The sequence below is a fragment of the Euprymna scolopes genome, chromosome 32 (genome assembly GCF_053919585.1).
Source record: "Euprymna scolopes isolate OS-2025 chromosome 32, ASM5391958v1, whole genome shotgun sequence".
Classification (NCBI taxonomy): Eukaryota; Metazoa; Mollusca; class Cephalopoda; order Sepiida; family Sepiolidae; genus Euprymna; species Euprymna scolopes.
Window position 1 is genome coordinate 99,299,563 of NC_136513.1, and position 130,771 is coordinate 99,430,333.

The 130,771-nt window shown below is 34.5% G+C and overlaps 4 protein-coding genes across 9 annotated transcripts; all 4 read right to left on the reverse strand.

Moving 5' to 3' along the window:
• Nucleotides 1–12,539: 12,539 nt before the first annotated feature.
• LOC145256518 (uncharacterized) lies at nt 12,540–29,040 on the reverse strand. The gene is made up of 5 exons (XM_080115506.1): nt 28,637–29,040; nt 26,831–26,904; nt 18,866–18,980; nt 16,973–17,103; nt 12,540–12,850 (listed from the first exon to the last, which is right to left on the reverse strand). Exons 1-5 carry the CDS (start codon nt 28,749–28,751, stop codon nt 12,701–12,703), a joined length of 585 nt encoding a protein of 194 aa, XP_079971632.1. The 5' UTR covers nt 28,752–29,040; the 3' UTR covers nt 12,540–12,700.
• Nucleotides 29,041–33,255: 4,215 nt separating this feature from the next.
• LOC145256519 (uncharacterized) lies at nt 33,256–53,864 on the reverse strand. The gene is made up of 5 exons (XM_080115507.1): nt 48,380–53,864; nt 47,557–47,630; nt 43,206–43,320; nt 37,060–37,190; nt 33,256–33,578 (listed from the first exon to the last, which is right to left on the reverse strand). The coding sequence occupies exons 1-5, from the start codon at nt 48,492–48,494 to the stop codon at nt 33,429–33,431; spliced, it is 585 nt and encodes a 194-aa protein (XP_079971633.1). The 5' UTR covers nt 48,495–53,864; the 3' UTR covers nt 33,256–33,428.
• An 8,815-nt stretch (nt 53,865–62,679) lies between these two features.
• Nucleotides 62,680–73,272, reverse strand: LOC145256520 (uncharacterized). 6 transcript variants are annotated; one of them, XM_080115509.1, is made up of 6 exons: nt 73,117–73,272; nt 72,908–73,065; nt 71,411–71,484; nt 67,966–68,080; nt 64,882–65,003; nt 62,680–63,009 (listed from the first exon to the last, which is right to left on the reverse strand). In XM_080115509.1, exons 2-6 carry the CDS (start codon nt 73,020–73,022, stop codon nt 62,860–62,862), a joined length of 576 nt encoding a protein of 191 aa, XP_079971635.1. In that variant the 5' UTR covers nt 73,023–73,065; nt 73,117–73,272; the 3' UTR covers nt 62,680–62,859. The 6 variants fall into 6 exon arrangements, with proteins under 6 accessions (XP_079971635.1, XP_079971637.1, XP_079971636.1 ...); XM_080115511.1 differs by having other exon boundaries at nt 73,099–73,257; XM_080115510.1 differs by having other exon boundaries at nt 73,096–73,256.
• Nucleotides 73,273–105,171: 31,899 nt separating this feature from the next.
• On the reverse strand, nt 105,172–115,168 carry LOC145256528 (uncharacterized). The gene is made up of 5 exons (XM_080115554.1): nt 114,734–115,168; nt 114,083–114,156; nt 111,890–112,004; nt 106,498–106,619; nt 105,172–105,352 (listed from the first exon to the last, which is right to left on the reverse strand). The coding sequence occupies exons 1-5, from the start codon at nt 114,846–114,848 to the stop codon at nt 105,185–105,187; spliced, it is 594 nt and encodes a 197-aa protein (XP_079971680.1). The 5' UTR covers nt 114,849–115,168; the 3' UTR covers nt 105,172–105,184.
• Between the last annotated feature and the right edge of the window lie 15,603 nt (nt 115,169–130,771).

Consider the following 130,771-nt stretch of genomic DNA (forward strand, 5'->3'; position numbering starts at 1 on the left):
GGGAACACGTATTCAAATTTGGCTCCTCTTCGTACACACAGACTTGCCACATGTATCCATCTTCTGTCAAATGCCGCGCGATGCAGCCTTCTTCTATCACATCTGATCTTCACCCGTAGTTGGTGTTTAAAGAACGCGATCAGATCTTGATCAGAAAAAGACAACACCCCCCGGCAACCTTGCAGACGCGACGTCCAAATCACCATTCTCGCCACGGCCAGAATCGTAACGTAGACCATTTGTCTTTCCCGGTCCCACGGCGGCCTCACGTTGTCCACAACATTGGATACAGTAATTGGGCGAGGATGCTCAGGATCGATGCGAGCCGTCACCCCACTGACATACGACCAGTACTGGCGGAGTTCGCGGCAATCGAAGAAAGCGTGATCCGTAGTTTCCACAGCCGTTGTCCCACAACGGGGACAATCAGGCGACTCCAGAAACCCAGAACTGCATTGTATGTTGTTGAGTGGAAGTGCATTTCGGGCCAATCGCCAGGTCAGAGAGAACTCCGAATTGTTCAGATGACTCAAACCTGGCGCCCAGCTCCACGCGGAGCGGATCTCACTCTGCTGCCACCCCAAACGCGCGCATAGCGGGTCGTCAGCGGCCCCCTTCACTAGATCCCTGTGAAGTTCCCTACGGGTAGCAGTCACAAGGTCACTGGACCTTGGTAGTCGTTTTAGCGCGGCTCGGCACTCTTTCATGTAGGCAGATTCTCCCCGCGGCCTGCGACGGCTCTCGATGGAAGGGTCGAGAACGAGGTCGGGGAAGGCGGCAGTAACCACGGGGTGCCACGGTTGGTCCTCCTGCATATAGTGGCTCAGGAAGGCCAGCCTCTCAGCATCTCGATGACACTTCAAGTCCGGCATTCCCAAGCCTCCCTCACACGGACGTTGAATACAGACCTGTCTGCTCACCCAGTGTCTTCCTCTGTCCCAAAGGAGCGAGGACAAGAGTTCGACAAGAGCTTTTAGGTGTTGTGCAGGCAGGGGAAGTACGGCCAGTCGGTAAAGGATGAGAGGAAAGACGTAAGTGGCGCACGCCTCAGCTCTACCCTTTAAGGAAAGTTTCCTAGGAAGCCACGAATTGACTGCAACCTCCACCTTTGACCGTACCTCCAACCAATTCTTGTCAAGCTGGAGACCCGGTCCGAACCACACGCCGAGGATCCGGACCGGGCCATCTGTCCAGCTGAAGGGCGCAGGGAGGTTTGCGTTGCCACTCCATGCGCCCAACCGCAGTCCTACCGACTTGTTGCGGTTTATCTTGGCCCCTGTAATTCTTTCGTACTGTGTGAGTGCCTCCGACACGACCTCAATGTCTCTGAAGCCCGACACGAAGATCGTGACATCATCGGCGAACGCGGATACCTTGGCAGCTGAGCCGCCAGGCAGAGCCATTCCGCGCAGGGCCGAATTTGCCTCCCCATGTCTCAGCTTGCGGAGAAGAGGCTCCAAAGCCAGGACATAAAGCAGGGGCGACAGCGGACAACCCTGACGAACCGACCGAGAGATAACAAAGGGTTTCGAGCGCTTTCCGTTCACTTGCACGACAGCCATGGGCTGTCGATACATTATGGAGATCCACTTGCAAAAGTCCGGTTTAAAACCGGCGGCCTCTAAGACAGATGCCAGGAAACGATGGTCGACCCTATCGAAAGCTTTGGACTGATCTAAGTTTATCAGCGCGGCTTCCGTGTCGTCATCTATTCCCCCCTCTAGGATCATGCGGATCAGGTGCAAGTTGTTCTGAATCGATCTCCCCTTCACAGCGTAGTTCTGTTCCGGTTCAACCAACTCGTCGATAACAACCTGCAGCCGATTCGACAGGACCTTGGCCAAAATCTTCAACTCTGTGTTTAGCAGAGTTATGGGCCTGTAGTCGTCTAACTCTTCCCCTCCATGCCCGTCACCTTTCTTCAGCAATGTGATCACTCCCTTGGTCACCTGCCCTGGGATGGATCCCTGAGCAAACCAATGGTTGAACATATCCGTCAGAAGAGGCAGAAACATGGGCGACAGCCTCAAGTACAGTTCGTATGGCAGACCATCAAGTCCTGGCGATCTGTCACAGCTGACCTGCTTCAGCGCAGTAAAGACCTCCCGCTCCGTCACCCGGCCCTCGCAACTAGCCGCTCTAGCCGCCTCGAGGCGGGGAGAGTCGGCCAAATAGTCGCTAAACTCAAGGACCGGAAGATCGGGCTGCTGCGTAAAACGCTCCTCGAAATGTTCTCGAAACCCCTCGCAGATCTCCCGAGTCGATTCCAGGGTGCGTCCATTCGGATGTTTGATTTTTGCAATGTATTTGTCCGAGCCACGCCTAGAAACCTCACGGCGCACGTCTGCATAAGAATTGACTGCTTCGTTGCCTATCTTTCTAAGCCTAGCTCTAACTACTTGGCCTTCGTAACGCTCGCTAGTCTCGCGTAGAAGGTCCTGCTTAGCTAGTTCCTGACTAACCCTATCACCCTCCCCCGTAGCCTGGGCTAGTTTCTGCTCTAGCTTCTTCTTCGTCTTGGCCTTATCTAGTGCGAGGCGCTGGGCATACTTGACGGAGAAGCTTCTGATCTTGGCTTTGAGACCTAACCACCACTTACTCCCGGTAACCGCCTCCACTAGTGCCTTTTTAATCAATTCTCTTAACTGATCTTGGAAGTCTTGTATCTCCAGAAGGGAGGTGTTTAACTTCCAGTACCCCGCTAACTTAGGCCTATTTCCTAGCTTCAGCCGGGCCATAACTAATTTATGGTCCGTCTGGCCTAGCCAAGTGAACGTGGGACAAGATAAGAAGTCTACTTCGCCTCTCCTAACTAACATCCTGTCCAAATAAGTATTTGGATAGGAGGAAACACTATTGGTCCACGTCCACATCTCCCGCCCTGGATGCTCGACCCGAAACCTGTCGACCAGACCGCATCTAGCCATCAGATCAGCCAGGCTGGACTCGCACCTCTCCGATCCTCTAGCTCCGCCTCCTACCTTATCTATGTCGGGGTCTAAGATGGAATTCCAATCCCCCATTAGCACTACCCGCTTCCGACAATCTACAAACGCGTCAAGCTGACTGAAGAATGAGACCCTCTCACGGGCGGTGCTGGGCGCATGAACCGCAATCACCCGAAACACAGAATCTTTTACGGCAACATCGGCCACAACCAGCCTACCCACTGCATCTCTATGGACAACGTCGACCGTCGCCGACAGGGTACGTTTAACCAGCACGGAAACTCCCTTCCCCCGCGGGCTGCCATATGCTGAGAAAACCTCAAAGTCTCGGGCCAGCACCTGACAGTCCACAGAGGAAACGAAATGCGTCTCCTGAATCGCAGCGACATCCACTCCCAGGGACAAGAGGTCCGATGATCTCAAGCCCCTCGCATTCAGACTAGCCAAATTCAAAGCCATGGTACCTACCTTAAGGTGTGTTACACTCAGCTCCGAAGTCAGCCGGGGAAAGGACACCGACGTTGTGTGCAATGCTCAAGGTGGTCAGGTTTTTCATGTCCTGACCTTCTCTCACAATGCCGCCGACATCCAAAGGGTAAGTCAATTTAAGGGCCCTATAGAGTGACGGATGGACCAACACTGGGACCCTTCCCTTGCATTGTTTTGCGAGTTCCTCAAGGGAAGGGTCATTTTTCCTAATCAGTTCAATTCCCGGACCAGCCCCTTCAGCGGCTTCCAGCATTGTCCACACGTTGGTTTTGCAGGCCTCAGGAAGCCTGACGAAAGTTGTTAGCCGTGGGGCGTCCGGGAAATTAGAGGGGACATTAACGTCTTTTCCCCCTATCTGTTGGCAGTCCAGCAGAGGTTTTAAATTTTTTCTCTGCCGGTGTGGTACGCCCATTGCCACAGACAGGGGGTCTACAGAACAAAGTTCCTCTCTCGTTTCGAGGGCGAGAGTCCCTGTTGGAGTGAGTCCGTAAGTGGGAGAATCTGAAGGGTCTCTCCCCCTCCCGGGTTCATTCTTTTCTTTCTGGGATGGCGGCTCAATTTGCATTGGTGTGGGGACGAGTGTCTGTGTGGTGTCTGGTGTTGGTGTTGGTGCGGTGTCTGGTGTTGGTGTGATGTCTGGTGTTGGTGTTGGTGCGGTGTCTGGTGTTGGTGTTGGTGCAGTGTCTGGTGTTGGTGCAGTGTCTGGTGTTGGTGCGGTGTCTGATGTTGGTGTTGGTGTTGGTGCGGTGTCTGATGTTGGTGTTGGTGTTAGTGCGGTGTCTAGTGTTGGTGCAGTATGTGGTATGGGGGTAGAAGTGGGTTGTGTTGTTGTTAAAGGTGGTGTATGCTCACAGGGAGTGGGGGCTGCCTTTTCTTCCCCTTTCCTTTTCTTTTTTATTCTTTTGAATGAACCGGGGAGTGGTGAGGTTGAGTTCCTCTCCCTCTCACTAGCAGATTCATCCTCAGAGGAGCAGTGTTTTCTTCACTTGATCCCCGTCTCAATTGGTGTGGGGACCGTTGGTTGTTGCTGCTCCTCTAATTGTTGTTTCTCCGGTTGATGCTGTTGCTTTTCTGGTTGCTGCAGCCGTTTTTGTTGCTGCTGTTCTGGCTGTTGCTGCTGCTGCTGTTTTTGTTGTTGCTGCTGTTTTCGTGGCATTGGTTGTGGAATTGGCCGCGGCAGCTGATGTTGCTGCGGCTGGTTCAACGGCTGGTTTGGCTGCTGCTGCTGTGTCTGCTGCCATGGCTGTTGCTGCGGCTGTTGTGGAGGCTGCTGTTGTTGTTGCTGCCTCGGTTGTTGGGTTGGTTGTGGGACGGTGGCAGATGGGATTGTGGGCTTCCGTTTCCGCCTCATTACCGTGATCCATTCCTCCCCTTTGGCCTCCTGCACAGTTTTGGGTTTCCTCGGTGCTGGGGTTGGTGCTCTGGTTGCAGGAGTTGTGACAGCCTGTTTGGACACTGGTGCTGTCTCAGAGGTTGGGACCGCCTTTAGTGTCACTTGAGTAGGAGTTGACCTTTGAGGGCAGCTCTTGGCCATGTGACCCTGTTTTTGGCAGAACCAGCAGTGCGGACGACGCCCCTCCACTACTACTGTCATAGTTGCCTCCTTAAATGTCAGCTGTGCTGGTATCGCCTGGAAGCCTTCTTTCTTTAGCCTCATGGCCACAGTGTAGCTGCCCAAGTGCATGCCGGTTTTCGACCGCACTGGGGTTATTTTTTCCACCTCGCCGAACTGTGTGAAGAAGGATCCCAGGATTTCTGCTGATATTTGCATAGGTACATTGAATACCTGCACCCGGGTCCTTGTCCTGCCCTGGTATTCGGGCTTTAGTTTTGTTCTCCCATACTTAATTTCCTGTAGGGAGAGTCTCTCCGCATCTTCCTTGGTGGGTAGGAGGATGTCCCACATGGCGTAGCTCCTCTGGTACAGGTATAATACCGGGATGTTTAGCTTGTGTAGGAGCCCTGCCATGTCTTCCTTTTTCATCCCTAGGAGGCGGTTTTCCGGCATATCCGAGATGATGAGGGAGAGCACTCTGTCTTCGATTGCCTCCCAAGCGCCTGGCACTGGTTTAATTTCTGCCCCCTCTATGTATTGTCTGTACTTGGTCAAGTACAAGTCTCTATACTCTTGAGGGGACAGTTGCTTCTCTACAGTCTTCCCCCATGCCGACCCTCTTGTTGGTGTTGGATCTTTGGTGAGGTTGGACTGTTTTTGCTGTTCCTTGGCGGAAGGGTTGCTATTTTGAGGGGCATTTTCCTTTCCGCTTTCCTTTGGGACCGACTCTCCCTGCTCTATACTTCTTCCAGAAAATACTTCCCTTTTTGGGGAGTCGGCCTCCTGGGGAGCATTGTCCTCTTTATTGTCCTTGGGAGCTTTTGCCCCTTTTGTTTTGGGGAGGTTTAGGCTGTATGCCCCCTCGTTTTCTTGATTTGCTCCCCTTTTGGGGCAGTAGCCCTCCTGGGGAGAACTGTCTCTCTTATCGTCCTTTGGGGCTACTGCCTCTTGCTTTTTGTTGTCAGAGCGGGATGCCCTGTCCAACATTGTTTTTTCTCCCCTTTGTGGGGAGTCGCCCTCTTGGGGAGCACTGTCTCCCTTATCGTCCTTTGGGGCTACTGCCTCTTGATTTTTGTTGTCGGAACGGGATGCCCCGTCCAACATTGTTTTTCCTCCCCTTTGTGGGGAGTCGCCCTCTTGGGGAGCTGCTGGTGAGTTTTCTCCTTTCTGAGGGGCGTCCTTTGGTTTAGTGTCCGGGCGGTATGCCCCGTTGCTTTTTGCTTCCCCTGTTGGGGAGTCGTCCTCTTGGGGAGCAGTTTTTCTTGTGGTAGCCCCCTGGCTGGGGGTATCGGTATTGGTGGTCCCCGGGCTGAGGGTGTCCATTTTTGAAAAAAGCTCTCTCTTCCCTGTATAATTCACCAAAATGAGTGACGTGGAGTCGGCGTCCAAAGTGGGAGCCGACTTTGGCGCCAAAAAGAAGTGGCGCCAAAGGCGGCAAGAGGGGAGATAGAACTGAGAGAGGGAGTGGGAAGTTAGTGGAGGGAAGAGAGAAAGTGTTTCCGACCCTCCCTCGCGGGAAGGTCGTAAATTATCAGCTCGGATCCCCCCGTGAGGGGGGAGAGCAGAGAAAGACAGACCAAGTGGGGGTGCGGACAGAACGCTACCCAACAAGCTCGCCGGCCACGAGAATGTGTCGCCAGAACAACACTGCCTATCGCTGTGTATGTATCAGAGAACAGATACACTTTAATCTTGACCAAAAAAGCCAAGAAAAGTTTAAAAATCTAAGAACAGTTTCTATTAACAACAGACCATTGATCTTAACCAAAAAGGTCAAGCACAAAAGTGTTACGGACAGACCTACCGACCGACCGACCGATCGACGGAGTGACTTATAGAGTCGCTTGCACGCGACAAAAACGGAGTTTTCCCAGACGGATGGATAACACGTGGAATATGCTTAAACCGTCAGAACTACGAACATTACGAACTGTGGCTGTGTTTATACAGTTCTTAGCGGATTACAGCTTTCCTACACAGAGATAAGAACTTATCCGTCTTGTAAAAGGACACCACTTGAACAATTCGTTTTATTCTATTAGTTTTCATTTAGACTTTGGCCCTGTCGGCATTTCAATTATAGTGTTGAAAAAGCTTCAACCCAAACTTGCCCCCATACTTACAAAACTGTTAAAACGTTGCCTTAAGGAGAAGTTCTTCCCAACACACGGGAAAACCTCAACACTATACCCTGTATTTAAGAATTCAGGTGATCAGTCATCACCCTCCCAGTAAAGACCAATAAATCTCCTGTGTGTCATGAGTAAGTTGCTGGAATCCATATTAAATAGAGAAGAAGTCAATCACCTCAGCAGAAATAACCTTCTTAGTGACTTGCACATAGTTTTTGTTCTGCTAGATCTACAACAGATGTGCTAACGGTTATATCTCACAGTATTAGTGAATCTCTCAAGAAAGGCTTCCTTTCTCGGGCAATTGCTCTTGGCATATATAAGACCTCCTGTAGGGTATGGCATAAAGGCTTACTTTACAAGATTTCCAGCTACAGTATAACTGGAAATGTTTACTCAATTATTAAATCATTTCTCTCCGATAGGTTCATAAGAGTAGTGGTTGATGGGCAGAAATCAGAGGCCCACAGTATTAATGCTGGAGTCTCTCAGGGGTCAATCCTGGGCCCAACTCTCTTCCTGATCTACATAAATGATCTCCCAAAGCACATACTTAAATCATTCGCTGACATCTATGCTGATGGCACGACCATCTATGGCAACACATCAAAGGCCGTAAATGACAAAGTTCTTTCTGATTCTTTCCTCTAATCTTGAGCGCGTGGTACAGTGGGGGAAGAGGTTGCTGGTTACTTTTAATGCATCTAAAACCAAACTCCTATCTTTATATCATCAACGCACTAATCCTCATCTGGCATCAATTGAAATGGATGGCTCTTGTCTTGAGGAGGCTCCATGTTTTCAGAAGCTTCTGGCTTTGACGTTTACTCCTGATCTGAAATGGAACACGTACATCCATTCAGCTGCCAATGACGCTGGGAAAATGGTAGGATATTGCTACCGCTCCAGAAGATATCTAGCGACTGATGCAATTCTCTACCTAGATAAAAGCCAAATATGTTCAATGACGGAGTACTGCTGCCACATCTTGGCAGGAAACGCTAAAAACAGCAAATCCCGCTTTTACAGGGTACAAAATAGACTGCGTGGCTTAGTTTGGGATGCCTTTTTCTCTTCCCTTCAACCTCTCCCCTCAGAAGAGACGTTGCGAGTCTGTCTTTATTTTATCGTTACTTCCATGGCAAGTGATCGTCTGAGCTCCAATCTCTGGCCCCCGTCGCCAATCTTTCACGATAAACACCCGTCTAGCTGAAACCAATGTCAATAAACATAGATTCCATGAACAAACCATCTCTCTTAGAAGAACGCTCCAGTGGAACTCTCTGTCGTTTGCCTATTTCCCCCTGACTACAACTTGAATATCTTCAAGGCCAACATAAACAAATTCCTGATGAACCGCTCCCTTAAGTAAAACACTTTATCAAATCTCCAATACTAACGATTAAAACGCTACTATCCCATTGATTACTGTACACGCAATAACCCTTATCCCCGAGTGGCTTCTGGGCCTTGATAAGTGGTCACCACCATGTAAAAATAAACTTAGCCTTATTACGAATGATCGTTTCCTTCTCCTTTTCAACGATGGCAGACAACACGTCAAATCGCAGGTCTCATGCCTCTCGTTCCTCGCGGTTCTCCAGCAGATCATCAGCAACTGCCGCCGCTGTAATCGCTGGAGCAATGGCCGAGGCGGCTAAGGCACGTTTAGCCTTCATCGACAAAGAACTCAAATTAAGGATGGAGTTGGAAAAAGTACAGTTCGAAAAGGAAACAGCTGCCGCCGAGGTCGAGCCGAAGGTTCTGGGGGAAGCTTCCGACGAGTTAAACGAGCGGTCTAGCTGCCACCATTTGAAACTCGACGGTACATCTGCTGACCCTAATACAGAGGTCTTACTGATAAGATGGATTCTTCTCAGACCTGATTACTACTGAATGGCCACATTTCAACGACATGTCGGGGGACTACCGTGTTTTTAAAGCGCGGCGAAATACCTCAGTTTCGCATGAAGTGAGGAAATAGACCCGCTCGTAAAGTGGCCTAGTAAAGAGTCAGGAGAACATGCGAGAATTTTAATATCAGCCCACCCCAATCATCCAGAGAAAGGACATTAAACGAGTGGACGATTTTCCAGGGCTGTCTTACAGTGATTCCGTGGGACTAAGAGAATTTGACGACCTAACTACTGAACTCCTGTCGGCTAAGGATGATCGACACCTTCCTGGACCCGCCTCTTTGGACACCACTTGAAAGAGCAAGAGACTTGTTTTTATTTTTTGTTTAAATGTTGCTCATCTACAGCACATACATCCAGGTTCTGTAAAGATAACATAAAATGCAAGGAGTGTCATAGCAAAGATCACAACACTACTCTCCATCCAGGACTGTCGATGTGGGATCTACCTCAAAGCACGGCGAGGAAGACGACTTCCCGGAATCAGCCGGATTGGGCTTACAATGTACATAGGTTTGCGGTGGCGACCTGTCGGAAAAGTCGTGTGCTAAGATTTGCCTTGTAAATATTTACCCCATTGACCAAGCAGACAAGATGGTAAAGATGTCCGCCATCACAGACGAACCGAGTGCCCCTTACTCCCTGAAAAACTGTGTCGGAGCGATTCAGACAACAGCAATAAGTACAGTACGCTTCCAAGTGGAATCTCTATATTGAAAAACCAGCATCCCACTCCCCAACCTAGTCGAGTATGATGAAACACCTAATGATTGGTTAAGCATCCCAACCATGGAGACAAAAAAAACTCCTATTATACTACTTCTCGGACGAGAAATCTTAAGAACAAGATGCGTCAAGAAATAAACGGCCCTCACGAAGCTCAATATGCTCCGAAATAAAACCTAGGATGAGTCATAGTAAAGGTCTGTTTAGGGAAGACAGAGAAATTATATAAGCATTTTTAAAAGATATCCAAGACAGTTTTGAGAGTGTTAAGAATATGATGGCAGATATATATGTAATAATTCCGGAAACAAGTTTAATTATTTTTTTACAGTTATATTGAAGTGTCAAAATAAAGAATCATTAAATTATTTTTTTCATGTCACCATAAGAAATTAGTATTATTAAGATTGATACATTTGAGAAGAAAATAAAATCTTACATATTATATATATATATATATATATATATAATTATTTTTTACTATAATAATTAAATACCTACAGACACTAGTGTTTCATCCTTTCGGGAATCTTCAGTGCATATATATGTGTGTGTGTGTGTTTAAAAATTCAAAATTTGAAATAGCATTTCAATTCTAAATTCATAAAGAAAAACGTCATTATATACAATTCTGAATATCCCTAAAAGAGACAATATTATTAGATTTTTCTAAGAACTTTATTATTAATGCACATACATCTAAAAATCTATAACATTATGAAAGAGATGTTATACCAGCACGATATTTTTATATATTTACATGCGTCTACAGGCAAATATTTATAAAACTTTTTGGAGCGTCCGAACGTTTTTGTTAGTCTTTCAAAAACATGTTTGTCTTTAAAAACATGTTTGTCATGAAAACTAGCTTGTATTTAATAAAATTCTCACTATTTACCACGGACCAAATATATTAAGTTCAAATAAACACAAATGTTTGCTCAATGTGTACACAGATTTTCAATCATTACATTATGTTTTCATGTCGGTTTCGTTTCATGAGTAAATATTGCGTACAATATATGTAATAATTGTCCTAAAACATAAAGACAAAATTTAAATATATTTAAACGTATTCATGATTTGGCGCCACTCCTCGTATTGAATATAGAATATATGTACTCATGCATGCGTTAACGGGCACAGATGTAAAAAATAACAAAAATATATAAAACACACAAGTGTTAAATAGCATAAACTAATATAAATATTACGTAATACGAAATTTATTTATTTATGTTTGTTTTAAAAGAGTTCAGAATAAATAGATAAACATAACAAATGATCTCAAATTAAATTCATAAATCATTTCAATAAAAATCAAATATAAAAGAGAATTATTCATCGAAAAAAAGCATTAGATATGTAAAAGGAGATAATACGAAAACAAAATGCTAGTAAATTACGTACGCATAATTATAATTATATAGGCTTAAAATATTAGTAAAACGTTAGTATAAAAACCACATATAATTTCATTAAAAATTAATATTTTATAATAAGTATAACATTATAAAAAGAAGAAAATAATCAGCAAACTAAAAATAAACAAGATGCGGTCGCAATTTCTGAGAAAAGGAGAAAAACACAGAAGCTGAAAAGAATTTATCATTTCTAGAGCATGTACTGGATTCCCTGCATTAGATTTGATACTGGCGGTAGCGATCTTTTACAGCGCTTTAATTAAATTAGTAAAATTAATAATCTCTTCTATTGAATGTTTATCATCTATCTATATTTGGTGTTCTCTGCCGGAACTCTGTTTTTATTATTATTTAGCCTAAGCTCTACTACCCTCAGTGAATGTATTGAGATTTTTCCTTTGGTTGGGATTAACATATGATTAACTATATTTTTAAAATTCATTTAATGCCTAAAATTTGATTTATTTACTCTACCTTGTATATCGAGCAATTGTTATTAAAGTGGGATCATACTTATTCTGCCAGAAAAATTTTGCAGGTCTTATAATCACAGGTTTCCATTACAGCTGTTTGTTGGATACTTTTATTCTGAAGAGTATATATATATATATATATATATATTTATATATATATTGCCTATCTATATACACATACTCACACACGTATATACTTATATATGTATGCCAATATATATATGTTACAGAGAGAGAGAGAGAGAGAGAGAGAGAGAGGTGAGTGAACGTGGAGTGTAGACACGTTTACCAGAACCGAAGGTTAGCTGACCAGATTACGTATGAGTGACGTGGTCAGGTTGCCTAGATCTGTGAGATTTGATTTGGGCTTTGAAAAGACGGACGGCTTCCCGTTGTCTCCCCTTCTTCACTGGGGAGGGGGGAGACGGATGCTGATGTGTGTAGAAGAAGAACCCACACAGGCCGATTTCACTTCCACCTTCTGCAGGGACCTCTGGGGAAAGTGAAATAAAAACTATAAAACCCATTCATCGTCTTCGAGTGATAAATCTTCGTCAAACAGGTATCAAGTCTCCCTCCAGGATGAGAAATTTCCAGATGGTCCGACATCGAAGAAGCAGAGGTAGGTTCTGAAAATACATGTCACACACACGATTCCCTTTATGATAATCAAACACACAACCCTTTATATTAGAGACAATCATACGCACACGGAATCCTTTTATGTTATATACCAAACGTAAATGGTGCCCCTCAAGGAAGAACCCGATATGTAACATATATATATATATATATATATATATATATATATATATATATACGCATGTGTTTTATATATATGAAATAATGAAATACATTGCCGAAAACGAGACAGAATTTTTACTTTTATTGTGATTTTATTGAAATATGCGTTCAAATGAATGCTTATTGTAGGTCAACATTCGCCTTTTTCCAGTATGAAAGCCTCATATATTTCCGAGCCGAAAGATATGAGGAGGGAAATATATTCAACACAATAATAATCGATGGTTTGTGTTTTAATGCTTATTTGGTTCAATCCATTTGAAAAAATCTTGGCATATTAGATATGACTTCGTTCTTATCCAGGTACATTTTCCCTTCTTCTTCATCATAAATGAATATAGGTATTCGCAAGTAAGATCAGCAAAATTGGGGCTTATTTTTCCCTGAAAAAGGAAAAAAAACCTTCAACATCTGTTTTCAGACGGGATACATATCTTCTATTAAAAATACGATTTAATAATATAATTTCTCTCACTATCGACAGACAGTTGAAATAATTAATACAATAATCAATAATACAATAATACAAAATTCAATACTAAAGTAATTTTACACACAAATTAAAATCTATCGAAGTAATTATAGTACTTAATATGTGTACTCACATATTAAACATATTTATATTTTTTAAACAAATATAAATTACGATAAATTTGCCTGCCATATAATGTAGAAAAACATATAAAAGCAACTGAACAAAAACCATTACACTTGCTGAAGAACACGTGGTTAAAGAGTTCGACAGAGAACAGCCTAGACGAGATTACTTTCTTCTATAATGCACAATTTATCACCATCTTGAGATCAATCGTCTGGCTGTGTCGGTGTATCCTTCAGGGTATCAGGGAAACATGTCTCAGGGAACAATCCGTGATCAGGTGTATGATTGTTTGAACCTTCACGCTGCGCAGTCATCGAACGTCTAGTATATAACCACATTTCCGCAAGTTGTTTCGAGTTTCTACAAAGTTCGCTCGAGGTCGATTGAGTGCTATTGAATGTCCGGTGGATTTCATTGTAACCAGAAAAATTCTAGTGCAGATGAAAGGGTGGTGATTATGTTTCTAGGCCTCTGGCGGTGACGAAGCAGTTGCAGGAAAACGGTCAATACGAAACCCGTTGATCTCCGTATAAGAATGGTGAATTTCGTTGCTTTACTTTTTCGGATCTGCCTTCGCTATCGCTTCTCGAAGAATTTAGTGCGAAGCGATACTAGACAGCGTGTGGACCGATTGAAAATGAGCTGTGATATATTTAGTGAGTGCGTAATAATAGGAAGTTTAATAACATGAGGTAGGATTCCTTTTGTTGTGTTCATCATGTGGTGTTTTCTGTGCGTGTGAGTGTAAATTTGATTTCTTTGTAATTTTACAGCATCTGTTGATTTACAAGCGTTACGCATATCAATAAATGGCATTTGATATTAAAAGCGTGTGGCAGAAAAAATGGGGGTGGCAATCCACAATGCTAACTGGTCTGCATTCAACCATAACAATTCGTTTTTATTACTGTGGCATGGGTCTTAATTTAAAGGTCTCTGTCTTAGCATTTACCGCTGTTTATGTCACCGGTCAGAAGCCTGGTATTGTCCAGGCTTAATCATTAATAATTAACCACTTCGATCACGTCGATATGATTTAGGAGATAACGGTGTTCAAGTAGTTATCGACATAGCCTGACGTCTATGGTTTCTTAGGTTTGAACCCAGTTCGTTCTACAAAATCACTTTCACATAAAATGTTGACAACTTTCACGCGTCCCCTCTTATAAGTACACACTGTCTTCTTTTAAAAGTATTAAAATTATGACAACATCGACAATAATATCTTCGAAGTCATACGATATGACGATGATGATTTTTATTAAAGCTTTATTCACATATTAAAAAATATTAGCTATTAGTTCGTTTTATCAATAAACCCGCTGGACACCTGATGTCGCACGATGTTGCTCTGTCGTACAGCACGTTTAAACATGGTATTTCAACTTATACAGGTGGTGTATGCGTTATTATAGAAGGAATCCTCTGTTGATTATTATATATTACTAGGAGTAATTTGCCCTGTAGACTTATTCTAAAGGAGTAAACAAAAATGATAATATCGTTACGTCTATGTTTGTTTACAATATCACATCAGCTGATAGTTGGGCTTGATGATGAATGTTCTGGAAAAGTCACTTCTGATTTTGCTTTAACATATTCAACAGAAAGAATGATTTGCGGAGACTTACAACGGCATCTGTTCTTTTATTATAAACTAGCAGTTCAGCCCGCTTTGCGCGGGTCCTATGTACTAATCATAAGTTTATGTGCATATGTATAGCATATATATATATTAAAATATTTGACTCATATCCAGGAAACTTTTATCTAAAATATCACGTTTTTGGACCCAAAATTCGCTTGGTAGAGGCTGCAAGGGTCAGCTCTTTAAACTTTGACCTCTTGGCAGCCTAATTCTCACCCAAACACTGATACAAAGCTTGCTGGATGACTAAATGCACTTTCTGTAAAATTTCAAATGTTTAGATCCAAAATTTTGCTAAATACTCTGCTAAAAAACCAAAACATCATATCTTTTGAACTTTAACCCTTTGCTAGCAAAATGTTCGGATAAAACCGACTAAAAACCTTGACCCTACTACACTACCTGTAAAATTTCCAATGTTTACACCAAAGACTGGCTGAGATGTCCGGTTTTTTTTAATTTGACCTAAATTTTGATCCCTTACAATTTATTTTTTGGACTCAAATCAAATTAAAAAGGTGGATCTATGTTCAAGTAATCTACATCTAAAATTACAAGTCTTTAGACCCAAATTGGCAGTGTTTTCAAGAGTCAGATACCTGAACTGTGACAGCTAAATTTCTTGCCAGAAAACATATTAAAAAGAGTTTCACAAATCTCAATACCCGTTATGTCAAATATCGAGTCTGTAGACTGAAAATTCACAGATTAATATTGTAGGTAATTGTACATACACACAGGCACACACAGAATTTTTCACTTTTATAGATAACTAGCGAGAAGTACCCGGCGTTGCCCGGGTGTTTTTCGGGGCATGTGAAAAAAAAAACCCGTAAATGTGAAAAAAAAAACGAAGCCTTCACGACGCGCAGTTGGAAAATAGTAAAGTGTTAAAAAAACACGTGCGCGTTTTTGATTGACGTGACGGCGATAGGTATTCAGCAGTTAGCATTTTGTGCGGGACAGTTTTGAATGAGGTGAATAAATCGGTTTGTTTGTTTTTAAAAACCCGCTCCGTGTTTATTAGGAGGAGCGAAATGAAAGCTACAGTTTGATATGACGCAGTCGACATTGAACAAACGTGACTTAGCTCTCTGGAGACAACTGGCTTTCGGCCTGTGATTAGAGTCGAATTTCGCTTTTTTTATACTGAAAAGCGAATGTAATGCGTGCCAATGCGGGAAATGTCGAATAATTAACGTTTGAAAGTCAATAAAATTAAATAGACAGACGAGCTCCGTGGGTAAAAATATTACAGTTTATAGATGCTATAAAAAGTTTTAAGAAATTGTGAACCGAGCAAGAGCTTCTCTGAAAGAAGCCTTTTGTGGACATCGAGGAAAAGCGTACATATATACATACATACATACATACATACATTTTCGCTTTTCTATATATAGATGGCATGAAACTCATTAATAAGAAGAAAATCAAATTAAATTGTGATGTAAACTTTGGCTTGAACGCGAAATCATTCTGTCTGGTCAACTGAACTGTATCTCTAGCTGGCAATAACTCTTTTTCACAAGAATGAATCATTTCTTTCGATTTTATTATCTCCCTTGCCGGTGTAGCATTCTTTTGTACCTATGACACAAAAACTACTTTAAGGGTCGGATTTTTTTCGATTATCGATACTTATCGGACGAATTTCTGTGCAAAATATATCTAAATACACTGACAGACATATACATCAACTTATTGTAAAATTTGCAAAAGACAGGTTCAGCAGTTTCGGAACCTATAAGGAAGGAACTCATAAACACAAAGTAATTCATATAACAGTAAGGAATTTGAACTGACAGTAAAATGTATTCGTAATATTACCAGTTTTTCATTCTCCCACACTTTTTGTTTAACAGCTAATTCTGTCTCATTAATCCCTTATATTTTTTCTTATGTATTGAAAATATGCGTTAGTAACTCTTAGTAGAGCTACGTTATAAAGATTATTTATTATGTAGCTTACGTTATAAAGATGATTTATTATGTAGCTATAATTATTTGACATAAGTAAATAATGAAACTTACTTAATGTGTGACTGTTACTACAATAATTTAGATACGAGAACAGAAAAAAGAATTTCTCTGTATCACAGGTTGATTCATTCTTAGTAAACTATTTTTTTTTCTTAAAGGGCGAAACAGAGAACAAATATTATGTATGTGCTTATGAAAACCATAAACTATATAAATTATTATGATGAATTATGAAAGATGTATTCAAAGAAACATGGTGAAGTTTATGATACTTACAATACAATCACAGCCGCGTTGGTATTCCTCAGTAAGAGCGGATTTCACCCATTCTTGGTAAGGTCTTATCCATTTAAATGGGTAAAATGGTGTACATCCTCCAGCATAAACTTTTCCATTTTTAATTTTAGCTGAGAAAATATTTACAGAAATGGGAAATCAATTACATCTTTGTTGTTCTTTGTGTAAAAATTTACAGGAAATGAACGCATGTTACGGAAATTGGCATCATATGCAATTTGTAGCTTGTTTATCATTGTGATACCTTAATGACAAATTCGTATTTTTGCTTATACCTCGTTTAATTTCGTTGAAGATAAAACTCATCGAAAATTATTGGAAAGATTCGACGTCTTGCCATTAGATTAATGTGTACTTTCTACTGTTTTAGGATGTGACATATTTTGTAGGGGATTTAATATATAAGAAACGCTAACATGATTACTTTGTGGAAATGTAAGTTGCATGTTTTATTTAATATCATGTCGATGCAAAATATTTACAGATTTGTAAAAGATGCATGTAAATTCCTTGTTCTTTATTCTATGCGTTTATTACTTTAACATGTTTAATTAATACATTTTATCAGATGATTAAAGTATTATTCCTTTTTCTTCATTATTCTCAATCATTTTTTATTAATAGAAATAATATAATAATATAATAAATGATAATAGTCGTCCTAAAGAAAACCACTTACAAAAGTCCGATAAACACTTTTACCAAAGATTTCAAAACAATTTACACGATAGGAGAGGAAGTTTTTCAATATATCATATAAGAACGTAATGAATTTTAAAGTGAGGCATTCATATAGGTTGCTTTCAAAATGAAATCCAGTTATTGAGAACAAAGGTAGCTGATGGCATAAAATAGATATATGTATTGTTATCAATTTGTTATCCGCGTCTTTTTTTGATACTGCTTTCTTTCTTCTCTCGAACATTAAGGATCGAAACCGAAGCCAAAACGTAGGAAAATATTATATATATATATATATATATATATATATATATATATAACTACTTCATTTACTCACATAAATTTAATATACGAAAGTATATATTTATGCGTAAACTTTAAGTATTTGCTTCAAAAGTGCTCAATCCTATAGTGGATGAAACGCAAAATATTCAGTGTAGCTTAATCGCCATATATATTTTATAAATTACTATACATATATATATATATATATATATATATATATATATATATATATATATACATTATATATTTTCTTATCTTTTGTTTTTGATTGGATGAGGTCAAATACAATATTTAACTTGAGTTCCGTCAGCTCTAATCGAAACAGTTCCTTATGAATAATTACTGATAAAATGATACATAAAAAATAAATTACTGGAGTTTCATAAGCTATAATTGAAAGCATTTAAGCTGTTTAACCGAGAATGATTTCTCGGTATGAAATACAGTACGCCATATTATAGTTTATTCATAAAGAATATGATATTCTACTTTATTGAGTTACATGTGAACAGTGTGAGCAATCTTTAAAATAAAACATGAAAATGAATTATAATGAGTTTCGCATGAGTTTTCGTACATTGATCAAACATTTCTTAAACTAATAGAATTATAGGATATAAAAGTATTTTTAATCCTTTATTTCCTAGTAATCTCTTGCGGGTAATCTGAGTCATCTTTCTGATAAAATCATGCATAAAACTTAAACACAAAATAGTGTACATCTAAACACCTTTACATGTACATTTAAACACCAATAATTTAAATCCCTAAAATATACATTCAAACATCTATACAACGTAATAAATTATTTTTTATGTACGTAAGAGTTATTTTTAATATATATTGCTACTTTAAGTTATTTAATTTTATGACGTGGGAAATAAATTAATTATAATTGATATTTACCGAAAACGACAAAAAATCTATCTGCAAAAATTCCATCTGTCAATTCTTTTAAATCCAGATTTGTTTCCACATCCACAAAGTTCTGATCAGTAATATCATCCAACAAAATGTTTCCCTAAAAAAAAAATTATCTTAAAAAGCAGAAATAAACATTCAAACTGTTTGTCTGTTTAAAGTGTAACTTGAAACTGCTCATCTTCTAAAGTTAAAATAAAAACTATATGATAGCTTCAAAATATGCAAAATGCACATTGACTGCCGTAGTGATATCATTTTAGAGGTGGTTGTATATATATATATATATATATATATATATATATATATATATATATATATATATATATATAGTTTTAAGTTTCTATTTACAATTTGTCTTTATATAAGCAGTGATTTTTTGCTACACAGTCATGAGCATGTTTCTGTCCTCTAGTGTGTAGGGACCTTTTCAGGCAACAAACGCTTATTTACGAAAGCGGAATTTTTGATTGGTTGGTTGGTTGTTTTTGTCTTACGGCATATCAACCCTTTTCAGGTTATTTAATGCCGAATCCAAAGATTCGGAAGAAAAATTTTTAATAGAATATATTTGCTGTTTTCAAGTCAGTTTCTAATTAATCCATAGTTTGGACCCTAACAGGTACTATCATTCCGGGTCAGAGTGGACCTGGGGGCAATGGCAATTAAAGGGTGTCTCAACACTCCGTACAGCCCGCAAGCTGGGGCCTCACCATTGTATATAGTTTAAGATCATATCCAGGATCCGGAATTTTTTAATATATATATATATATATATATATATATATATATATATATATATATATATATATATATATATATACTGGTGATGAATAATTTAAGACCACTTAAAAATCTTTTTCACAAAACCCGTTTTTAAGGACAGATTTTAAACTCTTCCGACTTAATCTAAAAGTTATGGACACAAAAAGCTACATTCCAAGATTTATTTTTAAAGTTTACATATTTATCAGGTTAGTCTTTTACACATGGTCAAAATTATAAGACTAGAAACAAAATTCTATTAAATTGTACAAAATGTGTATGAAAAATGTATGAAAACATTCAACAATCAAACTTAATAATGATTTCCACCTCCATTGCTTTTGATGACTTCAAAAATTTTTTGCGGCATGCTAGAAATAAGGGTTTCCATTAATGTTTGGGGTATTCTGCTCCAGTTTCTGAAGATGGCTTCACTAAGTCCATTTTTTGTTGAATATAGTTTGCAATTTTGTTAAACATCACTCCTCATCAATCCTCAAATATTTTCAATTAGGTTCAAGTCCGGTGAGCATGTAGGATGTCCCAAAAGATGAACTTCATTTTATTGTAGAGAGCTCAAGGTCCGTCTTGCAGTGTGGATTGCAGCATTATCCTGTGGAATAAACATCCATCCTCACAAAAACGATGACGCTCCATCATCAAAAGTGCTTTTTTGTAGCATGTTTGACGACCTTGCACCACCTGAAGCTCCATTGTTCCTCTGTAAGCTAATGCAACCCATACAATTACGGAACCTGTGAAAAAAATTCTAGAGGCATGTTGTTGTCATGCCAATATCGCTGGAAGCCATCAGGACAATCTAAATTGAAATTTTCTCATCAGAAAAAGGACTTTCTTTCACTTCTTAACGTCTGAGGTTCGGTATCTACGACCAAATCTTAAGCGGTCCACATTATGACATGGAAGCAATCGAGGAATTTGTTTACGATTTTTATTTAACATGCCGTTTTGTTGTAAGTGCTTTCTGGTAGTAATTTGACAAGAAGAAAGCCCTTTGTCATTCATATCAACCCGTCTGATTCTCCTACTCAATTCAGGAGAAGTTTTGGGATAGCCTGCCAAATGATTTTGCTTTTCCATAATTCTCAGTGTAACTTAGAAAGTTGCAAATATCAGTTTTACTGCTACTTACCTTAGCTGCTATCGCTCGTGTGAAAACCTTGCTTATGGAATCTTAGAATTCGAGAGCGCTAAACTTCGGTTAGTTTTCTTCCTTTAGGCATTGTAACCCCTTTACACATTTATTGTTAATCTCTAACTGAACTAAAAACATTAGAATTACCATAAATCTTACAATCTATACCTTTGGTCTTATAATTTTGATCATGCGTAAAAAAACTAATTTTATAAAAATGTAAATATTTAAATATAATTTTGAGAATGTATCTTTTTGTTTCCAGAACCTTTTAGATTGTAGTAATAGTAACCTTAATTCGTAAGAGTTTAAAATCTATCCTTACAAAAGGCTTCTTTTTAAAGAGTTGTAAGTGGTCTTAAATTTTTGATAAGAGATAATGCATTTATGCTGGTAAAAACAATTTCGTTTTGGTTATTATATTTAAAATTATATAATAGTGAGACAAAACTAAGAAACTGTACATATGTCTTGGTACCATCAGCTAGAATGGAAATCGAAACATACAACTTTTCACCACCATGCCATATTAGACCTCTGCAAAATTGACATTTTTCTTCAAACATATGGGAACTGATATTATTCCGATTCTCCAAGGTCTAAATTAGCTAAATATACCAGTTATTGTGATCTTAGACATTGGCTATGCCTGCCTCAAGAGCCATGTAATTTTTTGTTGACGTTTTTCAAAAACGCTGCAAAATGTGGCATATTATGTCCTTATTTTCATTATAGCTTTCCAGAGGTTGACGCTATAGCATTGAACGTGGTACCAAATGAAAGCTAATAAACTTTTCTTGCATATGGTAGTAAACGCATGAACACCTGTGTAAATTTTAACTAATTTTAATGCACAAACATATGTTTTTTTATGCTTGGAAAGGACGCCATCATATAATACATAACTTTATCTCAAAAATGTTACTCTTAATGCATGTATATAATTTATTATCACTAAGTATGTTTTATCTCTTCATTTCAGATTGTAAGTTAAAGCTGATTTGTTGAGATTTGTGAACTGCTGACAACATGGCATCTGGAAGACAACTACGCTGTGGGAAAGTGGTCAGCGATACAAGTGAACGGGATGAACCAACTGAAAAGAGAAGAAAGGTAGCAACTCCTATCACAAGGTCATTCAGTGATGTGTATCTCATTGGGCAACCCAGCTCCAGCATCAGGGGCTCTCCACTTCCTACTAATCGCCAGTTGCTCCAGTATGTCCTGCATTTGAGGAATGATAATCCCAACAGTGACAATGGGCATTTAGCCCATGATACAGTGGATGTCGTTTTGCCATTCTGGAATATGGCAAGGATTAAAACACTAACTAGACCAAATGCAGTCAACCGTTTCATGATCCTTCATGAAAAGTACAGGAACATTGTTAAAAACAAGGGAAGAAATAACAAACCAGAGGAAGAGAAACGAGCTAACTTTCTGAATGACTTAGACAAGTTATTTGATATTGGAGCAAAGGATATTGTGGACGAGATAAGAAGCAACAGGCTGCTCACAAAGGAGATCAAGGAAGAAGACATCAATTTTTACTTGGACCAACAGACCACTCGCCTGGCACACATGTCAGGTCATGATAAGGTGTTTTAGAAGAAGTCTAGAGAGAAAAGCTTCCGAGAAGAAAGAGAAGAGAGAATGTTATCATCAATGACTGCTGCAGCAGCAGAAGTTGGGAATATTTCAAGTGATGAAGACACAGAGAACAGTCAAGGCTCTGGTACTAGTGAGGGTTCAGAATACACTGAGACAACACCAAGCTGGGCATCAAAACCAAGTACGATAACCTTACACTTTCCACACTCAGTTATGACCAGTGAAGAGATTTGTAGCACTGCAGATCGGTTGCCACTCTCTGCAACCAGACTACAGCCATGGTGTCTGCAGTGTTGAAGGCAGGATGCGCAGATCTTGATGACTTTGTTATATCAGCCTCTACTACAAGACGAAATAGGATAAACACTCGTCATAACTTGTGCCAAAGTTGCATGAATAACTTCAAGGAAAGTCCGCCAGATTACTGCACACTACAGTGGGATGGAAAACTTCTACGGGATGTTCTTGGTGAAAGATACCCAGTGGAAAGTCTTGCAATGCTCGTCTCTGGTACTCCACAGTATGAAGAAGGGAAGCTGCTTGGTGTGTACTTCATAGAAAGTTCCACAGGAATCCAAGACTGTAATGCTACATTGGAACTGATAGAAGCATGGGGTCTCACAGACAACATTGTAGGCTTGGTATTTGGTACCACAGAAAGCAACAGTGGCATCAACACGTGTGCAGCGAAGCTTATTGAAGAAAAACTAGGCAAAAAGGTATTCTACTTCGCTTGTCGCCATCACATATCAGAGGTTATAATTGGAGGCTGTGTTCAGCAAGGTCAAGAGTCCTGACAACCCAATATTCAGCAATGTGAAAGAGAAGTGGGACAAGTTGGTTAAGGACTGCCCAAGAGTTCTGGGCCTAGTTGAACAAGACTTGAAACAGAAGAAGACAAGCACAATTGCAGTCTTAAGCAATTTCCTTGAGGAAGCAAGTCCGAGGGCAGATTACAGAGAGGTGGCAGAGATGTGCCTGATCCTGCTTGGTGAGGAACCTCCTCGAGGTATCCACTGGGCCAAGCCAGGTGCCATTCACCAAGCCCGCTGGATGGCCAGGAAGATTTACTGTATGAAGATGCTCATGTTTTCCAAGGAACTAAAATACAACACGGACACTATCTTCAAGCTGGAGAGGATGAACAAGTTCCTGGCCTTATTCTACACCAGCCACTGGGTGACCACCACATCTGCAGCTGATGCACGTATCCATGACCTCCAGCTTATGAAGAACATGCTGCAATACAAGCAGTATGACTATGAACTGTCAACCTCTGTTCTCAAGAAAATGAACAACCACCGCTGGTATCTGACCCAGAAACTAGTGCCATTCACCTTGTTCAGTTCACATGCCAGCATGACCAAGTCTTCAAAAGAGAAGCTCGCAGTCAAGCTGTCAGAAACAGAGAAACCTGAGAGTTACAGGAAAGGCAAGTCAGTGTTTCCTGTCATCAATGCAGCTACAGTTCTCACAGGCTCGGTAGGGCCAGAGTCTCACTTTTTGTTTGAAGCTCTTCAAGTGAAATGTGACTGGCTCACTACTCCTGCTGACACCTGGGAAGACAATGCCAGCTACAGAAATGCACAGAAGTTTGTAAGGTCAGTGAAAGTGACCAATGATGTGGCTGAGAGTGGTGTGAAACTAATGAGTGACTTTGCAACTCAGATCACAAGTGACCCAGAGCAAAGAAGCTGCTTACTACAAGTTGTGGAGTACCACAGGAAAAGATTTGACAGTTTCAAAAAAGCCAGATTGAACAAGTGATAATACATGTATTAGTAACAGTTTCTTATGCAACATATGTGTCAGTGCAGTGCTATCATACTACCAAACTGATTTTAGTAGTGTCCCAGCTGTTTGTGCATTAAAATTATTTCAAATTTCACAGGTGTTCATGTGTTTTATTGTGCTTACTACCATATGCAGGAAAAGTTTATTAGCTTTCATTTGGTACCATTTTCAATGCTATAGCATCAGCCTCTGGAAAGCTACAATGAAAATAAGGACATAATATCCCATATTTTGCAGCGTTTTTGAAAAACGTCAACAATAAAATTACATGGCTCTTGAGGCAGGAAGAGCCAAGGTCCAAGATCACAATAACTGGTATATTTAGCTAATTTAGACCGTGGAGAATGGGAATAATAGCAGTTTCCATATGTTTGAAGAAAAAGGTCAATTTTGAAGAGGTCTAATGCCATATAAATAAGCATATATATGTAGCTGCTAAAATATAATAAGACAACTTTGCATACAACGACAACATTGTCAGGCCGAGTTACTATGCAGTTAATTAATACCAGCGCAATCTACCAGCATGTAATAAAATAATACAACTGTCCCACCTCCTATCTTGAACAAATCCTTGTTGATAATACAAAATTTTTATAACACGAAAATAATTTCCAAACGATAAAAATTTTCGGAGCATTATAGATTAGAACCCAATAATCTCGTAATTTCGATATAACTTCAAATGTGAGAAGCGCCACACCGTATTAAAATGCCTGGCGTAGTGCGTACTTTACGCGCTTTGTCAATATTAGCAGAAGGACCAGTTGATTTCAAACTTAGCTTTTTAATCAACTTAGTTTTAAATCGACTTTTAATCGACAATTTATATAGCATTACGCTTTCATTACTAAATACAATTTATATAGCATTACGCTTTCATTACTAAATACAATTTATATAGCATTACGCTTTCATCACTAAATACAATTTATATAGCATTACGCTTTCATCACTAAATACAATTTATATAGCATTACGCTTTCATTACTAATTACAATTTATATAGCATTACGCTTTCATTACTAAATACAATTTATATAGCATTACGCTTTCATTACTAAATACAATTTATATAGCATTACGCTTTCATTACTAAATACAATTAATATAGCATTACGCTTTCATCACTAAATACAATTTATATAGCATTACGCTTTCATCACTAAATACAATTTATATAGCATTACGCTTTCATCACTAAATACAATTTATATAGCATTACGCTTTCATCACTAAATACAATTTATATAGCATTACGCTTTCATCACTAAATACAATTTATATAGCATTACGCTTTCATCACTTAATACAATTTATATAGCATTACGCTTTCATCACTAAATACAATTTATATAGCATTATGCTTTCATCACTAAATACAATTTATATAGCATTACGCTTTCATCACTAAATACAATTTATATAGCATTACGCTTTCATCACTAAATACAATTTATATAGCATTACGCTTTCATTACTAAATACAATTTATATAGCATTACGCTTTCATCACTAAATACAATTTATATAGCATTACGCTTTCATCACTAAATACAATTTATATAGCATTACGCTTTCATCACTAAATACAATTTATATAGCATTACGCTTTCATCACTAAATACAATTTATATAGCATTACGCTTTCATCACTAAATACAATTTATATAGCATTACGCTTTCATCACTAAATACAATTTATATAGCATTATGCTTTCATCACTAAATACAATTTATATAGCATTACGCTTTCATCACTAAATACAATTTATATAGTATTACGCTTTCATCACTAAATACAATTTATATAGCATTACGCTTTCATCACTAAATACAATTTATATAGCATTATGCTTTCATCACTAAATACAATTTATACAGCATTATGCTTTCATCACTAAATACAATTTATATAGCATTACGCTTTCATCACTAAATACAATTTATATAGCATTACGCTTTCATCACTAAATACAATTTATATAGCATTACGCTTTCATCACTAAATACAATTTATATAGCATTATGCTTTCATCACTAAATACAATTTATATAGCATTACGCTTTCATCACTAAATACAATTTATTATGTATTTTGATTTTCACTTTTTGCTTTCAATTTTCGAAGCAATTCACTTTCACCTCGTGATAACTACTGAATTTCATTGATGATTTTTATTTCATATATTAAAAATATTATAGGAAAATCGAAAATATCAAAAAAAAAGAATCGATATTTTTTGTGACCATGAGCAGAGGTTTGCTTGAAATATAAAAAATATAAATAAAAGTATTTAATACAAACATTGTTTTCATTAATCAATAACCCCTTGTAAATTTTAATCAATTACACACACACACACACACACACACATATATATATATATATATATATATATATATATATATATCAGACTTTTTGTTTTTAAAGTTTTAGTCCTATCAATAAAAAAGGTGCAGACAATCCCTGCAGATGTGCGAAATCGCCCAATGATGTATGTTATATCTTCGTGATTTGCATCACATATTAATAATGAATCACACCATAACGTTAGATATTTTCATAATCCACACTAATATGTATTTTATTGCTCGGTTTGACAAACAAAAACAACACTCACCTTGAATATAGTCTCAATTATCATTTTAATTGAATCATTTCCACTGACAGTCCGTGGGCGTTGTGCAAAAAACACTGCAATAAAGTAAAATATAAATTAGTGAAAGCACTGATACATTATAAATTTCTAGTAATATAGGTATTACTATCGTCGTTTCTTTCAATTTTTCTAAGGTACTTTGTTTGATTTAGAGTTTTGATGCGAGGGACAGTAATATAAAACAATAACACACAGGAATACGTAAAATCCTCAGGTATTGGTCAATCTGAAACTTTACATAAACTACTTAGGGTAAAGAGTTGGTTAAATAATTTAATGTTAGTGGGGGTTCCCGGCGCTTGCCTGGTGTTTCAATATTAAAAACATAAAAAACGATGTTAAACTTTCCAAAAATATCGAAAAAACGAAAACAAACAAAAAAAAACACCGAACAAACGTAAAACTTCTTTAAAAAAGAAATCGGAAAAACAAAAAGCCAAAACAAGGGTTAAAATGATGAATATGGTTAGAAAAAACAAAAACAAAGAAACACAGCGAAAAGCGGAAAAAAGAAAAAATGGCATAAATAACCCTTCGATTCGGTTTAGTCCATGGCCTTTTTTAAACCAGCAGAATGCATAGAACGAATAGGAACGTTAAAATTTCATTCCTGTTTCCATTCCCGCAAAGATAAAACGAAATAAAACGGAAATGATGTATTATATGTTTATTTTTTAAAAATAAAAAATGGAAAGAATACTCTTTTTTATTTAGTGTATAAATGTTGGGGAAAAATTGTAATTAAGCAACGTAAAAGTAAACGTAGGATAAGAATTAATGTTTGTGTGAATGTCGTTATCGGTTAATTTCGTGGTGCATTTCATCCAATAGGCAGCATAGAACGGAAAGGTATGGTGCAATTCCATTCCAGTTTTTTTTAAGCAACTGCGAAGTACAGAAAACCGAAACCGTCGTTCGTCCGTAAGTGTACCTTGTGAACGATCACGCAATGGTTTAAATGGGTGGCGGGGAAGGGGGAATTAATTAGAGATAAAAGATTTTACTCCTCCCAGCGATTTTAACCGATTTTTGCAGGACACTCTCAGCAGAAAAATATAGGAATCTACGATTATCGAGGAAGTGGAGAGGTAATACGCCTATAACACACCTCATATATTGTGCTGCAGTTTGTGCATATACATTTGCATGAAATGTCTTGATTTTTAATCATATTAAGATCAAGATCAGAGGGTAAAAAGAAGTTCATTTTATATATATAAGGATTTGGATTGAAATTTAAATTATGATCTCTTTTAATTTTGAATTGTCTTTCTCGTAATTGCTACACTAACTGTTATTATATAGTAAAAATTATTAAAGTAGTGAAATGCACATTTCCTTATTAAATTGAAACATGTTAACAAAGCTAAAATATTATTTATACTGAAGGGAGAAAGATAGCAAAAAGTACTCTTTACACAGAAGTGTGGCACATAAGCAGAAGTATATGCATATTAAAACAAAGAAAACACTGGTAATACTATTAACAATAGAGTTTAACAACGAAAAGACAGAAAATATTAATTCAACTGAATCATAGGTGATCAACGGAAATACTTTTAAAACTAGAGCTTGACACACCAATGACTAAAAGCCGCACAGAATCCAACAGATCATGTGACTCGGGTGTTTATATAAACTTGAACTCAGATGTGTCTGGCAATCATATTTTATTACAAGTCAACTATTACAAACCAACTGACGTGTAAATGGCAAACTGAAGCTTGACAAACCAAAACATATTTATGAGTCATATGTTTTACTTACCAATGTCGCTGTTGCAGTATTCTGTCTGCAGATGGAGGTTTGGGCATTTCGTAGATACAAGTCCTATTACGAGCAGTTCGATAATCAAGCATCCCCCAAAGATATGAGTAAACATCGTGCCGTTATGTTATCTGTTTTCTATTTCAGTTAATAAGTTGTTTATTATTATTATTATTATTATTATTATTATTATTATTATTATTATTATTATTATTATTATTATTATTATTACGAAGAATACTAATGCTGTTTCCGAACAAGAAAGGAATAGATGTTTCCTTTCACTGAACTCAGTGTGTTCGCCCTCGTTTCTACTTTGTAATGTAATTTATATATGCGATGCGTTTTTATATTGAAATTAAGATTGGCACAAAGCCGGCTGAGAAGCTAAGGAAACATCGTTCAATCAAATTAAACTGAGTATGAGTTGAATTTTTTATTGTAATAATTTATTTATATTCATGTGTTTCACGTTTAATTTCGATAAATGTTTAATTGCACGGTTCATTCTGATTCTTTTATTCAACATATTTACGAGTTTCGTTCAATTTTTATTTTCAATAAATGTATGTATAAAATAGATGTGTGTTTGTCCGTTATGTTAATTACTTCACAATGTTACTGCTTCACAATTGAGTAGTACAATTGAAGATGAAGTTAGTTTTCTTTATATGTTTTCCCTTTCAATAAACGGACTAATATAATTCCATATGTAATATGTATGAAAAAAAAAGATATTTTCTTAAAAAAGAAACACTGAAATCAGAGAATATTTTTATGTTTCTATTATAAATACGTGACAATTTTTGGTATATATATATATATATATATATATATATATATATATATATATATATATGCAATGTTTTTATCAGTTCATCCTTCAAAAAGTGTTTAATCGTACATTATCCGAGCAAACCCCGATTAGGTAGTGTAGAAATGTCGATCCTCAGAATCACATCAAGTGAAAAGTAAACTGAGTTAAATGTTTAATTACAAAAATATATTTATATTTTTGTAGTTCACGATTCTTACTTGACGTTTAAACTAAAAAGCAAATTATTGATGTCAAAATTCAAACAGATTTATAATATTGATTATTTTAGAACTTGGTCGTTATGTAAGTTTTCTGTTAACGCATGTCGTCATCGAATTTCACAAATTTTACGTATAATCTCCACACATCTAGATCAGTAGAAATTAACCATTAGGGAGAGTGCGACTATTTATAGAACTGCTTTATAAGAACGTATGTTACAAGGCCTGCTTTTTTACATTAAGTTGTCTATTTGGCACGTTATATAGCAAAAAGGGAAAACATATTTGTCCATAGGGTATATCTGATGTGCTCTAAGATGTGTTCTCTAATGACTTCCATATCAGTCTCTTTAAAAAAACATTTTTTTGTAATTTTGATTAACGACTAAGCAGTTTGTCGTCAAGAACCACGGCTTGTGTCTACTATTATCAAGGTTTCCGAATTAGCTATTCACATTTGTCAGACCACCCTGTTATTTTGAAACGGGACAGAACAGAAAAAGAGATGTTAGTAAATATAGTAAATATCAGTCAAACTATTTTGGTGTAATGCTTTTGCATTGTCAAATGCAAACATTAATCTGTGGATCAGAATAATTGAACATTTTATTGCTTTGTTTATTAAGTCTGTATAGAAATACACGAATCGCATGCATTGTACTCTGATGGTGGGTGTCAAATAGACGTTTAAAACTGTACCTAGCATGAGTCAAGAGCCACAAGAACGTTACATCATAATTGGAATAAAACGTTGACGCCTCTGTGTAGCTTAATTTCCGTTACAACATTGTCTGACGCATGCGTAAACAATCAAGTTCTGAAAACTTAACCGACCGTTTATAATCAGCTTTAATAATGTTCTCTGTTAAATAACAATCGCATACTTCTTATCCTCGAATTGCTTTATTATTTTTATAACCATTGCGTCATTAGTATTCATAAATAGCGCGTTATTTGGAAGTAGAACCTAAAATCTGGCAGCAGTAAAGTTTTATATACAAAATGATTCAGATGTAAGACTCCTAAAAGAGTTGATTTTCGATGAGCTGAGAATTATTATATATATATATATATATATATATATATATATATATATATATATATAATTTGAAGGAATTGTTATATGTGCGAGGTTTAACAGGTATAATCGAGCTTAATAATAGCATTATAGACAGGGCAAATTATATAAATAGAACATTTATATAGCTAGGGATTTATTTGCCGATGTAATAAGAACAACACCAAATTACTGAGGTAAAAAGAAGGACAAAAACACTAACGAAAATTGATACGCTTTGTTTATTACATCGACAAATGAATCATTCTCTCTCTATCTCTGCCACTGTCTCTCTTTGTCTCTCTCTCTCTCTCTCTCTATATATATATATATATTATATATATATATATATATATATAATAAATATTATATATACATTACAAAATATTGTTCAAGTTTATTACTGAAAGGACTATAAAAAATCCTCAAAGAGCCAATCAAAAACTGTGAAATATATTTTTCCTATCCGAAATATTTCATTTGTTTTTAAAGTGAAAAACTTAATAAAACACAATAGTTCATCACATTTTAATAATATGAATCTATCAATCAGGTTACTCATAATGTAACAGACTGTTCGTGCCTTAATCTAAACGCAGGTTTCATGAACAAGTTCTTTCGTAGAACCGCCCACCGGTCGAACACTGTTCTACTGGTTTGCTTTTAAGCTGATTAAAATGTGGTCAAGTACTTGTGAAAACATTATCTGAAATAATAAAATATACAAAAGTTCCCATCACTAACAATGAACTCATAAAATATACACAAATTCCCAGACTAGGCTGTTGACCCCATCACAACCCTGAACTCATATATATCTTTGAGATTACGTTTCAGCCCTTGATTAGTAATGACTTAAGTTATGAATTGATAAGTGATGACTCGCTTGTATGAGAACTGTTTTATTTCATCACAGCTATAATGCAGCGTATGCTGTTCACACGCAGTTACAAAATTCTTAAATGTTATTAGCAACTACTAAAATAATTATATTCATTCCCATTTTTCTATTTTTCCAACAATCTAAAAATGTCGTATTGAAAAAATCATGTTTACTTTATTTACTAATAAAATATATATTATTGTTTCACAGAAAAATAATCGAATTTTTAATCAAACAAATGGTTGAAACCATTGCCAAAGGGGAAAATATGATGGAAACAAATGAAATCTGCTTCATTCGAAACCTTAACACTGATCTAATAATTATTTTTTAAAAAACAAACATTTTCACCTGGTCGAAATGATGAGACCACTGATAATTTATCTAATAAAAGGTAATTCTAAATTACTAAAAAGTGTCTCAGTATTTAGTATAGTCTCCATTATTACGAATTACTTCAAAAATTCTCTTCGGCATGCTTGCGACTAAGTTTTTTTATCAGTTGCGAAGGAATTTTATCCCATGTACTGAAAACTGAATCAGAAAGTTCCTTTATCGAATCATACTGGGTTCCATCCTTGAACACTCTTTTGCTATCCATCCCCAAATATTTTCAATGGGATTGAGGTCCGGAGAACATGCTGGATGATCTAATAATTCAATATTATTTGAAGAAACGTATTCTCGTGCTTGTCGAGAAATGTGTATCACAGAGTTGTCTTGCTGGAAAATCACATTTCTTCCAAACAGACGTGGACCTTCAGTCCTGATAGAAGCCTTTTCAAGCATTGAAATGTACTTCAATGATGTTTGCCGACCTTTCACTACTTGCAACTTTAGGGTCCCAGCTGACGGGAAAGCACCACAGATCATTAAAGACCATCATTCACTATGCCGTTAAATGTATTGATCTTTTTTTCATTTGGTTGGGATAAAAATATGATTAACTATATTTATATTAAGTCTTGAAATGTACTTTTCCTTGATTAGTAAATTCCTCATCATAGGCTTTTTCTGCTGTATATATATATATATATATATATACATATATATACATATATATATATATGTATATATATATATATAAAATTTTAGTCATTCAATGAATTTAAAAATTCATGAGGTGAAATGTTTGAGTTTCAGATCAAACATTTTTATTATTCTATGTACGACAAAGAGTGCATTAGAAATATTTATACTCCTTATTCTTAGACATCGAATTCCTGTAGAATACGGAGTAAAGATATTTCTAATGTATTCTTTGTCTTACAGGGAATAATAAAAAATCTTAAATCAGAAACTCAAAGATTTTACGTCATAAATGTTTTAATTCATTGAATGACTAAAATTTGATTTATTTGCTCTATCTTGTATATCGAGCAATGGTTATTAAAATGGGGTTATGCTTATACTGCCAGAAACATCTTGTAGATCTTATAATCACAGGTTTTCATAACAGCTGATCGTTGGATAATTTTATTCTGAAGAGTATATATGTATACATATACATATACGCACACACGTATATACTTATATATGCATGCATACACACACACACACACACATATATATATATATATATATATATATATATATGTGCATGTGTTTTATATATATGAAATAATGAAATACATTGCCGAAAACGAGACAGAATTATTAATTTTATTGTGATTTTATTGAAATATGCGTTCAAATGAATGCTTATTGTAGGTCAACATTCGCCTTTTTCCAGTATGAAAGCCTCATATATTTCCGAGCCGAAAGATATGAGGAGGGAAATATATTCAACACAATAATAATCGATGGTTTGTGTTTTAATGCTTATTTGATTCAATCCATTTGAAAAAATCTTGGCATATTAGATATGACTTCGTTCTTATCCAGGTACATTTTCCCTTCTTCTTCATCATAAATGAATATAGGTATTCGCAAGTAAGATCAACAGAATTGGGGCCTATTTTTCCCTGAAAAAGGAAAAAAAAACTTTAACATCTGTTTTCAGACGGGTAACATATCTTCTATTAAAATACGATTTAATAATATAATTTCTCTCACTATCGACAGACAGTTGAAATAATTAATACAATAATCAATAATACAAAATTCAATACTAAAGTAATTTTACACACAAATTAAAATCTATCGAAGTAATTATAGCACTTAATATGTGTACTCACATATTAAACATATTTATGTTTTTTAAACAAATATAAATTACGATAAATTTGCTTGCCATATAATGTAGAAAAACATATAAAACAACTGAACAAAAACCATTACACTTGCTGAAGAACACGTGATTGAAGATTTCGACAGAGAACAGCCTAGACGAGATTACTTTCTTCTATAATGCATAATTTATCACCATCTGTAGATCAATCGTCTGGCTGTGTCGGTGTATCCTTCAGGGTATCAGGGAAACATGTCTCAGGGAACAATCCGTGAGCAGGTGTGTGATTGTTTGAACCTTCACGCTGCGCAGTCATCGAACGTCTAGTATATAACCACATTTCCGCAAGTTGTTTCGAGTTTCTACAAAGTTCGCTCGAGGTCGATTGAGTGCTATTGAATGTCCGGTGGATTTCATTGTAACCAGAAAAATTCTAGTGCAGATGAAAGGGTGGTGATTATGTTTCTAGGCCTCTGGCGGTGACGAAGCAGTTGCAGAAAAACAGTCAATACGAAACCCGTTGATCTCCGTATAAGAATGGTGAATTTCGTTGCTTTACTTTTTCGGATCTGCCTTCGCTATCGCTTCTCGAAGAATTTAGTGCGAAGCGATACTAGACAGCGTGTGGACCGATTGAAAATGAGCTGTGATATATTTAGTGAGTGCGTAATAATAGGAAGTTCAAATGACATGAGGTAGGATTCCTTTTGTTGTGTTCATCATGTGGTGTTTTTGTGCGTGTGAGTGTAAATTTGATTTCTTTGTAATTTGACAGCATCTGTTGATTTATAAGCATTACGCGTATCAATAAATGGCATTTGATATTAAAAGCGTGTGGCAGAAAAAATGGGGGTGGAAATCCACAATGCTAACTGGTCTGCATTCAACCATAACAATTCGTTTTTATTACTGTGGCATGGGTCTTAATTTAAAGGTCTCTGTCTTAGCATTGACCGCTGTTACTGTCCGGGCTTAATAATTAACCACTTCGATCACGTCGATATGATTCAGGAGATAACGGTGTTCAAGTAGTTATCGACATAGCCTGATGTCTATGGTTTCTTAGGTTTGAATCCAGTTCGTTCTACAAAATCACTTTCACATAAAATGTTGATAACTTTCACGAGTTCCTTCTTATAAGTACACAATGTCTTCTTTTAAAAGTATTAAAACTATGAAAACATCGACAATAATATCTTCGAAATCATACGACATGACGATGATGATTTTTATTAAAGGTTTATTCACATATTAAAAACTTTAAAAAATATTAGCTATTAGTTAGTTTTATCAATAAACTCGCTGGACACCTGATGTCGTCCGATGTTGGCCTGTCGTACAGCACGCTTAAACATGGTATTTAAACTTATACAGGTGGCGTATACGTTATTATCGAATGAATCCTCTGTTGAACCGTCCGACCACCTGTCGGACTGAGGTACGCCGCCTGGGTAATACCTAGGAGGTTCACTCTCCCAGGCCTTGCCACTTGGCTTTCTAGTGGAGTATATCGCTTACTGTCTGAGGCGCTCCGACCGGGGATTGCCGACGGGGTTACTCAGGCAATTTTTACAATTGCAGCAGTGCCCCTTTTTAGGGGAGCCTGCTGGATATCCACTTTCCAGCCTTGTGCCACATTTTGCTGAGGTGGGCAGCAAATATATACTCTACCCCATTATGAATAAATAATATTGCAACAATAGAATGAATCCTCTGTTGATTATTATATATTACTAGTAGTAATTTGCTCTTGCTTGGTAGAGTCGGCAAGGGTCAATTCTTTAAACTTTGACGTCTTGACAGCCAAATTTTCGCACAAACGCTGATAAAAAGCTTGATGCATGTCTGAATACACTTTCTGTAAAATTTCAAATGTTTAGATCCAAAATTTGCTTAATACTATGCAAAAACCTAAGAGGTCATATCTTTTGAACTTCAACTAGCAAAATCTCCGAACAAAACCCGCCTAAAACCCTTGTCCTATGTCTGAATACACTTTCTGTAAAAATTCCAATTTTGACACAAAAGATTGGCTGAGAGGTTCATTTTTTTTAAATTTGACCCCTTGCCATTAATATTTTGGACTCAAATCAAATTAAAAAGTTTGGTCTATATCCAAGTAATCTAAATCTAAAATTACAAGTGTTTCGACCCAAATTGGTAGAGGAGTCGAGTAGAGTTTTCAAGAGTCAGATACTTGGACTTTGACCCTGTGACAGCCAAATTTGTTGCAGAAAACATTAAAAAGAGTTTCACAAATCTCAATACCCCTTTTGTCAAATATTGAGTCTGTAGATTAAAAATTCACAGATTAGTATTGTAGGTAAATGTACATACACACAGGCACACACTGAAAATTTCACTTTTCTAGATACATACATGGAACTCATTAATAAGAGGAAAATCAAATAAAATGGTGAGGTAAACTTGGGCTTGAATGCGAAATCATTCTGTCTGTACAACTGAACTGTATCTCTGGATGTCAATAACTCTTTTTCATAAGAATGAATCATTCCTTCGATTTCATTATCTCCCTTGCCGGTGTAGGTTTTTTTTATTTATAAGACAAAAACTATTTTAAGGATCGGATTTTTTCGATTATCGATATAAGTATCGATAATCGAAAAAATCCGATCCTTAAAATAGATTTTTTCTTATAAATAAAATATCGGACGAATTTCTGTACAAAACATATCTAAATACACTGACAGACATATACATAAACTTAGTGTAAAATTTGCAAAAGACAGGTTCAGCAGTTTCGGAACCTATAAGGAAGGAACTCATAAACACAAAGTAATTCATATAACAGTAAGGAATTTGAACTGACAGTAAAATGTATTCGTAATATTACCAGTTTTTAATTCTCTCACACTTTTCGTTTAACAGCTAATTCTGTCTCATTAATCCCTTATCCTTTTTTAATGTATTGAAAATATGCGTTAGAGAATTAGTAGAATTACGTTATAAAGATGATTTATTATGTAGCTTACGTTATAAAAATGATTTATTATGTAGCTATAATTATTTGACATAAATAAATAATGAAACTTACTTAATGTGTTGCTGTTACTAAAATAATTTAGATACAAGACCAGAAAAAGAATTTCTCTGCATCACAGGTTGATTCATTCTTAGTAAACTATTTTTTTTTAAGGGCGAAACAGAGAACAAATAATATGTATGTGCTTATGAAAACCATAAACTATATAAATTATTATGATGAATTAAGGAATATGTATTCAAAGAAACAGGGTGAAGTTTATGATACTTACAATACAATCACAGCCGCGTTGGTATTCCTCAGTAAGGGCGGATTTCACCCATTCTAGGAAAGGTCTCATCCATTTATACGGGTAAAATGGTGTACATCCTCCAGCATAAACGTTTCCATTTTTAATTTTAGCTGAGAAAATATTTACATAAATGGGAAATCAATTACATCTTTGTTGTTCTTTGTGTAAAAATTTACAGGAAATGAACGCATGTTACGGAAATTGGCATCATATGCAATTAGTAGCCTATATATATTATTCCTTAATTTTAATTTTTGTTTAGATGAGCATTATATATATTAATTATTTTTCGGACTATTATTCTCATCTTTATTAGTTGTTGTTTTCATCTTCATTGGTTGTCTTTTCTCACGACGTTTCGGCAAACTATTACTCTTGCTTTGTCAGGTGGTAACCGCGACGGATACGAACTTCGAATCTCCTAACTGCATTCTCAGCAATCACTGCCATCCGTAGTTGTTGTCGTCTCACCACGTTTTGGACAAGTAAACCTCTGGCACGCTTTGGATAGGATTGAATCCGCTATCTTCAGAAAATGGCTGTCTGGAACCGTAGATATTCAACATCCCTATCAACTGCGCCACGGGTCCCGAAGGGCGATCAAGGTTGGATTTTTTAATCTTATGAATCCACGTTTATTTATTATCTGATCTTCCTTAGTCGGGTCCGTACCGATTAGTATATATATTATTCCTTAATTGGAATTCATTTTTGATATGAGCATTATATATATTAATTTATTTTTTATTTCGGACTACTATTCTCATCTTTATTAGTTGTTGTTTCCATCTTTATTTGTTGTTCTTTTTCCTGACGTTTCGGCCAACTACTCCTGTGGCCTTCGTCAGGTGGAAACCCCCTGACGAAGGCCAGAGGAATAGTTACCACCTGACGAAGGCAAGGGGAATAGTTGGCCGAAACGTCGTGAAAAACCAACAACCAAAAAGATGAAAACAACAACTAATAAAGATGAGAATAGTAGTCCGAAATAAAAAAAAATAAATTAACTTGTAGCCTGTTTACCATTGTAACACTGACTAATTCGTATTTTTGCTTATACCAGCTTCTCTCTCCTCGGTTTTCTTTGTCCTCGTTTAATCTCGTTGAAGATAAAACTTATCGAAAATTATTGGAAAGATTCAACGTCTTGCCATTAGATTAATGTGTATTTTCTACTGTTTTAGGATGTGACATATTTTGTAGGGGATTTAATATATAAGAAGCGTTAACATGATTACTTTGTGGAAATGCAAGTTGCATGTTTTATTTAATATCATGTCGATGCAAAATATTTACAGATTTGTAAAAGATGCATGTAAATTCCTTGTACTTTATTTTATGCGTTTATTACTATAACATGTTTAATTAATACATTTTATCAAATTATTAAAGTATTTTTTCATATTTTTTGCATTATTCTCAGCCAATTATTTATTAATAGAAATGCCATGATAATAGTCGTCCTAAAGAACACCACTTACAAAAGTCCGATAAACACTTTTACCAAGGATTTCAAAACAATTCAGAATTCAAAAATATATTATATTCGAATGATATGAATTTTAAAGTGAGGCATTCATATAAGTTGCTTTGCAAATGGAATCAAGTTATTCAGACCAAAGATCGCTGAAGATATGAATAGATATTAACAATAAACGAATAGATATTAACAATAAACATGTTTTTATTCATTTTAAGATAAAAATTTTAATGGTTATTCTGATATGTATTGTTAACAATTTGTTATTCACTTTTTATATTGTTTTTTTTTCTTTTCTCGAACATAAAGGATGACATTTCATTAATAAATACAATTTATAATCGTGGATGTGTTTTGTTTTCCTTTACTTAGAGTTGTCTCTTGCGCTCTTATGAATGCGGGTCGGAATCTTTCAGTCTAATATATTCATTTCTTACTAGCGACGCATGTGGAAACTCCACAGAATACTCATATATACTCTAATATATTGATGTTGGTATTCTGTAGATGTTCAGCGTGAATCAAAACCCACTGATAATATCGTAGCTCTTTTGTAAAAAGTGCAAGACCATTTATCTAAGCTAGCAAAGAACCCGACGTATCCCGGTCGTAAAATACGCTTTAATATGATATTTAGATTCTTGCAGATTTCGTATATTTTTATTATAGATTTATTGTTCTATCGCTATTTATATATAATAATGTTGCGATTTTAAAATGACAAATATTTAAAAAATGAAAAATATATTCATATGACTTGGGCGCATCAGCTTAAATTGAAACCGAAAGCAAAACGTAGGAAAATATTATATATCTATAATATAAAGCTGAACGTCTATGTGTGTGTGTGTGTGTGCGCGCGCGCGTGTGTGTGTGTGTGTCTGGTCACGAATAGGCTCCTATATGGTTTACTATTATAGAAAACTGATCCCATATAATGATAAAAATGTACCGAGGATCAGGAATTGGTATGTTTGATCTGGTAGAACGGTGGTTCATAAAAATTGTGGGACCTGCCTTCACCCCTGGCCTCCAAAGTATGGAAATAAAAAATGAAAAAAAAAACACGTTTACAAGTGTTTTGATATAGATGTACATCAGAATACTTTGATAAGTATGTTTTAACTTAAATAGTGATGGTATGATAAAATTATGGGGGTCTGCGTTCGTGCCTGTACTCCATGGAAATATGGCACAAACTTTAATAGACTTTTCATATCTATTTGCTTAAGTATACTTTGATAATTATGCTTCAGTTTGAAGAAATATGGTATAATAAAATTGTTGTGTGTTCGTTCGCACCTGACCTCCATAGAATGTAAATATGTCACAAAGTTTAATAAAGATTTTAAAAGGGAGTGAGGGTCCACAATAACACCTTAACTTTAATCTTAATTCACGTTAGCTTTTATTTATTTTTTGAGTTGAATCATATTGTGTCGAACAAATTCACCTCATAAATTAACGTTCTTATAAAGTGAAAGCAAAAAAAAAAAAATAAGTCGGAACTTTAGATAATTCTCGACACAAATTTTGCATAACTCTGTTTTTTCCTTCTCCACTTGCACGTGGAACTCTTTCGAAAATAGATAAATAGATTAATAATAAAAAATAAGAACTTTACTTGTTATCGTGTCAAAAGAAGGAAAAAATTCCATGTTCGCGTGATTACGTGTCTTTTAAAAACATTTACATAAGCTTTTATTTTTATTTATATATCTGTTTAAGCTTTCTTTGTCAGTGGTCTAGAAGGAATTCAGTTGGTTACAACCCTTTCTGCTTGTTCTTTACATTACAATAGTACAACCATGAATCCGACGGCTCAATACTACACCGTTTAATACTGTAAAACTGAAACGAAGCTGTTCTGCTTGAAAAGCGCGCCATTTTCTTCTCATTCATATTTATATCGATTCTTTGCTTTAAAAAACTAAAGTAATTACGTGTTTATTTTTTAATATCCCATTTTGTGGTTTCGGATTATTTTACTAAAGTAAGAAAAGCGTCATTATTTTTCAAAACTGTTTTTGTTTCTTTGATTTTCGATATTTCGTCGATATTATTTAATAAGAGTGTTTAGCAGAAAAGCCAACAAACGACTACCCGAACAAAGTAATATACAAGAAATAAATGTTACCATAGTCAATAAAAATTCAGTTCATGTTTTTTTTTTGTTTTGAAATAGTGTTTAATGCTCTTTACTGGAAATAATTTTAGCGAACCGAAATTAAAACGAAATTTGAGGCGATAACTACTTAAATGAATTTTTATATAAACTACACATGCCATAATCGAATATTCCTCAAGCACAAAATAACGGAAAACATTAAAATATGTTTATAAATATTCCTTACGTAGACGGAACTCTCTTAAATTGTTAACACACAATTCTCAGGTGGCCCTCCTTCAAATTGAAAACGGGGCTCTTCATTTCAAATTCGCTGCCATTTTGATTTTTATTACACCGGTTCGTACATTAATTTTTTTTTTTTACAAACTACTTAAAAATACAAACGAATGAACTTTTCTACCATAAAAGTAACTTTTATTGACTATGGTAACATTTATTTCTTGTATATTTATATTAGTATATATATATAACATTTTCTCTTTGTAAGGAAACATTATTTTAGTTGGTCACTCTTTGCTACGAATGGAAACAAAGTTGATATGAAAAAAATATTTTCGCGAAATTTATCTTTATTTCATCATATTTTGTTTAGGGTAAAATTTTTGAGTATCAAAACCTATCTCTTTACAACCCCCTCCGTTTCATAACGTATTATACTGTCATCAATCACAGTCCATCTTCTGTAGGCTGATTTTGAACCCAGTCAACCACGGGGGTACTTCTGCTAATGTATGTATATATATATATATATATATATATATATATATATATATATATATATATATATATATATATATAACTTGAGTTCCTTCAGCTATATTCTAAACATATACTTATGAATAATTTTTGATAAAATTTATCATAAAAAATTAATTACTGGAGTTCCATCAGCTATAATCGAAACCGAAACCAAAGCTTACGAAAATTCTTAGTAAAATAATTTTGTGTAAGCGTGTCAATAACTCTCGTCACAGCCTCCAACAAACTCTTTCACAGGGAGCAATGTATGGATTGCGGGATCTGAATTGGAAGCCCAGCCATCTCCTTTCTGTCATAACAACGTCCTCCCTTCTGATGCTCCCTGAGCACTCTTGGGTGAAACTTCACACAAATCTTCCGCATCTTCAGTTCATCCCTACACTGACATCAAACTATGCAATTTTTGTCTCTTTAGACATAAGACGGTTCTCATCCATGAATGACTTTTTCGGCCAATCAACTCTCGGAATCTGATTTCCTTCCTTCTCCCACATTTCTCACAATCCCTCACAGACTCCCTGTCTTCTACGGTGACATTATGAAACTCACATGTTGTGATAATCAGGCTTTAGTAGAGAATATTCTAATTCCTATTGCAAATGTTAAGTTGGACTTGGAATCATAAAAATTAGCCAGTCATCTTATATGATGAATAGGAATAACAAAGTAAATGTTCAAGCATCTATACCAATTATGAATGCCTTTATAAAATATATGTAACTTATTAAAAGTATCTCGTATGTATGAAATACAGTCCGTTTAATTCCCGATGTGAAAAAAAAACAAAGTTAAATTATTATTACAATTAAAATTTAATTTTAAATAAAAAAAGATGTAAGATTACTTTAATAAGAATTAATCAGGGTAAGGCAATTTTCAAAAAGTAACTAATATCAGTTGTGAAATCGACATTGATTTCTAAAAAACACGCCTCGTTCAGTTGCAGCACCAAAATGCCAGAAACTCTGTTTTAGAATTCACATAGCTTATGACGATATACCCGACTTTATTAGCATGTAGACATTTAAAATGCTTCACAACGTGTTTAGCTGTTAACAAATTTAAAGTAAAAGTAGTATAAGGATTTATTAAAAAATTTTACCTGCAAAGATTATCCGGCCTGGTCGGAGGTACGAGAGACAGTAATTGTATAATTTTTTTGTGATTATTTGAATTGGCTTCGATGTGAAAAAAAACTTAGTTACCGTTTATTCGTAAAAAGCTTTGTCTAATTTGAAAGCATTTAGGTTGTTGAGCAGAGAATCATTTTTCAGTATGAAATACAGTACACCATATAATAGTTTATTCATAAAGAAAATGAGGTTCTACTTTAGCGAGAGCCACATGTGAACAATGTGAGCAATCTTTAAAAAAGATGAAAAAAAGAAATAAATTATAATGAGTTTCGTATGAGTTTTCGTACATTGATAAAACATTTCTTAAACAAATAGAGGTTATAACATATAAAAGTATTTTTAATACTGTATTTCCTAGTAATATATTGCGGGTAATGAGAGTCATCTTTCTGATAAAAATATGCATAAAACGTAAACACCAAATATTGTACATCTAAACACCTTAACATATACATTTAAACACAAATAATATAAATCCCTAGAATATACCTTCAAACATCTGTATAACGTAATAAGTTATTTGATATATGCGTAAAAGTTATATTTGATTTGTTTATATTGCTACTTAAGTTATTTAATTTTATGAAGTGGAAAATAAATTAATTTTGTTGCTATTTACCGAAAACGACAAAAAATCTATCTGCAAAAATTCCTTCTGTCAATTTTTTAAAATCCAGATTTGTTTCCACATCCATCGAGTCTTGATCCGCAATATTATCGAACAACAGTTTTCCCTAAAAGAAAAAAAAGATTATGTCAAAATGGAGAATTATACATTCGGACTGTCTGTCTGTTTAAAGTAACACTTGAAACTCGCTCATCTTCTAAAGTTAAAATAAAGACTATCTGATTGCTTCAAATAAGGCAAAATGCACATTAATTGCCTGCTCTCTTTCCGGGGCGATATAATTTCTGAGGTGGATGGATATATGTATATATATATATATATATATATATATGTGTGTGTGTGTGTGTGTGTGTGTGTGTGTGTGTGTGTGTGTGTGTGTATGTTTAAAGTGATAGTTGTGGTGTTCCAACGAGAGAGAAAAATGTATATTTAAAAGAGTGTAGCCACCAGCAATTGTGGGGTTTCCGCTTTTTATCATTTTTTTTTATTTTAAAATATTTTTATAATGCGTTTCAAGCTTTGTACAGCTCTCTTCAGATACATTTTTATCTACAGGCTTTTTTTAAGTGAAGGTTTCTTCTGGAGAACATTTTACATCTAATTATGTTGAGTGTGTTTTTCAGGGAAATGTCAGTCGCAGTGTCAGTCTGAGATGAAAAATGTTCTCCAGAAGAAACCTTCACTTAAAAAATCTTTATATAAAAATATATCTGAATAGAGCTGTACAAAGCTTGAAACGAGTAAAATATTTTAAAATAACAAATGATAAAACGCTGAAAAACCCACAATTGTTGATGGCTACATTCTTGAAATATATATATATATATATATATATATATATATATATATATATATATATATATATACTAGCATGGGTGCCTGGCGTTGCCTGGGTGTTTTTAGGTGCTGAGCAAAACAAAAAAACAGTCAATTATTTTAAATTTGACCCTATTATGACCCCTTAAAATTTGTTGGTTCGGACTCAAATAAAGTTATTAAGTTAGATCCATGCTCAAGGAATCTATATCAAACGTTTCACGTGTATATACCCAAAATTGTAGGAGGAGTTTGGTAGAGTTCTCAAAGGTCAAATCGTTAAATTTTGACCCCTTAATCGACAAATTTCTGTCCGAAAACCAATTACATCGATTTTCCCAAATCTCAGTGCCCTGTATCTCAAATTTCGAATCAGTAGGCTTAAAATGGACAGAGTTATTGTGTAAAGAAATGTACACAGACACACACACACACACACACACACACACATAGACACCCACACCCACCCACATACACTTTCACTTTTATATATATATATATATATATATATATATATATATATATATATATATATATATATACTAACATTTCAGTCCAGCGTTGCCCGGGTGTTTGGATGTGAATGTTGAGCCAAAAAAATGTGGTAGTAGGAAGACAAGCTCGAACCAGTATCGCAAAGGAGGAAAAGAACGGGGAAACCCCTGTCGTCTATGCTGTTACGACCACCGCAAAACCGAAAATGTAATATTAAGGCTAGACAATCAAAAGGAGATCATGATTTTGGAAAATATCGGCGAAAACCCTGACCCACTCGGTAGAAAAGTGCTCAGTTTAAGGTAAAGATATTAATGTTTTTAGCCAATTTTTCGATATTTGTCGTCTGAATGGCCGAACTTCAAATGAATACTGATCTTGAGAAAATTTGGAAATGTATGTTGAGCAAAAAAATAAAAGTGGTCAAGTTTTGTTAATTTGACCCCTATTATGACCCCTTAAAATGTATTGTTTTGGGCCCAAATTTAGTTACTATGTTCGATCCATGTCCAATGAACCTATATCTAAAATTTCAAATGTTTAGACCGAAAATTGTCGGAGAAGTTTGGTAGAGTTCTCAAAGGTCAAATCGTTGAACTTTGACCCCTTAATCGCCAAATTTCTGGCCAAAAACCGATAACATCGATTTCCCCACATCTCAATACCATGTATATCAAATTCCGAATCTGTAGATTTTAAATCGACAGAGTTATTGCGTAGGGAAATGTACACACAAAAACACACAGATACACACACAGATACACACACAGACAGACACTTTAACTTTTATAGACATACTAGCATCGGTGCCCGACGCTGCCCGTGTATTTGGAGATGTATGTTGAGCAAAAAGAAGTGGTCAATTTTTTACAACTTTGACCCACATTATAACCCCTTAAAATTTATTGTTTTAGAGTCAACTTAAGTTATTAAGTTAGATCCATGTGCAATGAACCTATATCTTAAATTTCAAGTGCTTAGACCGAAAATTTTCACAGGAATTCGATAGAGTTCTCAGAGATCGAATCGTTAAACTGTGAACCGTAATCGCCAAATTTGTGGTCGAAAACCGATCACTTCGATTTTCCTAAATCTCAGTACCCTGTATACCAAATTTCGAAGCTATAGACTAAAAATTGACAGAGTTATTGCGTATAGAAATGTACACACACAGACACACAGACAGACACTTTCACTTTTATATATATACTAGCATGGGTGCCCGGCGTTTCCCGGGTGTTTGGAGGTGTATGTTTGACCCTTATTATGACCCCTTAAATTTACTGTTTTGGGCTCAAATAAAGTTAGTAAGTTAGATCTATGTTCAAGGAACCTATATCTAAAATTTCAAGTGTGTAGACCCAAAATTGTCGGGGGAGTTCGGTAGAGTTCTCAAAGGTCAAATCGTTGAACTCTGGGCCCTTAATCGCCAAATTTCTCTCCAAAAAACCAATCACATCGAATTTTCCAAATCTCAGTACCTTGTATATCAAATTTCGAATCTGTAGAATAAAAATTGACAGAGTTATTGCGTAGGCAAATGTACACAGACACACACACAGACACACACTTTCACTTTTATATATATATATATATATATATATATATATATATATATATATATATATATGTATATGTATATACTGTTGATCAAAAATTTAAGACCACTTAAAAATCTTTTTTAAAAAAAATCTTTCTAAGAATAGATATTAAACTCTTCCGACTTAAGGTATCCAATACTACAATCTAAAAGATTAGGGACACACAAAACTACCTTCCGAAGATTAATTTTTAAAACTTACATTTTAATTAAATTAGAATTTTTAAACATGATCAAAATTATAAGACCAGAGACGAAAATTCTATTAAATTGTACAAAACGTGTATGAAAAGTGTATGAAAACATTCAACACTCAAACTTAATAATGAGTTCTACCTCAACAGCTTTTGATGACTTCAAAAATTCTATGGGGCATGCTAGAAATAATGGTTTCCATTAATGTGCGGGGGAAACTGCTCCAGTTTCTGAAGATGGCCCACGAATTTTATTTTTTGTTGAATATTGTTTGCCATTTCGATCTCTCATCATCCCTCCCCAACGATTTTCAATTGGGTTCAAATCCGGTGAGCATGTAGGATGTCCCAAAAGATGAACTCCATTGTCTTTTAGAAAGCTCAAAGTCCGTCTTGCAGTGTGGATTGTAGCATTATCCTGTTGGAAAACCATCCATCTCAAGACATCATCAAATATGCTTTTTGTAGCATGCTAGCATCACCAGCTGCTGTCTGACGACCCTGCATCACGTAGAGCTTTATCGTCCCTCTGTAAGAAAATGAATCCCATGCCATTACGGAATCTCCACCACTGTGACGTGTGGAAAAAATTCAAGGGGCATGTTTTTCTCATGCCAATAAACAGAATTTCTTGTGTATTTTACTTTTCACTTTTTTTCTTTAAATTTTCGAACTAATTGACTTTCACTTCATTTACTCCATGTATTTCATCTGGAGATGATTCGCAGTCGAATCAGCGCTCTTGTGATAACTACTGCATTTTGATTAATGCTTTTCAATTTTTATATATAAGAAAGATTATAGGAATATCGAAAATATTAAAAAAAAAATCGATATTTTTATGACCAAGAGCGGCGTTTCGCTTGAAATATAAAAAATAACAATAAAAGTATTAAATACAAACATCGTTTTCATCCTTCAAAAACAACTTATAACCTTTAAATGCATATATATATATATATATATATATATATGTGTGTGTGTGTGTGTGTGTGTGTGTGTGTGTGTGTAATTTCAATAACATATCTTTCCAGACCTTATTTTTCAACTTTTTGTCCTATAAACAAAAAAGTGCAGACAATCCATACAGATGTGCGAATAGCCCAATATTGTATGCTATATAATCGTGATTCACATTACGTATTAATAAGGAATCACACCAAAACATTAGATATTTTCATAATTCACATTAATATGTATTTTATTTCTCCGTATGACAATCAAAAACCAAACTCACCTTAAATATAGACAAGCCTATCATTTTAATTGAACCATTTTCATAGACAGTGTGTGGACGTTGTGCAAGAAACACTGCAATAAAGTAAAATGTAAGGCACTGATATATTAAAATGTTCTAGTAATGTAGGTATTACGATCGTCGTCTCTTTCAATTTTCTTAGGTATTTTGATTGATTTGGAATTTTGGTACGAGAAACAGTAATATAGAAATATAACACACGAATACGTGAGATCCTAGTCATCGCTCAATCTGAACGTTTACATTAACTACTTAGGGTAAAGAGCAGGTAGAATTATTTACTATGTAGAATGAATGTTTAATTATGATCGCCTTTATAATTTTTAATTGTCTTTCTCGTAATTTCTAGACTTATATAGTAAAAATTATTAACGTAGTGAAATGCACATTTTCTTATTAAATTGAAACGTGTTAAGAAAGCTAAAATATTTATACTGAAGAGAGAAAGATAGCAAAAAGTACTCTTTACACAGAAGTGTGGCACATAACCAGAAGTATATGCATATTAAAGCATAGAAACCCTGAAAATACTATTAACAATAGAGTTTAACAATGAACGGACAGAAAATATTAATTCAACTTAATCATAGGTGATCAACGGAAATGCTTTTAAAACTAGAGCTTGATACACCAATGACTTTTGCCACACATAAACCAGTAGATCATGTGATTCAGGTGTTTTTATACACTTGAACTCAGATGTGCCTGGCAATCATATTTTATTACAATCACCTATTACAAACCAACTGAAATATAAATGGCAAACTGAAGCTTTACTTACCAAAATATGTGTTTTACTTACCAATGTCGCTGTTGCAGTATTCTGTCTGCAGATGGAGGTTTGGACACTTCGTAGATACAAGTCCTATTACGAGCATTTCGAGAATCAAGTATCCCCAAAATATATGAGTAAACATTGGGTTGTTACTTTATCTGTTTTCTATTTCAATTAATAAGTTTATTGTTATTATTATTATTATTATTATTATTATTATTACGAAGAATACTAATGCTGTTTCAGAACAAGAAACTAATAGATGTTTCCTTTCACTTAACTCAGAGCGTTCTCCCTCGTTTTTACTTACTCGTAATGTAATTTATATATGCAATGCGTTTTTATATTGAAATTAAGATTGGCACAAAGGCGGCTGAGGAGCCAAGGAAACATCGTTCAATCATTAATAATATATCAAATTAAACTGAATATGAGTTGAATTTTTACTCTAATAATTTATTTATATTCATGTATTTCACGTTTGAATTTCGATAAATTATTAATTATGCGGTTGGTTCTCTTTTATTCCACATGTATACGAGTTTATTTCATTTTTAATTTTCAATAAATGTATGTATAAAATAGATGTGTGTTTTTCCGTTATGTTAATTACTCGGGGCTGCTTCACAACTGAGTAGTACAATTGAAGATGAAGAAAGTTAGTTTAATCCATATGTTTTCCCTTTCAATAAACGGACTAATATAATTCCATAGTATGAAAAAATAGATATTTTATTAAAACAGAAACACTGAAATCAGAGAATATTTTTATGTTTCTATTATAAATACCTGACAGTTTTTGGTATATATATGTAATATTTTTATCAGTTCATCCTTCAAAAGGTGCCAAATTGTATATTTTTCGCGCAAACCCCGATTGGCTAGTGTAGAAACTGTCGATCCTCACTATTACATCAAGTAGAAAGTAAACTGAGTTAAATGTTTAATTCCAAAAATGTATTTATATTTATTGTAGTTCACGATTTTTACTTAAGGTAAAAAGCAAATTATTGATGTAAAAATTCAAAGAGATTTATAATATTAATTATTTTTTGTTAATATTTATAGAACTGCTGCATAAAAACATATGTTACAATACCTGCTTTTTTACATTAAGCTGTCTATTTTGCACGTTATATAGCAAAAAGAGAAAACACATCAGTCCATAGGGCATATCGGATGTGCACTAAGATGTGTTCTCTAATGACTTCCATATTAGTCTCTTTAAAAAAACATTTTTTTTTAATTTTGATTAACGGCTAAACAGCTTGTCGTTGAGCACGATGTCTTATGTCTACTATTGTCAAGGGTCCCGAATTAACTATTCACATTGGTCAGACAACTCTCTTAGTTAGAAACAGAACAGAACAGTAAAAGAGAATACAGTAAATATAGTAAATATCAGTCAAGCTATTTTGGGGTAATGTTTTTGCATTGTCCAATGCAAATATTAATCTGTGGACCAGAATAACAACATTTTATTGCTTAGTTTAGTAAGTCTATATAAAAATACACGAATCCCATGTATGTACGCTGATGGTTAGTGTCTAAGAGACGTTTAAAACTGAACCCAGCGCGAGTCAATGGTCACGAGAACGTTACATCATAAGAGGAATAAAACATTGACCTCTCTGTGTAGCTTAATTTCCGTTACAATATAGATTGACACAAGCGTTAACAATAAAGTTCTCAAAAATTAACCGATCGTTTATAATCATCTTAAATATTCTTCTCTGTTAAATAAGAATGGCATACCGCTTATCCTCGAATTGGTTTATGAGTTAATAACTTAGAAATAGCGCGTTATATAGAAGTATAACCCACTATGTTTCAGAAGAGGAACTTTATATACCAAAAAATATGTATATTTATATGCCAAATGCATATTTATATGCCAAATGATTCAGATTAAAGACTCCTAAAAGAGTTGCTTTTCAGTGAGCTGTCCGAAGCAAAAGTAAATACAGAAGGAAGGCTTATAGTTCTCACCTAAACGCTTGTATTATAATGTGTAAACAAACAAACAACAATGAGTGTCTGCATAAAAGTGTATTGAAAAATGCGAGAAGAAAAAGAATCGCCCTAAAAATCTCCCACATGTGACATATACTTCAAAGCTAAAGTCTGACTTACACAAGATAATATATTTTTGTAGTGTAGTCGAAATATATATTTATTATTTAAGCATAATATAAGATAATCAGATGTTGATTTTAATTGAATGAGAATTATTGCAGCGAGAGAAGAACTTATTGTACTTATTACATCGGCAAATGAATCATTCCCCCTCTCTCTCTCTCTCTCTCTCTCTCTCTATCTATATATATATATATATATATATATCTATATATATCTTTGTCTCTCTTTGTCTCTTTCTCTTTCTCTCTCTCTCTATATATATATATAATAACCATGATATATACATTACAAACTATTGCTCAAGTTGATTACTTAAAGGACGATAAAAAATTCTCAAAGATTCAATCAAAAACTGTGAAAAATACTTTTTTCTATTCGAAACATTTCGTTTGTTTTTAAACTGAAAAATTTAATAAAACAAAATAGTTCATCACATTTTAATAATAAGAATACATCAATCAGTTTACTCATAATGTAACAGATAGTTCGTGCCTTAATCTAAACGCAAGTTTCATGAGCAAGTTCCTGTCTAACACTGTTCTACTTGTTTGCTTTTTAGCCCACTACCATGTGGTCAAGTTCTGGTGGAACAATTTTCGTGAATAATAAAATATACACAAATTCCAAGTACTAACAATGATTAGGCCGTTGACCCTGCACTCATTAATACATATTTTTGAGATAACGTTTCCGCCCTTGATTAGTGATGATTTGATTAGTGATGATTTGATTAGTGATGACTTGATAAGTGATGACTCGCTTGTATGAGAAATATTGTATTTTATCTCAGCTACAATGCATTGTATGCTGTTCACCCGCAGTTACAAAATTGTTAAATGTTATCCCCACTAAAAGAATCTCATTTATTCCCATTTTTCTATTTTCCAACAATCTAAAAATTTCGTATTGAAAAAAAGTATCTTTACTTTATTTACTAATAGAATATATATTAATTGTTTCACAGAAAAATGCTGATTTTTTTTTAAATTTTGAGAACAAACCATATTTTAAAAATATATACACATATGTGTAAAAATGTAAAAGTGTCAAAATACATAATTAGAGAACGTAAAGTATACAAAGTGTGTCATCTCTACTAAAAGAATTAGCCAGGTTAGCCCCAGGAATACTTTCGGTTGAATGATTAGGGAATAAATTCTATTAGTGCAAATATCTAAAGTATTGAGCTGTTTATACATATAATATATATATATGTGCATATGTGTGTGTTTGTGTGTATGTATGTATATATATAATATAATCATATATATATAAATATACATACTTATATGTATATATATATATATGAATACATAATGATGATATATATATATCTGAATACATATTAATTTTTTGTCTGACAAAGTAGTCCCTCTGAATAGAAGTACGACATAAACATATACGCACATATGTAGTCAATTATGTTCGTATAAATAATATATATTATTAACTTGTTCGGTTTATTCATAAATGAAGAGCACAGGAGTGAAAGTCTACAACCACTTACTAATACTTCAGAATAATAAGTACTGGCAGTCAACTTGTGTTTATGCAATCTTCACAACTTAAACACTCTTGATTTTCTAATGGTTAATCCAAATCATCGTTTACTAATTCTTGATTCCCTACATTCCCATGACGGTGTGTTTGTGTAGGAATTGTCACCCTTACACTGATGATTGTGTAAGCATGAAACACTTGCGAGTGTATATATAACGAATAATTATTGTTTACTTGTAATCATCTACCCCTTTAAGAGTACTTACCAATGAGCACAGTCAACAAGAGTTTATTCTTGTTTACTGTATTCCCGAAAATTCGGTGTTTAATAATTTTTATTTGTCTTTATTCCAGTGTCAGTTGTTTGGGGAGGCCTGGAGTAAAGGCTTAGCGTGTAGAGCAAAAAATCTTCCGCTGCCAAGTTTTTTTTATTCAAGTTATAACATATTAAATACAACTGTAAAATCTTTCAAACTTAATGCCAAAAAATAATAGATAGCTATTAATTTTTTAATGTTATTTCAAAATCAGAGTAAAAATTGATGTATAAATTCATTAAACTCATTTCAGTAAGTGAATTGAAGAGGTGAGCACATCAGTGACAATTTTATTGCATTTCTCAGGAAATATCCAATGCGTGACCGTAGAAGGTTTGACTGCTAAAAGCACGTAAATATATGGCAATCAAGCCTCTGAAACTTGTATATACATCTACAATAAAATAAAAACATTTTGATAATATACTTCGTGGTATTCGTGGTGGAGACGCCTGGAAAGTGATTAATTATAAAAATAATGACTGATTGCCAGAGCTTGTTTTCTTAATCCCACAGCACTTTCCGTAAGATTTTGGCCGTCTCAACAACGCCATAATCTTAAGAGCTCCAGAATCCCAATTTTCTCAATCATTTCGTAAAATCATTTGGTAACAATCCCTTGTTTTTTTATTACAATAGGTATATATTCTACCTTCTTTATCTTTCACAATTTTTTATTTCATTTTTCAAGTCTTACTATGTGAGTATTCTGTTATAATTGCCTTATTCGAAAACTTCATTTCTTCGCTTCCAGCAATTTTTTCCCGTTTCTCTTTTAGGGTACCATGTGTCTTCATTGCAAATGTTATACCTGTGTCATAAATGAACATTTTTATAGTCCTCTCATACTTAGCTGGTTTCGGTCATAGCAATCAAATTTATGAATAAAAAATGTTTTTCCCTGTATTACTTCTTTCCAGACTCATAAACATCACTTACCTCTAGTAATGTTAATGACAAAGGAAGCATGTTCATAATGAATAACAGTTGATGCCTTGAAAAGTCTATCGCCTCACAGAAAATTCCCAATTAAATGTTAATGACACTTTTTGTTTTAGATAGTGCATTGATCTTCCACACGAGTTCCATTCAGGAATTACATTTCCGGACAACATTCCGTCAATTTGAACTGCCAATTGAACATTTTCAATTTAGTTAAGTTTGTTGTAACATATTTGAAACGGTATGTTTCATTTCCCAAACAACGTCGTTAAGTTTTATCACTCTTGCCGACGTTCTATCTGAAAATCTCTTAAATATACAAATGAAAAGGAAATAAATCCGATTTAGTATAAATAAAAAGGGATTTATTCATGGTACGTCCATCCCACCGACTCACAGTTGTTTCCACTCTCTGCCTTTTTCCTCTATTATTTCTTTCCCTTCTCTTTTACTTTTGTGATTTCACATCGGGAACGACCTTATCCATTTGCATATGGGTTATGTGTCTGCTGCTGTTACTTACTTACATCAGCGACACTGTTACACACGTTCGTTGTAAAATGAAAAAGAAAAAAATAATAGAGAAATTATTTTATATAGGCACACAAAACACGTGGTTTAACACTTTATCGCGTGTCACTTTCAACGTGGTGCATTTTTCCTAATTTCTTTTGCTTTCTTTTTTACAACTTATTATAAAACATTTGCAAAATGGGGATTTTGGCCATGAGATTTTTTCTTTATTCATTTATATCCATAAAGATTGTCTAAATGTGATAATGACATCAATCAACTTCGAAACCATATATATTATATTATATATAAGCCGAAACGTCAAATCAAACTGGTGGCATTAAAATTTTAAACATGCTCATGTGCATTTCTTTTTAATATTAATAAAAACTGAATATTTTTCATTTTCTTTTATTTATTGATATTCATAAAGATTGTATAAATTTTATAATTGCATCAATCCACTTCGAATCGATCTATATAATATTACTTTATATAAATCGAAACGTCAAGTCGGAATCGTGGTCTTTTTAATCGATTGATAAAATTAAAAATATAATCATTGGAATTACTTTTCATTATTAAAAAAAAACTGAAGATTTTTAGATTCATTTTCAATCAGATAGAATATATAGTTATCTAACACAAACTAAACAAAACGCTGTGATTTAGAAAAAGTACAAACAGTGAAAACTGTGTTCGGTGTTCAATTCGTAAACAAATACCTATCATTTCCTTATTCTTGAGAATAATAATATTGAGTTCGTCTTCTAAAAACATATAAATAACAACACGATTTTTGGATATGTTTGTGCGATTACTGTTCCTTGATTGAATACCGAGTGCAAAATGATTTACAGAAACATTATTATGATAGTAAATTAAACAGAAAATCCTCTCAGTGTCTTTCGGTCCTAACACGCGTACGTAGATATATATATATATATATATATATATGTTTCTTATTATAACTATATATATTATATGTTTCTTATTATAACTATATATATATATATATATATATATATATATATATATACCATACGGCCTATCTCCTTAAGTTTTTCTCCTTCTACACACAGACACAAAAGTATATATATTTCCTATTATTACTGTATATATCGACCTATATATGATCATAATAATAATAGCAGTTATATATATATATATATATATATATATATATATATATATATATATATATACCCGTCTATCATAGTTCAGGAGTTATCTATTTCATTAGTTGAACAATGTTATAGTTCATCTACAATTATAAAGTTTTAAGATTATTTTCGTTGTTTTATCACGCTTTAGTTTAAATCGTATTTTTCTTTATGATTTTTACGCTGTATTTGGAATTAGTGTTGTCGAGACTCATCTATACATAAGAGAAACTCTTTATAATGTGTGTTTTAAGATCTCTAGTGTAGTGTATGTGAACTTCCTCGTACGCCAGATTGCAATAAATAATTATAACTAGGTCTTTGTATATCCCGTACTGCTTTAAATACAAATACATTTTTCTAAACCACATATGTGCCTGAGACTCTCTTCATGACTCTTTTTAAAACAACAACTTGACGAGGAGGAATTCGACTTCATAAAAGAAATACATATAACACAACTTCACGATGTATACTAGAAAAATCGATTTAAAAACAAAGATTATAGCCTTCTTTTATTAGAATAGATTTATTTTGCTCAAAAGATGTGAATTTATTCAGAATAGAGATAGTTATTTTGATGTTTGAAAATCAGTAACGCGTAAACACTGCAATTTCGAAGACTACTTACTACTTCCGGATATTGAATTCTAGGAAATATGAATATTATTACCATATCTTTTTAGCCCTGATAAGTTATTGTCCTATAAAACATTGAAATATTTTAATTTGGCTAAAAGTGATGCGAAAATTTTTTAACATTTGCATTGTAACAACTTTAGAGTTGTCAAATTGTCACCAAATGATTTTATATGTTTACTTTATGAAATACAAGTATCGGCAAAAATGTCGAGATTGTATGAGGATTTTTAAGGATAATAATAGTGGAAGAATTATAAAAACCTAGAGGAATGTTTAATAGCATACATATAAGGAAAGTATACATCCAAAAATACTTCTCTCAAAAAGAAAAATAATATTATGTCCAACCATAAATTTAGTATAATTTACAATACTTCCTTATAAAGTGAGAAAAATAAATGGCTACCCACGTTTTCGTTACATGCAGACTAGAAAATACATGAAAATCATTTATGAGGCCATGTTACCGTTGTGGACAATTATATTCACTCCGGTTCTAAATTATGATAAAATTAAAACAAAATCAAACAGAAATCTGAAAATGTATTTAGTTTGAAACTTACCGGTAAACACACTTGTTTTCCCAATAAAATCTCGTGTTCTGAGTTTCTTACTCTTCCTACACCTCTCATCATTTATCACACACTTTCTGCCTTCCTTGAATCTTCTATGCCATCTAAAAACTGATGTTTGATTCATAAAAGATGATTCAAAAACATTATGAAGCATTCTATACGTTTCCTTGCCGTGTTTAAAATCTGAATGAAATTTTTAAGGCAACATTTTTTACTAGAAAATATGTACTTAAATTTACCTGAGACAAAAAAGTATCTTCGAAATCAAATTGTCTATGAAAACAATCACACGCTTACCAAATGAATTACATACAGAACATCAATAGCGATATTGTAAAAAATAAAACACATGCTTCGAAAAGATATCGAGAAATAACACAGCTACAAAAGAAACTATTAAAAATAGAGCAGGAAATAATTGTGTCACAAGCACAGATCTATAAAAAAAAGTTATATTTAAACGCAGACAAAAAGATTGTTTAGAGTTAAGTTAAAAAATGCAAAACCGCCCCATCTGCGATTAAGATTACAGATATGATTTTTTAACTATACGAACATTATTTGACAACAAAAATACTCTACATCGGTAAATTAAAACTAAAATATTCCGGACCCGTATCTTTCACGTTTATCAAAATTGTGTTCTGCTGCCACATATGCGGAGAAGTTTTCTTTTAATGAAACGTTCTCATAAATAATCTAATTTCTCCTCCTATATATTGATATAATAGCGTTTTCAACATTAATCCATGCCACACTTTAATCTTTATAATCTCCAGTCTGGCTTATTAAGTAATTTAAGTGTTCTTCCCAACCTCATTAACGGTAATATCGCAATACCATCACTTATATATTATTAATACGTAATATCTCATTTGTAAATAATTTACCAAAGTGCGTATGGTTAATAGATATAATTTGCAAAATGTGTTGCTCCGTACAAGGACATATTCTAATTGGCCGGCCTAGTCATGTGATTACATGATACTGGATAAATTTAGTGTCTTTTACGACCGGGCAACGCCGGGAACCGCTGCAAGACGGATATAAAACTATACGTTCGAAGGTGTGCATTCACAGGCACGGGTTAGAAAAATAAAGTCCAATAACTATAATAACTCAAATAAATAAAATTTAAAAAATACATTACATAAAATAATATAAATATTGTTAGATACATAATTTATTAGCGGTAGTTTTTAAAATAAAACTAAAATAAAACTATTAACTTTATTAATACAAAATTTGTTGCTGTATATAAGGACATATGTGTATATATGGACGAGGCCAGGCCTTTAGTCCTTGATATATCCAAGGCATTTGACAAAATCTCCATAAAGGGATGCTAATAACAATTAAATCGTAACTGGACGTATACTAAATATAATTAGATCCTTCTTAGAACATAGAAGCATACAGGTTGTCGTTGACGGATGTACATACAAGCAGCATAACATTGATGCGGGAGTGCCTCAGGGGTCGTTCCTTTGACCATTATTATTCCTGATATTTATAAACGACGTCCCTGATAATATTGTGTCCGAGATTTGTATATGTGCTGATGATACAACACTCTATAATATGCATTAGGGAATAACAAAAAAAAGTATTACTCCCGCTCCTAGTCGACACCGGTAGGTGTCCTGCATTTGGGTCATATGTAGATTAACACCGTAATTTCCTGGCTCCGACATTTGCACACATACCATAACATTTCCTTCTCCCGATTCCCAAATTAATGAACTCCTCAAATTCTTTTATTTATAACTATTTCTTTACAAGAACTTCGATAAACATTAAATAAACTACATGACCATTCATAACAATTTATTTGAAATATATACGACAAAGTAAAATATTTTCCAGCAGTCATAACATCCGGTACTTACACCTAACAATTTACGCTTCAAACATGTTGTCACTAGAAAAAAAGCTTATTGCAAATTATATTTTTATATGAAAAAATAAACAAATAAATAAAAGCTACCAACCAACCTAACACTTTAGGATTAGAAAAAAAACGTAAATCTAACAATTATTTTTATGCTATTTATTGATAAGAAATACGACTCTGTAGCGCTTAAATTTTTTTTTTTTACTTGAAAAAAGTGTAATGCCACTTTCCGAGATTTAATACTGTAAATACACGTTACAATTTGCGATTATCAATAAAAGGTAAATCACGTGTTATTGTTTTAGTTTAGTTTCTTAAAGTTGTATATACGATTTTTATATCGCAGAAAATTATATTAAATGTATTTGACGGAAAGAGGGGATTACAGGAACTGAAAGAATATATTTTTTTCTTTTGACGTTATCATTTTTGATAATAAATACACTAATTACACGTAACTATTTACGCTTATAAATTAAACAAAATCACGTATTTTTCTCTGCATTCATATCGTGGTACATCCGAATTTCATCTCACAAACAATTATATTACACTAATTTTTTGTAAAAAATTCATTAAATTAATACAACGAAATTAACATAGTTTTGGCAATATGTTAAACTATTTTTAACAGAGCTAAAATCGAGTATCTCATATATATATATATATATATATATATATATATATATAAGAACAAGTAGTTAAATAAACATGTTAAAAACACTTTGAACAAAGTTAAAAACATTTAATTTTAAAAAAGTAAGCACAACTAAGTAGATAGTCCGTAATCCGCGGAGTTTCGAAGAAATACTTTCCTTCTCATCAGAGAGCATGATTTAGCAAAATGCAGGATCGGATTTTGCTTGCAAAATTATTTGATGAAACTAGAAGAAAGCTATAGATCTTACTTGGCAACAAATAGTGAAGAAGAGGGAATATGATGAAGAAAAAGGTGATTTAACGTGAATGGATTGTTTGGTGACGGGTAAAATATCGATTAACGGTAAAATCCAAAAATCAATATCCAAAAAAGTTGTATATATATATATATATATATATATATATATATATAAAGTGACGGCAAAAAGAAAGTCTGCACTTGTATTTTTCCAAAGCTAAATTTAATGTAACAGTTTCAACAAGTTATACCTCATTTGATTCGCCGCTCTTATTCCTCAATAGGTTTACCCGTTCATAGTTGACTTTTAATTGAAATATTCTTGTGTTCACATCAATTAAAAAAATAAATACCAATTGAGGAGGCAAATAGAAAGTCCGCAGCAACGAATTCGCTTAAACCATATTAAATTATCGCTCATAAATTAGTTTAAAATATCAACCAACAGGCAACTAAGTATCTCTAATCGTAATTGTTGTTGTTTCAAGTAATGCAACGTAATATTTAGACCACCATATGCCACGACTTTCTCTTAGTCATCGTCAGGAGCTTATTAATCTCCACCTTTTTGGTTATCCAATCGGAAATCGGCCGCACATTTTAATGTGATGAAAAAACTGTACGAAAGACTGTTTAAAAGCACCAAAACACCTGCAGTACTAGAGTTATTCTAACAGGGAGACAATGCTATCAAGATCCGCAGCCTAAGAAACATATTTGAAATGGCTCCCAAATCCAACAACAGTGCAATCTTGTTAAAAGTTCTCTCATTCTCCTGTTAAGAACAGCTTAAAGGAATTTAATTCGGGAGGATATGTTGCAAGATGCAAGCCAATCAATTGTGTAAAGAACAGAAAGCGCTGTCTGGACTTCGGCAGATGCAATGAAGAGCATAACTCTTCATATTGGTCAAAATACTTTTTAGCGACGAAAGCAAGTTCAATAGAGAGCCAATTTTTCCTTTATATATTAGATGGAAAATAGCTGAGTTTAATTTAGATATGTTTAATTATGTTTAAACGCCATATGTCACAAATCTATTTTATTTGCTGTAAAATATATTTTATATACATATAATTACCCAACAGTCCCCACTCATAAAGTGGGTGTTTATTCCGAAAGACGTTCCTAGCATGGGTATGTTGGTGGTCTCCATTTTGAAAGCCGCTCACGACGTAAGGAGCTTGCTAGTTGGTTACAACAACAACAACAACAACAACAAAAGTACTTTTATTTTTTACGCGGGGCTGTGGAGAATATTAATACTGGGCAATGCCGGTTCACGGATCCAGCTAGTATAGAATATTTCTCTGTCCTCTTAAATTTAGCTTGTGTTTTCTCCAACAAACACAGCAAAGTTATCACTCTCTATCTCTCTCTCTCTGATTATATATATATATATATATATATGATTTAAAGGAGATTAGAACAATAGTCTAAAGAGCTGAGTGTATTTTAATGTAACAGTGAAATTACTAGTTTAATTAAAATACAGGAAAGAGAAGGTGCTCGTTGTAATTTAGATATATAATAAGCTCGATAGTTAAATGTCCTAGAGCTAATTCAATATTAAGTAATGTGATTGATAATTTAAAATTTAAAAATCAAATTATAATCAAATTAAAAATCCGTTTCATAAAAAGGAACAACAACAAAATCAATATATATATAAGTTAGAAAAGCAATTCATCCAAGGCATGAAAATTGTTAAACAAAATGGGTTTACTAAAGGTTTTTAAAATAAAGGTGCAAGATTGAAATTTGAAATTTATTTATTTTCAAAGTGCACTTTTATGAATTTTACAAAGTAAGGTTTAAAAATTACCTTGGATTTATTTTATGTAATGTACATTCTGTTGCACTTAAAAAAAAATCCTTGAAAATCTTATATCTATATCATTAACTGCTAGATGAAAGATAATATTTTTATATTGCAACAAAATGTCGATTTTATGGGTATCTTTTTCATTCACCAAGCGATCCGTTTTATTTCAGCTAGTATGTTGTATAAAATTCCACCCAACATTTTTGTTAAGCCATATTCTTCTCAAGCGCTTTCTATCCTTGCACCCGATTATCATTAGGCGCGCTTTTCTTTATTTTTTTTCTTTGGGGATTTTTGCATTTATGGATTTTTTATTGGCTATAAGGTCGGTGCAGGATGGGTGGGGGCGAATTATTTATATTTTTAATTTCGATTTCCCGATGTATATACATATACGCACACACACATAGACATACACATAGTCATACACACACACACACACACACACACATATATATATTAATTTTATTTATACAAACATTAATGGCTACATATGTGCATACATGTTTCTGTAATAACCCACGTTGGGGGATTACGTCTTCAGGCCAAGAATTACCGTCTGAAGACGTAATCCCCCAACGTGGGTGATTACAGAAACATGTATGCACATATGTAGCCATTAATGTTTGTATAAATAAAATTAATATACCTGCTCTGTTCACTCATTAAGCACTATTTTGGTAGACACATGTGGTTTCATTGGATGTACTTCTAGGAAACTAAACTCTACTGGCTATATATATATATATACATATATATATATATATATATGTATATATATAAATCATTCAAACAATATAGTGTTTAGATATATGGTTAAGTGGTAAATTAAGTCATTAGAACTGCTTAAACGCTTCCACCCCTCAATCATTTTTGACCACATTTCAAACAATAGAATTTATAGAAAACCTTCGCAGCTATATTTTGAAATATATTTCAATTTTCGTTCAGTAAAACAAAGTTATTATAAGTTTAGTGGTGGCCAAAATCGTTAAAATATGTCAGGAGGTAGGCGATGCTTTTTATGACTGATTCCGTAGCAACCACATCACTTCAACGACTACTGTTCCCATTAAATTACTGCTGTCGCGGTTAGAGAAATATCAAATGAAATAGAGAGGATGAAAGCATGAACGGGAGATAATTGGGGTGATTTTATTGAAAGCAGACACGTGTCGTACATTGTTATTATAGATGTGTTTATGTGGCCAACAAGTAAGATTGACTAAGAACAAGTGAATCATTGGGACCCTAGAAAAATGATTGATATATTTTTTAATTCAATTGATTCTTAATGCTGCAATTATGAACTTATTATATTTTTTACTACAATTTATTGTCCTTTTCTTTTCTAGTTTTAACAACTAGTTCTTTACTTTTTCATGTACATTTTACGTCATATAACCTAGAACAACACCAATTACGGTTAGAGATGCTTTGTTGCCTGTTGGTGGATATTTTAAACTGGTTTAGGGGCGATAGTTTAAGCTGCTTTTAAGCAAATGTGTTGCTGTGACTTGTTTTTGCCTCCATAATTTGAAATTATCTTATTGACGTGGGCACTTGAATATTTCAAATAAAAGTCAGATATGAACAGGTAAAATATAGAAGAATGAAAGGCGAATCAAATGAGGTATATTTTGCTTGAACAGTTGCTTTAAATTTACCTTAAAGTTGCAGTTTTTGACAACATTACAAGTGCCGACTTTCTTCTTGCCGGGACTGTATATATATATATATATATATATATATATATATATATATATATATATATATATATATATATATATATATATATATATATATTTGTATATATATATATATATATATTTGTATACATATATATATATATATGCATATATATATGTGTGCGTGTGTATGTATGTGTGTGTGTGAAATACATTAGAAAAAAAACGAGACATAATTATAAGTTTTATTGCGATTTTGTTTTATATACAATTCGTTGGAATATCCGCTGAAGCGGATGTTCATTTGGTAAAAATTTTCCGTTTTCTAGAAGAATATTTCTCCTTTAAAAAGTTCAAAAAATTATGAAGAAGGAAATGTACTCATAGCAATAATCAACGATGATTCCGATGTTAATACCTTTTTGATCCTATCCATTTGAGAAAATCACGGCATATTACGTACGGTTTCGTACTAGACCAGGTACATTTTCCCTCTGTCTTTACCATAGATGAATATAGATATTCGCATGTTATATCATCAAACTTGGGGTCTATTTCATCCTGTAAAAAGAACAAAATCTACAACAACTCTTGTACGACGGCTCACATATCACCTATTTTTCCAGAAATCTGTAGAGATTTAACGATATAATATCACTCAGAATAGCAACCAAAAAAAACTGAAATAATAAACAAAGTAACTATTAATACAAAAATCAAATAAAACATTTCACACAGGAATTAAAATGAATTTAAGCAATTCTAATTAAAACATATTGTTAACAGCATATTATTTGATATTGATATAAACATACTAAACGTATTTAAAAATAAACATTAAATACAACCTATATATATAATAAACACCCTTTTCTTCATCCTACTTCGACTGTCAGACAACAGAGAAAAAAAAAACAGATGAATATAAGTGAAAAAAAACTTTTCCAAAAACCACTACTCCTGCCGATGATCACGTGATCAATGCGCTCAAGAGAAATGGCTGACAGTAGATTACTTGATTCTATAATGCATAATTTTTCACCATTTCGAGATCTATCGTAATGGTGAAATCGTCATTTGAAACAGCCCGTGAGGAGGTGAGCGATTGTTTGCAGGTGGCGCTGCGGTGTCATCAAGCCTCTAATATGTAACTCAATTTGCGGAAGTTATCCCGTGTTATAGGTACATGCTTAGAGCTCGATGAGTGATATATAATGTTCAGAGGAGTTCATTGCTGCCGGGATATCTTCTTCTGGAACAGATGAAAGGATGCTGCTGATGTTCATTCGAGGCCTTTGACGGTGACCAAACACTTGCAGTAAAATTGTCAACGCGGAACTTATTTTTCCGGAAAACCTTGTATTGCCCGCGTGCAATAATTAAAAAGTGTGATCACGCTGTTGATTTGCGTAAAACTTTTCTAGCGTCGATATGATATAGGGGATAACTGTTTTCAAATAATTATCGACACTGATTGACTACTTTGGTGTCCCAGGTTCGAAGCCAGTTCGTTCCACAAAATCACTTACATATAAAATGTTGACAACTTTCACGCGTCCCCTCTTATATATAGTCTATGTTTTCTTTAAAAGTATTATAACTTATAATAAATAACTAATAAGAAATAACTAATAAGAAATAACTAATAAGAAATAACTAATAATAAAATTAGAATAATATCTCACAAATAGCGGAGAGGCTCATCTACCTACATATAAAAATTGGTAAGCATAACTTAAATATTGAGGAAGATAATCGAATGTAAACTCCCTCAGCTTTTGTGGGACTCTATGTATATACTCTATGTCTTCTTTAAAAGTACTATAACTAGAAAATACACCAAGGAAAGCGATGTCGACAAGAGAATCTTCGATACGATGATGATGATGATGATGATGACGACGACGACGACGACGACGACGACAGGTTTTATTAAATGTCTATTTATGTATTGGGCACTTTACAAATTTTAGTTCGTTTTATTAATACATCTGAACTTATATCAAAAAGTATATGATTGCCCAGTCTAAATTCTCGTAGTTGTTGTTTTACAGTCATCCCTGTTTCATTAATCCCTTCTCTTTTCTTTTATGTGTTTACTATAGTAATAAATATATCTTGCAAATATGCGCTGGTAAATCTTAGTTTAAATACTTTATAAAAATCGGTTATAATGTAGTTATAATTATTGACCTGAATAAATGGTGAAACTTAACATATGTGTTTCTAAAAAAGTTTAGATACATTAACAGAAAAAAAGTATTGCTTTGTATCACAGGTTGACTCATTTTAAGAAAACGATTATTTGTCTTAAAAGGCGAAACAGAGAAAAAATAGTAATATGTTGTTGCGAAACTCATAAACTATTGAAATTTTTATTATAAATTGCAGAAGATGTATTTAAAGAAACAGTTTGAAGTCTGCGATACTTACGACACAATCACAACCGCGTCTGTATTTATAAAGTAGAGCCGATTTCTGGTACGATCTCAACCATTTCTTCGGGTAAAATTGTATACACCCTTCAGCAGAAAATGTTCCATCTTTAATTTTACCTTACAAAATATGAAAGACGAAATCATTAAAGACAGCGTTTACTTGATTCCATCGAATGTTTCATTTAATATCAAATTATTCATCTTATATAATGCGAATTATTTATGCCGAGTTGTAAATGGCGCATTAGAATTGCTTGTAATTTCTTCGAGTGTGCGTTTAATACTTTAACTATCAACGTGTTTAATTGATACATTTTATCAGAGTATTAAAGCATCATTTATATTTTACATGGTTATCAGTAATTTTTTGCGCAAACACAACCTTGTTTACTTGTTTACTATAGAGAAATGGAGTCCACTTCCATCATTATAGTACTGTCCAAAACAGGACTATTGACAAAAATATTTTAAGAGAATTTGATGGGAATATCATACTCAAACCTGCATACTTTCTTGACTCCACAAATTCGGAAAAACACGTATATCAAAGATAATAAAACATTTAATTTTGCTCAATATTTAACATTAAAAAGTAATGAATAAAAGTATTTGTCTTTATTATTAATATTATGTTTATTACCAACTATATGTTCAGACAGAAAATCTCTACAAAAACTAATCTTGTATAAAAACAGTGAATGAGGAAAAATGAATACTATTATAATCAAAGGTAGAGCCAATAACTAACGACAAAAGGAAATTTCATGACTTTTTATGTATTGGCCCTTTTTTGCTGATTTTACACACAGAAAACTCTTGTCCACCTTTCGAAGTAATCTCCTCCGGCTGCAATTGACTTTTTGTACCGTTACAACAACTTATGAAAAGACACATGGGACGCGTCTTATTTGAGCATGTCACAGCACTTTTATCTTGTCAATTCTCCCATAACGACAAACTCCAATGTTTTCTGTGCGCTTAAGGAATAAGCAAAAGTCACAGTGAGCAAGGTATAGAATAGAGAATCTGAATGAGAATTTTACATCATTTATATTTTTTATGTTATTTCAGTCATGCTCATAGACCATTGAAGGGAAGGTCGATTGTGAGAGACAAGCATCTGGAATAAAAGTTTCTGCATCCGGTGCTATATAACCTTTGTTATGGTTTACCAAGATAGGTTTATTTTGTCACATCCAAACAAGTATAGAGTTTAGGGTAAGGATGTATTTGTCGACAGCAGACATGAACCGTATGAGATTTTCGTCGTGTGACGTTTTATTATGGCCACATACTGTAACGTTGTCAATGTACGCGAATGTGCCTTCCAGTTTCTCATCCGTTATAATTTAGACAACTATCCTTTGAAATCTAGCTACCCCATTCCTAACGCCAAAAGGAATCTTGCGAAATTGATATAGTCGATCGTTCGCCTCCAAAGCTCTGTATAGCTTGTCTCTAGGTGTAATGGCGATCTCATGATACGCGCTTTTCTGTCCAGAGTGCTAAACATACGATATATGGCTATTTTACCTATCATTTTGTCTATACTGGGTGGTGGGAAGGCGTCCAAAAGAGAAAATCTATTTATCGGTTGAGAGTAATTTATAACAATTCTCTTTTTTATGGATGCCCGAAGTGGTTACAACTTCCTGAACCCCTCAGGTTAATGTGCTAGGGTCAATTATACCCTTCTCGAGCAGTTTTTATATGCATTTGCCATTTGTTACACTGCTATGGGGGGACGAAATACAAGTGGTTGATTTTAATAACATTTTCTTAGCTCCCGGTATCGAGCGGAGCATTCGTAGAGCTCCCGTTAATTTTCACATTTTCATTAGTTTTTGAAAGGCACTCCGGGGAGGTGGCTTAAGTGGTGGATGTATTTTGACGAGTGCCTTGTATAGGACTTTAGAAAACTTGCATACCTTAGAAAAATTACCAAGTTTTCTACATTTATAACAACGAGTATCTTTGGCAGGGCATGAAACTCCTAGGTGTTTAGAAAAGCCACAATAATAGCAATTGTCCCTTTTAAAGCGACAGTGACCGATTGTTCTTCGTCGGATTATCGTCATTAGGAGGACAGTAGGAACAAGTGAGTGTAGCACGATGTCAACGGTGTCCGGCTGTAAATAAGAACAAGACTGCTGTATAGCACATTCGCTGTGTATAGTCTTGCCAGTAAGCTGTCTAATTGTAAGGGTCTTATTCTCAAGAAAACGTCTTACCTGAGCATTACGTAAGCCGTTAATGAAGGCGTCTAAAATGTGTTGACTTGGCCTCTAATGCCGTAATCTCGTAGAAACTGCAATTTTTCCCCAGTGTCCGAAGGCTCTTAAGGAAATGGCCCAAAGTGTAAGCCTGATGCATGTCATCAAGTCGGAAGTAGGTGTCTAGAAAAAAAACAACTTATTTTTGGATCTTTTATATGCACCTTTCAGTACATCGATTGCTTCTTCGTAGGTAATGAAATCCGAGATATACTTCATGACTGTGTGAGACAGGTAGCTTATTTATGGGACGTTATGGTCTTACTGAAGATAGAACCTCGGTGCAATTTATAAATGTCTGCGGCCAATGTTTTCACCAGTTATCGGCTGAATCGCTTCCTGTATATATTGTAAATCGCCTCAGTGGCATAGGTTGTTTCATTATTAATTGAATAATTTGTAATGAAAACAGGATGAGATATTTCGTCTAGTAATATTTTATGCAATTAAGAATCTTACAGTGAGTTTCTCATAATAAACGTAGAGTGATGAACGTTTTCTCAAACTAATAGAGTTTCAATAACGTAAAATTATTTTTTAATTTCGTAGTAATTTATTGCGGGTATTAAAAGTCCTCTTTCTGATGTTAATATGCATCAGAAAGTTAAATTTTATTTTTTGCATTTAAACACCTAAACGTATACATTTAAACATCAATAATATACATATAAATACCGAAAATATGGATTCAATAACGTAATAAACAAACTTTATATCTGAATTTTTGAAATTCATTTTGATATTGCTAGTTGAAGTTATTTAATTTTTCTGAAGTAGAAAATGAATTAATATTTTTTGCTATTTACCGAAAACAACAAAACTTGTATCAGCCATAATTCCCTGAGTCAAGTTTTTAAAATCCATATTTGTTTCCACCATCACCGAGTTATCTTTCGAAATAGCATCCAATGCACATTTACCCTGAAAAAAGATTATTTTAAAAAAGGAAAATTATATATTCCGATCGTTTGTCTGTTTCAAGTTAAACTTTAAACTGCCTCATCTTCTGCTGCAAGTATGACGACCATCTGACAGTTGGAAATGATGCAAAACGCATATTGATTGCCTCACCCTTGTCTGGGATGGTTATACGTATTGAGATGGGTGATATGTTATTTATATGTCGCGTTCAATTTAAAAATATTAGATGGATCAACTAAAAAAAACAAAAAAAAATAATTTATAATAAACGAATAATAGACGAGTATTCTTGCCATATGCGACCAGGTTTATGAACCAATAGTGTTTTATTTTTACAAATTGTGCTAAACGTGCGTGATTAGAAACCAGTCATACTATAAAAGTAAATAATTAATACGTTATCAAATGTATGAACGACTAGTGTTTTTTTGTTTTGTTTTTTTACACGTGATGATTACAAAAGACCTACGAAAAATTCATCTCAAATCGCCAAAACTGAAGCCCGCCTGCCAGGCAAGTTTGGCATACTTTTGGCTTAAAAACATTGCTGTTTTCTACAAATTTTCATAAAATTGTAACCATAGAATAGTATAATTATCAACGAAAGCTAACTAATTTTCATGTAATTTCGTCACATAGTACCACAAATATGAGCATTTTAATATCATGTTTTCCTCCGAGTATAGATATTTGTGGCCTGGCAAAACCACAGGACGAACAACCGAAGCAGGAAAACTGAAGCTGGCCTCCAGGTTGCTATGGTTATTAGTTTTTTACATATTACAGTCCGGCTGCCACTCTAAGACAAGGGTTAATGAGTGCATGGTAGTCAATGGGACAATAATGTAGTAATCGAAATTTGGTAAATTGGATTATTTAAATGGAAGACAACAATAATGTAGTCAGTTGGAAACCTGTTTTTATGGATTTGCTTTACTTCTTCTGTTTGTTTGTTTATATATACAGTGTGTGCAAAAAGAAAGTCTGCACTTGTAATTTTTATAAAACTGCAAATTTTAGCTAAATTTAATGTAACTGTTCAAAAAACACATACCCTATTTGATTCGCTTTTTATTCCTTTATAATTTTACCTGTACATATTTGACTTTTAATTGAAATATGCTAGTATTAACGTGAAGTTTAAAAAAATTGAGGAGGTAAAAATAAATACCGCAGCAACAAATCCGCTTAAAACCAGCTTAAATGATCGGCCCTAAATCAGTTTAAAATATCCACCAACAGGCAACAAAGCATATCTAATCGTATTTTTTATTGTGGTATGTTATACAGCATAATATTTAGTCCATAATGTCTTTTGGTTAGTAGCTCATTAATCTCCACCTTTGTGGTTCATCTAATCGAGAAATCGGCCGCAGATTTAAATGCGTTAGAAAACAGTACGAAAGACTGAGCAAAAGCACCAAAACACCGGCAGTTTCATGATTACCCAAAATCTGTTTGTACTAGAGTTAAGGGAAGACAATACTATCAAGATCTGTAGCCTAAGAAACAGATTTGAAACGGCTGCCCAAATCCAACAACAGTGCAATTTTGTTAAAAAGAACTCTCTACTGTTAATAACAGCTTAAAGGAATGTAATTTGCGTGAATATGTTGCAAGATGCAAGCCAATGATTTATGTAAACAACAGAAAGCGCCGTCTGGACTTCATCAGATGCAATGAAGATCATGACTCTTCATATTAATCAAAAGTGCTTTTTAGCGACGAAACAAGTTAAATAGACTAGGCATTGATAGTAGGCAGTACGTCAGTCGGAAGAAAACGAAGAATTTAATTCTAGGTGCTCAGTTTCAACACTGCAAGTTAGTGGGATTCAGTTTTGATGTGGGGCATTATTAGACCAATGGTCCAGGGCCTATAGTTCGCTTGCAAGGTCGTAGCAATTTGACCAAGTACATTAATATGTTGACTTAGCATTTTATCCCTACTGTGGTCGAAATGTTTGGATTGGCCTGCACAATCTCCAGACTTCAATTTTATCGTAAACTTATGGCATTACATACATTCAGCAGCTACACAATGATACAATTTAAAATTTGGAAGAAATTTGGACAAAAATTAAACGCAAAAGTGGGATGCCCTTTCCCGGGAGTATTGCAAGAAGGTTATGTTACTAAATATTAACTAGTTCATTGTGTTTCTGTTGTATTTGTGTTGCATTTATGTCCGAAATTTATATTCGAATAATATTTTTTCATTGTGTAGACTTTTTTTGCCTCCTCAATTTGAAGTTATTTTTTTAGAATTGACGTGAACACTAGAATATTTCTATTAAAAGCCATTATATGAACAGGTAAATTATAGAAGAATAAAAGGCCAAAAAATTGAGGTATAGGTTCTAAAACAGTTACATAAATTAAGCTTAAATTTGCAATTTTTAAAAAAATTACAAGTGCGGACTTTCTTTTTTCCGCTAGTATATATATATATATATATATATATATATATATAAATATATATATATATATATATATATATATATAATATTCAAGCACGTCTTCTTCCGATTTTGTTGTGTATCTTATCACTTCGTTGGGTGGTGTTTTTTATTTCGGTTGTTATGTTGTATATTATGGCTCCCAAAAATTATTCTTCTCAAGCTCTTTCTATCTTCACATCCGATCATCGTCAGAATCGATTGTTTTTGTTTCCGATTTCTTTTTCTTTATTGAGTTTTTTTATTTTATTAGTTACAAATAAAAAAAAACCGCTCGGCGAATTGAAGAGATATCCAACAAAATCGGATAAAAGAGAGAGGATGATTCGCAGTTGAATCGAAAGCACCAGTGATAACTACTGAAATTGGATTAACACTTTCCATTCCCATATAAAGATGATTATACAGAACATCGTAAATATTTAAAAAAAATATATATCCTGAAGCAAAGTATTTCCATTGTATTTAATCATTTCTGCATGAATCGTAGCGTGGATGAAACACGGAATATTTGGTGTAGCTTAACTGCCATATATATTTTTAAAACTTACTGTATATATATATATATATATATATATATATATATATATATATATATATATATATATATATATAAGAAATTCAAATTACATGTGTTTGCAAATTTTATTATTCAATAAATTGCTGATTAATAGATATAGGCAAAAAAGTGTAATAAACATCGCAGATGGGTAACATAGCCCGCCCAATGCTGTATGTTATATCTTCGTGAATTACGTGGTGACGTGATCTGAACATAACATGTTAATAAGGTATCATACCGTAACGTTATATTTATATTTCACATAGATATGTATTTTAATGCTCGGTATGACAATAAACATCATACTCACCTTGAATATACTTACAATTTTCATTTCCATTGAACCTGGTTTACCGACGGATGGTGGGCGTTCTGCAAGGAACACTGCAATAAAGTAAAATATAAATTAGTAAAGTTACTGATACATAAATATGTGTTAGTAACATAGATATTATCATCGCCGCGTCTTTTAATTCTCGTGAGGTATTTCGGTTGATTTGGATTTGTGATACTTGGAAAATATTAACCTCTGGCACGTTTCTTATAGTTTACTTGGTGGAAAAATAGATACTTATCACATGAGAGAATAGTGTGGTGTGGAAAAGTAATATACAACCATAACACCAACCCAAAATACGTAAAATTTTCAGTCATCGTTCACTCTCAATACCTACATTCACCACTTCGTGTAACGAGTGAGTCGAATCATTTACTATGCAAGATTTGTGATTATTGTTATTATATGAAATATTTTTCGTCGTAATTTTTAGACTGATTGTTATTAAAAAAAAAACTATCAAGCCGACTAGCATCGTTCACTAGTAAAATACGCTTACGTATATTTTAATTAATGTACATTTCGTACGTTATATTATATTTGACCCAATATATAGTAATGATTTAAATTAAATTTTAAAAAATTAATCCAACGTCACTAGTGAGAATCGAAAACAAAGTTTTAACGTATAGTTTACTTTTTCCTTTGCCGTTAATGACTGTACTAGGGTAACGTGTTTACTGCAAGGCTAAAATTTAAAACACGAACCGATATTTATTACGTCACCCATGCACATTTGTAATTCCATTATTCGAATTTCATATTGCAAATTTTATTTTTTATTTTATTTTCTCACTTTTGCACCGATTTCTAAAATCAAAATATAACATTATGAAGTTTCATGTCTGATTAAGGAGTTTAGTAGGCATTTTTTAAAGAAAAATATATGTGCATACATAATTATATATGGGAAGAGGATTGTCTTTACTATAGCCTTTTTAGGCAAATATTAAGCAACTATAAATCGTGTAGTCTTTACCTAAATTAAACTAGTTTACAGAAAATGACCATCCCATACGACATCGAAAGACTTATAGAGAATAAATTAAAATTAATATTTAAACAATGTGCAACCCAGCTATAACAAAGATACGTTTATCTTTTTAAATATATAAAACACTTGTTTTAATATAAATATCAATATATGCAAAAACAAATTCAAATGCAGTAGTGTTAAACAAACCAACCGACATACCAAACATATATTTGAAAATATTATTACAACTGAACCAAAAATAAAACAATTCAAACTAAAGCCTGGCGCATTAATAAAAGTATATTTACAATAGAGACATACGGAAAACAACACAACCTCTGATTCGGGTGCTTTCATCCATCCGAAATCCGATGTGCCTAGCAATCAAATTTTATTTTAAGTCAAGTATTTTAAATCAACTGACGTGTTAATGACAAGGTCAAGCCTGACAAACTATAATATATGAATTATTCGTGTATTTTTTTTTTACTTACCAATTTTGCTGTTGCAGTATTCTGTCTGTAGATGGAAGTTAGGACAGTCCGTAGACACAAGTCCCATTACGAATATTTCGAGAATCAAGCATGGCCAAAAGATATCAGTAAACATTATGCCGTTACTATATAAGTAATCTATTTCAATAAAAAAGCTGATTATTATTATTATTATTATTATTATTATTATTATTATTATTATTATTATTATTATTATTATTATTATTATTTCAAAGAATAATAATGCTATTGTAGGATAAGTAACTAAAAGACATTTCCTTGAAGCAGAAACACTGAACTATGAGTGTTCGGTTCTGTTTCTACTTTGGAAAACACCACGAATACTTCGATTTATACATGCAATGCTTTTTATATTGACATTCTAATTCGCGCAAAGCCGGGTGAGGAGGTACGGAAAAAACCGTTCAATCATTAATAATACATTAAATGAAACTGATAATTTATTGATGTTCACGATTCTTACTTGGCTTCGATAAATGACGAATTACGCGGTTTTGACACCTTTTTTACAGCTTTACGCAATTCGTTCATTTGTAAGTTTCAATAAATTTATATATAACATTAATGTTTGTTTGTCCGTTATATTACTTAGTACCAGCTACTAAATTTTCGGGGGGACAAATATGAGTTACACGCTAGACTAATATATTTCAAAACAAACGCATTATTTAAATAATAAAAAAATGTTGAATTAAATCAATTGGCTACAGAAACAAATATAATAATGAATTTAAATGAGAACATTTGGACATGTGACAATGTTATGAAATGATAAAATCATTTTATTTACTTTGTTGTTGTTAAAGTCCGAATTTTTGCCAAATAACATGGCTGTATCAAAGAGAGGATAGTCCGATGAAGTTTTCATTTCTTTTTCTTCATAATGTTATTATGAAGAGGTAAAGCTTTTTGAAACCCTTGTGTGTAATCGGTCGATTTAAGCGCAAAAATTAGGAAATGGAAAGTTACACATTTTAGAAAACATTTTTTTAAAATTTAAATGAGAATAATAAAAATTTTAATTTATAAATTTGAATAAAAACTTTTAAAAACATGAAAAGGTAAAGAAATGATTAAATCCTTTTTATTTACTTTTTTATTGTAGTTATTTTCGAATTCTCGCCAAAAACATGTCTGCATCAAGGAGAGGATATTCCGATGCAGTTTTGTTTCTTTTTCTTCATAATGGTATTATAAAGAGGTGGAGCCTCCTGAAGAACGTCTTTATCTGTGTTTTTCGGAATCCATTCATGCGTCGGTATAAGCACGAAATTTAAGAAATTTGTTGTTGCTAATAATATTTCAATCCTTGTAAAAATAGTTTAATTTTCTTTTTAATAAATGTATTTTGGAATTGAAAATAAGGCTATAAATTTAATATTTTGTGAGGGAATTATCGGCAGGCCTCAAATCAGTTAAAAATTTACAAACATACTTTTCGCGCTTTTTTTCGGCAAATTTATCAATAACTCTATCTAAATTCACTCTATCAGCAAGTCTCCACTCAGTATCAAAACTCAGTGTTGCATCAGTCAATCGTTCCCCATCCATTCGTTGTTTTAGCGGACACTATGCTCCATGATTATCGTCATTTCAGAGTTTTTAGACTCGCCTTTGGCAGTGTTCACCCTCTTTTCTCTATTCTGAAGAAGGTAATCTCTCAACGTCGTCAGCCTTACAGAACTTTATTGCAGATCCAGCCCTTTTTCTTGAAAATACTTCTGGGCATCATTGATTTCTGGTAGAATAGTTTTCCAAAGAAATAAAAGAAACGGAAACGACAATACAGAGTTGAGAATTAAAGATGCATCGGATTTTGTGGTTGCATTTTCTCCTTCTTCTGTGAACTGCCCCAGGGCAATGATGATTTCCAATAATTTTTTTACCACATTTACAGCATCTGCTAGACTACTCTATCTAGTTTCCACAGTCTGCTCGATACTTGTACCGGTCAACTGAATCCAGACGTCTCAGTTATGTGCAAATGTAGAAAAGAACACGAAGAACCGGTCCAGTATGCCTAAAATGTAACAGAGTGAACCGCTACAGAAGTGGCATGTACACAAGCCAGATTTAATGAATGGTTTGTGCATGGGACAAATAGAGTTTTGGGTTGATTTCGGAGATTTGTTTCTGCACACGCGATCGGTGGGTTGCCTAATAGCAACTGGCCAATACAATCACCAATCTCTGAACTAATTGTGGTTTCTGTTTTACAGGTGTTTGAACTGTAGTCAGGTGTGAAATGGAGTCTGTTGAATGTCGAGCAGTGATTCGGTTTTTGTATTTGAACGGACGCACACCACAGGAGGCTTTTGATGAGATGAAAGAAACAACGCTGGAATCGTGAATTCAAACACGGCCGGACGTCTGTAGAAACAGCTCCCAAATCTAGTCGCCCCCTTCTGCTATTGATGAGGCATCTGTCCGTCAAGTTGAGGCTGCCATTCTGGAAGATCGGCGCATTACTATTCGCCAAATAGCCCAAGATGTCAAGATTAGTACAGGGTCTGTGGAAAATATCATTCATGACCATTTGCATATGCATAAGGTGTCTGCCAGATGGATTCTCAGGTTGCTCACACCATTCCAGAAGCGAGAACGCGTCTAGTGCTCGAGGATGAATTTGGAGATGTGCCAAGAAGATGAGTCAAAGTTTTTGAATAGACTGATTACACAGGATGAAACCAGGCTCCATCATTATGACCCAGAGACCAAATTCCAGTCAATGCAGTGGAAGCACTCGGACTCACCACCTCCAAAGAAGGCAAGGGTGCAGGCCTACGCTGGCAAGGTCATGCTCACAGTTTTCTGGGACCAGGACGGAGTAGTTATGACAGATTTCCTGGCAAAGAGTTCCACAATTTCAGGAGCCTATTATGCTTCACTTTTGAGGAAATTAAGGGAGGCTACCAAAATCAAGAGGCGGGGCAAGATCAGCAAAGGAACCCTCCTCCTGCAGGGTAACGCTCCGGTCCACAACTCGCATGTCGCCAGATCAGAAGCACGGGTGTGTGCTTATGAAATCCTTCACTATCCTCCCTACTCTCCTGACCTTGCAGCCTCTGACTTACACCACTTCCCAGCCATGAAGCTGTTTTTGAAAGGAAATCGTTTCCCAGATGATACAGCCTTGATTTCTGAAGTCACGTCGTAGTTGGAGGACCAACCTGAGGTGTTCTACAAAAACGGTCTGAGCTGCATCAAACGATGGGAGAAAGGCATAACTCTTGGTGGTTCCTATGTAGAGAAAGACTAATAACTCTGCCAAGTTTCTTTGCTCTACTATTATGGAAATGGGCCAGGAGCATTACTTATTGCACGCCCCTCGTACACACCTAGGCGATCAGACAAAACTACACAGAACAAAACCTACCAGCTAATTAAAGGAAAACCATATAAAATCACAAATGAATCAAAAACAATCAAAATCACTTTATATATTTCTATTTTAATTAAATTTAATTTAGGAAAATTAGACACCGTGAACTAAATCTGGAAAACTATTAAAATAACGCATCTTCAGAATAAATGCAAATTAAAGATAGATTTTAAGACCATTCTTAAAGAGGATATAGTTTTAAAACGGATCCAAGTGCCTCTCACAGAAATATACATATCCATAGATATTTACTCTTGTGTGAAAGCAAGTATATCGGGGTTTTTTTCTTAGTTAGATACGCGTTCTAAGGATATTTTATTGTATTATCTTTTACAATTGTTATATTAATAAAAAAAAGTTTTAAAAAATTGCATCCTATTACCAATATTAATTCAACATAATAAATTTCGGTTTAATCATAAATACATAAGTGATCATAGAATTTTCTTAATAATTTGAAAACAATCAATTCCTCTGTCATTGTTCGAAACTTGAGAGAGATTCGGCAGTATTTAAAGTATCGAATAGAAAGCCACTTAAATAGTAGTTGAGGTGTAGCGCTTACTTCCCCCTTAAATTATATCCCCCGATATGACGATCATAATATATGTTTAGAGTCGATTTTATTCCGTACTTGCTTAATGTTTCCACAATCCCGAAACTACGTAATTTACTTTGATAATGTTACATTGTCTCATTTTCTCTTGACAAAAATGTTGTGCTTAATTTAAAAGGTTACCTAAAGAATTTATGCAACTTTAAAACCTTTGTTGTACGAATAAAATGAATTTACATCGTATCATCTTAGTTTTAGTGGTAATTAAAAACAATAAATATTTATCATTAGTACAATAATAAAAAAAATAAAATGAAAAAATGAAAACAATCGGTTTTGAAATTTACAGCTTACTACAATATAGTCGTCAATAAGTTATGTGAAATAATAAAATATACAAACAATTTCAAAACTAGCAATTACAAAGTTTTGGAGCCGATGACAACACTATATAAATTTACACTTATCCTCTTACCTTTCGGGCCTTTATGAGTTATGACTCGTTTCTAATGTTAATTTCATTAGAGCTAGAATGAATCACATGCTCTTCACACGGATTAACAAAATTCTTAAAGATTATTAGCAACTGCTAACATGAGTATATTCATTTGCATCTTTCTATTTTTTCTTTCTATTTTATTTTTTATTATTTCCAACAATCTTTTAATGAAGTTTATGCTCGTTCGAACACTCGTTTAATGTATTTGCCCAAATTTGGTGTTTAACAGTTCTTATTTCTCTTTATTTCTATGGCGGTTGTGATGGTGGAATTTAGCGAAAGGCCTAGCGGGTAAGGCAAAATTCTGCATCTGTTGTAAAGTTTATTTAGTCAAGTTATTACACATTAAATACAACAGTGAATCTTTATTAACTTCATGCAAAACATAAACAGATACCCAGTAAAAGATGAGAATTTAACTGATTTTATGAGTAAATTGAAGCATTTTATTGCATTTCTGAGGAAATAATTACTACATGACTCAATAAAGTTTAGGAGGTCAAGCACGTGAATATATGACAACCCGAAAGTTATAGGGGAAGTCGGGGTAAGTTGAGCATAGGGGTAAGTTGAGCCACCCCCTTTTAACCACAATTGACTAAGCCAATCCAAGTTTGTATGCAATCTATAAACAACTGATCACGTGACTTTAACCTCCACCATTTTGTTTTGCTGAACCAATATCGGAGGTTGATGCAGTAAAAGAAAATCATATTTCGTGCCAAAAAAGTAAAATAAAGCGTTACAGAGGTGAATGCATGTTTCTTGTGTGTAGTAATAGTTTGATTAGATATAATATGTGGTAGTTGTTTGTTCAATTACTTGCCTTCATACCTGTAAAAGATTTTTACATTCACCACACATGAGATGCATGCATTTGAACAGACAATCCAATGAGGTCAGACTGGGGTAAGTTGAGCCAATGCTAATGGGGTAAGTTGTGCCACTGGCTCAACTTGCCCCATATGTCTTTTTACACGTTTTCAAGAAACAGATGAATGTGCAACCACATCAGTAGGCCTGTTATAGAGTGAATTCAAAATGCATGTTGTATAAGTTACATGCTCTACTTGCATAAGAATTAGATCTATGGGTTACCTGGTAAATGTTTAAGATGTGTAAGCCGTGCTTGGATAGGAATTTGCATGCTGTACAGGCGCTTTGTTATTCTAATAATAATAATTATTTTTATTATTACTATTATCATTATTATTTTTAACATTATTATTATTATCATTGTAGAATCAAAAATGCACTTACCTCCTCTCTCCACCATTATGGACTAGCCTACAATTAGTCAGGCATGGTGGGTTATTCCATTTGGAGGCGCCCGATTGGCTAAACATGCCAGGAGAGGCAGGTGCCTCTCTACAAATGCCAGCTGTTCTGGTATTCATTGTTCAATGTTCCAGACTTATGCCAGGAACTCTACTGAATCAACTAGTTCACTCTAGTAATATTCTACATCATTATCGGATTTATTGTGTTAACTTCATTTTTCTTTTTTGTGTGTTTCACAGAAAAAAAGCCCACCAGACATGTGCCACTACGTGCGAAAGACAAATCGTGGACAAACTCCTACATACGTTATGGAATGGGCTGCTGCCGCTGTTACTGGAGGTCAGAGTGTGAGGAGTGCTGCAAAGGACTTTAACATGGATCGAATGACACTGAAGCGGTACATGGACAAACAAGACAGTCAACCAGCAGGGACTGCTTACACACCTGTTTCCTTACGGCAATTGGTTTTTAGTCCTGAAATGGAAAGAGATTTGGCTGACCACGTGAAACAATTGTCAGACATGTTTCATGGTTTGTCATTGAGAAGATGTCGCACACTGGCATATGAGTTTGCTAAATAAAACTGTCTCAATCTGCCACCAAGTTGGGATCGTGAGAAAAAAGCAGGGCATGATTGGTGGTTAGGCTTCAAGAAGCGCCGGAACCTGGCAATTAGAGTGACAGAAGCAACATTTTTTAGGCGTGCCACAGCCTTCAACCGCCCAGTTGTTGATAAATTTTTCAACAACTTGAGTCAGATAATGGACAATTACAAGTTCTCACCAAATGACATTTACAACGCTGATGAGACTGGGTGCACCACCGTTCAAAACCCTGGAGTCGTTGTCACAGAAAAAGGAAAGAAACAAGTTGGTTCAATCACCTCCGCTGAACGCGGGGAATTGGTAACGGTGGTGTACACTGTGAGTGCAATTGGATCAGTCGTGCCTCCTATGTTCATCCAGAGTCCACTACAGAGATCACTTCATCAGAGGTGGACCAACACAGTGCATAGGGAGGGCAATACGAAATGGCTGGATGAATGAAGAGGTGTTTTTGGAATATTTAAATCACATCATCAAGCACACCAGATGCTCACCAGGAAAGAAAATCCTCTTAATCCTCGACAACCATGACACACACATTTCTTTGAATGTTGTGAACACAGCAAGATCTCATGGCGTTGTCTTACTGACCATTCCACCACACACTTCCCATCGTCTCCAGCCGCTCAACCGGTCAGTGTATGGACCCTTCAAAACAGCGTACAACAGAGCCATGGATGGGTGGCTACGATCCAATCCAGGGAAAACAGTAACAATATAATAAATCCCAGCTCTAGTGAACCAAGCCCAGATGATTGCCATGACACCATTGAACATTGCTGCTGGATTCCAAGCCTCGGGCATTCATCCATTTACCGGGACATCTTTAGTGAAATTGACTTTTCCCCTTCTCTTCCAACTGACCGTGAGCAAAATGTGGCTGCAGAAAGCCTTGATGCAAATTCTACTGTGGAAGATGCAGGACCATCAGGTGAGGTTCCTGGAGCAGTCTTGCCCGTGCACAGTGATGATGTCCGACCACAAAAAGAGCAAGAAGATGATCTTATGCAACCATCCGCATCTGGGTCTTGTGTTTCATCTAGCTCACATGATGTCATGCATCGTTCATACATTTCACCATCTGTAATTCAGCCATTTCCGAAAGCAGCACCAAGAAAGGCAAGAAGAGGTGGTCACAAAAAGGGCAGCTCAAAGATTTTCACTGACAGCCCTGAACGACAAAAGCTGATAGCCCTTTCTGAAAATAGAAAGAGGAGCCTATTAACAAAAACAAAGCAGTGTTTGTTCAATGCTGGTGGGAAAAAGGCATGTCCTCTGAGATCTAAAACCCCATGTTCAAGTGACACTGATGATTCAGATTTTGAATTTGATGATGTGTCATCAGATAGTGATGGTGATATTGATCTGGATAGCCCAATAATCGAAGGTGACTTTGTGGTTGTCAAATGTGCTGGCAAATCACGAACTGTGAACTATATTGCCCGGGTTGACACTCTCAACGGGGAGGACTTTGAGTTTGAAGATGTTTTCCTTCAAAAAGTTGCTGGGAAGGTAGGAACGGACAAGCTTGTGTTTGTTCCAAACCCAAAGGACGAAGTGGGTTTCAATGCAGAAGATGTTGTTTACAAGCTGCCACAGCCAAATAGTGTTGGCAGTTCTGTCCGTTGTTCTAGCCAGCTCGTTTTCAGCTGTGACTTGTCACAGTGGCAACTTCATTAACTTACTTTCAGATATATGTTTCAAATTTTGTGCTGGTTCATTCGCTGTAATTAACATTTCTACTTCATTATTATAATTTGTTTTATAACCACAGCAACAATTTTGGGCTTGTTCTTTCTTTATTTGCAACATATTTTTGCGTGGCACAACTTACCCCTGTGTGGCACAACTTACCCCAGAGGTTGGATCAACTTGCCCCATGGTCGGGGCAAGTTGAGCCATTTGATATGCATTTTTGTAAAGCACATGGTCGGTTTAGGTGTACTATCAGAAAACTGCAACTTGTTTCAAAATGTTCCCAAATAAAAGAATTTTATAATAATACACTCATCTTTGCAAAATAATTAGTCGTTTGGGTTCTGAAGAGCCAAAATGGAAAATTGGCTCAACTTACCCCGACTTCCCCTATATAGAACGCGAAAACATTTGGAGAATATACTACGTGCTAAAACCGCCTAGAAAGATGTCTTTAAATGTTCTTTATCATAAAAGTGGTCATATGTTACTAGAATCTGTCTTTACTCTCCAGCACCTTCTGTTAGATTCTGGCGGTCCCCAGCAACGTCCTATTTTGAAGTACTTCAACACTGCAATGGATCTCAATTGTCGCAATCAACGTGTCAAATCCTATTGTAACGATTCCTTGTTCTCCCATTACAAGAGGTACAGTTTCTACTTTCTTAAACTTCCACAATTCTTTATTTAGTTTTTTTTTTTAAATCTTGCTACTTTTTGAACGTCTTATAATTTCCTGTTTATTACCACCAGTTAGAACTGCCATATCAATGATTATTACTTTGTGACCTTTTTTCCCCACAGGACAAAAATTGCTCGCGTTACTTCAATTATATTATAACATCTAACAATAAGTGAATATCATCATTTTCACCATAACTGCTACGACATTCTCGTACCATTTTTTCTGTCTTCCAATCTTTTTTCCTGCATATATCCCAATGGACGTTTTTCGCAAAATATGCATGCTTTCTTTTGTATTCATATTGAGATAACTTCTCACAACTAATGGTGATGCATTTTAAATTCTCGAATTTTTGGTCACAGAAAATATTTGGTTGTTTTATTAATGTGATACATCACATAATTCATCCTGGTCGCATTCTTCTGTGTGGAACACATTAGAGCCTCTATCCCTTCTAACAAGTTTCCCCTTTTCAATTTAAGAGCACCATACGTCTTCATGCCAAATTTCATACCTATGTCATAAGTAAACATTTTCACAGTCCCCACATACTTAGCTGGTTTCTTTATTTGCATACAAATTTATTAGAAAAATGTTTTTCTTGGTATTTCTTTTACACCCATAAACAGTATTAACCTTTCATAATATTTATGACAAAGGAACCGTACTCAAGACAAATAAAACTGGTGAGAAGCATTCACCTAGAAAACTTATCCCTTCACATAAACTTCTCGATTAAATATTAATGGATTTTTTATCATACTTTCTTCTAATTTCGCATATTCGTCGCTATTCTAAATATTTCCATATATTCCTTAAGACATCTATATTAGACAATACGGCCCTAATTAATATCCTCGCATTAAACAATCGATACTTGATCTGACTACTACCTCGTATACATGTTATTAATTATTTACATTTCGTTTATTATTTGCCTTTATTTTTTTCTGTAAGATCTTTTACAATTCAAGATATTGGTAAAACTCTACTGTCGAAATGCCTCCCAACAGTTTCCACAACAATGGAAGGTAAGTAATAATCCGATAGTTATTCAGCATTTTGCTGTATCTTTATGGTAGAGCACTGATCTTCTACGCTAGTTCCCTTCAGGAATTACATCTTCTGCAAAGTATTCCGTCAATTTCAACAGCAATTTATCCTAGCAAGTTGGTAAAGTTTTTAAGCAATGCGCTGGTACATCATCTTGTTCGTCAGCCTTTTTTATTTGGAATTTTCTTAAATCGTTTTCTAACTTTCTCTTTGCTTACTTTAACAACATTTTCGGTTTACTTTAATTTATTTTGTGTTCTAACGATTTCGCCATCGATCTCTGGCAACAATGTGCTCAATTCAAAATCGGGTGAGAAGGTCAGCCCTAGTATCTTGATAAAAAATGAAACGTCTTCGATACAAAAGCCGTTCATTTCAATTGGAGCCAGATGTGGGTAAGAGCTTTGATGATGGAAAGTGAGAAGCTTCGTTTTTGATGCATGAAAATAAACCAGCAATTATTTTACACGTTTCAGCACGTACCCAAGATCAGAGGAGAGAGAAGCAGAGAGATTTTTATCAGTTTCGGCTTTTAACGTGTTGCCATAGATAGTTGGCTAACTAAATATGTACAAATGATCTAAGAATGTCATTTTTAAAATTGTTGACGAATACCAAGAATAGACGTCAGTCAAGTATGCAACTCTAAATGACGCCAACATTAATACTGTGAGCTTCTTACTTCTGCCTATCAACCACTACCTTTACTAACCTGTCAGAAAGGAATTGTAGTAGACCTTTATACTATTACCTTATAAAAGTATTTGATATGTTAAGAGCATTGTCATTACTTTCACTTATTTGTCTCCTTTTCTTTTACCGCTGTGATTTCACATAGCGAACAGGCTTGGTCATTTGCATACGTGTCATGCAGTTGCTGATGCTTACACATAAGCGGCTCTGTTACTCATGTTCGTTAAAACGTTAAAGAATAATTGATTAACCTAAGTAATGAATGCATACAAAATAATAGAGGAAGTTGTTTATCAAGGAACACAAAACACGTGCTTTAAAAGTTCCTCACGCGTACATTCCGCCACCGTCCGTGTCAGCGGCACGCACTTTTTCTGGTCCTCGCCATGTGGTGCACTATTTCTTTTTTACCTTCTCTTTTATAGAAGTGGTGTTGAAATGAAACCCAGGCGAGTGACGACGCCAAACATTTAGCCGTTACTTTTCTACCCTACGTGGCGGCATTAAACATATTTCGAAATGAAGTTATATCACAAACTCCTCTTGTGTTGCATTATCGTAGTACAACAACGAACTTGATTATCTGGAAACATTAAAAATAGGTCACTATACAGCAAGTGGTAAATTACATCGAGATTTTGAAATATATTCGCAGAAATATAATACATGTGTACATCAATAACATACTTTGAAATACTTAAGTTTGTTGAGATTCAATTGTTAATTAAGTATAGAAATAAACGTGTGAATATCGTTTAAGATTTCCGTTGAGATTATATATGTCTGTCTATTTACCTTCTAAGTTGCTAAGTTGTTACCGAAAAGATGGCAGCATTATAAAAGTATGTGACAAAAACAATTGGAATTGTAGTGAAGTGCGTATCAAAACACAAAATGACAGAAAGAAAGAGTGGATTCAGAAACGTCATTGTTTATTGTGATGAGCATTCATCTGAATTGTACATTGACGTATAAAAGGGTTATACCGGCATTCCTTGAACAGAGGAATTTACACCGATTAGCACTATAAATAGCGCTAGTAATTTCAACATCGGTGAAAGAAATGCGACTGCATTTCAACTGCTAGCCGATATACACGCTTTCCTATCTTTGTACATTACTGTTAATACACTTCTTGCTTAACCGAACCTCGACTTGATTGTTCTTATTTTCACTGTGGTTTCACGACAAAACAAAAACTAACTCATTAACACAAATCAACTTATTAGTAACATCTTTTTCTAGGAGCTGGAAATAAGGGAAAACGAAGAAAATAAAAGAATACTCTGAATATTATATAAAAAAGGGGTAAGTTTTTTTCAGCTAAAAGATTATATATTCATCTCGCACATTAATCTCTGATCAACAAGTTTTTTAATCATGAGAGCGGATGTTTCTTTTTCTTCATTGACATTCATAAATATTGCGTCAATGTAAAAATTAGATCAATCAATTTCGAATCGATCTATATATTTCTAATTTATATAAATCGAAACGTCAAGTTGGAATCGTGGCATTGCATTTACAGTCCAAATTGATTGTTAAAATTAAAAACATACTCATGTTCATTTCTTTTCTATATTAATAAAACAACTGAATATTTTTTAATTCATTGTCAATGTGGTACTAAGTATTTTTTCATCTACCATAAACTAAATTAATCAATGTGATTTAGAAAACGTACAAACAGCCAAAACTGTGCTCATTTTCAATTTCCAAACAAATATTTATTATTTCATTATTCTACAGAATAATAATTATGATTGCAGGTGTATTGATAACATGATTTTTACTGATATGTGTTTGCTTATACCAACTTCATTAGAGTTTAGATAATGACTATCTTACAGTGCATTTACAGAAATAATCTTGCGGTAGACAATTTGCTAAGTAAACAAAAATCCTATCATTTGACATTCTCAATCTCCTTTCGTCTCCTTCTCTCTCTGCACAGGCATATATATACAAGTTAGAAAAAGTCATTGAACATTTTATATCTATATCATTAATTGCTAGATGAAAAATAATGTTTTTAAAGTGCAACAAAATGTACATTACATAAAATAAATTCGAGGTATTTTTTGTTTCAATTTAAATTAAATTTTTATATCTTACTTTGTAAAATTTATAAATGTGCACTTTGAAGATAAATACATATAAAATTGAATCTTGAGCCTTTATTTTTAAAGCCTACAGTAAAATATTTTGTTTAACAATTTTCATGCCTTGCATGAAATGTTTTTCTAACTTCTATCTTATCTTTTTAAGAATATATTTTAAAACTCTCCTTCTCTCTATTTCAGTTTGTGTTTCTCCTCACACCACATTTTTGCAACCCCCTCTTTGTATTATTACAGGTATGAATATTCTCTCTCTTTCATGTTGTATTTCTCCTCACACCACAACTTATTTTTGCAACCCCCTCTTTGTAATACAGGTCTGAATAATTAGAAAATCTGAATATTTTTTACCAAAAACTTTAAAATAACTTTTTTAGATTGATTTTTTAAAACTTCTTTCAGAATATAAATTCTTTAAATTTTAATAATGGAACATATTTATTATAGGTTTCATCAACAAATATTCAGTATATAATGAGAAAAAATAGGGGAGAATATTTCAAAAGGAGTGTATAACTAGTTACGGTCAATAGTAGTCCTCGCCAGCGAAAGTGTTTGTTATTGTTATTCTATTATAATTATTATTTAAAACATTCTGTGTCCTGATCTTTCCCGCGAGGACTAATATATATATATATATATATATATATATATATATATATATATATATATATATATATATTTCTTATTCTAACTATATATATCCACCTATTATACACTCAATATCCTTCAGTCATTCTCTGCCTACACGCACACACATATATATATATATATATATATATATATATATATATATATATATATATATATATATATATATCATTACTATATATATCAATTTATAGATCGGGATACTTATAATCGAAGTTATATATACCCCTATTATTACTATATAGTATAATATGTGGGGGAACGGCATTCAATGCCCTAGACAAGAAACAAGATCTACCACTAAGTGTTTTGTCGATTCACTTGTGATAATGTCTCTGCGCCTGACTAATATGCAAAGAAGAAGTATGGAAGCCGGCGATAGACAGAGCCTATCTTCTCCTTAAGCAATTTAGGTTTGCAGACCGGTAACCTAAATATACAGTGACTGGGCTAAATGTCTTAGCTCAATTCCTAATACCTACTCAAACTATAACGTTATCCTGAACCTAAAGAAAAAAACACTAAAAAACGCATCAAAGCACAAAAATGAGGAAATCGTGACTTCTGGAAAATCTACAACAGTGTAGTAAATAATGGGCAAGCAACAATTCCCCCGCTAACCAACAATCACGAGGTTGTTTGCTCAGCAACTGACAAGGCTAATATGTTTACCAGCCGGTTAGCCTCGAACTCCACACTGGACTCTACCAACCACTCCCTGGCTGACTTTCCTTTGGGTACAGACGCCACGCTAGACGATCTAAAAATCACCCCTGCTCAGGTACACGCTATCATAAAAACCTTGACACTTCAAAAGCATGTGGACCTTATCTCATCCCAGCTGTGCTATTAAACAAGTGCTCAGCCGAAGTAGCTCCAGTTATCTCCAAACTCTACAACAAATACCTTAATGAATCCTGCTTTCCGGGTTGTTGGTAAACTACTTCTGTGGTACCAATATTAAAGAATTCTGGCGAAAGAACCGACTCATCAAATTATCGCCCCATTAGCCTCCTCCCACTTTTCGCCAAAATATTTGAGACCATAATTAACCATGCTCTAGTCCGGCACCTTACAGATGCTAAACTTCTGACTGACAAACAATATGGATTTAGACATGCCCGTTCCACAGCTGACATCATCACTGTAATCTCTGAACGTATATACAATTCACTGGACAAAGCGGGGGAGGGCAGAGCGGTAGCTCTAGATATATCTAAGGCTTTTGACAGGGTATGGCACAAAGGTCTCCTCAGGAAGATTAAATCATACGGTATCACTGGTAGAATACTTAACATAATTAAATACTTCTTAGATAAGAGAAAAATCCAGGTTATCCTCGACGGTCCTCCGTCTAAACAGTGTGATATAAATGTGGGAGTGCCTCAGGGGTCTATCCTTGGACCTCTATTGTTCCTAATATTTATTAATGACCTCCCCGACAAAACTGCCTTTGAGATGGGTATATATGCTGATGACAGTACACTCTATAACAGGCATGACGAAAACAAACGAACACATATCTAAAGAAATGGCAAAAACACTAGAGGATGACCTCCAATCTGTAGTGGAATGGGGACATAAATGGATGGTCACATTCAATGCTGCCAAGACTAAACTGGTTTCCTTCAATAACTACAAGAAACCTTCTCTGCCACCAATAGCAATGGCCAGTGACTCTCTGTCTGAGAGTACATTTTTCAAACTGCTTAGCCTAACGTTCACAGGAAACATGAGTTGGAACAATTATATTGGAAACATTGCCAGGGCCGCTGCAAAAAAGGTAGGTTCTCTCTACCGTGCTAGAAAACTACTGACACCTGAAAGTATCCTGTATCTCTATAAGGCCACCATTCGCCCATGTATGGAGTGTTGTTGTCACATTTGGGCTCGTGCATCTGCTACTAGTCTCTCGCACCTAGACAAGGTAAAAAAAAGAGTCGCCAATCTGATAGGCCCTGAACTGGCATCTAAGCTTCAGCCCCTGGCCCATCGACGAAACGTTGCTTCAATCTGCTTGTTCTACAAGTATTTTAATGGTGAATGCTCTGACTAACTGCAAACACTTGTGCCCCCACGACATTGACACCCTCGACAACCCCGACAGGCAGCTAAATCCCACACCCACACAGTAGAAATCTCTAGATGTAAAAGATCTTTCTACTCCAGTATTTTCTTCCCCAGAACCCATTCCAAGTTCCTGCTTCCCCAACTGTACTGACATGCAGATGTTCAAGTGCAACGTGAACCGACATCTTGCTGTCCAAATCCCAACATAGTGCCCCAATAGTTGCTGCCCCTGATAGTAGCCCCCTACACCAAAGTGGCAATGCGCCTTGTTTGGGGTGAAAATGTAAAAAAAAATGTCAGTTTTCCTGTAAAACATCGGTGCAATCGGTTTCAAATAAAAGACAAGTCGACCAGTTTATGCACGGGAATTTCTGTACTCTATTCAGCCTCTCGAAAATTATATTCTTTACGATATGATATTTCCCGACACTAAAGAATAATGTTTTAAGTGCCGTAATATGTGATTAAAGCCGTGCATGCCCGAAAGATTTTATTTTTACTTAATTGTAAAAGTATACAACGGACAGAACCAATTTAGCAAACGAGTTTTACTTAAAATAAGTCTCACAGTTTAAATATATTAAACATTCTTCAAGTTGAATTAGTATTTTTTCGAATCAAGAAACAATCAAATAAAATTATAAATATGCCCTGTATTTAAGAACTCAGGTGATAAGGCATCTCCCTCTCAGTACAGACCAATAAGTATCTTGTGTGTCATGAGTAAGTTACTGGAATCAATATTAAATAAATAAGTAGTCAACCACCTCAACAGAAATAACCTCCTTAGTAACATGCAATATGGTTTCCGTTCTGCAAGATCTACAGCTGATGTGCTGACAGTTATATCCCATAGAATTAGTTAATCTCTCGACAAAGGCTTCCTTTCTAGGGCAATTTCTCTTGGCATATCAAAGGCTTTCGATAAGGTTTGGTATAAGGCCCTACTTCACAAGATTTCCACCTACGATATAACTGGAAATGTTTTCTCAATAATTAAATCATTTCTCCATTATAGGTTCATAAGAGTAGTGGTTGATGGGCAGCAATCAGAGGCCCATAGTATTAATGCTGGATTTCCTCAGGGGTCCATCGTGGGCCCAACTCTCTTCTTGATCTATATCAATGATCTCCCAAAACACATACTTAAAACATTCGTTGACATCTATGCTGATGACACGACCATTTACGGCAACACGTCAAATGCCGTAAATGACAAAACTCTCTCTGATCCCCTCTCCTCTGATCTTGAGCGCGTGGTTCAGTGGGGGAAAAGATGGTTGGTTACTTTTAATTCATCTAAAACCAAGCTCATAACTTTATATTATGAACGCTCTGTTCCTCATCTAGCATCAATTAAAATTGATGGCTCTCGTCTTGAGGAGGCTTCATGTTTTGACAAGTTCCTGGGTTTGACCTTTACTCCTGATCTGAAATGGAACACGTATTTCAAGTCTGTTGCTCGAGTCGCTGGGGAAATGGTAGCATCCTTCTACCGCTCCAGAAGATATCTCACTACTGATGCAACTCTCTATCTCAATAAAACCAAAGATGGAGTACTGCTTCTACATCTGAGCTGGAGCTTCAAAAAACAGCCTATCCTGCCTTGACAAAGTACAAAATAGACTTCGCGGCTTAGCGGGGGGGGATGCCCTTTTCTCTTCCCTGCAACCTCTCTCTCACAGAAGAGACGTTACGAGCCTGTTTTATCGTTATTTCCATGGCAAGTGCTCGTCCAAGCTCCAATCTCTGGTCCCCCCTCGCCAATCCTTCGTGATAAACACCCGTCTAGCTAAAACTACTGTCAGCAATTTCCCCCACTCTTTATCTGTGCCTAAATCAAAACGTTGATTCCATGAACAAAGCTTTTTTTCTGCGAAGTGCACGCCTGTGGATTTCTCCTCCGTTTGCCCGTTTTCCACCTGACTACAACTTGGACGTCTTCAATTTCAATATAAACAAATTCCTAATTAATCGCCCCCTTAAGTAAGACACTTTATCAAATCCCCAATACCAACTATTATTACGATATTATCCCATTGATTATTGTACACAAAATATCGCTTATCCCGAGTGGTTTCCGTGCCTTGATAAGTGGTGATCCCCATGTAAAAAAAAACAAAAAAAAAAAACAGACAATATCAATTTCTTCTAATTTCTTTATAAAAATACTATCAATATAATATACATTTGAAAGATAAAAATATTATATTATAAAACAAATGTTTATGAGAATGATATTTTAATATATGAATGTGCGCATACAGGTGAATATTTATAATATCTCTGGTGATGTCCCAACGCCCTGCTTCCATCTTGTGTATCCAAACATGTGTTGTCCTGGGAACCAGCTTGTATTAATTAAAAAAAAACATACTCTTTACCACAGCCCAGCAATATTAAATATAAACTCTTTAGTGTTTGCTTGACATGTAGACATAGTTTCAATCATCCAGCTATGTTTCTGTTTCAATTCTAGTTAATGGCACTGAAATTATGTTTTACTTTTGTAATTGTTGCTGTATAATAAAAATAATTAACGTTTAATAATCAATACGAAATCTGGATAAAATGTCATATCAAGCGTATTTTACGAGCGGGAAACGCCAGGAACGCCAGCAAGACGTATAGCAAACTATACGAAAGCGATATCTATTCACAGGCACAGTTAAAAAAAAATAATAATTATAATGATCTAAATAAATAAAACAAATAAAAATTTAATTACATAATATAATATGAATGTACGTGATACGGAATTCATTTATTTGTGTAACGTTTTAAAAGATTTCGAAATAAGTAAATAAAAATAAAACTTTTTACCATAAACAATTAATAATTAAAGAGAACCTTTCTCAAAAACATATTCAATATGCAAAATGATACATTAAGAAAACAAGATGCTACCGACGTACGTAGGTAGACTTACAAATACTATTTAATGTACAGGAATGTTTGGATTTTAATAAAAACTTTAAAGGTTATTTCACTTGAAAAAACTCTATATTCATATGAAAATTATTGTTAATGTAACTTTTGAAGGTCGTTTAATTCGCAATAACAATCTACATTGCCCCATAGGAAAAAAAATCAGCACAATCGCCACGTCTACAAAGGAAGGATTTCCTATTGTTTATCTGATTATCAAGTCCTATCATCGTTACCAGTCAACACCGTGAGAAATTATTCTTTCAACACTGTTGTTATTTCACCGCTCTTAACTGCTTATTATATACACAGACGTTTTCTTCTAAATACTTACAAACGTCTTCCATTCCGATTGGCTGCGATCGGGATATTCAGTGATTCTAGAAGCCTATCTCTATTATCGAATGATGACTCAAATTGAAATATGTTTGCACTATACGTAACTTCTATAACATTACTACGCTACCACATCTCTATTAACAAATAGTTTACTGATATATATATATATATATATATATATATATATATATATATATATATATATATATATATATATTCTATTTTACGTTGTTTTTTTTTAATTTCCCCCAGCTGTGCGATGTTCTGTTTGTTTTCGGATGTCCCCCTGTGCGAGCGTCTACCACCAGGACTACGCCTTATTCGTACACATGGTTGTTTGTGTGCTTATCTCCGATTATAGACGCTTACAGCATTTCATTTGGAAAATACTTTGCAAAACAATATAACCATTACATCTTATACGTATTCGAGCCACTGAAAACTTGGAGCGCCTGTTTGTTTGCAACACTAATCTATTCATTCGACCACTCTTACACACTTGTGTGTGTTTGCGTGTGTGTGTTTGCGTGTGTGTGTTTGCGTGCACGTGCTTGTGTGTGTATTCAGTATGTTTATGTTTATTGGCGTGCGTACGTCTTTTATGTTGACAAAAATAAAATATAAAAAATACATCGGTCAAGTAGTTTTTTTATTGTTATTTGCTAAAAAATAAAATACATAATATTAAATAACCATTGCACCTTATAACTATTAGATTCACAAAAACTGTGTATGTGTTTGTTGGTGAGTGTGCGTGCAGTTATGTGTGTTTATTTGTGTGTGATAATGTTTTGTGTGTATGTGTGTCAGTTTACAAACTTAACCTCTGCGGTTGACCACACTTATACACTTGATACACGTGCTTGTATCAATCCGAAATCAGATGTGTCTGGCAATATATTTGCATTTCAAGTCAAATGTTATGAACCATCTGACGTGTAAATGAAAAGCTCAAGCTTGACAAACCGTAATATATGAGTCGTGTGTTTTTACTTACCAATTTCGTTGTTGCAGTATTCGAACTGCAGATAGAGGTCTGGACAATCCGTAGACACAAGTCCCATTTCGAGAATCAAATATTGCGGAAACATATCAGTAAACATTATGCCCTTACTATATCCGTTTGTTAAATTTCAATTGATTATTATTATTATTATTATTATTATTATTATTATTATTATTATTATTATTACTTCAAAGAATAATAATGCTGTTGTAGAATAAGAAACTAAAAGACATTCGTTGAGATTGTCCTTGAAGCAGAAACACTGAACTCAGTGTGTTCGCTTCTGTTTCTACTTTGGAAAACACCACGAATCCTTCGATATATGCAGTGCTTTTTATATTGAAATTTATAGTGATGCAACGCCGAGGGAGGAGATTAGGAACAATCGTTCAATCATTAATAATATATTAAATGAAGCTGAATATGAGTTGAATTTTTTTATTCTACTATTTTATAGATGTTCATGGATTTCAACATTCTTTCTTGGCTTTTGAATTTCGATTAATGACGAATTACGCGGTAGGTTCTGAGTCTTTTATTTCACAGTTTTACGCAATTCGTTCGTTTTTAATTTTCAATAAATCTAAATGAAATATATGTCTGCACGTCCGTTATATTAATTAGTATCAGCTACTGAATTTTTGGGAGGACAAATATGACTTACACGTTTTACTGATCTATTGTCTCTCTTTTAAAACAGCAAATACCTATACAGCGTCAATAACGCTGAAGACTGTTTACCTAAAAATAAATTGAACTTTTACGAACAGGTTCTCTTGACAATTATCACGTATTGAATACATTACTTTGGGACTGTTTCTCAACTGAGTGCTACATCACCGGATCATTAGTTTCACTGAAATTAGATAATTGTTTTATGTTTCTTTTTTTACATATGTCACGACTTATGGACAGGTTGCAGCGTAAAATTGCATTAATGTAAGTATATATGAAATTTCGTTACGGCGAATATGATCCTCAGTGTTTCCTTTTCGATCTGCAAGTACTGTCTCCTAACTGGTAGTAGCGTTCTAGATTCATGAGCGATCGTTTTTTAAACCATCAGGCATTATATGAAGTATAGAAGTTCCAACACTATATAAACCTGCGTCCTCGCTACTATTATTTTCAGATCATAGTGTGTACGAAAAAGATCCTTGGTTTCCTCAAACGACACCTGACACGGTTATTTCTTTCTTAAGTAATTCGATTAGTGGGGCGCGCAAGTCATGAGTGTTCTTTATAAAAAAATTATTATTTGTTAGACAGCCTCAAAAGGGTTTGGAGTGTTTGCACATTATCGGGAGCAGGCATGTTTTATGGCTTCTGCCCTCTCAGAGTCGGGTGTCTATCAGACATATCAATTATGTGACCTAAGTACTTTATCTACTTTATGAGGAAGTCACGCTTAACTTCTCTCATGTAAAAAACGAAGTATTTATATAAAAACCGTTGCAATATTTTGGACGTGTAATGGGGTATGATCCCACACAGTCGGACGATTCTATTTATAAACGATGCTGCTAGGAACTGACTAATCGAATTAATTCACGTTCTGCTACCAACCAATCAGAAACCAGAATTGCTTCATAAATATTAAACCTTTTCTGAAGCAATATCACATGTTTTTTCCACCTCGACACGGTAAGAATATTTTGCTGTGTGGAATTGTCTACTGCAAACACTCTCAGGACTTGTGTGTAACAACAAACCATCGGAAACTGTTCCGTCTACTGCAAACCAGTCACCTCTCAAGACTTGTTTAGAACAACGAACCATCTGAAACGTTTCTGAAACTAAACATGGCTTACACTTCTAGTATTCTATATATAGTCTAGTGTATCATGTATGTGTTTGCAATGGTTGCCTGCGGATGTCGTCCAAGTAGGCGCAAGTAAAATCCAGGTCGCCCAGAATTGTGTTCATGCCTTGCTGGAATATGGCATGTGCTACTTTGACCCTGAAAGCTTACTTTTCAAAATGTGCATAAATCAACCTTAGAAAATATTTTACTATAATTTTGTTTGTTGAATATGGTGTGGGGAATGGATAGTGCTAATCTTTTAGAGTTGCATTTCAGTCCGTGAGGAAATATGCACATACACGAATTTGATTGGCCTTTTTGAACCCATATACGGTAGGCGCTGCCTAATCACTGGTTCAGACTTTCGATATTATTTCGGCTTCTTATAGCTGTTGTGGGGTACAAATCACCTCTATTTGAGTACTGTAGAACTAAGAAGGCATATGAATACCGTATGCTACGAGTACGTTTCTCTCATACCACTTTAATGGCTCCTGTATTCTTTATGATAAATTATATTTATACACTTTACACTACGTTTGGTTTCTTTCATGCGTGACTCCTATCACGGGTCTACAACATCAGGCTGACCAGGATGATTCAAGTACTTCCAGCATCAATCTTCAAAAATTTGTTACAAGAACTGAATAACGAATATTCGAGCAAGGACTCACTCTAAAAACAGCCATTGGAAAACAACATTTGATGACCAAAAAAGTTCAATAAAAAAGAATATACGCGCAAATTCGAAATAATGTTTTCCTACAATCGGGGGAAATTTGGCACTTCAAAAGTATTTCTTTTCAAAAGTTTCGCAAAAACTACTTGTCAAAATTGAGAATAAAACCAATATTCCAGCGTACAAATCCACAAACACGAAATAAAGAAGTCTTAAAAAAAGAAGGACAGCAATTATGCCGAGAAAAGGATTTTACAAAGACGTCGTCAAAAGTCTTATCTTGCTGATAAAAACCTACAAAAACGCGTAACTACGAGTTAAAACAGAAGTTATAAAACAACTGCGTTGAGAATTATTACAATTGAATTAACGATACCAATTTTTCAGTAAATCAAAAAACCTTTTCCTCCACGTCTATACATACTAGTAATGTTGAAAAAACTTTGTCGTTCTAAAAAGCATATCATCTTAATACGTCTTATGGTTGAAAGAAATTAGCGTTTGGAAAAGAAAAAAACTCACGGAAATGTAGCAAGTTCTGAAAGTATATTTTATTTTCTTGGTTAAAGCGATTAATCGCACAAATTAAAACCACCGGATGTTAATCCGATTGAAGTAAAGTTTTCACTATTAAACGGATTGCACGTCGAAGAAGAAAAAACGACTTCGCTAAGCACGACACAAATAAAGTGTTTACGAGAAAAGGATAATCTGTTTCACACAGAAATCGGGAAGAATAGGCAATATAAAATAGATATTATAAACTCTACTCTACAGAAAATAACTAATTCTTTTAAAGAAAAAAAGAGAAAAACATTCGTAGGATCAACACGAAATTGAACCCAGTACGTACACGTTACGAAAATTGAAAAATGGCAAACGAAATCTACTGCTTTATGTATAAATGCAAACGCCGAATTATTTTCTCATAAAAATTCCAAGACGAGGAAATAAATATGCGAAAAAATATTCGTTGAATAATCAGGTACGAATTTTGTAAATGTTTTCTATCTGTAGAGTTGGTACTATAGGATAAGTAATTAAATGAATTGTGTTGTTTCGTAAAAACTCATATTGTTATATTAAGTAATTCTAAAACTTCCAAAAAACAAAACAGAACAAAACAAATGGACGATTTTGCTAAACAGATGTTGAGAATGGTAAAATTCTAATAAAGTCAACAATTAGAACTTGAAGGAAATTTCCGAGAAGAATTGGCAGTACATAAAAAACGACAGGAAGCAACTGACAACAAGAGCAAAGTAAAGAGACGCAGTTAAATATGATAATTAGATGGAAAGAGAAAAGAAAGAAATGAGAGGAAACAAAACGAAGAGAAGCAGTTAAATTTTCTAAAATACTTCGAGGAAAACAGGGAGGAAAAAGAAAAAAATAAACCAACAAATATTGGAAAAGAATTTAGATTTAATTCAAGACTTTGAGAAAAAAAACAGGAAAAAGAAAAGAATGAAATGAACGAACAAATATTGAAATTGACAAAATTACATTTAGAGCAACAAAAACAGTCAGATTTGGAAGTTGGGTGCATCCGAACTTAACAAATTCGTGAACTATATTTCACCCAAAAAAACAACGAATGGTCGTTTGACGAGGCAGTCAAATTGTTAATGGAGTTATACTGCCCAAAAAGCAGCCTTTTCCATAAAAGATGGGAATGCATGAATCTAACACGTAATTGGAGTCAGGACTATACGACTTTTTCTTCTATAGTTAATAAGCACTGTAATTTTTTCAAGTTGTAGTCATTTGGAATTAGAAACTGAGTTGACGGTTCAGAATCTGGCTAAAAGATTGCTAACGGTTCGTGGCAATGAAGCAAGATTCCCGAAACATAGGGAAAGCAGATATCGCTCACATTAAAAAGATACGCTTTAAAAATAAAGGACACCCGCCTGTCAGCAATTATAAAGCAAGAGCCAAAAAGAACCCTTTACAAAATCATCAGGATAGACAAAATCCTAGGAATTCTTGTAGCAAATGTGGAGGACCTCATAGGTACAACGCATGCCAGTACCAAAGAAAAAAAAACGCGTGGCTTATACAGACGAGCAGGGCACAAGGTCTCATATTTCAGAGCAAAAGTAGCAAATAAAGCTACGTAGAAACTTAACCGACAGAGAACATAAGAAAATATGTTACAGTGAGAATCAGAAATAAAGAAGTGAAACCGCAACTCGAACCAGGGTTGGATTTATCGATTATAAATTGTCACACGTGAAAAGCCCACAACGAAAAAGGCGAATAAAGTCGTGGTAGGGATGCGCATTGGTTACAAAAGCGCTCCCAATATAATTTAACCCGTGACCTAAAGCGGACCACTCATGGCAAAGAACATGTTGATTACGCAGACCCACTGGATGGAAACTATTATTAAATAGTGGTTTTTCAAAATAGCCTGGGGTATTTCGATGTAAATGTCCAAGGATAGAGTTTACAATCAATGCTTTTCACGAATTGTATGCTTTTCAGGTTTGGTGTGTTCGATTGTCTACTATCTAACAATGGCACACAATTCACTGGAGCGGATTTTAAAAACTTCTGCAAGGATTTCTAGGGTAACCACATAACGACGCCAACCTATCATCCCTGATTGAACGGTCAAGACAGAGAGGTTTGTAGACACGCTGAAAAGAGCCCTGAAGAAGGCTAAAGGAACGCCCTCAGAAAAGCGCTACAGCAGTTTTACAAGTTTACCGAATTACGCCAAACGAAAGTACTATTTTTCCAGTTACACAAAAATAATACTCCGATGTGAGAACTAGGAAAGGTCCAGAAAAGGATTGGACGGATGGTTTACATTATGAAAGGTTCAAGATTTACTCACAAGAAACATTTAAACCTAATTCGGAAATATATCCAGGATGACGAAAGACAGTATCCTGCTGAACAAGAAGAGATAATAGACCAGATATATGACCCGTTCGACCTGGAAACACCACAAGCAGCCGGACAACGCCAGTCCTACAGAAAAAGGAAAATGATCGACCCGATAGAGATCAATCCCGGGAAAAAGAGCTATACGATCATTACAGGGGAATGAAAACTCGGAAGGGGGTGTTATGGGATACAAAACAGCCGTTTTTGAGAACTAAGTAGAATCAACAAGTCTTATGAATAACACTGGTCTCGGAGCCTAAATGGAGACATTCATACTATGTTTAACCGCATGGCACGAACACGTTCTTCTCATACCATTTTAGTCGCTCCTGTATTCTTTATGATAAATACATATTATACTTTATACACTTTACACTACTTGTGGTGCCTGTATTTTGTGACCCCTAATACCGGTCTACAACAATCGCCAATCAAGTTCCTTATCAATGTTCGCAGTTTCGCAAACGGAAGGTTTCGTTTATTTATGAAACAGGTCCGGAGTTTTCCTTCAGTTTGAATCTGTTAATAGCCTTGGAACAGATTCCGAGACACGATAAGAAGACTTCTGGAAATATTTCCATTAATTCGTCCTTCACTCGTTGTGCTTCAGTAGACCAATCTTCTACCTTTTGATAGTATGTGTTTATAGCTTGGTCCCAAAATTAAAATCTCTCATATCCAATCTGTTTTCAAATGCTTTATGTATATAAACTTTCACTTTCTTGGTAGCGCAATTTAACTTCACATAGAGTGTCAGTTCTCCCTCCAATTTTATTTAATCGCCTGCCACTGCTCGAGCAGACATATTCGTCTTACGCATGATTGGTTCTTTCAAAATTCTCCATGTCTGTAGGTTGATGAAGCACAGGTCTGAGCTGGTATCCAGCTGTGAATTCACTATCTTATTGAGGATGTTGACAGTGAAGTATTTCCGCCGGGTCTACTCCGCTTCACAGTCTGATTATGTTTGCCGGCCCCTGTTGCTTATACCCCTTTTGCTATGTGTAATTTTGTGTTTTATTCTGTCACACTTATATCATCTTTTGTTTTTGTAAAAACATCTAACAGGCCAATATTGTCCGCCGCAAGGGTTGCACGGCCTTGTGAGTGAATCAGATTTGGAAATTAGATTGCCACTCTTTGATTGAACCTTGTTTTTTTTTACTCGTTTATTTTTTCCCATGAGAGTAATCATTTGGTCTGAAACTAGTCCTTCGCCCCTTCCAATGGGACCTATGATACCTTAATATTTCGTGAGTCGTTCGTTCCACTAGCTACATCTTGGCAATCGTCAGTCAACTTGTAGAGGGTGAACCGTTGTTCATTTTTTAGTTCAGACAAAACTCTGAATAACGAAATATGTTTCACTCCACGCGGAAAGGCCTAATTTGCTTTAAAAGTGAACAGTTTTATTTAGAATATACGTCGATTCTCTTTTTTCTTTGTTTCCACAAAATAGCGGGTAACGTTGACACGAAAAAGATAACTGTAGCTATATAGTTGCTCAATTGCTGAGCTAGTTTGTGACGACCATACTCTCCGTGTGGATGTCTCTGGTTGGCTTGTTCACCAGTTTAATCAATCTATATATCTATAAAAGTGCACGTGTCTGTGTGTGTGTCTGTGCGTCTCTCTCTTTCTCTCTCTCTCTCTCTCTCTCTCTCTCTGTATATTTCCATACGCAATAACTCTGTCAATTTTAAGTCTACAGACTCGATATTGGATATACAGGCTACTGAGAAAATCTTTGGGATCGGTTTTCGGCCAGAAATTTGCGAGTTAAGGAGTCAAAGTTCAACGTTTTGACGTTTGAGAACTCTACGAAACCCTTCGCAAATGTCGGGGCTAAACACTTGAAATTTTAGATATAAGTTACTTAGACGTGGATCTAACTTAATAACTTGATTTGAGCCCAAAACAATAAATGTAAAGGAGTCATAATAGGGATTGTTATAAAAATATGTACTGCCTTTCTTTTTCTTTTTTTTTTTTTTGCTCAACCTACATCTCCAAACACCCGGGCAACGCGGGGCTGAAATGCGAGCATCTATACTCCTATAAATCCGTTTTTCTTTTGCGCGCATTGATAATCATATTAAAATCCCTCTTTTCTATTTAATTAGAAAGAAAATATAATTTTCTTATATATGGATTGTGGAATTGCATTCATTAGCAAAAGATCTAGCTCATTTGCATATTCTTTTAAACATACATTTTAATTAATTCTGTATTAGTTTTTTTCGGTTTTCTAATAGGATAATCATCTTTAGTTAACTATTACGTATAATTATATTCATGCAGATATTCTACATGATTTATGCTTGCATAATATTTGCGTAAAATGTTTATAGTAAACACAAAATTGTTTCAATATATATTTATGTATACGTATATATTTTTGTTTAACGAATTTTGCTGACCAAACTTCCTCCTAGAGTTTTGGTCTACAGATATGAAACTTTATATATAAGGTATTAGAATACATGCTAAACTTTATATTAAGGTTTTAGCCCGGAAAAATCAGTGCAAAAGTGTGAAAATCAAAAAAAAAATTAAATTTTTCAGGTGAAGGTCGAACGCAGACATTGCAAATGCATAATGTAGTAGCTATTGGTTCATTTTTTAATTTTTAGCCTCGCAGTAAACGTGTTTTCTTAGCCCAGTCATTGATGGCAGAGGCAAAATAAATCCTGAGCTGAACGTTTAGGTTTCGATTCTCAGTGGCGCATAAATTATTTATGTATACTTCTTTAAATCATTACTATATATTGCATCCAATCTAATCTTAATTTGTGGTCGTATCAGCAAAGACGTCAGGTTTGTTACCGTTCTTTTCCTCCTTCGCGGTAGGGGTTCGAGCCTGCCTTCCTACTATTACTTTTTTTATTGCTCAACATACACCTCCAAACACCCCGGCAACGCCGTGCTGAAAGGGTAGTATATCTATAAAAGTGAACGTGTCTTGGTATATGTGTTTCTGTGTATCTGTGTGTATCTGTGTGTGTATGTGTACATTTCCTTACGCAATCACTCTGTCATTTTTTGTCTACAGACTCGAAATTTTATATACAGGATACTAAGATTTGTGAACATCTTTGTGATCGCTGTCGACCAGAAATTTGGCTATTAAAGGGTCTAAGTTCAATGATTTGAGCTTTGTGAACTCTACCAATTTCGTCTGCCAATTTTGGGTCTGAACATTTGAAATTTTAAATATAGGCCTCTTGGACATGGATCTAACTTAATAACTTGATTTAGGCCCAAAACAATAAATGTCAAGGGGTCAGAATATATGGGTAAAATTATAAAAAATGACCTCTGAGGTATCTACTCAGACAATTTTTGGTCTAAACATTTGAAATTTTACAGAAAGGGTATTTACAGACAGGGCAAGCTTTTTAATCGTTTTGGGGTCGAAAATGTTTAGTTACCAATATATAAATGTATATATGTTTGCAAGTCTGCATAAAACTTTCGACAGAGGCGACGGATTTTATCGTTTGAATTTCGACTTTCAGACGACAAATATCGAAAAATTGGCTAAAAATCTTACTATCTTCACCTTTAACTGGGCACTTTTTATAGGGGGTCGCTTTTTTGCCGATATTTTTTAAAGTAATCCTCTCCTTTCAATTCTCTAGACTTAACTTAAACCTAAGTCACTTCCGGTTTGGCGCTGGTCGTAACAGCTAGGACGCCAAGGTCTCCCCATTCTTTTCCTTCTTCGCGCTACAGGTTCGAGCGTGCCTTCACGCTACCACCTTTTTTATTGCTGAGCAGACACACCCAAAAACCTGGGCAACGTCGGGCTAAAATGCTAGTTATCATATGTTTGTCAGATTTAATATGCTATTGTCCGATAAAAAGGTTAAATGTTTTAATTTTCCTAGACGATGACGAAATGTATTTAGATATCAACATTTTTAGATGTCAAAGTGATTTTTTACTTACAAACAAAACATTGCTCATGCAGTTGGAACCATTCGTAAAGCTTTTCAAGAAACCAAACACCGTGTTAATGCGCTTCATGTACCTGATAAAGCCAATACCGATGTGATTTTATGTTTTTTACAGAAGAATTTATATGTAGCTACAAATTCATTGGCATGTTTTAGTTACCGAACTACTGGTAACAAGAGATTGTCCAAACGATATATCTTATACAAAAGTAAATCATGTATTCAGCGTTACAAGAAATTATTTAAAAGATAGAAATAAAAACAAAAAGGGAAATTAAGAAAAATACGTATTATATACGTTTTATGCCAAAACAACGCAATATTACAAAATAACAGATATTTATTTTGTTTGAAATTCATATTGAAATTCATAAATATATTTCGAAGCAAAACTTCATCTTCAGTATGTCTTGTATTCTTTTTTTTTTTTTTGCAATGTTGTTGTTTTGCTTCAAACGTATATAATACGTATTTTATTTTAGTAAAACTCAACCAGCGCTGCTAAAAGAACAAAAATCTTAACAAAAAGTGGACATTGTTTTTTTATATATTGAGAGAAAACGGTGAAAATAGATTGGGATTAAGGATTTTACTGAAATATAGAAATAAAATATATACACATTTATTCATAGTCTAATAAGTAACCGTATTTCCCCTACATATTTTATGTTTATATATACATATCAACGTACACAGGAATCTCTCTCTCTCTCTCTCTCTATATATATATATATATATATTTATATATATATATATATATATATATATATATATATATATATATATATATATATATAACACGAAAATTACATAATTGTTGATGAAATAATTTATTTCAACCTTATGGTATTTTCAAGCATCTAAACTTGACAATTACAACCTTATGGTATTTTATTTATTTATTTCAACCTTATGGTATTTTCAAGCATCTAAACTAGACAATTACAACCTTATGGTATTTTATTTATTTATTTCAACCTTATGGCATTTTCAAGCATCTAAACTAGACAATTACATTTTTGATCAAAAATGTAATTGTCTAGTTTAAATGCTTGAAAATACCATAAGGCTGAAATAAATTATTGCATCGACAATTATGTAATTTCCGTGTTATATTTTTATGTTATTGCTCTGTTTACCACATTGAGCTCTCATACTCGGATTTCCTCCTGGAATTATTCCATTATAACACTATATATATATATATATATATATATATATATATATATGTGTGTGTATGTATATATATATTATGTATATATATAATGTGTATATATATTATTTATATATATGTGTGTTTGTGTGTATATATATATGTATATATATATATGTATATATATATATATATATATATATATATATATGAAATACATTGGAGAAGACAAAACATATTATTTTCTTTTATTGCAATTTTATATGCAACTGCATGTTCCCTATATATATATATATATATATATATATATATATATATATATATATACATACATATATATATATATATATATATATATATATATATATATATATAGAGTGCTGGCAAAAAGAAAGTCACCACTGTAATTTTTTCAACAACTTCAAATTAAAGCTTAATTTAATGTAACTGTTTAAACAAACTACAACTCATTTGGTCGCCTTTTATTCCTTTATAATTTTACCTGTTGATATTTGAATTAAAATTGAATTATTTTAGTTTTCACATCAATTTAAAAAACTTACCTTCAAATTGAGGAGGCAAAAAGAAAGTCCTCAGCAACAAATTCGCTTAAAAGCAGACATTATCGCCCCTAAATCAGATGAAATATCCACAAACAGGCAACAAATCATATCGAATCCTAATTGTTTTTGTTTCCGGTTATACAACGTAACATATGCCACAACTTTCTCTTAGTGATCGTCAGGAGCTTATTAATCTCCACGTTTCTGGTTTATTTAATCAAGAAGCCGGCTGCCGATTGAAATGTGATGAGAAAACGGAACGAAAAACTGTGCAAATGCACCAAAACACCGGCAGTGTTCTGCTGCCTGTAAATCTGGTCGTACTAGAGTAACTTTTAACATGGAAGACAATGATATCAGGATCCGCAGCCTCAGAAACAGATTTGAAACGGCTTCCCAAATTCAACAACAATGCAATCTTGTTAAAAAGTGCTCTTTTTCTACTGCCAACAACAGATTAAAGGAATTTAATTTGCGAGGATATATTGAAAGACGCAGGCCACTGTTATCTGTAAAGAACAGAAAGCGTCGTCTGGACTTCGTCAGATGCAATGAAGATCGACCAAGTACATCCATATGTTGACTGAGCATTTCTCACCCCACGTTAGTCGGAATTTGGATGATAATCCTATTTTCATGTATGATAATGCTCCCATTCACACAGCTGGCAAAGTCAAGAGGTTCCTGCAAGAGCATGATATTCCGTGTTTGGATTGGTCTGCACTATCTCCAGACCTCAATCTTATCGAAACGTATGGCATTACATCAAGCAACAGCTACGCATTGATACAATTTCAAATTTGGAAGAACTCTGGACGAAAATTAAAGAAAAGTGGGATGCCCATTCCCCGGAGCATTGATGCAGTTTAATTCAAGGAATTCCTAAAAGACTGCAGGCTGGCAAATCACAGAAGGGATACGCTACTAAATATTTACTCGTTCATTGTGTGCATGTAGCATTTGCGTTGCCTTAATGTACTAAAGTTACATTTAAATAACAATTTTCCATTGTGCGGACTTTCTTGTTGCCTCCTCAATGTGAAGCTATTCTTTTGAATTGACGTGAACACTAGAATATTTCAGCTAAAAGTTAAATATGAACAGGTAAAATTATAGAAGAATAAAAGGCGAATCAAATCAAATGAGGTATAGTTTAAACAGTTACAGAATCAAATCAAATGAGGTATATTTTAAACAGTTACATTAAATTTAGCTTAAATTTGCAGTTTTTGAAAAATACTACAAGTGCGACCTTTGTTTTTGCCGCCTGTATATATATATATATATACATATATATATATACATATGCGTACGCGTATATATATATACATATATATACATATATATACACATATGCGTACGCATATATATATATATATATATATATATATATATATATATATATATATATATATATATATATATATATATATATATATTAAAAACAGTGAGGTGGGTGAGGCAGATCATTTACTTTTATTGTGATTTTATTTTTTATTTAATTAATTTAAATTTACGCTCAAGACGAGGATCATTATAGTTTAAAATTATCAAGATTCGCTGTCTTCCATAGTGAACAACTTATTTTTTTCGCAGACGAAAAAATTAGAAAGAAGTAAATATATTCAGCACAATAATTAACGTTGTTTATTGTTTTTAGGTTCGTTTGATCTTATCCAGTTGTAAAAAACTATACATTTCTGGAAACGTTTCGTTTTTATCCACGTGCATTTTCCAGCTTTCTTCTTTATAAACGAATATAGATATTCGCAAATTAGATCATGGAAACTGTGACCTATTTCAGCCTGAAAAGGAAAAAAAAACTAGTACAGCAACTCTTTTCAGACGGCTCACATGCCACCTGTCAGAATACAATGCTATTTAACGACATAATATCTCTCAGAATAGCAAACAAAGGCAGGAGAAATAAGTATAAACTAACCACTAATATAAAAATTAAATACAAAAATAATTTCCCACAGATGTTACAATAAATCAGAAAAAATTAGCATAAGATATTAATTATTAATTTTACGGCATTTCAGTTTATATGGGTACTTCATGTTTAAGATATTTATAGTTTTACAAGCATAAATAAAATCACTATATAATTACAACACAAACACTCTTCCTTGTCATTCCTTGTCTGCCAGACACTGTAGTAGAACAATTACTGTAAAATCCTCTTCAGATGTTGCTGAAGATTACGTTATTAAAAATCTCCAGAAATTGGCCGATACAAAATCAATTTGTGTATAATACATAATTTATCACCATCTCGAAATTCTTAGTAAGGGTGTGTCTGGAGAATCCCTCAGATCATCATGGTAACATATCTCGCTCAGGGAAAAATCCGTTAGGATATGTCGCTGCAGGGGAGTCACGCATCTTGTACTTCTGTAAGTTGTGCCATGTTTTGGCAACGTTCGCTCAGGCTCGGTTGAGTGCTGCCAAATCTTTCCACAGGAGTTCTAAGTCGAAAGATATTGATGATGTTCGTCCAATCTCTATGACAGTGACAAAGCTCGTGGAGGGTAATACTAAGTCCGGCACCTCTTGTAACTATGTTTAAATACAAAATGAAGATGAGTGTGTAGGTATAATTATTAAACACGAATGAACAATGGGGTTTATTTAATGTGTATCTATTATTATAATGATCTGATCCGAGTTTCGATTATATTGCGAGAGTGGATAATTGAAAGCGCATTCACGTTTTAATACCAGAAAGTTCATTCTTAGAAACGCGCGAACTGACTATTCAACCGCCAAACTCTATAAGCATCTACTATTTTGGACTAGGTTGGTTCATTTTAAAGAAACACTTATTTACTAAAAAGGCGGGCCAACAAATAAATAATATTATGTGGTTGTGAAAATCTATAGCAATTATCATTATGAATTATGTGAAATGTATTCAATGATATAGGGTAAAATCTGTGATACTTACAATGCAATCACAACCGCGCCTGTATTTTCTAGCCAAACCGGTTTTCTGGTTTGGTCTTAGCCATCTATACGGATAAAATCTTATACATTCTCCAGCATAAACGTTTCCATCTTTTATTTGACCTGGCAAAATATGTACAAAATGGAAAATTATTAAGGGCACGAACTTTTAATGTTGATTTGTAGAAGAGGCATTTAAATTCCTTGAAATTCATTATAATTTCCATATCAATTCATACATTTAATTCATACATTTTCTCAGATTATAGATACATAATTTATACGTTTTCTTCATTATTCTCAGTCATTCTGGCGCAAAACAACATTCTTTAGTCATTGTGGTAATACTTGTCTCAACCAGTTTACAGAGGAATTTGAATGAAATGTTTTATATCGTTCTACATATTTTTCTTGTTTCCAGCCACGCAGATAAACACGTAGGGGAAGTCGGGGTAAGTTGAGCCAATTTTCCATTTTGGCTCTTCAGAACCCAAACGACTAATTATTTTGCAAAGATGAGTGTATTATTATAAAATTCTTTTATTTGGGAACATTTTGAAACAAGTTGCAGTTTCCTGCTAGTACACCTAAACCGACCATGTGCTTTACAAAAATGCATATCAAATGGCTCAACTTGCCCCGACCATGGGGCAAGTTGATCCAACCTCTGGGGTAAGTTGTGCCACACAGGGGTAAGTTGTGCCACGCAAAAATATGTTGCAAATAAAGAAAGAACAAGCCCAAAATTGTTGCTGTGGTTATAAAACAAATTATAATAATGAAGTAGAAATGTTAATTACAGCGAATGAACCAGCACAAAATTTGAAACATATATCTGAAAGTAAGTTAATGAAGTTGCCACTGTGACAAGTCACAGCTGAAAACGAGCTGGCTAGAACAACGGACAGAACTGCCAACACTATTTGGCTGTGGCAGCTTGTAAACAACATCTTCTGCATTGAAACCCACTTCGTCCTTTGGGTTTGGAACAAACACAGGCTTGTCCGTTCCTACCTTCCCAGCAACTTTTTGAAGGAAAACATCTTCAAACTCAAAGTCCTCCCCGTTGAGAGTGTCAACCCGGGCAATATAGTTCACAGTTCTTGATTTGCCAGCACATTTGACAACCACAAAGTCACCTTCGATTATTGGGCTATCCAGATCAATATCACCATCACTATCTGATGACACATCATCAAATTAAAACTCTGAATCATCAGTGTCACTTGAACAAGGGGTTTTAGATCTCAGGGGACATGACTTTTTCCCACCAGCATTGAACAAACACTGCTTTGTTTTTGTTAATAGGCTCCTCTTTCTATTTTCAGAAAGGGCTATCAGCTTTTGTCGTTCAGGGCTGTCAGTCAAAATCTTTGAGCTGCCCTTTTTGTGACCACCTCTTCTTGCCTTTCTTGGTGCTGCTTTCGGAAATGGCTGAATTACAGATGGTGAAATGTATGGACGATGCATGACATCATGTGAGCTAGATGAAACACAAGACCCAGATGCGGATGGTTGCATAAGATCATCTTCTTGCTCTTTTTGTGGTCGGACATCATCACTGTGCACGGGCAAGACTGCTCCAGGAACCTCACCTGATGGTCCTGCATCTTCCACAGTAGAATTTGCCTCAAGGCTTTCTGCAGTCACATTTTGCTCACGGTCAGTTGGAAGAGAAGGGGAAAAGTCAATTTCACTAAAGATGTCCCGGTTAAATGGATGAATGCCCGAGGCTTGGAATCCAGCAGCAATGTTCAATGGTGTCATGGCAATCATCTGGGCTTGGTTCACTAGAGCTGGGATCTATTATATTGTTACTGTTTTCCCTGGATTGGATCGTAGCCACCCATCTATGGCTCTGTTTTACGCTGTTTTGAAGGGTCCATACACTGACCGGTTGAGCGGCTGGAGACGATGGGAAGTGTGTAGTGGAATGGTCAGTAAGACAACGCCATGAGATCTTGCTGTGTTCACAACATTCAAAGAAATGTGTGTGTCATGGTTGTCGAGGATTAAGAGGATTTTCTTTCCTGGTGAGCATCTGGTGTGCTTGATGATGTGATTTAAATATTCCACAAACACCTCTTCATTCATCCAGCCATTTCGTATTGCCCTCCCTATGCACTGTGTTGGTCCACCTCTGATGAAGTGATCTCTGTAGTGGACTCTGGATGAACATAGGAGGCACGATTGATCCAATTGCACTCACAGTGTACACCACCGTTACCAATTCCCCGCGTTCAGCGGAGGTGATTGAACCAACTTGTTTCTTTCCTTTTTCTGTGACAACGACTCCAGGGTTTTGAACGGTGGTGCACCCAGTCTCATCAGCGTTGTAAATGTCATTTGGTGAGAACTTGTAATTGTCCATTATCTGACTGAAGTTGTTGAAAAATTTATCAACAACTGGGCAGTTGAAGGCTGTGGCACGCCTAAAAGATGTTGCTTCTGTCACTCTAATTGCCAGGTTCCGGCGCTTCTTGAAGCCTAACCACCAATCATGTCCTGCTTTTTTCTCACGATCCCAACTTGGTGGCAGATTGAGACAGTTTTCTTTAGCAAACTCATATGCCAGTGTGCGACATCTTCTCAATGACAAACCATGAAACATGTCTGACAATTGTTTCACGTGGTCAGCCAAATCTCTTTCCATTTCAGGACTAAAAACCAATTGCCGTAAGGAAACAGGTGTGTAAGCAGTCCCTGCTGGTTGACTGTCTTGTTTGTCCATGTACCGCTTCAGTGTCATTCGATCCATGTTAAAGTCCTTTGCAGCACTCCTCACACTCTGACCACCAGTAACAGCGGCAGCAGCCCATTCCATAACGTATGTAGGAGTTTGTCCACGATTTGTCTTTCGCACGAAGTGGCACATGTCTGGTGGGCTTTTTTTCTGTGAAACACACAAAAAAGAAAAATGAAGTTAACACAATAAATCCGATAATGATGTAGAATATTACTAGAGTGAACTAGTTGATTCAGTGGAGTTCCTGGCATAAGTCTGGAACATTGAACAATGAATACCAGAACAGCTGGCATTTGTAGAGAGGCACTTGCCTCTCCTGGCATGTTTAGCCAATCAGGCGCCTCCAAATGGAATAACCCACCATGCCTGACTAATTGTAGGCTAGTCCATAATGGTGGAGAGAGGAGGTAAGTGCATTCTTGATTCTACAATGATAATAATAATAATGTTAAAAATAATAATGATAATAGTAATAATAAAAATAATAATTATTATTAGAATAACAAAGCGCCTGTACAGCATGCAAATTCCTATCCAAGCACGGCTTACACATCTTAAACATTTACCAGGTAACCCATAGATCTAATTCTTATACAAGTAGAGCATGTAACTTATACAACATGCATTTTGAATTCACTCTATAACAGGCCTACTGATGTGGTTGCACATTCATCTGTTTCTTGAAAACGTGTAAAAAGACATATGGGGCAAGTTGAGCCAGTGGCACAACTTACCCCATTAGCATTGGCTCAACTTACCCCAGTCTGACCTCATTGGATTGTCTGTTCAAATGCATGCATCTCATGTGTGGTGAATGTAAAAATCTTTTACAGGTATGAAGGCAAGTAATTGAACAAACAACTACCACATATTATATCTAACCAAACTATTACTACACACAAGAAACATGCATTCACCTCTGTAACGCTTTATTTTACTTTTTTGGCACGAAATATGATTTTCTTTTACTGCATCAACCTCCGATATTGGTTCAGCAAAACAAAATGGTGGAGTTTAAAGTCACGTGATCAGTTGTTTATAGATTGCATACAAACTTGGATTGGCTTAGTCAATTGTGGTTAAAAGGGGGTGGCTCAACTTACCCCTATGCTCAACTTACCCCGACTTCCTCTATTACTTAGATTACAAAAACACTTAAATGAGTTTAGGTAAACATAACGTGAGGAAGTTGAACATGTGTTTGATCAATATTTCACATAAAAGCGACATTAATTTTTAAGCGAGTCATTTATATACGTATTTATAAACGGAAACAAGTTGGAGACAGAGGATCGGTAATATAAAATATTTCTTCTTTTTTCTCTCGTTCATTTTTAAATATACTTTAGAACTTTGGATCCGTTTTCCTTAACTACATGTTAGGTCTTGCTATATTCACTCCTATATATTCATATTTATTAAGTCAAATATTACATTGATCAATGCCAATTATGTGTAAACAAAAAATCTCTACGTGAACCAGTTTTGTGTCAAAGTCATTATAGCAAGGACGGGTGTTTTTTTTATAAACAAAGCAAGGTGAGATATTAACTAATCACATATATATGACCTACAAAGCATTTAATTTCCAATATGTAAGAACGACATTTAATAATTATGAAATAAAACTTAATTTTAACTTTAATTTTTTTAATAAGTTATATTAAAACAGATTTTATTGTTTCTGAAAAACCACACCTAACGCAACTGCGAAGACAATCTGGTCCGGATGGATGGACGAAAGACAGAAGTTAAGTTTTACAATTGGCTTTTTTTGTTTCTTTTGTGAATGTAATAATCTATTACCAAACTTAATCCACCAGAGCATGTATTGGTTATTAGTCAACTTGAAAATCGAATCTGAACGCATCTAAGCTCTCAAGTATTGTTTGACAGTGTAAAATAAGGTATTCATATTGATCAACATAAAGATAAAATGAAACAAAAATAAATCTTACTTATTTTTAATGCAGGAGTTCTTTCGCAAAATTAACGTAAAGGGATCAACCATTTTAAAGTTTCAAGCACATATAAGTACTTTTAATTCATAATTTCGTAGTAATTAATTGCGGGTATTCATCATCATTATAGCCTCGGGAAGGGCCTAAGCCAGCCACAAAAACCCACCAGCGACCACGGTCCTGGGCGATTCGCTGCATGGGTAGCCGGTCTGCCAGGTGTTCGGCTCCAGGTCTCTTCTCCAGATGTTTCTAGGTATTGTAAATGCATTTTAGTGAGGAGCTCATTTTTTTGGGTGACGGTGCTGGCCCAACGCTCAACCTCCCCAGAATATAGGTCGAGATCTCTTAGTCTGGCCTCTACCCATTGATCTGTCCAGCATGGGTGGCCCTACCAGGAGAAGAATCTTCAGCCGGCTTGGCTCTTAGAGGAAGTAAGACACTCAACGTTCCCAAAGTTGCAAGCTAGTATTCTGAGTTTATTTTCTAATGAAAATATGCAAAATAAATGTAAAAACTTGAGAATGTACATTTAAGCACTTGAATATTTAAGACAATCATATTCATATAAATCTTTAAAATAATAAATAAACTTTCTTTCTGAGATTTACAAAAATAGATTTAGATATTCTTACTTGAAATATTGAATATTTTGGAAGTAGAAATAAATTATTTTTTGTGTTATTTACCGAAAACGACCATATCAATATTTGACAGAATTCCGTGACTCATGTTTTTAAAGTCCAAATTCGTTTCCATCTTGACCAAATTTCCTTGTAAAATCTTCTGCAATCGAGGTTTTCCCTAAAAAAGAGTATTTTTAAAAGGAAAATTATATATTCATACCATATTTCTGTCTCAATTAAAATTTACAACTTGCTCACCGCTTAATGAAAAAAGTGATGCCTCATTTCAAATGATGCAAAAGGCCATGGATTTCAATCCTCTGTCTAGGATGATTTAATTGCTGAAGTGGTTGGATTTATTTCGTCTTCTCCCTTGACAGGTTATTTATATATCGCGTTCAATATATAAATATTGGATGGAACAACCTATATAATTTCTTCCTTGAGTTGTGCCACCCAAAAGCCAGCCACTTTTCTTACTCGTAAATTAGATTCTTCTAAGAAACTCTCTCTTAGAATATCCTTGCGATTCTTAGTATTTCCGACTTCATCACAATGTAGAAATTTTAAATGTAATGTAAAAAGCATCTTGTTTCACAACCTGTTAAAATGTTTAAAAAAATGAAAATTAAAAGAGCATTTAAATCAACATAAATGTAGTAAACAATGCTTAACTTAAATATTGATTTCCCACTGCTCCGACGATTTGTGATCTATGATGTTAGTGCTCTCCAACGTATATACCTAATACAAATACAACTAGAAGAAGAATTCTCCCTTGAGGAGTTGAGCCACTCAAGTGCCAGACACTTTTCTAATCGAAAATCACTTTTTCTTAGAAAATCTCTTCTAAACTATTCTTGCTGCTCTATCCACATAAGGAAATTTAAAATGTAATGGGAACAAACACTTTGTTTTACAAGCTATTCGTTTCTTAAAATACTTAAAAATAGAAAATTATATAAAGATGTTAAAGAACATTTGAATCAATAACCATTTAGTAAACAATTTATAGTCCCCAAACACAACATAATATTTGCAAACTTACTACTTATTTCTAGAGAATTTTAAAATGGTTAATACAAAGCAAACAAAAGAAAAACAAATGTCATTGTCTTGTGTGAGATATAAACTTATAAATGAATATTTTTTTATGATTCATCAACATACTCAATATGAAATAAGTGTTGGTTTATTATAAAATTTTCTATTACCCAAAACTCACATTAAATACGTGTCGTATTATTCGGTATCTGATTAACTTAATTGAATTCACGTTTCATCAATAAATTTTTACATGTTCTTATCATGGTGTTATTAATATAGTATCTAAACGTAAGCATTTGACTTGACATATCATAAGAAATTATATGTATGTATATATATATATATATATATATATATATATATATATATACATATATATACTTTATTATTATGAATATATATATGAATTTTTAAATTAAAAAGGAAAGCATTTGATATATATATATATATATAAAAATATATACATAAATATATATATGTAAATATATACATATATATATATATATATTAAACCCCCGGAAAACGGTAACCTTACTATACGATTCCCGGTTACGATGTGTAATATGATTCATTCCGGTCTCTGCTTACAATATTTGCTTCCACTTACGGTGTTATTCGTAATAATCTTTTATTATATACATGTATATTATATATTGTACTGTATTTTGGTACTAATTATTAATGCCATATGCGGTGGTCTACTGTACACACACAAACGCACACACACACACACACACACACACACACACACACACACACACACACACACACACACACACACACACATATATATATATTTATTATTCATTTATTTATATATATATATTTATTATATATATATACATATATATATATATGTATATATATATATATATATATATATATATATATATATATATATATATATATATATATATATATATATATAAAACATCTACTCCACACGTATTTTTCAATTTACCGATTAAGGTATTATAAGCCGAACATATATAATAGCACTAGCAAATTCTTTCACATGAAAGAACGCAAAATACGAACTTAAATTTTAATCCAGTACTTAGACACCTCCCTCAATGTTGTATGTTGTATCTGCGTGATATAAACATAACACCTTAATAATTAATCACATCGTAACGTTGCCTTTTTTTTTTTTAAATTCACGTAGATATATATTTTACTGTTTCGTATGACAATGATACACACACTCACCTTGTATATAGTTTTAATTTTCATTTCGTATGGACCTGTGCCACGGACAGTTTGTGGGCGTTCTGCCAGAAACACTAGAATAAATTAATATATTAATTAGTGTTATTTACAGTATTTAAAGTTGTAGTAACGTAGATGTTCCTCCTAATTTTAAGTCTAAGTAAAAAACTATAAATAAGTTAACTATACATATCATGTATCAGATTAAAGCGTTACAACCCCGCAAAAATTCTACTTTCACAGAAGGAAGACAGGCCAATAAATATACTATTTACACAGAAGTGATGTACACAATATGAAATATAATTTAAATTAAAAAACTCAAACACTGAAAATAATATTAAAATAATATATTCGCAGACCAACAAACAGACTAAATATCTACTTGGAACCATTATATAAACTGTATCAAAGCAGACCAACGAAAATATTATTAAAAACGGAAGGGTGACTGTGTAAATCAAATGTTATTTACAATAAAGCCAGAACGAACAGACTCTCCGATTTGGACGCTTGCTTAAATTCGAACTCATACGTGGCTGGCAATCAAATTTTATTTCAGTCAACTATTACAAAATAACTTGCGAAAGGCATTCTGAAGCTTGATAAATCAAGATTGATATATGGAGAAGTCGTGTGTTTTTTACTTACCAACTTCGCTGTTACAGTATTGTGTCTGCAGATGGAGGTTTGGACAGCCTGTAAACACAAGTCCCATTACGAACATTTCGAGAATCAAGCCTCCACAAAAGATATGAATAAACATTGTGCCGTTACGATATCAGTTTTTTTTTATTATTACTGATGAGTTGTTGATTATTATTATTATTATTATTATTATTATTATTATTATTATTATTATTATTATTATTATTATTATTATATTACTACGGAGAAAATGCTGTTTACGAATAAGAAACTAATATATATATATTGTGTGTGCACTTCTGGGTCTATGTTGTAAAACACCGCGAGTAATTTGACTGGCACCGCTTTTTTATATTGTAGCATAGAAAAAAGTGTGAAATCATTACAGATTTGCACATGGTCATGAAAACCGTTCGATTATTAATAATATATTAAATGAAACTAAGTCTGTGATGAATTTTCTATGTCAATAATTTATTTATATTCATGGATTGCACGTTTTTTCATTTACGTTTGCATTTCGATAAATGATTAATCACATTTCGGTTGGTGTATATATATATATATAAATATATACATATATATGTGTGTGTGTGTGTGTGTGTGTTTTTTTTTTTGTTTTTTAGAAGCGCCGGTTGAGTTTGAATAAAATAAATACATATTAGATACGTTTGAAGCCAAAACAACGCATTATTACAAAATAAACATCCATTTATTTTGTTTGAAATACATCTTGAATTTTATAGATATCGCCGCGTAATATTCAGCCCTTAATAAATGATGACTCCCTTGTACAGCACGTAGGGTTTTATAACTACCATGTGCTATCCTGAATCTCATGCTCTTCACACACAGTTACAACAATGCCAACTTCGACACAGAAAAATTCCTGGTCGAAATTACTATGAGACTCTTTCACTGGCCGTGGTAAATATATATTCAGACCATTTCTGTTTGCCCAGCTTGGTTTTTTTCGTTTAATTTCCTTGACCGACCATATATTCGAAGATTTGCAACAGCTTAATCAGGGTTTTTTTAAACTTTCTAATAACGTTTCCAACTGTACTAAATGGTAGATTATATTCCCTTGATATTATTCGAATCCCTTTTCCTTCTTTGTGCTTATCAATGATTTTTTGACGAATGTCTATTGACAACTCTTTAGTTTTAGGCATTTTTATAAATAAACTCGTTGACTTTGAAGGAGTACGCCCAAATTGGAAGAATTTTATGAAATTATGTTAATATAAAGCTCTCTGATTGGTCAGTGATAACTCGTTTGCATTATTACAACACGCTAAGCAAAAGTAATTTAAATTTATCTCAGAAAAATAATTTTTTTAAAGTGTATTCAATACTTTTGCGTTTGTTAATTCATATTTTTCCTTAAATATAAACTTTCTAAACTTTGATTTTGTAATTACTACTCCAAATATAATTTAGAATAGTAATAAGAATATAGGGGAAGTCGGGGTAAGTTGAGCATAGGGGTAAGTTGAGCCACCCCCTTTTAACCACAATTGACTAAGCCAATCCAAGTTTGTATGCAATCTATAAACAACTGATCACGTGACTTTAAACTCCACCATTTTGTTTTGCTGAACCAATATCGGAGGTTGATGCAGTAAAAGAAAATCATATTTCGTGCCAAAAAAGTAAAATAAAGCGTTACAGAGGTGAATGCATGTTTCTTGTGTGTAGTAATAGTTTGGTTAGATATAATATGTGGTAGTTGTTTGTTCAATTACTTGCCTTCATACCTGTAAAAGATTTTTACATTCACCACACATGAGATGCATGCATTTGAACAGACAATCCAATGAGGTCAGACTGGGGTAAGTTGAGCCAATGCTAATGGGGTAAGTTGTGCCACTGGCTCAACTTGCCCCATATGTCTTTTTACACGTTTTCAAGAAACAGATGAATGTGCAACCACATCAGTAGGCCTGTTATAGAGTGAATTCAAAATGCATGTTGTATAAGTTACATGCTCTACTTGTATAAGAATTAGATCTATGGGTTACCTGGTAAATGTTTAAGATGTGTAAGCCGTGCTTGGATAGGAATTTGCATGCTGTACAGGCGCTTTGTTATTCTAATAATAATAATTATTTTTATTATTACTATTATCATTATTATTTTTAACATTATTATTATTATCATTGTAGAATCAAGAATGCACTTACCTCCTCTCTCCACCATTATGGACTAGCCTACAATTAGTCAGGCATGGTGGGTTATTCCATTTGGAGGCGCCTGATTGGCTAAACATGCCAGGAGAGGCAGGTGCCTCTCTACAAATGCCAGCTGTTCTGGTATTCATTGTTCAATGTTCCAGACTTATGCCAGGAACTCCACTGAATCAACTAGTTCACTCTAGTAATATTCTACATCATTATCGGATTTATTGTGTTAACTTCATTTTTCTTTTTTGTGTGTTTCACAGAAAAAAAGCCCACCAGACATGTGCCACTACGTGCGAAAGACAAATCGTGGACAAACTCCTACATACGTTATGGAATGGGCTGCTGCCGCTGTTACTGGAGGTCAGAGTGTGAGGAGTGCTGCAAAGGACTTTAACATGGATCGAATGACACTGAAGCGGTACATGGACAAACAAGACAGTCAACCAGCAGGGACTGCTTACACACCTGTTTCCTTACGGCAATTGGTTTTTAGTCCTGAAATGGAAAGAGATTTGGCTGACCACGTGAAACAATTGTCAGACATGTTTCATGGTTTGTCATTGAGAAGATGTCGCACACTGGCATATGAGTTTGCTAAAGAAAACTGTCTCAATCTGCCACCAAGTTGGGATCGTGAGAAAAAAGCAGGACATGATTGGTGGTTAGGCTTCAAGAAGCGCCGGAACCTGGCAATTAGAGTGACAGAAGCAACATCTTTTAGGCGTGCCACAGCCTTCAACCGCCCAGTTGTTGATACATTTTTCAACAACTTCAGTCAGATAATGGACAATTACAAGTTCTCACCAAATGACATTTACAACGCTGATGAGACTGGGTGCACCACCGTTCAAAACCCTGGAGTCGTTGTCACAGAAAAAGGAAAGAAACAAGTTGGTTCAATCACCTCCGCTGAACGCGGGGAATTGGTAACGGTGGTGTACACTGTGAGTGCAATTGGATCAATCGTGCCTCCTATGTTCATCCAGAGTCCACTACAGAGATCACTTCATCAGAGGTGGGCCAACACAGTGCATAGGGAGGGCAATACGAAATGGCTGGATGAATGAAGAGGTGTTTGTGGAATATTTAAATCACATCATCAAGCACACCAGATGCTCACCAGGAAAGAAAATCCTCTTAATCCTCGACAACCATGACACACACATTTCTTTGAATGTTGTGAACACAGCAAGATCTCATGGCGTTGTCTTACTGACCATTCCACCACACACTTCCCATCGTCTCCAGCCGCTCAACCGGTCAGTGTATGGACCCTTCAAAACAGCGTACAACAGAGCCATGGATGGGTGGCTACGATCCAATCCAGGGAAAACAGTAACAATATATGAAATCCCAGCTCTAGTGAACCAAGCCCAGATGATTGCCATGACACCATTGAACATTGCTGCTGGATTCCAAGCCTCGGGCATTCATCCATTTAACCGGGACATCTTTAGTGAAATTGACTTTCCCCCTTCTCTTCCAACTGACCGTGAGCAAAATGTGGCTGCAGAAAGCCTTGAGGCAAATTCTACTGTGGAAGATGCAGGACCATCAGGTGAGGTTCCTGGAGCAGTCTTGCCCGTGCACAGTGATGATGTCCGACCACAAAAAGAGCAAGAAGATGATCTTATGCAACCATCCGCATCTGGGTCTTGTGTTTCATCTAGCTCACATGATGTCATGCATCGTCCATACATTTCACCATCTGTAATTCAGCCATTTCCGAAAGCAGCACCAAGAAAGGCAAGAAGAGGTGGTCACAAAAAGGGCAGCTCAAAGATTTTGACTGACAGCCCTGAACGACAAAAGCTGATAGCCCTTTCTGAAAATAGAAAGAGGAGCCTATTAACAAAAACAAAGCAGTGTTTGTTCAATGCTGGTGGAAAAAGTCATGTCCCCTGAGATCTTAACCCCCATGTTCAAGTGACACTGATGATTCAGAGTTTTAATTTGATGATGTGTCATCAGATAGTGATGGTGATATTGATCTGGATAGCCCAATAATCGAAGGTGACTTTGTGGTTGTCAAATGTGCTGGCAAATCACGAACTGTGAACTATATTACCCGGGTTGACATTCTCAACGGGGAGGACTTTGAGTTTGAAGATGTTTTCCTTCAAAAAGTTGCTGGGAAGGTAGGAACGGACAAGCCTGTGTTTGTTCCAAACCCAAAGGACGAAGTGGGTTTCAATGCAGAAGATGTTGTTTACAAGCTGCCACAGCCAAATAGTGTTGGCAGTTCTGTCCGTTGTTCTAGCCAGCTCGTTTTCAGCTGTGACTTGTCACAGTGGCAACTTCATTAACTTACTTTCAGATATATGTTTCAAATTTTGTGCTGGTTCATTCGCTGTAATTAACATTTCTACTTCATTATTATAATTTTTTTTATAACCACAGCAACAATTTTGGGCTTGTTCTTTCTTTATTTGCAACATATTTTTGCGTGGCACAACTTACCCCTGTGTGGCACAACTTACCCCAGAGGTTGGATCAACTTGAGCCATTTGATATGCATTTTTGTAAAGCACATGGTCGGTTTAGGTGTACTAGCAGAAAACTGCAACTTGTTTCAAAATGTTCCCAAATAAAAGAATTTTATAATAATACACTCATCTTTGCAAAATAATTAGTCGTTTGGGTTCTGAAGAGCCAAAATGGAAAATTGGCTCAACTTACCCCGACTTCCCCTACTAACCAATAAGCAAGATCTGTTGAATAGAAAGACGGCATTTAATAAGATATGTTTTAGTAAATACTTATAGATTATTTGGTAATACTAACATTATTGTATTTATGGCCTTCTTTCTATTTTCGTATGCATTTATTTTTTTTATTATTTCCTACAATCTTAAAACTACGACTGTCGTATTAAAATAAAAAATATTGTATGTTTACGCATTTTACTAATGATAATGATATTATCATTCTTGATACTTATAAACGATATCCCGCTGATAAAATTTTCTCTCAGATGAGGATATTTGTGGATGACACTACTCTCTATAGCGTATATGCAGATCTAATGATATTGATAAATCTCTTCACGAAAATGTCCAGTCTGTTGTGGAATGGGGCCAAACTAAGCTCATTTCCTTTAATAATTACAAGAAACCTTCTCAACCACTTCTTAGTATAGCTTATGATACACTACCTGCAAGCACTTCTCTCAAACTCCTAGCCTCACAGACAACATGATATGGCTGCTGCGACGAAAAGTGGGATTTCCCGTCCGTGTTAAAAGGTAAAACACACCAGAGACTTCCATGTACCTTCAAAAAGTCAATTTTCACTCATGATAAAATATCGTTGCCACGTCTCAACTAGTGCATCAGCCACACGCCTCTCGCTCTTAGGCATTGTCCATAAAAATAACTTGACAAACTAATACGTCCTGAACTATCAACTGAACTCCAATTATTGTCCCGTCGCCGTTACGTCGCCTCCGTTTGCCTGTTTTACAAATATTACAATGGCAAGTGGTCTGACAAACTCAAAGCACTAGTACAACCTCGACGACAATACTATGCACAAACCCGAAAAGCAGCAAACTCTAACGTTTAAACTATAGAGATCCTAAATTGCTGTAAAGCCTTCTACTCGAATAGCTTTTTCCTCTCGGACTGCTAGACTTTTGAATTCTCTCTTCGGCCTCTGCTTCCCTGACTGTACTGACATGTAGAAATTCAAGTGTAATGTAAACAGACATCCTGCCGCCTAACTCCCTGAACGGTATGCATGCATGGCTTGAATTTTTAAATACGGGAAGTCTGATGAAATTTAACAAAGTCTTATAAAGCAATTCTCCCGAGGGCAACGTTAAAACGAATTTTAAGTATGAGGCTAACTTCTGGATGAACTTCTGGGGCCAATTACTTTACTCGGATCGAGATTTTTAGTAAGTTTGTCTCGAAAAGTTTGAGTACTTATAAATAATATAGCAACGTACATATTTAGTTTATTTTAAAATTTGAATATTTTATAGTAATTTTTCCATATACTCTAATTCAATTATGTTGGGTTAATGTGTGGCTTCAAATAGTTTATTTTAAATCTTTCTAAGAATGTAGCTAAATCCAATGCAAATTTGCAAATTAAAATTCTGGGTGTTTTGTTATAGTTATAGATTTGTTATAGTTATAGATTTGGTATAGTTATAGATTTGTTATAGTTATAGATTTGTTGTAGTTATAGATTTGGTATAGTTATAGATTTGTTATAGTTATAGATTTGTTATAGTTATAGATTTGGTATAGTTATAAATTTGTTATAGTTATAGATTTGGTATAGTTATAGATTTGGTATAGTTATAGATTTGGTATAGTTATAGATTTGGTATAGTTATAGATTTGTTATATTTATAGATTTGGTATAGTTATAGATTTGGTATAGTTATAGATTTGTTATAGTTAAAGATTTGGTAAAGTTATAGATTTGGTATAGTTATAGATTAGTTATAGTTATAGATTTGGTATAGTTAAACATTTGGTATAGTTATAGATTTGTTATAGTTACAGATTTGGTATAGTTATAAATTTGTTATAGTTATAGACTTGGTATAGTTATAGATTTGTTATAGTTATAGATTTGTTATAGTTATAGATTTGATATAGTTATAGATTTGGTATAGTTATAAATTTGTTATAGTTATAAATTTGTTATAGTTATAGATTTCGTATAGCTATATATTTGTTATAGTTATAGATTTGGTATAGTTATAAATTTGTTATAGTAATAGATTTGGTATAGTTATAGATTTGTTATAGTTATAGATTTGTTATAGTTACAGAATTGGTATATTTATAGATTTGGTATAGTTATAGATTCGGTATAGTTATAAATTTGTTATAGTTATAGATTTGTTATAGTTATAAATTTGGTATAGTTATAGATTTGGTATCGTTATAGATTTGTTATAGCTATAGATTTGGTATAGTTATAGATTTGGTACAGGCATAGATTTGTTATAGTTATAGATTTGGTATAGTTATAGATTTGTTATAGTTATAGATTTGTTATAGTTATAGATTTGGTATAGTTATAGATTTGGTATAGTTATAGATTTGTTATAGTTATAAATTTGGTATAGTTATAGATTTGGTATAGTTTTAAATTTATAAGGATTTCGTTATATTTTAACATTCTGGTTTGACGTTTTTTATGAAATTCTTTCAAAGAAAAAAAGCCAAAGAAAATAAATTCGACTCGGCCTCTTCTGTTAAAATAAAATGCATTTATTCATGGTACTTTCTTAAATAACGTATTGCACATGGTTTTAAATGTTTTTAAGTCCGTGATGAACCCGACAAAATAGTACAGTGTTGAACGCGTGCTTCAAAATCTTTAACGGCGACATATGTCTACACGTCTATTTCACTAGCTTGTTTTCTGGGTCTCGCCACGTAGTGAGTTTTTCTTTGTTTTTTTTTTCTTTTATCTTTTACTTATATAAAATCGCGCACCTGCTAAATGATTTTCATATGTGTTTTGAGGCTGCTGCTTACAGGCATCAGCCGCTCTGTTAAATGATTAAAAATTGATTCAATAGAAATTTTTAAAAAGAATTAAATAAAAAGACATTTTAGATTTGCAGAAAAAAAGTATTGAAATTATTCTTATGAAAAAGATAATGGAGCAAAAAGATTTCTCAAGGAACACAAAGACCATCAAAAATAAATTGGTTAATCAAGGTAGGGTGGTGCCTGCAACAATGAACCGGAAGATTAAGAGTTTATTTACGAACAGTTTTAAAGTTTTACGCCTGTTTACGAGAGATGGAGTTTGTTATTGGTGGTCATGTCTGCGTGACAATACATGAATGTTCGCAGCTAAGAAGTTTCCTCTGAGAAGTTTCCTGGGAGGTTGGAATCAAAGCCAAGTTACCCGGGTCGAGCAGAAAATCACTAGGGACTGCGCGACCAGACAGCTTACAATAGACAGCGCTACGTGGCGGTATAACACACATAAATCTCAACAAGTTATATCACGAACTCGTCTTATGTTATCGCAGTAAATCATCTGTTTACATTATGAATAGACCACCATACACGAAGTGCTTAATATAACAAGGAATCTTTTTGAGGAAATGCGATGAAACGAATTAAATATATCAATAATTTTACGCAATTGAAAAACATATACCTTGAAAAACATACTTTTAAAAACATACAGTTGGCTGAGCTGTCACCGAAAGATAGCAGAATTTTAAAAATAATTTCTACTTTAGATATGCAGCGTCGGGGAATTTCGAAGTTGTCACTTGGAAGAACTGTTATTTCGTTGAACAATTCGCTGTCCTTGTAACTTTTAAAAATTTTACACACACTTGTGTTCTTTCCGAGTTTAAAACGATTTTTTATTAAAAACTATAAAGTTACTCCGTTGCAGCAAATGCACAATTTGTGCGGAGTGTTGTAGAGCGCGTATCCAAATTTGCACGCGTTTTTTTATTTAAAAAAAAACAAACACTATTCTTTAGTAGACTTTTACCATGGTCATAGCCATAAAGCGCCGCCTAGTGTCGAATATGTTAGTAAAAAACTAAACAATTTCCATTCCAACCAAGTCGGTAATGACTCCAACAAACCAGCCGAGTGCCCACAAGAATTTATATCACCTGAATTTCTAGTTATAAGAATTTTTTTTGTTATATATATATATATATATATATATATATATATATATATATATTTTTGTTATTGCTTTTGTTATTAATTCATTTACTTAATTATTTTTTTAAGGTTTACATCACTTACGTTTGTCACACCCCCTCACAACGCTAAATATCTCCCTTAAAAAACTGTAAAAATGTATTATTGGAATTTGTTGTCAATTTCATGTGTGTGATTCGCCTGCTAATTTTCTCATTTTTTTTTTTTGCAACAAACGACGCAATTCTTTAGTACTATTTGTAATTAATTAGTGTGCAAGAGCGCCCCCTAGCGTGCAATATGTAAGAAAAATAAGTGCGCAATTTCCATCCCAATGAGGAAAATAGCAGGGTTACTGTAGTAATTAAATCTGAAAACGTCGCCAACTACCTTCTCTCTTTATTTCAGTTAGTGAGAGGCGAATACGCTATATTATCCCATAAACATTCTAATTAAACTTATATTAAGTAGAATACTTATCATTGTTATTATTTTTTACTAAGGAAGAATAGACAATACATTGTGCATGCGTTATCAGCAGCTCCCTTAACTCTAATTCGTCCCTCAGACCTTACTCTGAATATATGATTTTTATGACAAAAGGGAGAAAAAGCTGCGTTCTTAATCGGCAGTATTTTTGCAGGAGTAGTCGGCTGAGATGTCGGGAAATTTTTGTTGCTAATCCTATCCTTGTAGAAATATAACTAATATGGCTGCTGAGGGTAAACGTTTTAAGTAGGCTGACGTTCTCGTCACTTCTTTTACCAAGTCTGTCGACCTCTCCTCAAAAATAAAACTATATCATGAAAATTCTCTAGAAAGAACACATGATTAAATCCAGAACTTTCAAGGTAGACTCCCGCTGCCATGTCTGCTTCTTCAACATCGAGATTTACATTCCAATTTCTAGCGGTTGCACCCCTAATACAGGTGACTAAACTCGACCTATTATTCATTGATAAGGTCGTAAGTAAACGATACTCTAACTTTACATCAAAAGCTGACTCCCAGGATCGCCATATGAAATATGTGCCTACAATGGAGATGACTTAATATGTCGTATTGAAATCTCCAGAAAAACCTAAATTACACTATATGTGTTTTCAGTGTACTTACTCACCTCACTGCGTGCATACTTACCCTCTCTCGCCTGCACTAAAGGAAAGTTACTCTCTTTAAGAAAATATCTGATAAAATTGACACTATCCTGTCTTAAACCTTCAATGGTTACAATGTTTGGTTTGATCACTCAAATGAGACAAATAATGAGAGGAAATTCTGTCGGGATTTTTCCGTTGCTTATGATCTTACTCAGATTGTTCACGAACCCACTCACGTACCCTGCACTGGTCGTCAATATACAAGTCTAAAAAAACTTATTCAGACAACTTGCTCTGAGCTATTTTTTCTCTGTCAAGATGAAAACAAAATGTAATAAGTCCTCAGACGTAACTCTCCATCGTAGAGTATAATTTATTGCTGACGGGGGGAGCTTCCGTACATTTATATAAGATCTATTTCTTAGTTTAATGTTAAAAAAGAACGTGTCACATATATTATCAGACGTGACAGAATGGTTCATTGTGAGTATGGAGCGGTACGTAGCCTCCATAACATTCCATTGCAAACCTTACAATCTTACGTCGTTCTCTCCAGAATTTGCCACTGCCATTGCGCACATAAATTAATTTTTCATCGCTTCCATCGTAATAGATGTACTGAGAATAAAGCTGCCTTCAGGACTGCTAACAACACCTGCAAAAACGTAACAAAATGTGAACAATGTGTTATGCTTACTCTATTAATTCCAAAATAGCTGAGCTGAGTTCTCAGTGGAAGCATGCTGGTTCTCTCAGAACCAAAAAGTCAGACAGAGCAAAGTTTCCAAGAAACTAATGATGATCCCTTTTTAAACCGCACTGGCATAGTGAACGTGCACTTGGTTTTACCTGAGCAGACAGTCCACAATGTATACTATTCTGAGATTTTAAGAGGGTTCAGGAAGATATTCCATCGACGAGGCAACACTTAAAATCGGGTGCGTGGAATTTCTACCAGGGCAATGCACCAGTCCACAACTGAATCCTTGTTATAGACTATTTTACCAAGGTGAGCATCAAGGATTTTGATTTTTCCCTAAGCTTAAGCTTAGAAATCGTAGCATGAGACAATTGATGAGATAAAAAAGGCTTGACGAGTGTCATTGAGCCGTTCACACAATAGAACCTTCAAGAGGATTTCATGAAGTTTGTTGAGCAGTAAAACAAGTGCATTACAGCTGGAGAGGATTACGTCGAAGGATATTACTGTTCCATGTGTTTTCAATAGATGTGGCCATACGAAACAGTTTGGGAACTTACTGAATACACCTCGTAATTATACAAAAGAAATCTTGCTTTGAACACTCTTCTCTCTGTTTCTTGAATGGGGGTTATTGATATTGAGTGTCAATCCATGACGTGGAAGAAGTCTAATGCTGCCTATTAATTCAATGTTGTTTCTACGTTTACAAATTTGAAATATACTTTTGGAGATTTAAAGTGTTATTATTGGTTGAATATATTGAGTTAACACGTTTCTGTTACAACTCAAACTTGCGGCTCGACGTGTAGAGAAAGAATATGAAGAAAAATAGGAAATATTTTTAAATGTAGTCGTTTTTCTTGCGTTCGTATAAAAATTCCGGTATCTGTGTTTATGATCTAGATGGCTGAGTTTTTTTTTTACATTCGTTCAAATCAAATACAATGATTTTCGAGCAACTGAATTTATTTACAAAAAAGGGTTATGAAGAATAAAGATGAAAGAATAAATCTAAGGAAAACAAGATATGACAGCTGGTGCTGTTGTGTTCATTGCTATTCATAAATGTCTTATATGTGAAAATCGATCAATTCAAATCTAGACGTATTCATTTATTAAATCACACCGTTAAGTAGAAATTGGGCCGTTATAATATTAATTGCTTAATAATATTAATCGATTATTGGAATTAAAACTGTACTCACATGCAACCCTTATCAATATTAATCTCCTAATTAAGATTTATCATCAGCCTATCAAGAAACGATTTTAAGAAAATGTTAAATCTTTTCTCATCTCATCTTAAATATACCAATCACGGTAATTAAAAACATATACAAAAGTAAAACTATTTGCTTCAGAGTTCCTGTTTCAGTAAAATATTTACCTTTCAGTATTTTTCGTAAAAATGATTATAATCTCTATCCAAAAGGATATCTATGGGTTAACGACATGATTTTATTTAAAAAAATTAGGAGAAATCTGTTACTTGAAACATTAGTAATTTTGTTTGTCACGCGTTAATTAAAAATGTTACCGTTGGTATGTAACATTTGAATATCATTTTCATTATTACATCAAACTAGTATAAAAATGTGATGCAATAGTAGGACTAGTAAATGTGGTATAAATGTGTCACGCTTTAGTTTGGATCAGAACAATGTTATCAGCATGTTGAGAGCCACTCATGGAAATCACGACAGAAAAAAAAAAGTTAAAGGTTTTTTCATTGAAATCGCTTTAGACATAGGTGTGATGCTACTTGATGTAAAAAATAACAAGAACAATTAACAAAAAGTCACGAGATAAATAAAAGATAAAGAGAACAGACGTTACGAAAAACAAAAAGAAATCACGAGGAAAAAAACTAAGAAGATTTTAAATGTGTTGATTCCTGTGTAAAAAAAATGAATGTCGATTCATGCGCAGATTTGATAGAAAAATGTTCTCAATGCTAAATAAATATTTAGTCTAGTTGAAATATCCAGAATATAAATATATATATATATATAAGTGAACGTGTCTCTGTGTGCACCTGTGCATGTGTCTGTGTGTGTGTCTGTCTGTGTGTTCGTATCTCTGTGTATATATTTCCCTACGTAATAACTCTGTCAATTGAAAGTCTACAGACTCGAAATTTGATATACTGGATACTGAGATTCGAGAAAATATTTGTGATCTTTTTTTTACAAAATCAGTATCGTTTTGAAGTTCGACCTTTCAGACGACAGATATCGAAAAATAGGTTAAAACATTTGTATCTTTATCCGCGCACTTTTCTACAGGGGCTTTTTTTGCCGATATATTCGAAAGTCATTCTCTCCTTTCGATTGTCTAGCCTTAATTTAATCGAAAGTCACATTCACTTTGGCGGTGGTCGTAACAGCAAAGATGTCAGGGTTTTTTTCCCCGTTCGTTTCCTCCTTCGCGGTACGGGTTCTTACCTGCCTTTCTACTACCACTTTTTTTCTTCTTTTTTTTTTTTTTTTTGCTCAACAGACACATCCAAACACTCGGACAATGCCGGGCAGAAATGCTAGTATATATATAAAAGTGAACGTGTCTATGAGTGTCTGTGTTTGTACATTTCCCTACGCAATAATTTTAAGTCTACAGATTCGAAATTTCATATGCAGGGTACTGAGATTTGGGAAAATCTTTCTGATCGATTATCGGCCAGAAATTTGGCTGGTAAGAGGTCAAAGTGCAACGATTTGACATTTATAAACCCTACCAAACTCCTCCGACAATTTTGGGTTTAAATACTTGAAATTTTAGATATAGATTCCTTGGACAGGGATCTAACTTAATAACTTGATTTGAGCCCAAAACAATAAATGTTAATGCTTCATAATATGGGTAAAAATTTTTTAAAATGTCCGCTTTTTTTCTTTTCTTTTTTTTTTTTCTTTGCTCAACATACACCTCCAAACACTCGGCCAGGGTCAGGCTAAAATGCTAGTATATATATATATATATATATATATATATATATATATATATATATATATATGTGTGTGTGTGTGTGTGTGTGTGTGTGTGTGTGTGTGTGTGTGTGTGTGTGTATGTGTGTGTGTGTATCTATCTATATATCTATAAAAGTGAACGTCTCTGTGTATCTGTGTGTCTGTATATATGTGTCGGCGTGTCTGTGTGTGTACATTTCCCTACGCAATAACTCTGTTAATTTTCAGTCTGCAGACTCGAAATTTAATATATATGGTAAAATCTTCGTAATTCGTTTTCGGCCAGAAATTTAGCTGTTAATTGATCAAAGTTAAAAGATTTGACTTTTGAAAACTCTACCAAACTCTCCGACAATTTTGAGTCTAAACACTAGAAAGTTTAGATATAGGTTCCTTGGACATGGATCTAACTTAATAACTGGATTTGAGCCCAAAACAATACTTGCTAAGAGCTAATAATAGGGGTCGAATTAAAAAAAAAAGTTTACCTCTGCGGTCTCTACAAAATTACTAAGACAATTTTTGGTCTAAACATTTGAAGTTCTTTTCGTCCTTCGCGGTACGGGTTCGATCTTGCTTTTCTACTACCACTTTTTGTGTTTTGCTCAGCACACATATCCAAACACCCGGCTAATGCCGGGGTGAAATGCTAGTCTATCCCTATATCTAAAAAAGTTACCGTGTCTGTCTGTGTGTCTGTGTACATTTCCCTACGCAATAACTCTGTCAATTTCTACAGACTCGAAATTTGATATACAGGGTATTGAGATTTGGGAAAATCTATGTGATGGATTTTCGGCCAGAAATTTGGTTGTTAAGAGATCAAAGTTCAACGATTTGACCTTTGAGAACTCTACAAACTCCTCTGATAATTTTGGGTCTAAACACTTGAAATTTAAGATATATGTTCCTTGGATATGGATCTAATTTAATAACTTGATTTGAGCTCAAAACAATAAATGTTAAAGGGTCATAATAAGGGTCACAGCTTAAAAAACATGGTCGTTTTTTTTTTGTTTTTGTTTTTTTGGCTCAGCATACACCCTGAAACACCCGGTCAACGCCGGGCAGCCATGCTAGTATATCTATAGAAGTGAACGTATCTGTGTATATGTGTGTCTGTGTGTGTGTGTACATTTCCCCACGCAATAACTTTGTCAAATTTAAGTCTACATACTCGAAATTTGATATACAGGGTATTGAGATTGGGGAAATATATGTGATCGGTTTTCGGCCAGAACTTTGGCTGTTTAGGGGTCAAAGTACAACGATTTGACTTTTTAAAACTCTACCAAACACGTCCGACAAGTTTTGGTCTATACAATTGATATTTTAGATATAGGTTCCTTGCACATGGAGCTAACTTAATAATATGATTGAGCCCAAACCAATAAATTTTAAGGCGTCATAATAGGGGGAAAAGTTTTAAAAAATTGACTTCTGCGGTCTCTATCAATTTACTCAGCCACTGGTCTAAACATTTGAAATTTGATATAAAGTTTATTCGGAGATAGAGCAAGTTTTTTCCTCAGTTTGCATCGAAAAATTTTAGTTACCAATATATAAATGTATGTATGTATGTATGTATTTTTGCACGTCTGCCTAAAACTTTAAACAGAGGCGACAGATTTTACCATGATCAGTATCGTTTTATACGACAAATATCGAATAATTGGCTAAAAATATTAATATCTTCAACTTAATCTCAGCACTTTTCTACAGAAGAGTCGCTTTTTTCGCCGATATTTTCGATTGTCTAGCCTACATGTTAACATAAGCCGCTTCAGGTTTGTCGGTGGTCATAACCGCAAAGACATTTTTCCCCGTTCTTTTCCTCCTTCTCGGTCGGGTTCGACCCTGCCTTCCACTACAATTTTTTTTTTGCTCAACATACACATCTAAAAACCCGTGCAACGCCGGGCTGAAATGCTAGTATATCTATAACAGTCAACGTATCTGTGTATCTGCGTGTCTGTGTACCTGTGTGAGTATCCGTGTGTCTGTGTGTGTACATTCCCTACGCAATCACTCTGTCAATTTCCAGTCTGCAGACTCGAAGTTTGATATTTTTTTACATAGGCATCACCACATTATCAAGGCCAAGAGGCCACTCAAGGATAAGAGTTAAAGAGTGTACAGTAGAAATTGGACAATATAGTAATCATTAGTAATGAAAATTTGGTAAATTTGATAACATATGGAACGGCTCATCAGGAACTTATTTACGTTAGACGTGAACACACCCATATTGTAGTCAGCCGGAAAGAAAGAAAACGGAAGACAATTCCACAGGCGTGCAGTTCTAAGAAAGAAGCTTTGTTCATGGAATCTACGTTTAGGTTTAGGCACAGATAAAGAGTGGGGGGAATTATTGAGAGTGTTTACAGCTACACGAGTGTTTCTTGTGAAAGTTTGGCGAGGGGGGACCATAGATTG

Bases quoted from the DNA above. Each gene is read 5' to 3' on its own strand.
- LOC145256528 (XM_080115554.1), bottom strand. From the start codon at position 114,848: ATGTTTATTCATATCTTTTGTGGAGGCTTGATTCTCGAAATGTTCGTA. The intron at 114,157-114,733 runs GTAAGTAAAAAA...AATTTATTCTAG, and splicing joins ATACTGTAACAGCGAAGTTG to TGTTTCTGGCAGAACGCCCA. The intron at 105,353-106,497 runs GTAAGTATCACA...TTTCCTTTTCAG, and splicing joins GGCGCGGTTGTGATTGCATT to GCTGAAATAGGTCACAGTTT.
- LOC145256520 (XM_080115509.1), bottom strand. From the start codon at position 73,022: ATGTTTACTGATATCTTTTGGCCATGCTTGATTCTCGAAATATTCGTA. The intron at 68,081-71,410 runs GTGAGTATGATG...ATCTTTTTTCAG, and splicing joins AAATTGTAAGTATATTCAAG to GGTAAATGTGCATTGGATGC. The intron at 65,004-67,965 runs GTAAATAGCAAA...ATATTTTGTAAG, and splicing joins TACAAGTTTTGTTGTTTTCG to GTAAAATTAAAGATGGAACA.
- LOC145256518 (XM_080115506.1), bottom strand. From the start codon at position 28,751: ATGTTTACTCATATCTTTGGGGGATGCTTGATTATCGAACTGCTCGTA. The intron at 26,905-28,636 runs GTAAGTAAAACA...ACTTTATTGCAG, and splicing joins ATACTGCAACAGCGACATTG to TGTTTTTTGCACAACGCCCA. The intron at 12,851-16,972 runs GTAAGTATCATA...TTCCTTTTTCAG, and splicing joins AACGCGGCTGTGATTGTATT to GGAAAAATAAGCCCCAATTT.
- LOC145256519 (XM_080115507.1), bottom strand. From the start codon at position 48,494: ATGTTTACTCATATATTTTGGGGATACTTGATTCTCGAAATGCTCGTA. The intron at 47,631-48,379 runs GTAAGTAAAACA...ACTTTATTGCAG, and splicing joins ATACTGCAACAGCGACATTG to TGTTTCTTGCACAACGTCCA. The intron at 43,321-47,556 runs GTGAGTTTGGTT...TTTTTCTTTTAG, and splicing joins TAGGCTTGTCTATATTTAAG to GGAAAACTGTTGTTCGATAA.